The sequence below is a fragment of the Oncorhynchus nerka genome, linkage group LG4 (genome assembly GCF_034236695.1).
Source record: "Oncorhynchus nerka isolate Pitt River linkage group LG4, Oner_Uvic_2.0, whole genome shotgun sequence".
In the NCBI taxonomy this organism is placed as follows: domain Eukaryota; kingdom Metazoa; phylum Chordata; class Actinopteri; order Salmoniformes; family Salmonidae; genus Oncorhynchus; species Oncorhynchus nerka.
The window spans coordinates 32,118,386-32,262,564 of NC_088399.1; the positions used below are offsets into that span (position 1 = coordinate 32,118,386).

The 144,179-nt window shown below is 45.7% G+C and overlaps 2 protein-coding genes and 2 long non-coding RNA genes across 4 annotated transcripts; 3 read left to right on the top strand and 1 right to left on the bottom strand.

Annotated features, from left to right (window-relative positions):
• Positions 1-14,761: 14,761 nt before the first annotated feature.
• On the top strand, positions 14,762-102,620 carry ank1b (ankyrin 1, erythrocytic b). The gene is given in 46 exon segments (XM_065017460.1): positions 14,762-15,078; positions 57,968-58,066; positions 64,725-64,826; positions 74,016-74,114; positions 74,608-74,706; positions 74,838-74,936; positions 75,846-76,031; positions 77,173-77,271; positions 77,403-77,501; positions 77,610-77,708; positions 78,000-78,197; positions 79,021-79,119; positions 79,318-79,416; positions 79,704-79,802; positions 80,035-80,232; positions 80,573-80,671; positions 80,954-81,052; positions 81,211-81,408; positions 81,645-81,743; positions 82,082-82,180; positions 82,394-82,492; positions 82,691-82,783; positions 82,932-83,004; positions 83,400-83,420; positions 85,486-85,609; positions 85,762-85,825; positions 85,949-86,061; positions 86,310-86,534; positions 90,233-90,387; positions 90,598-90,809; positions 91,740-91,944; positions 92,206-92,302; positions 92,576-92,804; positions 92,957-93,085; positions 94,222-94,341; positions 95,012-95,096; positions 96,033-96,101; positions 96,207-96,338; positions 96,475-96,630; positions 99,685-100,312; positions 100,544-100,717; positions 100,719-100,783; positions 100,786-100,817; positions 101,079-101,165; positions 101,346-101,437; positions 101,848-102,620. Coding segments are annotated over 45 exon segments (5,850 nt in total). The 5' UTR covers positions 14,762-14,952; the 3' UTR covers positions 101,415-101,437; positions 101,848-102,620.
• Positions 19,457-48,710, top strand: LOC115122181 (uncharacterized). The gene is made up of 4 exons (XR_003862423.2): positions 19,457-19,792; positions 44,897-45,061; positions 45,241-45,263; positions 47,739-48,710. It is a non-coding gene; the product is annotated as an uncharacterized LOC115122181 (long non-coding RNA).
• Positions 102,621-117,598: 14,978 nt separating the features above from the next.
• On the top strand, positions 117,599-120,661 carry LOC115122188 (uncharacterized). The gene is made up of 2 exons (XR_003862425.2): positions 117,599-120,101; positions 120,200-120,661. It is a non-coding gene; the product is annotated as an uncharacterized LOC115122188 (long non-coding RNA).
• A 629-nt stretch (positions 120,662-121,290) lies between these two features.
• On the bottom strand, positions 121,291-123,964 carry LOC115117464 (nodal homolog). The gene is made up of 4 exons (XM_065018104.1): positions 123,680-123,964; positions 123,513-123,582; positions 121,602-122,368; positions 121,291-121,443 (listed from the first exon to the last, which is right to left on the bottom strand). The coding sequence occupies exons 1-4, from the start codon at positions 123,962-123,964 to the stop codon at positions 121,291-121,293; spliced, it is 1,275 nt and encodes a 424-aa protein (XP_064874176.1).
• Between the last annotated feature and the right edge of the window lie 20,215 nt (positions 123,965-144,179).

Below are 144,179 nucleotides of genomic sequence, written 5' to 3' on the forward strand. Positions count from 1 at the left end.
AGTTGCCTGTCCGTCATCGTAGAATCCTCTTCGGGCACACAATGTTCGGCTAGAAAGGAGATTATGTGTGTGCGCTGGTTTGGCAGTTAGTGTGTAATGTGGGAGCTATCCTGTAGGGGACCCCACAGGCTTTACTGTGAGTTATAGAAATGTAATAGCAGTATGCTGGTCACCTGCATAAGAAATAGCATTTCTTTACAAAACCCTCTCTTCACGTCTCACCAGAGACGTGACACAACCTAACTAGATCCAGACACAAAGAGAAACTTCTCCCAAAGGGACTATGAAATAAGGCACGGTATTAAACAGAAATAGATATATATGTATTACCATCATGTTCTCCATTCAATCCCACTATGTACTAAGTTGGCTACCAGCCACCTAGGAACTTACAACCCTCATTTAACAGAGCGGAGAACAACAGATCAAAATAAAAGTAAAATGCTTGTCCACATAAGCCAACTTTTTCCCGCAGGAAAAAGTTGTGATTCCCTCCCTTCACATCTCCAAAGAGATGTGACTTAAACTAGGCAAGTCAGGCGGAATGATCCACTTGCATAGCACATACATACATCCCCCCAAGGCAACAGCAGATATAATGTAAACTTAATAGGCACTCTCCTCCTCATCCTCAAATTCAAGTAGGTCTTTATCCAGCAGAGGAAACATCTGGGAAGGGGAGGAAGGGTCAATAGCTCTAGAGATAACCCTAGTGGTAAGGGAACGGATGCATGGAATGCATCAGCATCCACAGAGAACTAAAATGTCAGCGAACACCGAAATGGATACCAAAATGGAGGAAACCAGGGTTTTATATTTACCAAACGCACTCATCCAGGAGTCCCACATCGAGGTATCTATCCCAGAATGAGATTTCATTTTACCATTAAGCGTCCGCAGACCCTCCAAAGCGACCGTCAAACTACCATCCGAGGCTGTGTTATTAGGGATGAAAGTACAACACTGGTCACCAAACATAGAGCAAACTCCGCCCTTCTCAGAGAGTAACATATCAATGGCAATACGATTTTGGAAAGCCATCAGGCTGGTTGCAGCCAGTTGACCATGTACTGCTTCAAAACCCTGCTGAGTCCAGTTGCCTAGTCTTTGGACGTTGTAATGTATATAGTTAATACGATCAACATTCTTGTTAATTGTGCACCACCAACAGATGGATGATTCAAACCCTGCAGCTACCTGATCTATTAACTTATACTCATCAGGCACTCCCCTAGGGACTCCGATAGCGTCTATGTAGGAGGGGTCTCCACTAGATGGGGTGGTGTCTCTCCTGGAACGTCCCCTATATCCGGGATTCACTCCCTGGATCCGCAGAACAAGGTCCTCGGCTCCTATAGGGTAGATAGAAACAGGCAACAAGAGAGTAACAAGTGCACAGCGTCCAGTACTGTTGGAGGGTAACTTATCAAACAGGACCGTACTACCACACCACCACCACACATCTGCTCTGGATATTGGCCTGAGGCTCCCCTTAATATTAACTGTATCCAAACACCAATCCGCAGGAATCCATCCCACCTCGGTTCCTCCTCCCGTCATATTGACACAAGTAAAATTTGCCCTTGCAACCTGGTTGGAAAACACTGGGTTCCTAGTGTTGAATTTAGTAACCGGATAGACCTCATCCCAGGCAGTACAATTATCCCTGGGGTTATCTGTAGTCATAAGAGGGATTAGACATGCTAGAGTCACTACTGCTGGGACAATGCGGAGCAATGGACGAGCTCCCATGCACACCACACAACTCTGCCTGGTGGTATTTGCAGCTTCCTCGGTCAACAATAGCCAATTATTGGAAAAACCTGAGACTCCTGTGGCTGTTAAAATTACATCATCCGGACTTTTAAGCCTGGATATTGCCTCCACCGGGCCAAACAGTGGGGATGACGGGGACCCTTTTACGGGTGTGGTCATGTCATTCCTTACTGTAACCGAAGTCGGTTTAGGATTATTAGTCACGCAAATTCGCCACAACCAATATCTGACCCCGGAATTCCCTGGGGCCAGTATGAAATCATAACACCCTAAGGGCTGGCCCCCTGGCCTAACAGTAAGTTTCAGTCCCGTATTTGTCTTAGTTAAAGTCAGTCGCTTCCGCCATTTCACTGCCCCCTCGTCTGTTGTCCAGTCTTCCCACCCATTACCTGTCTCCCCCAACAAATTCCTCCAAGACCAATCGCCAACCTTCCCTAATGTCATATACCAGACATGTCCGGCAAACCAGAGTGCATTGGCCCCCACCTGTTCCCTCCCCTTTAGCCTAGAGTACCCTAAAGTCCCCAAGGGATGTTAATGATATTAGTTGCGTTTGCGGGGACGCAAACGGTCGTGCTCCGTATGTCGTTGGCCTTACAATCAGTGTCAGGGGTGGTGGAATGCCTCTTGCACAAATGATTGGTCAGTTCTATATGTGCCATGGATGTGGTCAGGTTGGATGGCCCATTAGAGGGTCCTATATCTGCTTGTAATGTAGGTGTATGATGCTCTAATACCCACAGGAGAATCCCCATGGAAACTCCTGTGACTACAATAAAAATAACAAACACGGGGCCCGATAGCCCCTATCTCTGGACGACCTGTTAGTTGGTGTGCTGGGGAGTTGCTCCCACATCCTCACCAACTAAGGGTTCTGTGGTTGTAATCAAATTTAGGTCACTCAAATCGACCCTGACTTCAGTCAGAGTTCTAGAAGGAGTCGGTGCTGGTGTACAATGAGTCAAGTGGTGCCAAGGTGCGCCCGATTTACCTTTGACCTGGACTGAGTGTGAAGTAACCTCCTTCACTTCGTACGGTCCAGTCCACCTGGGATCCGCCCACTTTCTTTTGTGGACCTTGATCCTTACCCAATCGCCGACCTTTACCCTCAGTTGCTCCGGATCTCCCGTCAGCTCCCCCTCATGGACTTTGTGTATCTGTTTGGAAAGAGCTGCGGACAGTTCCGTCAATTTTCTTACATAGTCAGTCATACCTATCTGGTGTACATCAAGAGGGGCATATGACCTCCCTCTCTTGGTGGACCTGGCATTACTCTCCCTGTCATTATTTCGTGGGGTGAGAGATGAGTCCCTGCCCCAGGTGATGACCTCATGGCCATCAACGCCAGTGGCAGGGCCTCCACCCATGTCAGTTTTGTACCAGCACACACTTTGGCTATCTTACACTTCAGAGATTGGTTGCAGCGCTCCACAAGGCCTTGGGCCTGCGGCTTATACACGGAACCAAACTTGTGTATAATGCCGAACCTCTCCTCCACCTGTCTCAGGTGTTTGTTTGCGAAGTGGGACCCATTGTCAGAACGGATATATCTAGGGACCCCATATCTAGGTATGAGTTCTGTCTGTAGCCACTTAATGACCGTTTTCCCATCCTCCTTAGCTGTTGGAATTGCTTCTACCCATCTAGAGAATCTATCTACCATTACTAGCAAATATCTCTTCCCGTTCTTTACATTGTCTTCTCCCATGTCTGTATAGTCTATACTGATGTCTTGGAAACATGCGTTTGGCACCGGGTAGGCCCCCATCGGGGTTTGGTAAGGCTTCTTTGGATTGTGGCTCCCACATATGTTGCATTCGTCACAGAATAAATCTGTCATGTCCTTCATGTGGGGGTGCCACCATATGTACGAAACCTTCTGTAAAGTTCTGAGTTTCCCTTCATGAGTGGGTCCATGGGCTTCCCTTATCAGTTCTGGACAGAGATTAGCCGGAGCCATCAGTCGGCCATCATGGCATCTCCATATTCCATCTGGTCCCTTAGAGCCTCCCTTCTGTGTCCAAACCGAATGTTCGTAAGGGCCTGCCTCTTCCTGTAGTTCTAGTATGTGTTGGCTTGTCAATTCAGTCCTTGCCGGTTCTATCCCGAGCACCATCTGTCGGGGACTGTATCCTCCTGCGGCCTTGGCTGCCAGGTCTGCGGCATCATTTCCTTGATTGATTCTGCTGGTCAGTCTTTGGTGGCCTCGGCATTTCATTATGGCCACTGTCTTTGGTAAGGACACGGCATGCATCAAACGTTCCATTTGGGCTCGGTGCTTGATGGGTAAGGTTGCCTGTGGTGGTAAAGTTGCGCCTAACCCATTGTGGTCCATCTATGTGCACAGCTCCGTGTGCGTATGCCGAGTCCGTGTAAATGTTTACAGTTTTTCCTTCGGCTTTCTCTAGAGCTTGAGTCAAAGCCACAATTTCCGCAAGTTGTGCCGATGCTGGCTGGGGGATAATTCCTGATTCCAACGTGACATGTGTTTTGTCATGCAGCTGCTGTACGACCGCATAGGCAGCTACGTTTCCTGTGTCTCCCTTGTAGCAACATCCGTCTGTGTACAGCCATAGGTCTGGAGATGTCAGTGGTTCATTTTCCAGGTCTGGTCTCAGTTTGAGCTCTTGTGCTGCCCTCTCTTGGCAGGAGTGTGCTAGGCCATCTTCTGCGGTGAGTGCATCTGCCATGTTCTTGTCGGTGTTCACAAAAGTGATGTGTGACTGGGTGCATTTGTTCTGGATTTTGTTTTTTCTGTCCGCACTGAAGGTAAATTCTTTGCTGATGAGGTATGCTGCCACCCCGTGGTGGGTGTGTATTTGCATCTTGTGGCACATTACCAGATGGGCTGTCTTCTCAATCGCCTTGGCTACCGCCGCAACGTATCTGGAACAGGCGGTCTGGCCGGTTTCAATGTGGTCAAGTTTTGAAGAGTGGTACATGAGTACTCTTCTCTCCCCCTCATGTTTCTGAAAAGGACGGCGGATGCAAAGCCTTCCTTTTCAGAAACATCCAGGTGAAATGTTTTACCGTAGTCTGGTGCCGTGAGAGCAGCAGCCACAGACAGGTCAGTCTTCAGGAGCCCAAACGCCGTTGAAGCTTCAGGAGTCCATGTAAGTGGGGCATGTAGGTTTCTTGGGCCAGCTTCTCGAACAATTTCTCTCAGAGGTTCAGTTCTTTCAGTATAGTCTGGGATGTGAGTACGGCTGTATCCCGTCAACCCCAGGAAAGAGAGCATTCCTGAAACAGTAATGGGCCTGGGATGATGTAGGATTGAGTCTCGGTGTGATTTTGAGAGGCCGGCCCCCTCGCTTGAGATTTCCCTTCCCAGGAACAGAACGGTTCGTCTGCATGATTGGACTTTTGACATCTTGACTTTGTAGCCTTTGACTGCCAGAAAGTCTAACAGGGTTTTAGTCATTTCTAGACAGAGGTCTGAGGTGGGAGCCCCCAGCAACAGGTCGTCTACGTATTGTATGAGTATCACTCCTTCTGGGATTTTCAGTTCTGCCAGGTGAGTCTTCAGAATATGATTGAAGATTCCAGGGGAAGAAGTGTAACCTTGGGGAAGTACGGAATAGGTAAATTGCTGATTCTCGTAGGTAAAGGCAAAAAGTGGCTGGGAAGCCTCATCCAATGGGATGCTGAAAAAGGCATTGGCCAAGTCCACTACGGTGAAATACCGATGTTTGGGTGACAGGTTGCTCAGTATGATGTGTGGGTCTGGAACAGGAGATCGATGGGTGTGGTAACTTCATTTACAGCCCGGAAATCCTGCACCATCCGGTATGTTTCTCCTCCTGCCTTCAGAACAGGAAGTATGGGGGTGTTCCAGGGTGACCGAGTCCTGTATATGCACCCAGCTCCAAGGAGGCCTTCGATAGTGGGTCTGATCCCCTCTGTCTGTTCATGCTTCAGTCGATATTGGGTTCGAAATATTGGTACCTGTGCCGGATTGGTTAGGGTAATGCACACTGGTTGGACATGTAACTTTCCCACGTCAAATGGTGTGGTTGTCCATATTGCCTTGTCTATGGAGTCCAAGACAGCAGGGGAGGAAGGGTGATCAGAATATGGTTTCCCGTGATGCCTGGGGAGAGTGAGGCGCTCAGGCTGGCACTGTTCCTCAGTGTCCACCATAGTCAGACGCCACATCTCTTCGGTGGTTGCTTTCAACAGGCCAGGTGTATGAGTCGCTTCCCAAGTGAGTTTCGAGGCCCTTTTTATCATTGGACCCAGACTTCGGGCCTCGTGTCCATTCCCTACTGCGAGGGTCACGTGTGGAGCAGAGTCGGGTCCCAGTTGATACCAAGGTTTAATATGGTGTGGGAGTATGACTGGGGCTGCCACCCCCTCAGGGCCGCACACGATGGTAAGGCAGCGTATGTTTGGGGTAAGATGCATCATGTTTTCATCCCAATCTTGTGTGTACGGCGTGTCTTCGTCGTCAGTGACGTTGAGAGTGCAGTGCAACTCTGCCTGTGGTGTCTTATAGGGATGAAAGGTGTATATTAGCTTCCTCCATTGGTTGAATTGAAATTGGATGGCAGGAGTTCCAGGTCCAGATGGTAGGCATTTGAGCCAGTAAACCTCCTGTGTGGTGGATAGAGCAGGTGCGGGCAGAATTGGGAGCATCAGGATTCGGGCCCTTGGCGGTGGATCGAGCGCGACCTCCACACCTGACTCAGTTAGGTAGATTGCGCATCCTAACTTACAGAGTAGGTCTCGACCTAGTAGGTTGATTGGGCAATTTGGACAATATAGGAATTGGTGTTTCAAACTGGAAGGGCCCCACTGGAACAATAGTGGAGTAGTTTTGTATTGATCTTCAGGATTTCCTGAAACCCCCACCACCTTTATCTTGTCTGAAGAGAGGGGTTGATGAGAATTGATGGCGGAATATGTACATCCAGTGTCCACAAGGAACCTGTGGGTGACCCCTTGTACTACGCATGTAATAGTGGGTTTCGTGTGGACAGAGAATTGTTGGCCATCTAACCCGACTGGTGGTGGTGGGCAGCCTCATTCCCATGGGGGGTATCCCTCGGACATCCCCTGGAAGGTGGGACCGGTAGGGGGCGCTGGGTTGTAGGCTGGTTGATATCCCTAGGCAGGGGCTGGTGGATATCCCTGGGCAGGGGCTGGTGGATATCCCTGGGCAGGGGCTGGTGGATATCCCTGGGCAGGGGCTGGTGGATATCCCTGGGCAGGGGCTGGGTACCTTGGGGCCCCTCTTCCCCGTTGTCCACCTCTCCTCCCCCTGTAGGCCAAGTATGATTGGCGCTGCTGTGAGAGGGGAGTGGGGCAGTCTCTGGCGTAATGGCCTTCGTGGTTACAGTTGTAGCAATGAATGGGTCTTGCTTGTGGCGGTCCCCCCCCTGTTTGTGGTGCCCCCCCCCCCCATGCTGGTCCTGGGGGGTTGGAGAAACTCGGCTGGGCATAACCTCCATATCCGTAGCTGGCTCCTGGATTTGGAGGGGCGGCGTATACGACCGGTGCCTGTGCGGGGGTCGGTGGTGCTGGAGCGGCCACCAACATCTGGTTCATGGTCTGAGTCACAATCTTGGCTATATCAGTGGGTTCCTCCGCCACCATTTGCTTTTTAGGCTTTGCGGTCTTTTGGGCCTCATTCAATTGTAATTTGAGCAACTGGAGTTGCAGCGACTGAACTTGTGAATCAGCCGTGCCTTTGTCTTTGTTGTATTGAGAGATGTGATGGTGGACATGGGAGTTGAATTGGGCAGTGGGCAAGGCCATCAGCCCCACTGTGGCCCTAAGCTTGGTTTTCACTTCTGTGGGCGTCCCATTCACCACCATCTCCTTCCACATGCTGAGAGTGGTTCCGCTCTGGTCATGGGGTTCAATGTGGACTGACCTCCAGGTGGTCTTGGCCCTATCTAGGTATTGAGCTGCCTGCTCCCCGTCTTCCATGGCAAAAGAGGTAAGGGTTGCATAATTTTTCTCGGTGGGATATGCCCTTCTGAGCTCGTTCCACAGTGATACTCTGTATTTCTCAGGTTCTGTTGCTGACCCAAATGTTCCCAGTCCTGCTGTGTTTATTAGGGCATTCATGGTCGTGTAGTCGGTTGACCTAGCCAATAAGGCCTTCATGTCCCCCAAGGCAAGCCGGACCCCGGAAGTTAGGGACTGAAGCTGAAGCAGCCAGGCTGAGGCACCCCCATGTAAGCTCGGGAGCTGTTCCATCAGGGCCGTCAAATCTTGCATCTTCCAGGCAACGTATTCCTCTCGGTGCATTGTGTCGTCCATCCTGAGTGGCATTTGATACAGCCCATGTCGTCTTTGGGCTTCTTCTTCTTCTTCTCTCCTTTGTCTGGCTATGATGCGCTTCGACCGTCTTACTGCCGTTTCAACGGGGGTTGATTTTCCCTTAAAAACTCCTTGTATCAGGACTATTTCACCTGTTTCTGCTGCGACTTCTTCCATGAGTTTCAGTTGGCTTTTTGCCTCCCATACACCTGCAGCCGTGAGGGGAATGTCTTCCTCTGTCTCCTCTTGTGGTTCCATATCATCTCCTCCCTGTTCTTCCGATTCGCTGAAAGTCATTAAATTTTCTTCTTGTCGGCGGCCACTTGTGAAATACTCCTTACTAATATCGCTCCTTGGTTCCCCTCTATGTTCTCTGTACACACTGGATGTGCAGGAGGTGGGGGTTCCCCTCCCCTCTGACTTCAAGCTGCTCCCGTTGCCCCCTGCTCCATCTATGAATGGATTCCTCGTGTGGCCACTGGGGTGGAGCTGTTCTCGCATAGATCGAGGGGCATGCATGTCAGATGGCCCTGGTGTGCACCTTTGTGCACCCCCTGGTGTGGAGTAACCCTGTGGGCCAGGCTTTAATTCTTCACACTCCAGGTGGCCCCCTTTGATCAACGTATCCCCTCGGAGTACTCCTTCTTTTACAAGGAACACAGGGGCCTGTGTTGACGCGGGCCCGGCCCTTTTCCCCTTATCAGTATAAGGTGGAGGCAAATTTGATAGGACCGGGTAAAGGGGTCGGGTCGTTGAGGGCACATGTGTTGGCGGGGCAGAGGGAAATGGATTTGGCGACATCTCCTGGTGGTGGCCCGTCTGCTCATCTTCCCCTTCTGAGGGAGTGGCCACCCCATCATTTCCGTTTTTTATTCAGTTGTGCTCTTAGCGCCTCTTCGATGGCCCAAGTTCCTATCTTCAGTTCCACTTCTGCCCTTTCTCTCTGTTTAGTCCCTTCTTTCTTAAATACGTGAATTTTGTTCTTTTCTGCCTCTTTATCTCTAGCTTCCTGCAGCGTCTCTCTTAACCCACATTCCATTGTTTTCAGCTGGACCCCGGTTGGCGGTCCCCCTCCTAAATAACCTTCTTGTGTCCATCTTAGCTTTAATCCCTCCCAAACTTTCTTCATGTGCTTCCATTGTTCCTTTCCCCCTGATCTATATTCTATTTTTTGTTCTAGGAACTCATTAAACCTCAGCTTTGGAGTATTGGGGGTCGCCATTGTGAATTTGCTTTAATCGTAATTTAATTTAATTCAATCGGAATTTAATCGTAGTTTTAATCGGAATTCTCTCCGGCTATCTGAATATAGTTAGCATATACTTCGCCCGACGTTGATTAATACCCACGATGTATTCGAAGAGACACTGCTGCTCGTGCTCTGTCTTATCTCTGAGCTTCTCCTTAGTATGTTTTAGTTCGAGAAAAACGAATGGGTTGGTATAGCATTTGTGGAGCGCACAACCAAGGGATCTATTCGACTATTTAGTCTCAATATTTAAATATTATATTCAGATATTATTTCAATTATACATCAGTCATTTTGTTCCTGATTATACATTTAACACAGAAGTCATAGGTACATACAACATAGAAGTTTCGGATTTATCCAATAACCCTTATTATAATTCTATCTCTCTCTCTCTATCTAACCACCAACAATCTTAATGGAAACAATTACAACCACATTGCATTTTAATATAAACAGTTACAAATAGACAAAACAAGACAAAACAACACGTTATATCTCTGACCCCTGAAAGCCGACCCCTATCAGTGAACCTCTATCAGACTAGCCTCGACCGGGTCACGGGACAAAATTACAATTTCTCCCCTCGGCGCCAGGTTTAATGAATAGTAGTTAACTATCCCCTTACTGATCTCTATTCCTGACCCCTATCGAGCTGACCCCTATCAGAATTATTACACATGTCCGACCCCTATCAGTGAACCTCTATCAGACTGGCCTCGACCGGGTCGCGGGACAAAATTACAATTTATCCCCTCGGCGCCAGGTTTAATGAATAGTAATTAGCTATCCCCTCACTGATCTCTATTCCTGACCCCTATCGGAACTATCCAGGCCTTAAAGTGATCTCTCATCAATTGAAAGCTATCAGACTGTGCTGACCGGGTCGCGGGACAAAATTACAATTTATCCCCTCGGCGCCAGATTTAATGAATAGTAATTAACTATCCCCTTACTGATATCTCATCAATGATTTATATCACTCCGGCCGTCGCCGGATTGTTACCACATATGTTCACTTCACTGTCTTTGACTCGTCAGCAAATTATAAATTTACACAAGAATTCATACTTACTCGGAAATACTGATCAAAATTTAGACAGACTATACGACAATATGCAAAGTTTGATTTAACAGGTTTTGCTTACCTTATTTATGGTGCACCTTTAGATCAGTTTCCCGAGTTGAGCAGAATTGTTGTCCTCCCCCCGAAAAGTCTTCACCCGTCCTTCGTGAATCGTCCTTTCACCCGCTCACCCCCTCTCTCACACCCAATCAGCTCACTTCGACTGGACCGTTAGTTAACTATCCTCTGCTTACCAAGTTCTGTTAGTAATTAGATATGTAGAAGGGTGAGCCGGTCAAGGATCGATTCAGACAAAGTGGTAAATTGTATGACAAGCGACAGTTTATTCAGAGTAAAGATATCTGGTACAGCGTAATTACGGCTCTTCTGTTAGCTCGCACAGAACAGCAGGAAAAGAGACCGTTAACAATTTACATAATCCTTATAAGTGGAACAGAAAGTAGGTTGATTCTAGAAGATCGGATCTTTGGATTGGTTCAGGCTGGGGTGTAGTCTGTAGTCTTCCGCCATTGGCTCAGTTGCCTGTCCGTCATCGTAGAATCCTCTTCGGGCACACAATGTTCGGCTAGAAAGGAGATTATGTGTGTGCGCTGGTTTGGCAGTTAGTGTGTAATGTGGGAGCTATCCTGTAGGGGACCCCACAGGCTTTACTGTGAGTTATAGAAATGTAATAGCAGTATGCTGGTCACCTGCATAAGAAATAGCATTTCTTTACACTTCTTAGGCTACTCTCTCGTTTCTCAATTCAATTGAAATCACATGTTAAGTCAGATGCTTTCATAAATTCAACGAGGGTTAATGTCTACTCCGAATGTGCACGGTCTGTGGGTAAATTGGCAAGTTTTCTAACCATTTTCTCACGGTGTGGTGGTTACAAACTACTCTACTAGGCAATAGCAATACAAGACACGTTTATACCACTAGATGTCAATGTTGAGTCCTGTTTTGCAACAATTTTAAGAGCTCCTTGTCGGCAGGGATAACATTTTTTGGACATTTCTGTTATTGGAATAGGCTATCATCAAAATAAGTCAATCGTACAATACCATTGGAAATTAATGTTGAAAGTTACATTCAGCATAATACATGTCTATTGGGGTGAGGGCAGGGTAGAAATGTCCTTTGAGGTGGGGGGTAGAAGCCTGATGGTCTGGGGGTAGAAGCTATTGGCCAGTCTTACAGTTTTTACCATGGTGCTCCTATTCTGCCTGCGTCTGAGTGATAGAAACGGGAAGAACAGGCCATGGCTCGGGTGGCTGGGGTCCCTGAGGAACGTCTTGGCCTTCCTGCGACACCTGGTGTCCAAATCAATGAGCAATATGCAGAAACAGTTTGTTATATATTGAAAACCTAAACCTAAAATCTACTATCTACACAAGTGCAACAACAGTAATCATATTACTTGTATTTTTTTTTAAATGAGCACCTTATAAACTGCACACGCATCAAAACCCTGGTGTTTGGACAAGTGGCAATAAATCACTGATATCGATTAGGTGGGAGGGGGGGGGGGGGTCAGGTGGTAGCGTTGTTGAAACTAACACAACTGAAACAACACGGAAACTGGAGATATTTTTTACATCACTGGTTAGAGAACAACCTGCAGAAGACAGCTACATTTTGGAGTGAGGCAATTTGATTTGGGGGTCGCCAAAACAGAAAGAGAAACGCAACACTTATTTTCCAATCACTCATATTGATATCACATTCAAATAAATTGCGCGAGGGGAGATAAGGTTGCAAGTCCTGTTAAAACTAACACTGATCTACAACTACATGGAATCTGGTAATAATGTGTAGACTACAGCTAGCTACATTTTGAAGTGTTGCATTGTGGGTCACCAACATGGTAAGTAGACATGCCTAGCAACACTTTTTTTTAACACTTCCATCAATATTATTTTTCTAACTTTATATACCTAGGCAAGTCAGTTAAGAACAAATTCTTATTTTCAATGACAGCCTAGGAACAGTGGTGTTAACTGCCTTGTTCAGGGGCAGAACGACAGATTTGTACCTTGTCAGCTCAGGGATTTGAACTTGCAACCTTTATGGTTGCTCTAACCACTAGGCTACCCTGCCACCCTATTTGTACCCTATATCATGATATCATGCTGAAATCAATAGAACAGGTCCAAATGTTTGGACTGTAGCGTTGTTGGTTAGATGAGAACTTATAGAAGGCTTTCAGTATTGGCCTGTCTGATCTGACAACAATAGTCTGCACTATTGAGGTGTGAGTACAGGTTCAGTAGTCTTATTGTTGTAAATTAAAATGCATTATGTCCTTATTAAAACATATTTTTATATGATATCATTCACCAACATTTCAGTAGGTGGCAGTATTATACATATTTTAGTATTCCAGACTATTTGCAAGTATAACATATATTCTCATAGTGTATTGACATTTTTGACACATGGGGAAAAACTTAATTGGCACCTGCCCCATCAGTTAGAGTGGAATACTGCCTAGCCTACATTGATGTGCCTAGTATGTCATTTCCCATTTGACATTTGTGTTGAACACAGAATAAACCCCCATTCTATTCCTGGGGCTATTGAACCATATTTTGGAGTGTTTATTGCCTCCAGTTGATTGGGGACCATTACCATCAGTCAAAATAAAGTCCAAAGCTGTCAATCACACCAAAGGCATTTCCCTCCCTGCTTGGTGTCAGTAGTGGTAGGTGGAGTTTGTACCCTATTGAATGACGCATGAAGAAGTGATGAATGGAAAGATCCCAAATCAATGCAGGTTTTATTGACATACTGTACACACACACACACACACACACACACACACACACACACACACACACACACACACACACACACACACACGCACACGCACACGCACACGCACAAGCACACACACACACACACACACACACACACACACACACACACACAATAAATAAATTGCTTGATCACCAGGGAGACATCCCCTATTCATCTATGAGTCCTTAATGGGAAACACTTTTAATTACTTTTTTAAATAAAAATGCTTGGCTGAGGAATGCACAGTTTAATATATTTGAATATGTGTTCCCTATGCTCAGTATTGATTTAATGCTTCATTTTGTGGGTAGGCTAACTGGAATGAGCAAAGCGATTCAGTTGCATTCTCAAGCCAGGCAGTTGAATGCAGGTGTGCTGATATATTGGCTCATGGCAACCGTAAATAAATATGACTAATGTGTTTCCGGTCAAGTGGCTGCTGTCTTAAGACTATGAAGAGTGAGTGAGACCCCCACCATGATGTCAGTGTAATTCCTTTGTTTCTATGTCTCCGGCGTTGAGAAGGATCCCAAATATAGCGCTGAGATTACATTTAGTGTGACTGGAATATAAATAAATGGAGCGACTAGAATATGCCTTTTACTTCATGTTTGCCCTTGCTCTCTTTCCCTCGATCAATGCTTGTATGAGGTCCTTATTAGTTCTGGAATGATTCATTATTTGTTTTACAGTGAAAAGGAGAGGGAGAAGACAGGGGGGTAACATGCATGCAATCTTTATGAAACACACATGTTTGTGATGTTTATTCCTTGTCTGTTGCTGACTGTAAAACATAACAGAACCTGATCAGCTAGGGTGAACACAGCCCATCTTACTGCTTGTGTACTACTCCATGTCAATAAATCACACAGAGAAATACATACCAAAATTGTCTATGCATCTTTGAAAACCCAAAGATTTATAGAATAGCATTTAGAACAGAGCAAGAAAATGCTGTATATTTAAGCAATAATGCCCAAGGGGGTGTGGTATATAGCCAATATGCCATTGCTAGGGCTGTTCTTAAGCACGACGCATCTCGGAGTGCCTGGACACAGCCCTTAGCGGTGGTATATTGGCCATATACCACAAAGCCTGAGGTGCCTTATTGCTATTATAAACTAGTGATCAACGTAATTAGAGCAGTAAAAATAAATTATTTGTCATACCCGTGGTATATGACCTGATATACCACGGCAGTCAGCCAATCAGCATTCAGGGCTCGAACCACCCAGTTTATATATTTGATTGAAGAATAACAACATTTCTGCTATACTGCAGGATTGCTGTCCTTTTCCTTTGAGGGAATCGTGGAACCGTGGAAGAGGCAAGAAGAGACAAAAATTACTTGAAGGAATCTGCAGTTCGTGTGCCCTTACAATTGTATTTTACACACACAGTTCTCAGCAGCTTGGTCAGTGAAGTAGAGGACAGTAGAGGAGGAGGATAGAGAGAAGCAGAGGAGGACATACAAGAGGGAGAAAGAGAGAGGGAGCTCTGCAGCAGGATCCCCACCGTGCTGAGCACAGGACTGCGTGACTGGTCTGTGCTGGGTGAGGGGGAGGGGAGGCATATCAGTGCAACACAGCCTTACTGGATGAGTAGCAGCAGTAACACTAGCAGCATCTCATTTGTGGCTGCTGGGGGCTCGGTCTCACACACACAGGCGCTCCCAGCGCCACCGTCACACACACGCAGTGGCAGCCACAGCCGTCGTTAGAGCCTGGGCTGGGGCAGGGACGGGGACCGCTACTGTGACGACTGGAGCTACGGCGATAGCAGCTGCTGCACCATGGCACAAGCCGCCAAGCAGCTACGCAAGAACAAGGACCTAGCGGAGCTCGCAGCTCAGGAGCTGAAGGATAAGGAGGAGGAGAAGAACAAGAAGAGGAATCGATCGAGGGACCGAAGACGCAAGGTATGGTTGACTGAGGATGGTGTCAATTTCTCTCTGCCTCTCTCTCTTTCGTTAATTTCCTCCTTTTCTCAACCTGTCTCCCTCCCTCCATTGTACAGGACGGGTTACACTTAACAATATAATTACACACACAGTCACGCGCACACACCCGCCATGTGTTAACCAGTCATGCACAGATGCTCATGCACAGGTTGTGTTTGTTCAGTCAGACATGCCCTGCCCGCTTGTCCCCAGGAGGGTGTTATGCTCTTTTACTCTGGTCTTTTCCCCATATGTCATTTCTCTTGGAGGGTGGAGTCACAGAGGGTCGGGGCGGTGTGGAGAGACAGGCAGGGATCCTCTCTGTCTCCCTCCACTCTTCCCCTCTCCTAATCTCCTAGCTGAGTCGTCATGTCCTGCTGGCTGGGTTTAATGTGGCTTTCAGGTTCTATTGTTTTCCCCTCGTGTGGACCTGCTGTAGTATGTGCCACATATCTCTGATAGGCTGGCTTTTGTAGTCACTTTCCTAGATGAGTATGTGAAAGAGACTGTTCATCCATCCTCGGCTGAGAGGGAAAGAGTGATCTCTTCCCTCCTTTCCCCATTTGCTAAGTTTATTATTCTTCCTTTAAAGAACAGCCTGTTTTAATGTAAACCTCCCAGCTCTACCTGTGAAATTAAGGGTTAAAAGGATTTTCTCCAATAGGGTGCACTGCAGCTGCCTCTATCTCTTGATTCAGTGTTCTGTGCTGTGGGCTACAGTGATATATCTCCACCTGCTCCTTAAATTATCATGGCTCATTTGCTCATTACCTGGGTAATGATGGTGACATGACACCTCATTGTTGATGTCTTGTGTGTGTATTCTCATCACTATAAGACAACGTGAGGTCGGTGTGTAGAGTAGTGGGATCTTGGAGAAGTCTGAGGATGGTGGGAGAAAGGGAGAGAACAGAGTGATATAGATGGAATAGCAGAGAGAGAGAGAGAGAGAGAGAATAAGGAGAGCAGAGGAGGGAGCCCGTAGCTCCACGTGACGGTTGTTCATACTATGGCAAACAGTCTCAGCAATGTTAGGGCATCTTACAGGGAGGATATCCTGTTCAGAACATCTGTCACAGGCCAGCTTTTATCTCTGACCTCCACATCAACACCATCCAAATGAGAGACGGTGAAAGAGAGGGAGGAGAGAAGTAGAGGATACCTCTGCAATACCAATTAATAACAATTGTTGGCTGCAATCATTTCAATACAACACACACATTTGAAAACATTGCTTGCTGTATGCCAAGGTTGGCATTGGAATAAGGGTGAGACAGCGGCATAATGAATTAATGATAACCCTTCCATAAAGTGATGATCTACCCTGTCAGTATGTGTAAAAAGAAAGGCGTCTACACTACAATATCTTCATGCATACAGTACATTCAGAAAGTATTCAGACCCGTTGACCTTTTCCAAAATTTGTTACGTTACAGCCTTATTCTAAAATGGATTTTTTTAAACGCCTCATCAGTTTATACACAATACCCCATAATGACAAAGCAAAAACACGTTTCATTTTTGTGTGCAAATTTATACAAATAAATTAATTAAATAACAAATTTACATAAGTATTTATAAGTATTTAGACCCATAAGTATTTAGACCCTTTACTCTGTACTTTGTTGAAGCACCTTTAGCAGCGATTACAGCCTCAAGTTGTCTTGGGTATGACGCTACAAGCTTGGCACACATGTATTTGGGGAGTTTCTCTCATTCTTCTCTGCAGATCTTCTCAAGCTCTGTCAGGTTGGATGGGGAGCGTCGCAGAACAGCTATTTTCATGTCTCTCCAGAGATGTTCGATCGGGTTCAAGTCCGGGCTCTGACTGAGCCACTCAAGGACATTCAGAGACTTGTCCCGAAGCCACTCTGGCGTTGTCTTGGCTGTGTGCTTAAGGTCGTTGTACTGTTGAAAGGTAAACCTTCACCCCAGTCTGAGGTCCTGAGTGCTCTGGAGCAAGTTTTCATCAAGGATCTCTCTGTACTTTGCTCCGTTCCCCTTTCCCTCGATCCTAACTAGTCTCCCAGTCCCTGCCCCTGAAAAAACATCCCGATGCATGATTCTGCCACCACATTCCTTCATCGTAGGGATGGTGCCAGGTTTCCTCCAGACGTGACGCTTGACACTCAGGTCAAAGAGTTCAATCTTGGTTTCATCAGACCAGAGAATCTTGTTTCCCATGGTCTGAGAGTCCTTTAGGTGGCTTTTGGAAAACTCCAAGCGGGCTGTTCCTTTTACTGAGGATTAGCTTCCGTCTGACCACTCTACCATAAAGACCTGATTGGTGGAGTACTGCAGAGATGGTTGTCCTAATGGAAGGTTCTCCCATCTCCACAGAGGAACTCTAGACCTCTGTCAGAGTGACCATCGGGTTCTTGGTCACCTCCATAACCGTGGTCCTTCTCCCCCAATTGCTCAGTTTGGCCGGACGGCTAGCTCTAGGAAGAGTCTTGGTGGTTCCAAACGTCTTGCATTTAAGAATGATGGAGGCCACTGTGTTCTTGGGGACCTTCAATGCTGCAGCAATGTTTGGTACGCTTCCCCAAGATCTGTGCTTCAACACAATTCTGTCTCGGAGCTCTACGGGACAGACAGTTCCGTTGACCTCATGACTTGGTTTTTGCTCTGACATGCACTGTCAACTGTGGGACATTATACAGACAGTTGTGTGCCTTTCCAAATAATGTCCAATCAATTGAATTTACAACAGGTGGACTCCAATCAAGTTGTAGAAACATCTCAAGGATGATCAATGGAAACAGGATGCACCTGAGCTCAACTTCGAGTCTCATAGCAAAAGGTCTGAATACTTGTGTAAATAATGTATTTCTGTTTTTTATTTTTGATACATTTGCAAACATTTCTAAAAACCTGTTTATGCCTTTTATGGAGTATTGGGTGTAGATTGATGAGGGGAAAAAATACTTAATACATAAAATAAGGCTGTAACGTAACAAAATGTGGAAAAAGTCAAGGGGTCCTAATAGTTTCCGAATGCATCTTCTCAATCATCACAATTTACAGATCAGTTGGGGTTTTAGGTTGGCTGAGAAAAGTGGAGAAAGTATTATAGGGATGTAAATATAGGGATGCTGTAGAATGTTTTGTGTGTTTTCATTGCAATGCATTGGGCTGTAGTACATTTTCCTATTTCTACAGGGTGTAGACTTAATACAATACTAGACTCAAGACCTGCTAATGCGTTGTGTGTGTGAGCGCGTGTCCGTTTGTATGTGCAATCGCGCGCGCGTGTGTGTGTGAGATGATATGGCTTCAGGGTACCTCATTCCTCTTTTATATAACCTCCTGGATGCAGTCCTCTAATGATAAAACCATTACAGTGTGACCTCAGAGGCATTCACTCTTTCTAGAATTGCTTGAGGATGATCTCTTCCTTCATAGGTGGAGGCACAGAGATTACTAAAAATGACCAAATAAATGTTTCAATGACCAGGGATGTGCACTGTCTTAGACCTTGGAATTCCAAGCTGTTAACATTTTGCATTAACATTTTTTGAAGACTTGCTGAAACTGCTACGTACTGCTTGCATAATGACTGTGCTATATCTGTGTGTACCAATTGACCCTTCGCTAAGCACTGCCTCAACCAATCACAGCGCTCCGATGGATTGCAACTGTCATCAAGTCTGACACCTCGGACAGGCTTGCTCACCTTTCAAACCCTTAGAAGCCATGAATGGCTATGGCAAAAATTGAGAGTTTTCAAAAATAAATAGTTTAAATTAGGGATGCACGTTATATCGGCCCGATGTCTAGTTTAACGCCGATGTGCAAAACCGATGTCGAAGCTGACGTGCATACCTATATAACGTAGGTAGATGACGTGCATACCTATATAACGTAGGTAGATGACGTGCATACCTATACAACGTAGGTAGATGACGTGCATACCTATATAACGTAGGTAGATGACGTGCATACCTATATAACGTAGGTAGCTGACGTGCATACCTATATAACGTAGGTAGCTGACGTGCATACCTATATAACGTAGGTAGATGACGTGCATGCCTATATAACTTAGGTAGATGACGTGCATGCCTATATAACGTAGGTAGATGACGTGCATACCTATATAACGTAGGTAGATGACGTGCATACCTATATAACGTAGGTAGATGACGTGCATACCTATATAACGTAAGTAGATGACGTGCATACCTATATAACGTAGGTAGATGACGTGCATACCTATATAACGTAGGTAGATGACGTGCATACCTATATAACGTAGGTAGATGACGTGCATACCTATATAACGTAGGTAGATGACGTGCATACCTATATAACGTAGGCAGACATGATACCCTCTGTCATGGCATTGAAACGCCTACTCAACAAAACTGCCGACACAGACTGTGGGGTTAAAACTTAAAGTACTCTACTAGAGGCTGTGAACAAGCGATTTGGTGGCATTCTATCTGACCCGCATTACTGTGTCGCCAACATGCTCGATGCTAGGTACAAGGATCGCTACTTCAATCCAGACAAGAAAAAGGATTTACGTTAAATGTTACAGACACAGCTGGACAAGATGGAAACGGATACAGTGACAGTGCGCACCGAGGAAGAGAGGCCACGGGCAGACAGAGCTGAAACTTCACTGCTTGACATGTATGATGGAATCTTGGTTGAGATTGAACGAATGAACAACGAAACATCACAGCAAGTAAGTAAGTTAAATAGATTTTGATTATGTTTTACTGGTAATGGGGACATACGTAAATGCCAACAAAACAACTTTTTGGTCAGTGTGTGTGTGTGTTTCAACTATTTAACTGTACTAGAATGCTTTAAAGGTCACACATGTCTTTTTATATCGGTTATCGGTCTAATTTCTTTTGGCAAGGAATATATTGGATATCGGTATCGGCCAAATATACCATATCGGTGTATCCCTAGTTTAAATGACTAAATAATTCAACATTGCGCTAGGGGTACTTGCAACTATGAAACATGAAACAGAGCGTGTTGAAGTGTTTTTTCGAATTAGGAAATTATACTGTTTTCATTGTTTGCTAGTTAGCTGGTTATTTAGCTCTCATTGAAAACGTTGCTAACGCTAGCTAGCCATAGTGAATATAACTTGTATTCTCCAGGTGTATGTTAGCTAGCTAAATTGGCTTTATTAGGAATATAATTGTCATCTGTGTTCGACATCAGCAAACGATTTGAGAGCACATGTTCGCTCCAAAAGTGGTCCAGGTTCCCAGGAAGCAATTGTAATGACAGTTCACCACAACATACCCTAAACAACAATTAAAAGGGAACAGTTTGGAGATTATGGAGAAATTATTAGACTAAAGGTGAGGAGACAACAGTTTACCTGACAAGACTGAATCTAAACACTACACTGTTGATTTCATGTGCATTTTACATTTACTGTGCTTTTCGCTGCATTTGTTGATAACGAAATCTGAAAATACTCTGGATACATTCAGTAACATGATGTGAAAATTCTTGGAATATTTGGGGTAGGTGTAACATAAGAAAAATAATTAAAAGGATTTAAGAGGTCTAACTGTTTTTTCCAAGTGGCCACACACCTCCACAGTTTCTGATGAATTTAAATGCACCTTTGACTCAAAGAAGAGTCTTCAAATATAAGGTGTTTTTTTTTTATCTCTCCTAGCTGGGCCATTGAGGAACTAGAGCAAGCACCCTTTAGTTGTTGGAACACAGCCCTGCATCCCCACCTTTACACAATTACTGCTTTTGTTTAAGCAATCCAAAAACGTTCCATTATAAATCACAATCTGGGTCAGGTGGGCATAATTTGAAAGCTTGTTCTATTGCCAACATGATTAGCTAAATTATAAAATAGGATCTTACAGTGTTAGGCTTTCATTAGGTAATTCAGAGTAGCAGATCGTTATTTTGGTGCGTATATAATGTCATGAGTGCATTCAAATGTATGGTCTGCGGCAAATTGTCTTCACAATACAATAAACATGGGCACATTCTGTTCAGGACAACCCAGGTTATAATGCCTTGTCTTATTGTAACTGTACATCAAACATAGTGATCGTACACCAAATGTACAAAACATTAGGAACACCTTCCAAATATTGAGTTGCACCCCCTTTTGACCTCAGAACAGCCCAATTTATGTCTCAATTGCTTTATAATCCTTCTTTAACCTGTCTCCTCCCATTCAGCTACACTTATTTGAAGTGGAAAAATCCTCTTAAATGTAAAGTTCCCATATTTAGGGACCCTATCCGGGTTAGGGGAAGGTTTGGCCGGCAGAGATGTTCTTGTCCCATCGCGCACTAGCGACTCCTGTGGCGGGTTGGGCGCAGTGCACGCTGACACGGTCACCAGGTGTACAATGTTTCCTCCGACACATTGGTGCTACTGGGTTAAGTGGGCATTGTGTCAAGAAGCAGTGCGGCTTGGCTGGGTTGTGTTTCGGAGGACGCACGGCTCTCGACCTTCGCCTCTTCTGAGTCCGTACGGGAGTTGCAGCCATGGGACAAGACTGTAACAACCAATTGGATACCACAAAATGTAATAAAAAATGTAAATAAAATAGCAATTGTGCAAAATATTTGTGAGAAATACATTTTATCTGAGTATGGAACATTTCTGGGATCTTGTTGCACGCGGTTCTCAGAATGGATCTCAGTGGAAACCCATCCATATCTGTGAGGCGGAGACCCTGAGCTCTGCCATCATGTATGGCATCTTACTGTGCAGCCACTGCGTTCTAATTTAGGCACTTCTCAGTGTCCAAATCTGCCGTTTTCAACCCGTATATCGGTATGAGTGTAAAGCTCTACCCTGGCCCAGTCGGCCGGAACTGCACAGACCATGGTGTTTATTGTGTGTAAGAATTCTGCCCTATATTCAGTCTTCCTGCTAAGCTGATATATGAAAAGAACAGCAATGTATGGGCGTGAGCATGTTTACGTGTGTGTGGGGCGCAAACAGAAGTGTCCCAGATTCTGAGGGACCTGTGTGTGTGTATACATCTCAGAGGAGTAGGCAGGATGAAGCAAGGTCGGGCTGATGTGTAAGCACCCCTCATCCCAGCCACCGCCATGCTGAAAGAACATTCTGAAACAGGAACATAAAGTCTGCTGTCTTTATGACAGGTACCTGCAGTGGAAAACAGGTGCCAAGTAGAGGCAGCAGTCACAGAGAGACAGATAGGGATGAAATTGCAGTTTATAGGATTGTATGAAATATTACAGTAAGAGGTTAGAGGTGGAGGTTATCCTCAGTGTAGGGTTTAGCCAGGTTTCAGCAGGGCTATTACCTCATCACAAGATGGCCATCCCATCTGCCATGCTTGCCTTTATTACCCAAAATCACCTGACTTTAATGACTAGAAATATTGATCTGCTAGACTCCCATCTCGTTTAGTGCCAGCCATGTTATGTTGCTTCAAATTCAATTAAGATCTTAAGTACCAGCCTATTGAAAGGCACCTGGGCTTTAACATGGTCTAACATGTCACTGAACATAGACTATGGTTGTCAATGTGGATTAAGGACCTTTTTCATCTCATCTATCAAACTTACCTGCAACCCTCATGATAGTGGAAGATGATGTTTACTGGGATCTGGTGACACATTTATCAAACACAACAGATCAATGAGAATTGTTCTGCTGACAGGGGGATAATTGCCAACTGCAGTCAGAATTATTTTGCTCTAATTGCCATTGTGAAAAGTGACATTATAAGTGCTTGGAATAAGTAATAAAGCATAGCTGACTTAAAGAAAAATGCCAGATTGCACTGTTTTGTCAATATGAATGGGGCCGCGTGTTGGTGTGTACTGTATGTCCGTACTGCGTGAGTGTGTGCATACACACATGCATGTTGTGTGTCCTTGCACACAAACAGTAGCTGGCCCAGCATCACTGCTGTCAGACCTTGGATGTGGTTCCCCATGGCAACTGAAGGTGTGAAGGACAGATAGGAGCAGAGGTTGGATCTGCCAGGTTTTGATGTGCAGTTTGTTGTAGAAACCATCACGTGTGTGTAAATGAATACAATGGAATATAAACTACTAGTCCGGTAGCAGATCAATTAGCAATTTAGCCAAATCCCCTGTTGTGTTTGTTGTCATGACAAACATTATGTACGACTTGACAACGAGCGGAAAAACAATTGGCTAAAGGCACGCACTTACAGATCTGTGAACATGCTAATAAACGACTTAATGTCAAATGAAACAATTAACTGGGTTGTTTAATTCAGTGTTAAAAAATGCCTTCACCTTTATTGGTTATGGAAAGGTGTTTTGGCCACTGTAAAGTCAAGTACCAGTATTAGATATTTTCCCAGCACATCCGGTAGTTTTGGGTGGAGATCCATTATTAGAAGCTCTTAGAGAGGCCTCTGGGAAGGACTGTCACCACCATGTTAAGAGCTTAACCGACTGGATAAGTAATAAAGTAATGGAGAGGGGGCCCTATATGATTAGTACTTTTGAGACATTAGCTGGAAAACTTAAGCTATAGCCTACTTCTGATTATGGCACCGTGACTCAGTATGAAAAGTAGGTTGACTTGACTGTGCTATATCTGTTCTGTAGTGTCTCATACTGTATGTGGCGTAGTTAATAATACCAAATCTACTGATTAATGCAAGTTTCTGTGGAGAGGGATGAATGAAAAGGGGAGTGGTGTGGACGGCAGATGAGAGGTGAGAAGGGTGGATGCCCAGCCTAGGGACCTCTTCCACATGTTTTATCTGCAGCTGGACTCACAGCTGTCTCAACCCCAGGGTTCTCACTGCATAGCGTGAGTGTCCCTTTCTGTGTTTGTGTGTGTGTGTGTGTGTGTGTGCACATCTCATCATATGTCTACAGGGTGTGTGTCTACTTTGCTAGCTGATGGTGACATGACATGGTGTTTCTGCATGTATTGTGTGGAACGGTTCCTTGATGTGTCTTGGCCCAATCCTGCTTTGGTTCGAGGTTTTGTCTCTGGCTTGTCTCAGTGTTGAGTAATGTGATGCAGTGAAGTCACGAAAAGAGATCCACTGACAGCTCCTAAAGACAAAAGCGCCCTGTTTTGGCTCATCAAAAATCAATAGCTTCATTAGAAGCGTGTAACCTCTGAATCTTTGTCTGAGCTAATTTTATACATCAGCCCAAACCCTGTCCTGCTGCCAACAGACACCCTGCCAACCGAAGGCAGAGAATGAGGGGGGTTAGGCCGGGGAAGGGGTATGGCGTCCTGCACAGCATCTGTTTGTTCCTGAGTTATCCTCTCCCCAATCACTTCCACCTCACTGTAGTATTTTAGGGACAATGGGCAAGCCTGTTTTTGGTGGCGAGTTGACCCCACTCTGGCCATCTCTCTCCAGCCCACTGGTCTGAAAGGGACTGAATGGAGTGAGAGCTCTGGGACGGAAGATATCCACCTGGAGGCGGGATGGAGAGGAGAACAACAGTGACTATTTAAGGCTGTTGGGACCTGATACCTACCTCTTGTGTGTTTTCCCTGTTTGAAATGAGGGAGCCAGTCTGCCAATGCCATTCAGATAGATATATTGTCTCGCCAATCAAACAGCTCATCTATCAGCCTGCCCGTTAATCAGTACATCGCCTCTCTAGAGGAACTAGCCAATCAGAGCCCTTCTAGTGCAGGGGATGGGTAATGGCAGTAAATCGCATCTGCAAAGTTTATTTTGACCTTGGGTCAAGAGGCAGGCATCTGAAGTGACAGATTTTTGCCATGGTGATTACAGTGTGACATATTGACGCTGCACACCAACCATACAGAGATTGAGTCCTGAGAGTAAGCCCAAAAACACACATCAGCTGCAACTGGATTCCATAGTCTTTTAATTGACCTTAATTATAACTAACATGCTGCTACTACAAGAGAAATCGGCTCCTCACAGATTGGGGCTGTTTTCATCTGATCTCGATTACCATTCCCCCAGATTGGCTGCAGGGGCTGGCCATTAGACCTCTGCTACACAGCCCTCTCATTATCAGACCGAGACAGCGAGCCAGGTTATGTAATGGAATCAGAGCTCCTCAAGGTCTGTGTGGATCATGTGGCCTTGGCAACACCCTACATCCCATCCGTGACACTCCATATACCACTCATACTGGACTCTATGTACAGTATGTGCTGCTGGGGACAAGTGGAGGCCACTGAGACAGTTGATAACAATTGTCCTTGGGATGAAAACAAAGGGAAATTCAATTGGTATCCCTAGAAAGGGCAGATACCTCGTGGAAGATCGTTGAGAGGAGATGGATGATCTAGCAAGGGCAGAGGAAATATTGTTGAGAGGAAAAATATACTGTAGCAAAGGTATATGGGAGATTTTGTATAAGGTTGATACACTAGCAATGTTAAAATGGAGATAATAGTTGAGGGATAGTTGGCTAGGCTGGGGCAGAGAGCTGTGTACAGTTATGCCCTTGTAGTGGTAGTAGATGGTATGTGTGCAGTGCACTTGTAAGTAATCATGTCTGTGTCGCTGTGCTCCTCTGTAGTGTTGATGCTGTGTTATTGATTGATGTGTTTGATCAGGGAGGGGTAGATCCATCAGCTGGCTCCCTGACAGAACAAGGCCCAGGGAGTTTTACACACACGCACACACACAAACAGCTCTGTCTGTCCTCGTCTCCCATCTGTCACTCGCTCCTTTCATTCCCTCTCCTCTTCATTTTTCCAACCCTCTAGTGTCCCTCTTTTCCCTTACCGTCCTCTGCCAACCAGCTCCGCATCCCTCACTCCTTCACCCTCAACCTCTTCCCCTCTCCAGCCCCTTTGCCTCATTCCCCCCTCCCCTATCCCTCTCTCCTCCCCCTGACCCTAGCCCTGCTCTCTGGCTAGCCTCTAATGGTGTAGCATTGAGCACATTACTGAGGAAGAGAGAGAGAGAGAGCGAGGAGAGGGGGAGTGGAAGAAAGGAGCAGCTTACACCCATTCCCACTAGGGGGGGAGAAGAGCACAAGGAAAAGGAGAGAGAAGGTAGATAAAGGGATGCAGAGAGATGGGTTGCAGGAAGGAGATAGAGGGGAGTGGTATAGAGGCAGAGAGAGATGGGTGAGAAAGAGAAGCAAAGAGCAGAGGAAAATGTCCTCTACACTTAGAAAAGAGAGAGACTATTATATCTGGGAGGTGGCACAGTTGGTTGCTCTCTTTTGATTACTCTCTGTTTATTTGCTACAGGTGCAATAGCACACACATACTGGAAACACTTACAGGCACAAGGAGAGAAAGAGGGGAAGGGAGAGCTAAAGGAGTGACACTATGGACAGACTGATAGGCGGTTTGTCGCCCCAACCGTGTACCTCTGGCAATCCTCCCTGTTTAGATACCTGTGGTGAATGCTGATGAACACTCTCCCGTGCCAGCCAATGGGAAGTGAGATGATGAAAATAGAATAACTGCCACGCTTGGTGGAACCATTATGTAAATGAAGTTGGGAATCCTCTGGCAGGAAGCTAGGTCTACTCCATTTGCTTGGTTTGGCATTCAACAAATATTTCTGAATGATTCCCAATGCAAGTTTAGGAAGGCAGTCTGACCATGGACGTTGACATTAATACCAATTTACATATTATGTTAATTTGTTTGCCGGGGGTCACTGTGTGTGCGTGTTTGTGTGTGTTTGTGTTTGTTTGTAGGCTACTGGAATTGTGTGTGAGTCTGAGGTGTGTGTGATTGTGTGTGAGTTTGAGGCACTGTGTTGTTATCAACTGGTTAAGATGTGCACGTGCTCTGCACCATATCAAATTCCTGTGTGGTGTCCACATTCTGCCTAATTAACTGACAGTGGAAAGGCTAAGTTCGCTGCCTCTTCCCTGCTTCTGCTGATGGAGTTAATAATGATTATCGACCGTGATCCATTGAACCAAGCTTAATGTCTACCCCATTTCCTGCTCATTCTGCATATTCAGGAACAGCGTCTTTTGAATGATGTACATATGATTTGAACCAAAGGGACTCGAAGCCAGTGAATCAAGCAACCTTCCCTGTGAGTGTATCCCCATTGCTCAGTATCTCCCATGCACTGTGAGTGTATCCCCATTGCTCAGTATCTCCCATGCACTGTGAGTGTATCCCCATTGCTCAGTATCTCCCATGCACTGTGAGTGTATCCCCATTGCTCAGTATCTCCCATGCACTGTGAGTGTATCCCCATTGCTCAGTATCTCCCATGCACTGTGAGTGTATCCCCATTGCTCAGTATCTCCCATGCACTGTGAGTGTATCCCCATTTCTCAGTATCTCCCATGCACTGTGAGTGTATCCCCATTGCTCAGTATCTCCCATGCACTGTGAGTGTATCCCCATTGCTCAGTATCTCCCATGCACTGTGAGTGTATCCCCATTGCTCAGTATCTCCCATGCACTGTGAGTGTATCCCCATTGCTCAGTATCTCCCATGCATATCTGTAATCTGAGAGAGATACAGCGTCTGGAGAAGGAGAGAGAAAGTGGGAGAGGCAGAGCGAAGGAGACCGATGGGTTTTGTCTGGTAAGGTTGATAAGGAATAAGATGGATCCTTTCATGACTCACGTCTACAGAAGCGTCTGGATCTCTGAGGAGATTGAAAATGAAGGAGTCAGACGGCTAGAGGGGGTTGAATTGAGGGGTGGTGAAATACAAATCTTAACTTGGTAGTGTGAGGTGTCGGAGAGGTTGGGTCAGGAAATAGACCGTGTGAAGGAGTGGGGAAGGTACCAGGGTGTTTATTTGATTGAACCTTTATTTTGACAGGGAGTCATGCTGAGACCAAGGTATATTTTACAGATGAGCCCTATAATATAAACAAATATACACATCAATACAATATGAAAAGCAAAACAGATACGACAAACAATCATAGAAAACAAACACATTCTTGTCATGGCATATTTCTGCTTTACCAAATGAGGAGAGTTACAAACTACACACCAGTCAGAGTTACAGTGCCTTGCGAAAGTATTCGGCCCCCTTGAACTTTGCGACCTTTTGCCACATTTCAGGCTTCAAACATAAAGATATAAAACTGTATTTTTTTTGTGAAGAATCAACAACAAGTGGGACACAATCATGAAGTGGAATGACATTTATTGGATATTTCAACCTTTTTTAACAAATCAAAAACTGAAAAATTGGGCGTGCAAAATTATTCAGCCGCTTTACTTTCAGTGCAGCAAACTCTCTCCAGAAGTTCAGTGAGGATCTCTGAATGATCCAATGTTGACCTAAATGACTAATGATGATAAATACACTCCACCTGTGTGTAATCAAGTCTCCGTACAAATGCACCTGCACTGTGATAGTCTCAGAGGTCCGTTAAAAGCACATAGAGCATCATGAAGAACAAGGAACACACCAGGCAGGTCCGAGATACTGTTGTGAAGAAGTTTAAAGCCGGATTTGGATACAAAAAGATTTCCCAAGCTTTAAACATCCCAAGGAGCACTGTGCAAGCGATAATATTGAAATGGAAGGAGTATCAGACCACTGCAAATCTACCAAGACCTGGCCGTCCCTCTAAACTTTCAGCTCATACAAGGAGAAGACTGATCAGAGATGCAGCCAAGAGGCCCATGATCACTCTGGATGAACTGCAGAGATCTACAGCTGAGGTGGGAGACTCTGTCCATAGGACAACAATCAGTCGTATATTGCACAAATCTGGCCTTTATGGAAGAGTGGCAAGAAGAAAGCCATTTCTTAAAGATATCCATAAAAAGTGTTGTTTAAAGTTTGCCACAAGCCACCTGGGAGACACACCAAACATGTGGAAGAAGGTGCTCTGGTCAGATGAAACCAAAATTGAACTTTTTGACAACAATGCAAAACGTTATGTTTGGCGTAAAAGCAACACAGCTCATTACCCTGAAAACACCATCCCCACTGTCAAACATGGTGGTGGCAGCATCATGGTTTGGGCCTGCTTTTCTTCAGCAGGGACAGGGAAGATGGTTAAAATTGATGGGAAGATGGATGGAGCCAAATACAGGACCATTCTGGAAGAAAACCTGATGGAGTCTGCAAAAGACCTGAGACTGGGACGGAGATTTGTCTTCCAACAAGACAATGATCCAAAACATAAAGCAAAATCTACAATGGAATGGTTCAAAAATAAACATATCCAGGTGTTAGAATGGCCAAGTCAAAGTCCAGACCTGAATCCAATCGAGAATCTGTGGAAAGAACTGAAAACTGCTGTTCACAAATGCTCTCCATCCAACCTCACTGAGCTCGAGCTGTTTTGCAAGGAGGAATGGGAAAAAATGTCAGTCTCTCGATGTGCAAAACTGATAGAGACATACCCCAAGCGACTTACAGCTGTAATCGCAGAAAAGGTGGCGCTACAAAGTATTAACTTAAGGGGGCTGAATAATTTTGCACGCCCCATTTTTCAGTTTTTGATTTGTTAAAAAAGTTTGAAATATCCAATAAATGTCGTTCCACTTCATGATTGTGTCCCACTTGTTGTTGATTCTTCACAAAAAAATACAGTTTTATATCGTTATGTTTGAAGCCTGAAATGTGGCAAAAGGTCGCAAAGTTCAAGGGGGCCGAATACTTTCGCAAGGCACTGTACACTTAAACTACATATTTTTTATTAAGAGCTTTGCAATAGTCCTTTTTGACTTTCAATGATGCGCTATCTCTAACGAACCATTGAAAAGTGAATACAGAAAAGTACAAAGACCTTTTATAGCCAAGATACACCCCTCTCAACTTACATGACGAACCACAGATCTTAGGAACAGTTCACAATGGTTAAGATTTGTATGAAAGATATCTATAAAACATAGCAGACACTTACTGCTGTGTCATGTCACGCCCTGGTCTAAGTATTTTGTGTTTTTCTTCATGTATTGGGTCAGGCCAGGGTGTGGCATGGAGTTTTTGTATTGTGGTGTGTTTTGTCTTGGGGTTTTGGTGTGTATGTTAGTGGGATTGTAGCTTAGTGGGGTGTTCTAGGAAAGTCTATGGCTGTCTGAAGTGGTTCTCAATCAGAGGCAGGTGTTTATCGTTGTCTCTGATTGGGAACCATATTTAGGCAGCCATATTCTTTGGTTGTATTGTGGGTGATTGTCCTTAGTGTCTTGATGGCCTTATTCTGTGTTAGTTTGCACCAGTTTAGGCTGTTTCGGGTTTCATTACGTTTATTGTTTTGTAGAGTTTGTGTTTTGATTCGTGTTACGTTGTTTTATTAAACATGGATCGAAATCGACACGCTGCAGTTTGGTCCGACTCTCCTTCACCATTAGAAAACCGTGACATGTCAACAGTTCTCATTGTAAAGACCAGTGTTTGGCCCCCTCCTACTCCAAACTGGAACCCGTCTCACCCTGGTACGGTATAGCACAAAAACATTACCTTTACTATCTGGAATGCTCTTTAGGCTTTATTACCCAAAGACATCGTAAATCTCCTCTGTCAGTGCTATCTCATAGAGGCCCATCCTCAGTGGAACACACACACAATAGTTAACAGAATACTCTATTCTGTCGAATAAAACAACCATTCTAATGCAATACAAAGATTATAATATAATTTTACAAGCACTATAAAATAATCTTGACATTCTTCCGTCAAAAGGTCATCAATCAGCCGTCTGAATCCTAGAGGCACCAAATCATACAGTTTAATAGAGTTTGGGAGATTATTCTACAAGTAAGGTGCAAAAAAACACAAGCAGATTTACCTAACTAAGTGGAGATTGAAGGGATCTCCAGAGGTAGCCGTTGAAGACGGAGGAGTTGTATGTCACAAGTTGTGAGCATTGATGTGCCCTCCTTCTCACCAAAGTCAACGTCTCCTCTTTTCTGTGACTATGGGATTTTAACCTTCTCAGCTCCTCACCATCTCCCTTCTCCTCTCTATTTCCCTCTCTCTCTCCCCTCCTCTCTTCCTGCCTCACTGCCTCTCTCTGTCTCTGTCTCTCTCTCTCTCTCTGCATGCTGGGAGTGTTAGGTGCATGCTGAGAATTGTGTGAGTGAGTGCAAGTGTTGTGTAGAGTTAGATATCTTGGTTTTTCTTTTACGTCTCCTTTTCTTGTTGCTATCTATCTATATGAGAATGTTGCTTATACATCACGGATGAATAAAGTAGTTGAGTTTTTTCTTAAAGAAGGTCTGATACAAGAGCTTCAGAGGACCCTTGTCAATTTCTTCTGGTCTGGACAACACTGGATTAAAGCTGCAGCCCTCTACCTGCCACTGCACGAGGGTGGGCAAGGCCTGGTGGACATTTCCTCTAGAATCATGGCCTTCCGGCTTCAAGCAGCCCAGAGACTGTTGTACAGTGACGGTTCTAGCTGGGTCGACACAGCCTATACATTGATGAGGAGAGGAGAGGTTGTTTGGGCTTAGACAAGCACCTTTTCCTCTTAAAGCTGGAGGGGGTGATTTGCCTGGCCTGACTCCATTTTATGGGTCTGTTATGCAGGCTTGGAGAGTTCTTGTCAAGTCCCGTAAGGCCGGCACGCCACAAGGGATGTGGCTTTTTGAAGAGCCTCTTTTTCACAAACTGCCTATTGATAAGAGGACAGCTGACCTCCAATGGAGGATAATACATGGAGCCATAGCCACCAATATGCATCTGCTACACCTGGATCCTACTGTTGGGGAGGGGTGTCCATTCTGTGCTGAGTCTGAAACTCTGGAACATCTGTTTTTACAGTGTCCCAGGTTGGTCGGGATGATTGACCTGATCACTTCTTCGTTCTCAGCTTTGGGAGAGGTTTTCTCTTCTCAACTGTTGATATTTGGGCTAAAGTACAGGTTATTCGGGGACAGCAGCCTATTACAAACTGGTTAACAATATTGATCTGTTTATGAGTATATGGGGTATTCAGAGTCCGTTGTGTTTAGTTACTGTGGAGGAGGATTTGGTGTTGTGTTTTTAATTGATGTGTAACTATGGTTTTGTATGAGTTTTTATTGTGTTGTGGGTTCCCAGACCCAATAAAGATGATTTAAATCTCTCTCTCTCTCTCCTTGTCTCTGTTCTGTGTGTATTAATCATTGTTCATGTGTGTGGCAGACTCTGTCATGGAGTGTGACTAACAGTGGGCCCACACTCCCTGTCCCAATCAGTCCCCCTTTCCCAGCTGCCCCAGCACTAGCCCTCTCTCTTATCTCCCTCAATTGGCTGTTTACTGATGAGACCTGTGTTAGCCACCTTGTTCCAGGCCACAGAGGACCAACAGTCACCACACAGAGTCACCACACAGAGTCACCACACAGAGTCACCACACAGAGTCACCACACAGCTCATAGGGCAGCATCACAGACCAGCTAAGTGCCTCCAGATCCTCGATCTCTCTATGTAAACATCACAGTCGCTTGACCCCAGAAGGACCTTAGGTCTCTTTACAGTTAATTCATTATGACGAACAACTGGCAGATCCCCGCTTTCGAACAAAATGTCCATGTTATTCACACATTGGACACACATTTCGAATCATGGACATTTTGAAGATGGACACATACTGTAATAGGAGTCTGACTCAGCTGGTTTGGGACAGTGACAGGGTGACAGAGTGACAGTGCAATGCTGGCTCGACACAGCAGCCCTTGAGTAGCAAGGTGAGAGGAACAAACACAGAGAAGGAAAAACACCACCATACTACACACCTAACCACTGACTGACTGTCCTAAAGCCCACCGGCCAGCAGTGTGTGAGAGTGAGCGAAAATCATGATTTCTACACTTTTTAAGTAAAGCGTCTGGAAATCCTATAAATCAGTTTAAATCTGTGCTGTATATCAGGATCAGTAGCTGGTTAATGTGGATGCATTCAATTATTTTTGGTGGGCTCAATGAGAACGCTATATTTTGGGGACATAATATGTCAACACGTCTGTCTGGGCTATGTTCTTAGGACTCCTTGTATATCCAATGTATAACAGCATGTGTCATGGAGGGTGGAGGTGCTGAGTTGTCAACATGCCACCATCATATGATATATGTCACAATAATGTTGCCACACCACTGTTCTTTTGTTAAATGGGCTGTATGATTTTGTCATGCACACATATTACCAATGTCTTGGCTGTGATTCTGTGTTAGCGAGAGAGTGGATCCCTATAAAACATGTTGGCCTGATTATGGTAATCTCACGGTGTCTATGTGTGTGTCACTGTGATTGTCTCCAGTATCTGGTTAGGCCTGGGGGTGTTTGGCTGCTTTAAACACTAGTTTAATGAATTTAGATCAGAACCTTATTTAGTATTCCACTCTGCCTCACTGCTGCTAGATCACGTTTCTAGAAAATAGCCCCAGCCCTAGGCATCAGTTTAGAAAACAAGGCAGAATGTGTTAACCCCTTGGACCTTAAGGCTTATCGTTGACCCTATCTGATGAATGGGACCTGAGGATAATGCTGATTCAGAACAGCTATCGACGGTCACATGGAGTGGTCATAATCATATTAAAAGTCTGCTGGAGTCCCATAGAGCAAGAGGGATTTGGGCTGTAGATATGACATAATTCTATGAGGAAAGTGAAGTGACGTATAGTTTACTTACTGGTTTGTATGCTATTGTAGTCTCCTTTGGGAGGGGTTGCAGACTATGCGTGTGGGGGTGGCTTGATGCACTGATCTTGTCCTCTGCCCCACCTTGCAACCTCCTCGTGTCCCCCCTCCACTCCCCTCACCTCCCCTCTCTCAGCATGGCCCTGAGTCGTAAGACAACACCCACTGAGTGATTAGTGATGACCTGCTGTCACAAACACAGACAGACGTAGTGGGGTCAGCTGCACACAGCACACAAGTACATGCACACAAACCACATGCCTATTCCTTTTTTGAAATATTGTCCTTTTTTAAATGTTTTTTCTTTTTACAATAAACATAAAGATACATACAATAGACAAAAACAATAGACAACTTAGCATTTACGTACATACATTTCCACAAACATGAATAATATCCCACTTGCTCAGGCCCACGTTACCACCATATCCACACCCAATGTTGTTTTCAATGCTTGTAAGACTCTGCCTCATATGACTTTAAATTGTGTTATGTTGTTTCTGTCTAGCCAGATTTTTTTCAATATTTAAATCATTAAGCATTTTGATTCTTCCATTCTCTTTACATTGGGGTATCTTTTGACTTCCAGTATGTAAGTAATAGCTTCTTCAATATAATTAAAAAATAATAATATTGTCCAACCCATTGGGTATCTCACTTCCACATGCCATGTCTTGAAATATGCAGATAGACAGATTAAAAATACATTTACTTTGTAAAATTTCTGACGGCCATCTTTTTAACTCTGCCCATAACCTTTGGATTTTATAGCACTCCCAGAAGGCATGAATTATTGAGTCCTTGTTAGATTTACACTTAAGACATGACTCTGCCGTTGTGCTGTAGAATTTTTTAATTTTGTGTCATGTATAATGCATTGTATACATTACTTTATACTGGATTAAGTGTACATTTTCGTTTACTATAACTTAGTTCAATATGTTCCAACATTCCCTCCATCTTGAGCCAATATCTGTTTTATTTCATTCTTCATTCCAACAGTGTATATATTTTTTAAGAGATTGTTAGCTGGATAGCCTCTCTGCAAGGTTTTGTACATCTTACTTATCATATGAGTATCTGTTTCTGACTCAAATAGGATTCCCTCAACATTGCTGTGATGTCCAAAACCTTTCAGGTGGAAATTTGGTGATATACAACTTTTAAGTTGCATATATTTGAAAATGTCTACATTGAGCAGTCCAAATGTCTTTTTAATTCTGTCATGGAAAAAAATGTATTTCCTATTACCACATCATTTACAGTTTCTATGCCTTTAGTTTTCCATGTGAGCCAAAGGTATCGGTGAATTATGAAAAGCTATCCAAGGATTGTTCCATAGGGGTGTGTTTTTAGGGAGTGATATTGGTTCTTGTAGAATCTGTTTCATTTTCATGTTGTTCTAGTGTTCTTAACTATAAAGTTGTTAATATTCTTATCTCCATCCTTTGAAAAGAGACACGTGAAATATTCTGGGGATGAGCATACACATCTTCAATATGTACCTGTTTGAGTTTTCAATATTAGTCAGGTATATCAGGAGATAGCCAAATAAGTTTAGTTTATATCCTGTTTATCAATACTGATACCAAGCCTGTTCCCAGGAGTGCTCCTGTCTCTAGCTGTCATATGTGATCAAAGATTGCAGAGCCTTGGTCTCAGTGAGTGAATATTCACTTTGCAGGGTGTCACGACTTCCACCGAAGTCGGCTCCTCTCCTTGTTCGGGCGGTGTTTGGCGATCGACGTCACCGGCTTTCTAGCCATCGCCGCTCCATTTTTTCATATTTCTATTTGTTTTGTCTTTTTTCCATACACACCTGGTTTTCATTATCTAATCACACTGCATGTATTTAGTCCTCTGTTCCCCTCCATGTCTTTGTGTGTAATTGTTTATTGTTATGTGAGATGTTCACACTCTATACTTTTGTTCATGTTCCGTGTTTTCTTTGATGTCATTTTCTGTCTATTTCTTGACCGGAATATAAGTGCGCCTGTTAAATCTACTCTGCTCTCCTGCACCTGACTTCGCCTCCCGTACACAGCCATAACACAGGGTATTCATTACACGTATCTGTCTTCTACCTCTTTCCCTCTCTCCCTCTCTTCTCATTCCACCCCTGGCTCTTACTCCTCTCTTTAATATCACACTGTGCTTCTCTCTATACCCAACTGGTTGGACAAATCCTTGCCCTGCACTCCTTTTCCTCCCCTCTGTCTCTTCCACACTCCCTCGCTCCTCACATCTTGCCCCTATTTGTGCTCCATCCATCACTCCTCACTGTGATCCCTCCTTCCACCTCGTTTGTGAATGCACTAACAAGGCAATTCCTCATCCTGGGACATGCTGCAAGGGCGGGCTGCTGGGAGATGGGGGTGTGGGAGGGGGCTAGTCAGACTGTGTGTGTGTGGAGGAAGGGATGATGGGTAGTGTGTACTTAGTTTGTGAACTATTCATGCTTGTGTGCAATATATGGTGCATTCAGAAAGTATTCAGACCCCTTCCCTTTTTTCACATTTTGTTACGTTACAGCCTTATTCTGAAATGGATTAAATAAAAATAATGATCATCAATCTACACACAATACCCCATAAGGACAATTATGCATAATCATTTTTAAGTTTGCACATTTTTACATAAGTATTCAGACCCTTTGATCATCCTTGAGATGTTCCTACAACTTCATTGGAGTCCACCTGTGGTAAATTCAATTGATTATTTATATAAGGTCCCACAGTTGACAGTGCATGTCAGAGCAAAAACCAAGCCATGAGGTCGAAGGAATTGTCCGTAGAGCTCCGAGACAGGATTGTGTCGGGCACAGATCTGGGGAAGGGTACCAAAACATTTATGCAGCATTGAAGGTTCCCAAGAACATAGCGGCCTCCATCATTCTTAAATGGAAAAAGTTCAGAACTACCAACACTCTTCCTAGAGCTGGCCGTCCGGCCAAACTGAGCAATCGGCGAGAAGGGCCTTGGTCAGGGAGGTCATCTCCCGTCTGGATTACTGCAACTCGCTGTTGGCTGGGCTCCCTGCCTGTGCCATTAAACCCCTACAACTCATCCAGAACGCCGCAGCCCGTCTGGTGTTCAACCTTCCCAAGTTCTCTCACGTCACCCCGCTCCTCCGCTCTCTCCACTGGCTTCCAGTTGAAGCTCGCATCCGCTACAAGACCATGGTGCTTGCCTACGGAGCTGTGAGGGGAACGGCACCTCAGTACCTCCAGGCTCTGATCAGGCCCTACACCCAAACAAGGGCACTGCGTTCATCCACCTCTGGCCTGCTCGCCTCCCTACCACTGAGGAAGTACAGTTCCCGCGCAGCCCAGTCAAAACTGTTCGCTGCTCTGGCCCCCCAATGGTGGAACAAACTCCCTCACGACGCCAGGACAACGGAGTCAATCACCACCTTCCGGAGACACCTGAAACCCCACCTCTTTCAGGAATACCTAGGATAGGATAAAGTAATCCTTCTCACCCCCCTTAAAAGATTTAGATGCACTATTGTAAAGTGGCTGTTCCACTGGATGTCTTAAGGTGAACGCACCAATTTGTAAGTCGCTCTGGATAAGAGCGTCTGCTAAATGACTTAAATGTAAATGTAAATGAGGTGAACAAGAACCCGATGGTCACTCTGACTGAGTTCCAAAGTTCCTCTGTGGAGATGGGAGAACCTTCCAGAAGGACAACCATCTCTGTAGCACTCCACCAATCAGGCCTTTATGGTAGATTGGCCAGACGGAAGCCACAAAAGACACATGACCGCCCGCTTGGAGTTTGCCAAAAGACACCTGTCGTGGAAAACCAAACTGAGAGAGACATTTACAGAAATGCAGAGTTCTTTATATAGCTGACACTAAGAATGCTTGGTCATGGCTGGTTCCTCCCCTCCCATGCAGGCCAAGGGGCATCATACGCCGCTCTGGGTTCATCCTGTGGTCATCTAAACCCGGTACCATTTTAACCTGACCCCGGCATAGTTTTCCAGATGCTAGGTTGATTAGGACAATAAGGGATTGTTCTAAACTGTTCCAGGCTATCTCTATCTTGGTCACACACACCACATCTTGTCTAAGGAATGCCAGCATTAGTTTTTTTCCCACCAAGTCATTGTCAGCTCAAGCTATCACTAGCAAAACCCATTTCCTTGACCATAAGCTGAGACTAACTGCAGGAAGAGACCATGGAGACCATAAAGACACAGCATTAGCAGAACATAAATATCTTACTATTAGTTAAATATTTGTTGTTAACCATTAATATCAAATAAATCAGGTAAATACTTCATTTTTCTATTACACACCTTAAGTTCTCTCAGACCATGAGAATCAAGATTATCTGGTCTGTTAAAACCAAGATTTGAACTCTTTAGGCTGAACGCCAAGCGTCACGTCTGGAGGAAACCTGGCACCATCCCTACGGTGAAGCATGGTGGTGGCAGCATCCCTACGGTGAAGCATGGTGGTGGCACCATCCCTACGGTGAAGCATGGTGGTGGCAGCATCCCTACGGTGAAGCATGGTGGTGGCACCATCCCTACGGTGAAGCATCGTGGTGGCAGCATCATCCTGTGAAGATGCTTTTCAGCGACAGTGACTGGGAGACTAGTCAGATCTAGCGAAAGATTAACAGAGCAAACTACAGAGAGATCCTTGATGAACACTTGCTCCAGAGCTCTCAGGACCTCAAACTGGGGCAAAGGTTCACTTTCCAACAATACAACGACCCTAAGCACACAGCCAAAACAATGCAGGAGTGGCTTCAGGACAAGTCTCTGAATGTCCTTGAGTGTCCCAGCCAGAACCCGGACTTGAACCCGATCGAACATCTCTGGAGAGACCTGAAAATAGCTGTGCCACAATGCTCCCCATCCAACCTGACAGAGCTGAGAGGATCTGCAGAGAAGAATGGGAGAAACTCCCCAAATACAGGTGTGCCAAGCTTGTAGCATCATACCCAAGAAGACTTGAGGCTGCAGATCCACAATCTATTTTAGAATAAGGGATCTGAATACTTTCAGAATGCACTGTATGTGTAGCATGGTGTGCGTATTGTAGCCTATGTGTTATGTGGGTGGTGGGATGACGTGTGCATGTGTGTGATTAGAAGTGAAGAACACATGTCCTGGGAGTGGCTATTGGCAGCAGGGCTAGGTTGATGTAGTGTAGTGTGTGCTGACTGTATGATACTTTACGTGTGCCTGCTCGAATAGAAGGGTTTGTTGTGTCCGTCTTTGAATAATGTGTGTGTGTGCATGTGTACGTACATGTATGTGGATGCATGTGTGTGTGCTTGTGTGGGTATTTTGTGGGTATGTGTGTGTCTGTGTCAGCTTTAGAGCACTCTACGATGACAGAGATGTGACAGGGATAATTTGGTAGTCAGTCAATCAATGTCAATACAGACCAGGACAGGAGCGCGTGCCCCTCTTCTGCCTCTTTCTACAAGAAGCCACAGTGACATGTTACATCCCACAATGACCTTACCAAAGTCATCCAATACTAGGGTTGGGACGATAGATGAATAAATAGAATATTGTGAATTTTTGACATTGACGATATATTGTGACGTGCAAGAAGATATTTTGTGGTGTTCAAGACTATGCTCTATTTGAACATTACAAATCAAAACTGTGCAGTTGTATCAGTTAAGCTGTATCTATATGTCAAATTAAGTCTAAATGAATGAACTAAGATACATTTTTCGGCACACAAAGATTATTTAATGAGAATGTGACTCTAATTTTGTAAATAAGCAACAAAAAAAACATTTTGTCATTAATGGCGCAAAACAATTATATCGGATATCGCAATATTTGGTGTAGAAAATGTGTCCCCAAATATCACCCTGAAGTATTTTTTCTGCCAAGTTGACTTCCTGTTCTGAGTTTTCATTATAGAGTACCAGGATGACTCTTCAACTTCATGTCTTACAACTGACCTTTTTACTGCTATACAGTAATAAAGATTGACTATCTTTCTCCTCTGGCCTCTAACACTATGGCAACTTACCGCTATGACCATGTTGAAGGTCACTGCCATGTTTTAGCTTGATAACAACCATGTTGAAGGTCACTGCCATGTTGTAGCTTGATAACAACCATGTTGTAGGTCACTGCCATGTTGTAGCTTGATAACAACCATGTTGTAGGTCACTGCCATGTTGTAGCTTGATAACAACCATGTTGTAGCTTGATAACAACCATGTTGTAGGTCACTGCCATGTTGTAGCTTGATAACAACCATGTTGTAGCTTGATAACAACCATGTTGTAGGTCACTGCCATGTTGTAGCTTGATAACAACCATGTTGTAGCTTGATAACAGCCATGTTGTAGCTTGATAACAACCATGTTGTAGGTCACTGCCATGTTGTAGCTTGATAACAACCATGTTGTAGCTTGATAACAACCATGTTGTAGGTCACTGCCATGTTGTAGCTTGATAACAACCATGTTGTAGGTCACTGCCATGTTGTAGCTTGATAACAACCATGTTGTAGGTCACTGCCATGTTGTAGCTTGATAACAACCATGTTGAAGGTCACTGCCATGTTGTAGCTTGATAACAACCATGTTGTAGGTCACTGCCATGTTGTAGCTTGATAACAACCATGTTGTAGGTCACTGCCATGTTGTAGCTTGATAACAACCATGTTGTAGGTCACTGCCATGTTGTAGCTTGATAACAACCATGTTGTAGGTCACTGCCATGTTGTAGCTTGATAACAACCATGTTGTAGGTCACTGCCATGTTGTAGCTTGATAACAACCATGTTGTAGCTTGATAACAACCATGCTGTAGGTCACTACCATGTTGTAGCTTGATAACAACCATGCTGTAGGTCACTGCCATGTTGTAGCTTGATAACAACCATGCTGTAGGTCACTGCCATGTTGTAGCTTGATAACAACCATGCTGTAGGTCACTGCCATGTTGTAGCTTGATAACAACCATGCTGTAGGTCACTGCCATGTTGTAGCTTGATAACAACCATGCTGTAGGTCACTGCCATGTTGTAGCTTGATAACAACCATGCTGTAGGTCACTGCCATGTTGTAGCTTGATAACAACCATGCTGTAGGTCACTACCATGTTGTAGCTTGATAACAACCATGCTGTAGGTCACTACCATGTTGTAGCTTGATAACAACCATGTTGTAGCTTGATAACAACCATGTTGTAGCTTGATAACAACCATGTTGTAGCTTGATAACAACCATGTTGTAGCTTGATAACAACCATGTTGTAGCTTCGGAACAACCATGTTGTAGCTTGATAACAATCATGTTGTAGGTCACTGCCATGTTGTAGCTTGATAACAACAGGTGTAGACCTTACAGTGCAATGCTTAGTTACAACCCCTACAACCCTAACAATGCATTTTTAAGAAAAATAAGTGTTAAAGTATTTACATAAAACAATTAAATAATAATAATTAAAGACCGACAGTAAAATAACAGTAACGAGTTATATACTGGGGGTACCGGTACAGAGTCAATGTGCAGGGGCACAGGTTAGTCGAGGTAATTGAGGTAATATGTACATGTAGGTAGAGGTATTTTGACTATGCATAGTTAATAAACAGAGAGTTTTGGACCTAGACTTGGCGCTCCGGTACCGCTTGCTGTGCGGTAGCAGAGAGAACAGTCTATGACTAGGGTAGCTGGAGTCTTTGGTAGTTTTTAGGGCCTTCCTCTGACACTGCCTGGTATAGAGGTTCTGGATGGCAGGAAGCTTGATGTACTGTGCCGTACTCACTACCCTCTGTAGTGCCTTGAGGATCTGAGGACCATAGTGTTCATTGTTTTCCTTTAGGTACCTTTTGACAAACTTCAAGGGGGCTGTCATGTGCCTTTTACTGAGGAGTGGCTTCCGTCTGGCCACTCTATCATAAAGGCCTGATTGGTAGAGTGCTGCAGAGATGGCTGTCCTTCTGGAAGGTTCTCCCATCTCCACAGAGGAAGTCTGGAGCTCTGTCAGAGTGACCATCGGGTTCTTGTCACCTCCCTAACCAAGGTCCTTCTCCCCAGATTGCTCAGTTTGGCCAGGTGGCAAAATTCTTGGTGGTTTCAAAGAGTCTTGGTGGTTCCAAACGTCTTCCATTTAAGAATTATGGAGGCCACTGTGTTCTTGGGGACCTTCAATGCTGCAGAAATGTTTTGGTACCCTTCCCCATATCTGTGCCTCGACACTTGTCTCGGAGATCTACGGACAATTCCTTCAACCTCATGGCATGGTTTTTGCTATGACATGCACTGTCAACTGTGGATCTTATGTAGACAGGTGTGTGCCTTTCCAAATCATGTCCAATCAATTTCATTTACAACAGGTGGACTCCAATCACATTGTAGAAACATCTCAAGGAAGATCAATTACCACATTTTCTGGAATTTTACAAACTGTTTAAATGCACAGTCAACTTAGTGTATGTTAACTTCTGACCCACTGGAATTGTGATACAGTGAATTATAAGTGAAATCATCTGTCTGAAAACAATTGTTGGAAAAATGACTTGTGTCATGCACAAAGTAGATGTCCTAACCGACTTGCTAAAACTATAGTTTGTTAACAAGAAATTTGTGGAGTAGTTGAAAAACAAGTTGTTTTTATGACTCCAACCTAAGTGTATGTAAACTTCCGACTTCAACTGTACATGCTGTATGTCAGAGCAGCATTGGACAGTGGCATAGTATAGAATACAGTATATACATATGAGATGGGTGATGCAATATGTAGACACAATTTAAAAGTGACGAAGATACCGTAGAATAGTGTGGAGTGCAGTTTATACATATGAGATGACTAACGCTAGATAAGGAAACATTATTCAAGTGGCTACTGATCCATTTATAAGCCGCCTGTGATGTGCTAGTGATGGCTGTTTAGCAGTCTGATGGCCTTGAGATAGAAGCTGTTTTTCAGTCTCTCGTTCCCAGCTTTGATGTACCTGTACTGACCTCGCCTTCTGGATGATAGCAGGGTGAACAGGCAGTGGCTCGGGTGGTTGATGTCCTTCATGATCTTTTTGGCCTTCCTGTGGCATCGGTTGCTATAGGTGTCCTGGAGGGCAGGCAGTGGCTCGGGTGGTTGATGTCCTTCATGATCTTTTTGGCCTTCCTGTGACATCGGGGGCTATAGGTGTCCTGGAGGGCAGGCAGTGGCTTGGGTGGTTGATGTCCTTTATGATCTTTTTGGCCTTCCTGTGGCATCGGGGGCTTTAGGTGTCCTGGAGGGCAGGCAGTGGCTCGGGTGGTTGATGTCCTTCATGATGTTTTTGGCCTTCCTGTGGCATCGGGGGCTTTAGGTGTCCTGGAGGGCAGGCAGTGGCTCGGGTGGTTGATGTCCTTTATGATCTTTTTGGCCTTCCTGTGGCATCGGGGGCTTTAGGTGTCCTGGAGGGCAGGCAGTGGCTCGGGTGGTTGATGTCCTTCATGATGTTTTTGGCCTTCCTGTGGCATCGGGGGCTTTAGGTGTCCATTAGGGCGGGAAGTTTGCACCCGGTATTGCGTTGGGCAGACCGCACCACCCTCTGAAGAGCATGTTGGGGTGTTGTGTGTAGATTGATGAGGATTTAAAAAAAATACATTTTAGAATAAGGCTGTAATGGAACAAAATGTGGAAAAAGTTGAGGGGTCTGAATACTTTCTGAATGCACTGTATATATATTCAAAAATGCAGACTGCCTCCAGCTCACATTGTGAAGCGGTGGTGACACGCTGATAGCCTGTAGGCCTGCACTTGAATGGGGAATGAAGGCGCGCTTTAATTACCGCTTGAGAAATAAAGGTAATGGCTATTTTTTTATTGTGCACTAAACTGTTTTTAACATACAATTTGCATAAATAATTGTTGCTCAATGAATGGGCTTATAAAAGTATGTTTTAGTCCAGCAGCAATCAGCTGAGGAGCAGCAGGTGAAATCCGGCTCCAAATCGGCTCTGTATGTGTGATGATTCATGAAAACACACACACACACCAATTTAATTCCACTATATTATGAAAATGTACCTATAGACCGATAAGCATGAATGGTCAAATGTATTTACATCGACTGGTATTTCTATTTTATTGCGGCCAAAATGCAATTGCCGGCTAATGGAAAACCTTGTCAGAGCTGTGCTGTAACAGTGATCAGGTTGAGACAGTACCTGGCCTTGGCCCCGGACTGAGGTCACCTGCACATGAACAGATGATGAATCTACAGTCACATAGAGCAGAGGTTTATGGAGAGATGATGACCTCACACCTCTCAAAAGAGGAGTGTGACAGAATCGTCTGGGGGGAGACGGCGCAGAACAGCTGCAGACGTGAGTATGTGTGAGTGTGTGTCAGTGTGTATGAAGGGAACAGACTCGGTAGGACAGGAGAGAGAAAGGAGGGCTCATATGTTACCATGACCTCTTCATTATTGATGGCATGTCAGGCAAAGTCCTGTTACCGCCCCCCTCACCAGCTCAAACTGTCAGAAATAAGTGAGTGGAGTTATTCCCACTCCCAATGATGGAAAATAAACCTTATTATAACCCAATTTCATTGATGTAAGGGATGTAAAAATTGGCCCTGGCTGTCCTCTAGTTTGTTTCAGAGAGACAAGCCATGATAGTAATGTATTTAAGGATATACCTTGCCCTTGCCTTGTGTCCTCAGACACAGCAAAATATCCTCTCTTTGTCCCTCTCTATCACTTTCCTTTCCCCTCTCTCTCTTATGTTCCTCTCCTTTAGTTTCCTTCTCTGTCATCAGCACTTTCACTTGACCCCTCTCTCTCTCTCCCTTTATCCCACATTTCCAACTGTTTAGCTCCCCCCTCTCCTTATCTTGTCTATTTACCTCCCCTCCCACTCCCTCTTGCTAGCTCTGCTTCTTCCGTCTTAAAGAATATTTAGAAGATAAATACACAACGCAAAGACAGAGGACGAGAGGTCAATAGAGTACTAACGATCAATGGAAATAGTGTTTTTTCTGTAATAGGGATATATTGATCAATGGGTCAGAGACATGGGAGGAATTTGTCTAGGCATCGAGCCTGAATTAGGATACTTGTTATTTGGCCATTGGTCCTGTTTTATTGCAAGGAATTCTAATTGGTCAACCACAGGCTAGGGCTGGGTTATAAACTACATCCTGTCCCTATGTTCTCTGGATAGAATCACAGGAGAGAATCACTGAGGGGAGAATCACTGAGGACAGAGAAGGAACGGCCATCTACCTCCCAACATAACATCTATGATTTATCCTCTCTGAATAAACCTATTTTCCTCCACCTGATTTGCTTTGGGGTCTGTGTTATTATAGAATAACTTCAACTTCTAACATTTGGTGCCGTGACCCGGATGAGTTGGTCTGAACAACAACAAGAAAAAAACGTATCAACTGTGTGTTGCTCCTGAAGAAAGAGAGAAGGCTGAGCGCAACCCACTTTGGGGAGTCTACTCTTCTGATTGATGGCATAATTGCTGGGTGAGTCTAGACCAATATCATTTTACAAGAACCAAATCAGGTTAAAATTAGTGCATGCAATTAGTGATATGTATCTGTGATGTATAAGGTTCAAGTCCTTTGTTTTCTGTTATAGAGTTAGTCCTTTGTTTGCTCAGTTAGTGGGTTGAGTCCTCTTACAGCTTTGTTCTCTATTATAGGGATTCAAGTCCTCTATTAAAAGGTTAGTCCTTTCTTTTTGTGAAACCTTCTTGTTGCATAGAAGAAGTGAGTTGCTAGTTGAGTTGCAATTTTTACATGTGCGGTTAATGTAAGCCTTCAACAAGCTTTTTGAAGTGAACATAAGTTTTACGGGTAGCCAGGTCCTACAGAGACAATTTGTGTTCTAAAAGAGGTTTGAGTCCTCAAAAGGGGTTATAAACACACACACACACACACACACAAAGTAGAGAAGTGTAGGCAAGAGATAATAAATAAATATTCTGTCATTGTTGACAAAGATGGAATATGGAATCTGTCTGATATACAAAAAGCTTGAGGAAAAATACAGAGAATGTCTAATTCCTTGACAAAGACACAATGGTCTTTAACTGTTTGAGGCAAAGTACGGAAATTAGAGAATCATGACAGGACATAGCAGAGAGATGAGGATAGTTTGAAAGCTCTTGGTGAACAGATCAAAACCTTGAAGGAAGAAATTCAACAATTACAGCCAAGAGTCGTAAAAACAGACTTGACCCCCACCTGTGGTCTCTTTGTTCCCTCAATCTATGCTCAGGCTAAGTTGCGCAAGGCAGATCAGGTTTCAAGCATCTGGTCAGCACTGCCTGGCTTTGAGTCAACAGATTCTGACAGTGGTGACGAATGATATCTTAGTCCAACCAGAACACAGCCTGTAAAAGGTGGTAAAGACAAACCTCAGGTGACAGTAATCACACAAATCAGCATCTCCAGAACAGTTGTATGAATGGTCAAAAACATTGAAACATCCCCTAGAAGTGGGTATGAAAACGTGGGACCATTTGAAGCGTTATAAGAAACTCTACAATCTACATCCTTATGATGGGTTACAGTTATTAGCCTTTGCTTTGAACAACCGTGAACATGGTGTACTTGAAGAAAAGGTTTATAGAGCTGTGGGTGGTGAAGAGCAAGATGTGGCTGATGGATGGAGAGCCATACATGTTTTCCTTAAGGGTCTGATCAATGCAACCACCAATTGGGGAGAGATAACCAAATGTGTTCAAAAACCGAAATAACCGTTTGTTGAATTGAAGAAAGGTTTAGAGCAGAGGTGGTTAGACACAGTGGGTTATCCGACATGGAAGATGAAGATACACTCAATTCCTCCAGAAATGGGGTATTCGCCCATCAGCTGATGCAATCCATACATGATGATTTGTAAAAAAACTTTTGTTTCCACAACTAATGACTGGGAGAGACAAAACTATGGCTTATTCATTGACAGGTTGTCACGACTGGACAGAGACATCAATCAACATAATAAACCGACTGTTATCAGAGGTGTGCAGGTTTCGAATGAAACCAACAACATTATTCGTTCAGCAGAAGAGAAACCTGGTGTATGTCATTATTTCGGGATTTCTAGTCACTGGCAAGAAGAATTTCGGAAAAGAAAATGTGTTCTTATGAGGAATGGCCAGGAGAAGCAGTGTCCGTCTAAGGGAAAATGGAAACAGGACAACAGCCCCAACGACACAATGCTGATGCAGAAATGTAAGAAGCTCTCTCCGGCTCAGCAGCAGAGTTTGCTGGATGCTGTAGAGGTAAACTAATAGACCCCCTCTTGCGTCCCATCTCAGCTTGTGTACATATGAAATCGGATGGAATATATGTGAACATGATGGTTAATAACTTTGCAGTAGATTATTTAGTAGATACGGGTGATGAAGTCACTGTATTGCCCATATCTTATGCAAAACATATATGTCATAAGTACACAGGCAAGAAGATGAGAGCAACAGGAGTGGATCAGCTCTCTGATTGGTTTATTAAGAGTCATCCGTTTGAAAACCCTGAGTTTAACTTATACACAGACGGTTCAAGCATTGTGGAGGGGGGGGGGGGGCAGGCTGGTCATGGGAAGTTACTACAATGGACAATGTGACAGTACCAGGCACGTTAGAGAAAAGCAGACGTTCACTTTGAGTGACATAATGCTTAATTATTGCATACATCTCTCTAATGCAGTCGGGGAAGCAGACAGACATGTAGAAGAGGCGTGGGGAATAACTACCGAGGGGGGACATGACGTAGTACCAGTGGGTGATGGTAAACAAAAATATGTAACAGACTCATTAGGACCAAAATGGGAAGGTCCTTATCAACTTTTGCTCATAACAAGGTCAGCAGTAAAAGTCCAAGGAAAATCAGGATGGATATTATGTCACTCATTGCAAGGTTGTCCATGTCGATGACAAAGCGGAGACAGGAGAATAAAGAACTGATTGATTAGGAAACGGGGGCCAATCTCGGGTGAAGAAGCATAGTAAGATGATCAGAAGCTGATAAGCCTCTATGTTGTACACCTCAGTCATCATATTAGGTATATCTAGGTGAAATGTCCAACTTTTTCCTGAAAATCTAGACATGCTTACTTAGCGAAATTAATGTGAAATATACATTTATCTTGAAACCAGGACATGTTACCTTCCCTTTTTTGTTTCCTTCGTTACAGGTTATGAGAATCTACAGTCTGAAGCTGAAGCAATATCCCTTGAACCAAGGACTCTACCTGAAATGATACAAGATCACCGGTGAAGTGTTCATTAGAAAAGTCCTTAACCTGTGGAACGGAAGAGGAATTCCTCACTACCGGCAGACTGCCAGAACATCATTTCTAATAGTTATCAATGTGGGACTGATACCAGTGTGGAAGAGCTGGTCACTTTTAAAGGACTTGGTGAATGATTACCTTGCCAATAGGACGATTGAATATTATTTTCTAGTAGACAATTTTTTGTGTGTGTGTGAGTTTCCTCCTAATACAGGATGTGGTGCGATTCATCATTACACCTGTTGATACATATTTTCTATAACTTTGTTTTAAATCTATTTCTTATTGTAACAGCAAGTACAATATGCCATTTGTGTTTTATAGAAATGTAAGGTGTTTTAATGTTAGTGATTTTATGCTTACAGCTAATGTTTTTTATACTGTCTATTTTTTCTATGTTTTCTAAAAAATACATTTTTAAGTATATTTATTTCTAAAATGGTCTAGAGGGGAGTATAAGAATATTTGGAAGATAAATACACAACGCAGAGACAGATGATGGAAGGTTAATACAGTACTAGAGACAGAGGACGAGAGGTCAATAGTGTACTAACAATCAATGGAAATAGTGTATTTTCTGTAAAAAGGGAATTATTGATCAATGGGTCAGGGACATGGGAGGAATTCGAGCCTGAAATAGGATACGTGTTATTTGGCCATTGGCCCTGTTTTATTGCAAGGGATTCTAAATGGTCAACCACAGGCTAGGGCTGGGTTATAAACTACATCCTGTCCCTATGTTCTGTGGATAGAATCACAGGAGAGAATCATTGAGGGGAGAATCACTGAGGACAGAGAAGGAATGACCATCTACCTCTCAGCATAACATCTATGATGTATCCTCTTTGAATAAACCTATTTTTCTTCCCCTGATTTGATTTGGGGTCTGTGTTATTGAAGAATATCAACTGCTAACACCTCCCTCTCTCCCCTCCTGCCACTACCTTTCTGTGCTCCTCCGTCCTCCTCCCCTCTACCTTATCCATCCCCCTTCTGTCCTTTCCTTCTGCCTCTCCTCTCCTCGCCCACCCCCTCCCTCTCTCACTCCCTCTCTCCTCCTCTCCCTGTCACAGTGATGGTGTATTGGGCCTGTGGGAGCTGGTGGAGTCATTGACCGTGTGGTGCTGAGTGCCCTTTATAGGACCTGCTGCCACACGACTCTCAGACACACAGACTTCCTCTCCTCCTAGCACCTGCTGGAGCACCGCTTAACCAACCTAACTTTAGAGCTGACAGAGACAGACTACATACACATCTAGTGTTGTATTATTCCAGAGTCTATTTATAAGTGGTCCAGAGTCTATATTTAAGTGGTCAAGAGTCTAAATATAAGCTGTACACAATATATACATATTTACATTTACATTACATTTAAGTCATTTAGCAGACGCTCTTATCCAGAGCGACTTACAAATTGGTGCGTTCACCTTAAGACATCCAGTGGAACAGCCACTTTACAATAGTGCATCTAAATCTTTCAAGGGGGTGAGAAGGATTACTTTATCCTATCCTAGGTATTCCTGAAAGAGGTGGGGTTTCAGGTGTCTCCGGAAGGTGGTGATTGACTCCGCTGTCCTGGCGTCGTGAGGGAGTTTATTCCACCATTGGGGGGCCAGAGCAGCGAACAGTTTTGACTGGGCTGCGCGGGAACTGTACTTCCTCAGTGGTAGGGAGGCGAGCAGGCCAGAGGTGGATGAACGCAGTGCCCTTGTTTGGGTGTAGGGCCTGATCAGAGCCTGGAGGTACTGAGGTGCCGTTCCCCTCACAGCTCCGTAGGCAAGCACCATGGTCTTGTAGCGGATGCGAGCTTCAACTGGAAGCCAGTGGAGAGAGCGGAGGAGTGGGGTGACGTGAGAGAACTTGGGAAGGTTGAACACCAGACGGGCTGCGGCGTTCTGGATGAGTTGTAGGGGTTTAATGGCACAGGCAGGGAGCCCAGCCAACAGCGAGTTGCAGTAATCCAGACGGGAGATGACAAGTGCCTGGATTAGGACCTGCGCTGCTTCCTGTGTGAGGCAGGGTCGTACTCTGCGGATGTTGTAGAGCATGAACCTACAAGAACGGGCCACCGCCTTGATGTTAGTTGAGAACGACAGGGTGTTGTCCAGGATCACGCCAAGGTTCTTAGCGCTCTGGGAGGAGGACACAATGGAGTTGTCAACCGTGATGGCGAGATCATGGAATGGGCAGTCCTTCCCGGGAGGAAGAGCAGCTCCGTCTTGCCGAGGTTCAGCTTGAGGTGGTGATCCGTCATCCACACTGATATGTCTGCCAGACATGCAGAGATGCGTTTCGCCACCTGGTCGTCAGAAGGGGGAAAGGAGAAGATTAATTGTGTGTCGTCTGCATAGCAATGATAGGAGAGACCATGTGAGGTTATGACAGAGCCAAGTGACTTGGTGTATAGCGAGAATAGGAGAGGGCCTAGAACAGAGCCCTGGGGGACGCCAGTGGTGAGAGCGCGTGGTGAGGAGACAGATTCTCGCCACGCCACCTGGTAGGAGCGACCTGTCAGGTAGGACGCAATCCAAGCGTGGGCCGCGCCGGAGATGCCCAACTCGGAGAGGGTGGAGAGGAGGATCTGATGGTTCACAGTATCGAAGGCAGCCGATAGGTCTAGAAGGATGAGAGCAGAGGAGAGAGAGTTAGCTTTAGCAGTGCGGAGGGCCTCCGTGATACAGAGAAGAGCAGTCTCAGTTGAATGACTAGTCTTGAAACCTGACTGATTTGGATCAAGAAGGTCATTCTGAGAGAGATAGCGGGAGAGCTGGCCAAGGACGGCACGTTCAAGAGTTTTGGAGAGAAAAGAAAGAAGGGATACTGGTCTGTAGTTGTTGACATCGGAGGGATCGAGTGTAGGTTTTTTCAGAAGGGGTGCAACTCTCGCTCTCTTGAAGACAGAAGGGACGTAGCCAGCGGTCAGGGATGAGTTGATGAGCGAGGTGAGGTAAGGGAGAAGGTCTCCGGAAATGGTCTGGAGAAGAGAGGAGGGAATAGGGTCAAGCGGGCAGGTTGTTGGGCGGCCGGCCGTCACAAGACGCGAGATTTCATCTGGAGAGAGAGGGGAGAAAGAGGTCAGAGCACAGGGTAGGGCAGTGTGAGCAGAACCAGCGGTGTCGTTTGACTTAGCAAACGAGGATCGGATGTTGTCGACCTTCTTTTCAAAATGGTTGACGAAGTCATCTGCAATTTAATTTATTTATTTGATGGCCTCGTTGTTAAACCCTCTGTTTATATGTTTTATTTACCTTGGCATATAAACAGAGGATTCTTAAGATATTTTTTTCTTTGCCAGAATTGCACATGTAGCCAATATAAAGGATAGAACCCAGTGAACAGAAGCTGCGTACTGAAATGCTGGATCATGCCCTGCGCTAGTCACCAGAGTGATGAGGGAGCCTAGCGTCAGCATAGAGTGATGATGTCATAAAGAGACCCAGCATGCTCAGCGTCCGGAGCTCCTGCAGTACTCATGAATAATGAAAGGAAACGAAGAGAGAGGGAGTGGGGAACTGCGGCGGGTCAGGGAGAGAAAGAGGGAGATCGGGGAGGGTCATAGAGGGAGATAGGAGAGGGTCATAGAGGGAGATAGGGGAGGGTCATAGAGGGAGATAGGGGAGGGTCATAGAGGGAGATAGGGGAGGGTCATTAGAGGGAGATAGGGGAGGGTCATAGAGGGAGATAGGGGAGGGTCATAGAGGGAGATAGGGGAGGGTCATAGAGGGAGATAGGGGAGGGTCATAGAGGGAGATAAGGGAGGGTCATAGAGGGAGATAGGGGAGGGTCATAGAGGGAGATAGGGGAGGGTCATAGAGGGAGATAGGGGAGGGTCATAGAGGGAGATAGGGGAGGGTCATAGATGGAGATAGGGGAGGGTCATGGAGGGAGATCGGGGAGGGTCATAGAGGGAGATAAGGGAGGGTCATAGAGGGAGATAAGGGAGGTTCAAAGAGGGAGATAGGGAGGTCATAGAGCATCGTGAAAGGAAGAAACAATAGGGAAGAGGATGGGGGGACATGGGGAGACGGAACAACGCCATATAGAGACAGGGAGTTGTAGAGATTTAGTTGGAGGGAGAGAATGAGGGTGGAAATAAATTAATGTTGAAGGGGAACGCAGTGGGCTGCAATGTAACGAGATTGAGAAGTGCTAGTGAAGAGTAGAGGAGTAGAGAGAGGGAGAGAGATGGAGGGAAACAGAGATAAAGAGAGAGATGGAATGTGATCTGCAGGTTTCTTCCATGAAGCAATTATGTGAATATGGCATGGTTAATGAAGAGGGAGAATCTGATGCAGTCTAATTGGAGGTTATGAGAAGTGAGAGAATACTGTACAACGGTTCTGATGTATACAGTGCACGGTAGCTAGACGTGGGTATGCAGTACCTGCTGTGTTTCATTGGTGTCCATTATGCATTTTATGAAAGATGGATTAGAGTCACAATCAGGTGTATGTGCATTTGTATGTGTCTATTGACGTATTTGTCTGTATCTGTGTTGTATACGCACAATGGATTATGTGCAGTATATATGTGTAGTATATATGTGACTGTGTTAAGACAGAGAGAGAAGGCGAGAGAGATAAACGTAAGATAGAGTATGCTTTGATTGTAATGGAGCGCAGAGGCAGTGGCCTGACAGAGACTATAAATATTTCAGGGCCTCCGTGTTAGCTCAGGAGGGAGAGAAGACAACATGAAGCTCCTTATTTTGATGTCTCATTACTTATTCATGAGGAGGGAGGAATGTTGTGGCTTTTTGGCATGCTCCTCTTCATCTTCAAGTAGTTGGTTATATGTGTCTTAACTGTGCTTTTACTGCATGTTGCTCCTAGGTTAACATATGGGAGTCTGTGTGTGTGAGTGTCTGTCCATGTAAGTGTGTATGACGGTGTAATGTATATATACCTGCATATCTGTGTGTTTGTGTTTGAGTGCCTCATTCCAACACACATATCCTCCATCAATATTTGATAAACTCCCACTCTTGAGTGCCTCCTGGGCTAGTTATTGATTTCTCATTCTCTAGGCCACGACTCCATCTTGCCAGTCATGCAGATGGGATGCAATGTTTTCTGGGAAATTAGATCCTAAAACAGAAGTGTAAGAAGTAACAAATCCAAGGGTAATTATTTGTACACAGCATACCATTTGCAGAAAATACCCATCTCCATGCCATTTACCAGCATAGGAATATAGAGAGATGCAGAGAGGACACTAGTAGGTGATGTTTTTCAATTAGACGTCTCATGATGAAAGGAAATAGAAATGGAATGACAGGAGGAGCCAGACCAGATAAGAACAGTGGTGATAATTATAGAGTCTAGTATATTTATAGCTGAGCAGAACACAATGACCTTCCAGATCTAACAATTGTTTTCACAGGATGTGTTTCTCAGTGTTCTTCTTCTACTGCTGAGCTCCCATAGGCTTCTGTGCTGTAGCTAAGCCTGACTGTCCAGGGACCGATGAGACTGCCACCATTCAGTCTCATCGGTGTGTGTGTGTGTGTGTGTGTGTGTGTGTTTGTGTGTGTGTGTCGGTCTGTGTCTTGCTCATGGAGGAGGGTCTTTGAGTAAACCCCAGGAGGGTTACGTTAACACTGCACGAGGTCTGTGCAGCTATTTTTGGTATGGGTATGTGTTGTGTGTGTCTTCAGGGGAAGTATTTGTGTGTGAATTTGTGCATGCATGCTACTACATGGCAGAACATTCACAGCTTTCACAGATTATGAAAACGTGCCGGACTTGGGTTGGAACAGGGACAACGTACTACTACATCAATCATATAACAAATCCCAGTCAACAACCTACAGTACCTCCAACCTCATCCTAGAATCATTATGGTTTGGCTGATTCCCTAATTGAATGGCCCTCTCCACTATGCCTCGTCGGTGGAGATTAAGGTGTAGTGGCGTCTGCCTTAAGAGTTTTGTCTGTCTGAATGTCCCCCTCTCTCTGCTGCCTAAGTGGAACTGAGCTGAGAGAAGCTGGAGCATGTCCATCTATTTTAAAGCATCCAAATTCTTGACCTGAGAACCAGTTACCTCTGTGCTACTGAATTCCAAAGACATGTTCACTGCTGTCTGTGTTCTTCTCTAATCCATTTTATCCTAGCAGGCTGCTCTCAGGTTCCCGTTGAAGATTTGCTGCTGACAATAGGCTAGATGTGAGAGGAATACATATAAAAGGTCTGTCTCAGATGTTGAAAGTCAATCTACTGGATCTCAATTGTACCTTTTCTGAACTAACTCTATAGTACCTGAAGTTAAATTATAAAGTGGAACTCTTAATTGAATTTGGTGAGGAAGTCTTTGTAAGTGAAGTGAGGACACGTTTCTGAATCTAAATCACCAGTGACAGGTGCTGTCGCTACAGCAACGACTTCTGACCGCTCTTCTGTCAATGTGTTTTGACATCCCAGACCGAGACCGTGTTTAAAGATTTGTTTTGGCTACCACATTGCTGAACTTTTCCTATAATTTTGAATTTTATGATTAGTAGGCTAAACTTGCTGAAATGACAGTTTTGACTCCGGAGATTGTATAGCAGAAGGGGGTGCGCCACACTGGCATGGCTCCAGCGACTGGCCAAGGAAACACATGACCTTTAGAAAAATAAATAATGACTCTAACTTTCTAGAAACAGCTACAATGACCAAATATATTTACAGTATACAAAATCATTATCCAGTTTCTGTAACATATCAGTTTCCAACTCCTCTTCTTCAGTTACCCTGCTGTGATTGTATGTCATGGAGCTTGTTCCTAATAATGTCTATTTTCACATATTGTGGAATATTTAGTCTTTGAATGCAATGTGTTTATAAATAAGTGTGTAATTGTAGTCATCTTTTTTGGCCAAGCGGCATTTCTGTAGATTTATCGAGGCATAGCTTTTATTTTGATATAGCACTTTGTTTTTGTGTTTGTGTGTTTTGGCTAAAATGTGTCTGTGTTTGTGTAGTGAGGTCTTTAGTTGAAATGAGTGTTATAGCGTGCCGTCACCCTGTGTGTTTGGCTCTGTAGTCACTCGGTTGGCTGTAGCTTAGTGGAGCAGAATTCCAGTCCTCATGGGCTGTGAAATCTGCTGCCTGTCTTTGTCACGTTAGACCCGGCCTCCATGTTGGAGCTGCTGCTGCCATTTGCTTATTATTAGGAACAGTCCTGTTTTGATGGGGTGTGTCATTCCTGTATTCCAGTGGTTCCCAAACCTTTTATAGTCCCGTACCGCTTCAAACATTCAACCTCCAGCTGCATACCCCCTCTAGCACCAGGGTCAGCGCACTCTTAAATGTTGTTTTTTGCCATCATTTCTAAGCCTGCCATACACAAACTATACAATATATTTGTTAAACATAAGATTAAGAGTGAATTTTTTGTCACAACCTGGCTCGTGGGAAGTGAAAAATAGCTCTTATAGGACCAGGGCACAAATAATAATTGTCACGACTTCTACCGAAGTCGTTGCCTCTCCTTGTTCGGGCGGTGCTCGGCGTTCGACGTCACCGGTCTTCTAGCCATCATTGATCCTTTTTTCATTTTCCATTGGTTTTGTCTTGTCTTCCCACACACCTGTTTTCAATCCCATTCATTACCTGTTGTGTATTTAACCCTCTGTTTCCCCTCATGTCTTTGTCAGAGATTGTTTTATTGTCAGTGTAGTGTGATTGTTGTATAGGTGCGCGTCGGGTCCTCGTACCCCTGTTTGTTTGTTGATGTACATTTAGTGTTATGGAGCATACTCCGTGGACTTTATTAAAAGACTCCATTTTACACTCCATTTGACTCTCCTGCGCCTGACTTCCCTGCCACCTATTACACCTATGCATGACAATAATATAATAATAATCAATAGTTTTGCTCTTTATTTAGCCATCTTACATATAAAACCTTATTTGTTCACCTTATTTGAATACGGTGTAACTCACCGTGAGAAACTCATCATCATGCAAACGGTCAGGCAAGTGTAAATTATGGTCAGTAAAGAAAACTTTAAGCTCGTCTCTTAATTTAAAAAAAACGTGTCAATCCTTTGCCCCTTGATAACCAGCGCACTTCTGTATGTTGTAAAAGTGTTACATGGTCGCTGCTTATATCATTGCATAAGACACGAGAGTTCAGGGGCCTTGCTTTAACAAAGTTAACCATTTTCACTGTAGTGTCCAAAACATCTTTCAAGCTGTCAGGCATTCCCTTGGCAGCAAGAGCCTCTCGGTGGATGGCATTCCTTTGGCATTTACAAATTAGCCTCCAACACTCTACTCAGCAAATTGGATGCGGTCTATCACAGTGCCATCCGTTTTGTCACCAAAGCCCCATATACTACCCACAATTTGTTTTAAATTTTACCTTTATTTTACTAGGCAAGTCAGTTAAGAACAAATTCTTATTTTCAATGACGGCCTAGGATCAGTGGGTTAACTGCCTGTTCAGGGGCAGAACGACAGATTTGTACCTTGTCAGCTCGGGGATTCGAACTTGCAACCTTTCGGTTACTAGTCCATGCTCTAACCACTAGGCTACCCTGCCGCCCCAATTGCGACCTGTATGCTCTCGTTGGCTGGTCCTCGCTACATATTCATTGCCAAACCCACTGGCTCCAGGTCATCTATAAGTCTTTGATAGGTAAACTCTGCCTTATCTCAGCTCACTGGTCACCATAGCAACACCGTAGCTCGCACTCCAGCAGGTATATTTCACTGGTCATCCCCAAAGCCAACACCTCCTTTGGCCACCTTACCTTCCAGTTCTCTGCTGCCAATGACTGGAACGAATTGCAAAAATCACTGAAGTTGGAGACTTATACGTCCTCCACAATAGTATGGGGCTTGCCTGTCCTAGCCACTCGGTAGCTCACCATATAAGACTCTTCTGGACCCTTCTTATTAATGGTATCTGTTGCTTTTATACATGTCTTACTACTCGAAAGTCATCTTTATTCTCGCTCAAAAATATTTTGAAAATGGTCTTATTTTTAAAATTGTCATGTTTCGTTTCTAAATGTCTGCGCAAGAGTGGAGGTTTCCCGCGAGAGAGTAACGGTTCATGTGATTGGATGTTAATTATTTGACTAGGCTACCTGTATTTGACATTGTGTTGTGATTTTGCTGAACAGTAGATGGTTTAATTTTATTGGGGCAGTGAAACAATGCTACTTAAGTGAGAAAAAAATCTCACCCAAATGTATGGCCCCGTTGGAAAATGTAAATGTACGGTTTGAAAATGTGAAGTTTATTTTTCCAATGATTATTATTATTTTTTAAATTTAAAATGTGAATCACATTTTTATTTGGCGACCCCCAACGGCATTGTGGTAACCCTGTTTGGGAATACCTGCTGTCTTGATTCATTAAATTGGCCGCATCAAGGGCCAGTGGAGTCCTGGAGACTCCTGGGCCCATATCCACAAAGTACAGTATCTCAGAGTAGGAGTGCTGATCTAGGATGCATCTTGTACAGTGTGTGACTGTGTCTTCATGATTGTTTGGTGTGTTTTTTGGTTGTGTGGTTGTGTTATTTAGTTATTTTTTTGCCAAGTTGCATGGATTACGTTAGCATGCTTTGTGTCTCTTGTAGGGAGTCTTCCAGGCTTATGGATGTCTATTGGTTTCTTTCTTTGTGTTACAAAATAGGTGGTCTTGTTGTAGGATTGTGTGTGTGTGTGTGTGTGTGTGTGTGTGTGTGTGTGTGTGTGTGTGTGTGCGTGTGTGTGTGTACTGTATACAGTATTTTGGAAGTGTATTCCTTTTACATCAACATCATTTGAATATAAAAAAATATATATATGCTTTTCTCTTTTAGATTTAGATGTGTTATGTACAAAGATGAATGTGTGTTTTATTCATATTTCCATGCAAGCTTCATCTCTGTGTCCTCAGACTCATTCTTGTGTCAGCTGGTATGGTGCATGTGTACTTTATAATTGTGTTTGAGTGTGGTAGTTCTTATTATGTGTGTTTTTACATGCCAGTAAATCAAATCAAGTAAAAGGCTTTGACTTCATCAAGAGTCTTCAAGACTAACATGTAGTCTATGTCATGCAGTCTGCGTACGGTATCTGTTTGTATGTATGTGTGTACCTGTATGTGTGTCACATTAACAGGCCTTGTCTTTGTGTTGATGTGTCTTCTAGGCTCATGTGGTTCAGCGCTGGCTTGTCCATCAGGACAGTAGTGTGAGCTCTGAGAGGTCGGCCAATCGAGCCCGGGGAATATGGTACTATGACGACAGAGTAAATATCATCCGATACACACGCTGTATACTTCAACACTTTCTCTCTATATATCTCTGTGGCAGCTCTATGTGGTCGTGGTTTGTGTCGTTGCTTCTTCTTTGGGATCTTCCTCTCGTGATCTCTTGTGGTTTCTTGAACTCTCTGTACAACTTATGTGTTGTTGTTGTGATGTGGCTGGGCAGTATAGTTAGGTTTGGTGGTTCTTTGCAATACCATGTATCTATTTTCACCGCTTTCCCCTCTATCTCCTTTTATGTAGTACTTGTTTATCTTTATGTGTGTTTGGTGGACAATTCCTTTCACTGTGGGTGTGCAAGAGTATGTGGTGTTTATTTGGTGCACATTTGTGCGTTCTTCACCGTACGTGGACACTCTTTATGTATGTCTGTTTTATAACTCTTTATGGGTGTGCCAAGCAAACCGGGAACATTAGCTAAGATAAGATACTTTAGCTAAGTTCTAGTTAGGGTTTTTATCAGAGAATGTTTTTGATAACTACATTTTTTTTTTCAAAAAATGTTTTAAATGAAATATTCTTGGATTATTCTCCTAACATTCACTAAAATGTTGTACACAAGATCTGTAACAACCACCACAGAACATTCCCCCAAAGTTCCCCCAAAGTTCTCCAAGTAATTAATGCTTTCCCAGCAAACCAAAATTGGTTCTGTAAAAGTTCCTAGAATAATTGTTAGTTCGCAGCAAATGTTTTCATAACCCCAAAACTGTCCAGTTGTGCTGATGATTATAATGTTTGAACCTTTAAAGAACAGATTACATGTGTTCTAGGACCGTTCTTGCAACATCAGGTGAATGTTTTATACAAACATTCTATAACCATCACCACGACTGGACAGTGTTTGTCTTATTTGAACATGTCCGTGACCTAACGAATGTTCTGGGAACTTTCACAGAACCAATTTTGTTTGCTGGGTGTGCTGTCCTGTCGACCACTCCTATGTATGAGTGTGTTTGAGTAAAAGTGAATAATTTCTCACATTGACTTGACCTTTTAGGATATTTGTATTTATTTTAAGAGCCCACTCACTGCAGTGTACACATCTTAACATCCACTCACCTTGAATCACATTTTTTCTTCCAAATGGACGTAATCCATTAAAATCCACTAGAGCCCTGTATATGCACACACCCTCCTTCTAGAAGGAAAATAAATGGCCTTGGTAGGGCAGACAGATGTATGTACTGCACAGGTAAAGACTACACATGCACACAGCCTCACCCGTACACTACAGAGCATTGTGATAGCACTGGAGAGAAGCAAGCAGCTAAACACAGCGATATGATGCAGTATTAGATTCCTCCACAGATATGAGATTAAAGGCTTTAATTGAATCTGCGTTAACACGGACATGTCCTCTCTCTCATCTCTCAACCCTCCTCTCTTCCACTGGCCGTCACTGTAGGAATGCTTGTGATATGTCACGCCATACTGCAGCATACCATGATTACACAGCATCACATCAATATGACCCAAGAGGGACACAGTGATCTGAGGAAAAGCAGGGAAGGGAGGGGGAGAAGGAGGGAGGGAAGAGAGATGGAGGACGTGAGAGAATGAGGCGGGGAGCCTGCCATGCCAGGGAAGATGAGAGAGAGCGCAAGAGGGAAAATGAGATAAAGACAGAGAGGGCTGTGGGCACGTGAGCGATGGGAAGGCGGCGTGCTGAGTGTAAATCACCATGTTTGGCTTGAGGATCTAATTACTGAGTAAAATTGACGCACTGACTGCATATGACAATTACAAATGAACAGACAGGGCTGGGATGCATTGATTTAAACTGACCACTTATCACAGACAGCGGGAGAGGGGAATGGAAATGAGGATGGAGAAAGGGATGGCAGGGAAGGTGGAGAGAGGGACATGAGAAGGAAAATCGATTTGTGCCTCACAGCGTAAGCACAAGCACCAGTTGACTGATTGTGATTGCAAAGCAGTTCTGCAGTCATTTCCATTTCTAGGAATATATGAAAACACACGCACGCACGCACGCACGCACGCACGCACGCACGCACGCACGCACGCACGCACGCACACACACACACACACACACACACACTTTCAAGCACAATTATGGGCAAACACTAGCATTGATTGACCCTTATCGTCCCCTCCTGCCTCAGACAATCATGTTAAGAAACACACATTGAAGATCATAGATGCACTTATCAATCCATTCAGAGACTGATGGAGACTGGGGGAGCCGGTCGGCTGGAGACATTATCCTCAGTATTCTGCTCACATATGGCCTACTTAGAAGGAGCAGAAACATCCATCGTATCAATCAACAGCTGTGAAATCCCATAAAAAATGGCCGAAGGCCGCAGAATGAAAATTGGAGCATAAAAATGCTGAACATTTGCCGACAAGTTGGCATGGGCACTCAGAGCTGCAGCATGAGGCTTCACATGTGAAAACATCCTACAGGTAGTATAATACTGGTTTGTTACAGGGGAACCTTGACTCGGTGACATAAGTCTTCCAAATGTCCTCCGTCAACTCACAGAACAGAGGGTGAGGTCTAAGATGACAAGGTGTTAAAAAAACATACAATTGAAGTCAGAAGTACACTTAGGTTGGTGTCATTAAAACTAGTTTTTCAACTAATTCATAAATGTCTTGTTAACAATCTATAGTTTTGACAAGTCGGTTAGCACATCTACTTTGTGCATGACACAAGTCATTTTTCCAAAAATGGTTTACAGACGGATTATTTCACTTATAATTCATTGAATCACAATTCCTGTGGGTCAGAAGTTTACATACACTAAGTTGACTGTGCCTTTAAACAGCTTGGAAAATGCCAGAAAATTATATCAAGGCTTTAGAAGCTTCTGATAGGCTAATTGACATCATTTGAGTCGATTGGAGGTATACCTGTGGATGTATTTCAAGGCCTACCTTCAAACTCAGTGCCTCTTTATTTGACATCATGGGAAAATCAAAAGAATCAGTCAAGACCTCAGAACAACAAATTGTAGCCCTCCACAAGTCTGGTTCATCCTTGGGAGCAATTTCCAGACGCCTGAAGGTACCACGTTCATCTGTACAAACAATATTACGCAAGTATAAACACCGTGGGACCATGCAGCCATCATACCGCTCAGGAAAGAGACGCATTCTGTCTCGTAAAGATGAACGTACTTTGGTGGACGAAAAGTGCAAATCAATCCCAGAACAACAGCAAAGGACCTTGTGAAGATGCTGGAGGAAACAGGTACAAAAGTATCTATAGCCACAGTAAAACAAGTCCTATTTCGACATAACCTGAAAGGCAGCTCAGCAAGGAAGAAGCCACTGCTCCAAAACCGTCATAAAAAAGCCAGACTACAGTTTGCAACTGCACGTGGGGACAAAGATCGTACTTTTTGGAGAAATGTCCTCAAAAATCGAACTGTTTGGCCATAATGACCATCGTTATGTTCGGAGGAAAAAGGGGGAGGCTTGCAAGCCGAAGAACATCATCCCAACCGTGAAGCACGGGGGTGGCAGCATCATGTTGTGGGGGTGCATTGCTGCAGGAGGGACTGGTGCACTTCACAAAACAGATGGCATAATGAGGGAGGAAAATTATGTTGATATATTGAAGCAACATCTCAAGACATCAGTCAGGAAGTGTCACGCCCTGACCATAGAGAGCACTCTGGGTTCTCTATTGTGTAATAGGTCAGAGCGTGACGAGGGGGTTTTCTAGTTATTTTAGTTCTATGTTGGTGTGTGAGTATGGTTCCCAATTGGAGGCAGCTGAATATCATTGCCTCTAATTGGGGATCATACTTAGTGTGTTCCTTTTCCCACCTGCGATGTGGGATATTGTTTAGAGTTAATGCGTATGTGCGCTACGTATTTGCACGTTCGTTAATATTTGTTGTTTTTTGGAAGTTCACTATAATAAATATGTGGAATTCCACTTCCATTTCCATTTAAACGACGGGCATGACAGGAAGTCTTTGTTAAAAATGGGTTAAAGCTTTGTCGCAAATGGGTCTCAAATGGACAATGACCCAAGCATACTTCCAAAGTTGTTGCAAAATGGCTTAAGGACAACAAAGTCAAGGTATTGGAGTGGCCATTACAAAGCGCTGACCTCAATCCCATAGAAAATTTGTGGGCAGAACTGAAAAAGCATGTGCGAGTAAGGAGGCCTACAGACCTGACTCAGTTACACCAGCTCTGTCAGGAGGAATGGGCTAAAATTCCCCCAACTTATTGTGGGAAGCTTGTGGAAGGCTACCCAAAAGGTTTGACCCAAGATAAACAATTTAAAGACAATGCTACCAAATACTAATTGAGTGTATGTAAACTTCTGACCCACTGAGAATGTGATGATAGAAATAAAAGCTGAAATAATTCATTCTCTCTACTATTATTCTGACATTTCACATTCTTAAAATAAATTGGTGATCCTAACTGACCTAAGACAGGGTATTTTTACTAGGATTTAATGTCAGGAACTGTGAAAAACTGAGTTTAAATGTATTTGGCTAAGGTGTATGTAAACTTCCATCTTCAACTGTAGATCATATTAACTCTCAGGCTACCCTTTAGTTACTGTATGTCAGAATGAGATAATAGAAAAAGCCTTAAAATGGTGGAACTGATCATGCATATCAGATGTGAATCCAATATACGCTCATCGGACAGTTTATTAGGTACACCTAGTTAGGACCCGCTCGTTGCCTCCAGAACATTCTGAATTCTTTGGGCCATTCTATAAGGTGTCTTAAATGTTACTCAAGGATGTTGGTCCATGCTGACACGATGGCATCACGCAGTTGCTGCACATTGGACGGCGGTACTTTCCTGCTGTGAACAGCCCGTTCGTTCTCTCATCCCAAACATGCTCTATTGGGATGAGGTCTGGGGACTGCGCAGGCCATTCAAGTAAACTGAACCTGCTGTCATGTTCCAGGCGATGTTTTTCCACTCCTAAATTGTCCAGTGTTGGTGATCGCATGCCCACTGGAGATGCTTCTTCTTGTTTTTAGCTGATAGGAGTGGAAACCAGTGTGATCGTCTTCTACAATAGCCCATCCATGACAAGGATCAACGAGTTGTGCGTTCAGAGATGCCGTTCTGCACACCACTGTTGTATTGCACTGTTTATTTGTCTGTTTGTGTCCCGCCTTTTCACTTACACCATTCTTGCCATTCTCCTTCGACCTCTCTCTCTTTTCGCCCATAGGACTGCCACTGACTGGATGTTTTTTTATTTGTCGCACCATTCTCGATAAACCCTAGACGTTGTCATGCATAAAAAGCTCAGGAGGGAGGCTGATTCTGAGATGCTGGATTAGGTGCACCTGGCACCAACGATCATACCACGCTCCAAGTCGCTTAGGTCACTTGTTTTGCCCATTCTAATGTTAAATCGAACAGTAACTGAATGCTTCGATGGCTGTCTGCCTGCTTTATATAGCAAGCCACGGCCACGTGACTCACTGTCTGTAGGAGCAATCCATTTTCATGAGCGGGGTGATTTACCTAATAAACTGGCCGGTGAGTTTATATTTCTACTTCCTGTTTGAAACATATCAGAAATATGTTCCAGTACTCATGTGTGCGCAATACATATTTATAGATTTTCAATTGTACAAATTAAGTGTGTGTGAGGGAGGACACATTATATCTTGGTAATAGCAGCTTATCTAACACATTACCCAAGACTGAATGAAAATACACACACTGCATAGTGTTAGTTTTATGCTGGGAAGACCTCAGCCTAGATCCATCATCCATACATTACTGAGGGAGAGAGGAGAGGGGGAGTGGGAGAAAGGAGCAGCTTACACCCCCTCCCATTGGGATTGCACACGAGAGAGAGAGAGAGAGAGGCAGCTTACACCCCCTCCCATTGGGATTGCATACAGGAGAGAGAGAGAGAGCATGTTAAGGCCACAAGGAAAAGAAGAGAAGGTAGATAAAGGGATGCAGAGAGATGGGTCGCAGGGAGAAACGGGAAGGAGATAGAGGGGAGTGGTAGAGAGAAATGGGTGGGAAAGAGAAGCAAAAGCAGAGGAAAATGTCTTCTACACTCTTAGAAAAAAAGGTTCCAAAAGGGTTCCCATAGGATAACCTTTTTTGGTTCCATGTAAAACCCTCTGTAGCTGTGTGGCTGGAGGTGAGTAGGCGCACTGTATAGAATCTATATCATACCTGTCCTCAAGGCGGAGACTGTATTCTGGACTACAGTATTAGGCAGCCATGTTAGAATCTCCCTGTCTGGCTGATCATGGTGGCAGAGGTGAACTCATCACTTTCACAGAGGCTTTATAAGTCAGACAGCATGTTCTCTGCTATGGACAGCTGCCAAACTCCTAGTGAGGGGCAGCCTCACCAATTTTAGATTGTCAGCCATTTTTGACTCTCAGACAGCAGAATACTGAGTAGTTTCGAAAAATAGACTGATATTGAGGAATGTCTCTGACCTACTATTGTAGATCATGGATGACCAAGCAGCTTTTATACTGTTATGCCTATGTTTTTCATTTTTTCAGAAAATATAATTGATTTAATGTGAACTCTTTTGCCTCGTGTTAGCCCTGGACTAATGTTCTGTCTCTCACATCTTCTCTCTCTCTCTCTATCTTTATCTTTGTCATTGTCTATCTCTGATTGTGTTCTCTTCCCCTCCAGGCGGATGCTGCCACCAGTTTCCTCCGTGCGGCCCGTTCAGGGAACCTGGACAAGGCTCTGGACCACATCAAGAATAGAATAGACATCAACACATCCAATCAGGTACATCAGAGATTCCTCATGCTGCCCAAGGTCACTGTCTGGTACACAGGGTCTCTAGGCAAGAGAGTTAATGTGTTGTCACGTAAAACATTTATTTAGTCAGACTTTATGAAGATGATATTATAGATGAGGTTTTTATAGATGACATTATTTGTTTTCGGCCAAACACAGTCATTAACAGTCAAGTCTTGCCTAGATAAACGTGTAGTTCATTGTCTCTCTGTGTGTGTGTGTGTGTGTGTGTGTGTGTGTGTGTGTGTGTGTGTGTGTGTGTGTGTGTGTGTGTGTGTGTGTGTGTGTGTGCGCGCGCGCACGCACGTATAACCATGTCACCACATAGCCCCCCGTGCTCCTGTGTCATGCTACTCCAGCCGTGTTTACTGTGGCCCTAATGCCAGACATTCACAACCTTAATTAAGAAATATATATAATTAGCCATATATCCAGACTATCTCCCTTCTCCTCCCCGCTCCTCAATCTGTCCCATAGCACCTTGTTGCATCATGAGAGAAGCACAATGTTTAAATAACATCACATGTAAAGAATAGCTAAGCATGTAGTTTTAGTTTCTGTTTTGAACATACAGATGTGTTACATTTGTGAGTGAACGCTAGCTTAAGTGGAAGTGAATCTGTTATGTATTTTTCATCAGTACTTTGGTGAATGGAAGGGAGTTCAGTTTGTACACATAACCACTTAGGGCAGCTTGGGGAATGCACACCCACTCTGTAAGCCTGCAGCCTGCTACTGCAACCCCTCAGCACCATTCACAGAAACAACCATGGCACCAAGCCGACAATAAAACTAATTCCACAATCTCTACACCAGATAATACTGCCACTATAATAATACCACTACTGGCTAAGGCTAGGATCAGAGGTAGAGCTATCATACAAATGAGGATGTGTGCTTTAGTGTGCATTCATTGCTGCATGTGTATATGCTTTCGGAAAGTATTCAGACCCCTGTTTCCACATTCTGTTATGTTACAGCCTTATTCTAAAATCTTTTTTCTTTAAATTCCCCTCATCAATCTACACACAACACCCCATAATGACAAAGCAAAAAAAAAAGTAGAAATGTTTTGCAAATTTATTAAAAATAAAAATCAGATACCTGATTTACAGAAGTATTCAGACCCTTTGCTATGAGAATCAAAATTAGTAGCCATTTCTCCACCTGTGTTTTGTGGGATATTGTTTGTGTTTAATTGCCTGTATGCACGTCATGACTTCACGTTTCGTTGTTTCTTCTTTGTTTTGTTTGTTTCACGGACATAAAAAATATGTGGAACTATACTCACGCTGCGCCTTGGTCCGCTCATTACGACGATCGTGACAGAATATCCCACCACGCAAGGACCAAGCAGCGTGCCATGGAGGAGAAGGTGTTTTGGACATGAGAGGAAATCATGGGAGGACACGAGACCCTTCCTTGGCGGGAGTCGCCAAGGAGCATGGAAGGACAGCGACGACGCCGGGGACCACGGCCACAGAAACCCCAAGGTGTTTTTTGGATGGGGGGGCACGAGGGGGGGGGTCACATGGAGCCTGGGAAGAGCCAGAGACCGTCAGGGAGGCGATGGAGAAGTTGGGAGAGAGAGAGATGAGAGAAATGTTATGTAGGTGTGTTCTGTACGGCATCCGACCTGAAGAGCCTGTCAGCAGTCTGGTGAGTCCTGTGCCAGCTCTCCGTACCCTTCCTGAAGTGTGTGTCACCAGTCCGGTGCAACCTGTGCCAGCTCCACGCACCAGGCCTCCAGTGCGCCTCCCCAGTCTGATACGTCCTGTGCCAGCTCCACGCACTCGCCCTGAAGTGTGTGTTACCAGTCCGGTGCAACCTGTGCCGGCTCCACGCACCAGGCCTCCAGTGCGCATTCACAGTCCAGAGCTTCTGGCAACAGTTCACAGTCCAGAGTTTCCGGCGACGGTTCCCAGTCCAGAGCTTCTGGCGACGGTTCACAGTCCAGAGCTTCCGGCGACGGTTCACAGTCCAGAGCTTCCGGCGACGGTTCACAGTCCAGAGCTTCCGGCGACGGTTCACAGTCCAGAGCTTCCGGCGACGGTTCACTGTGAAGTCCATGGAGAACAAGAGCACCTCCTCCCAGCTGCCCACTGCACTGAGGCTAGGGAACACGGTCACCACCGGCAAATCCATGATTATCGAAAACTTCAACAAGCATTTCTCAACGGCTGGCCATGCCTTCCGCCTGGCTACTCCTACCTCGGCCAACAGCTCCGGCCGCCCCGCAGCTCCTCGCCCAAGCCTCTCCAGGTTCTCCTTTACCCAAATCCAGATAGCAGATGTTCTGAAAGAGCTGCAAAACCTGGACCCGTATAAATCAGCTGGGCTTGAAAATCTGGACCCTCTATTTCTGAAACTATCCGCCGCCATTGTCGCAACCCCTATTACCAGCCTGTTCAACCTCTCTTTCATATCGTCTGAGATCCCCAAGGATTGGAAAGCTGCCGCAGTCATCCCCCTCTTCAAAGGGGGAGACACCCTGGACCCAAACTGTTACAGACCTATATCCATTCTGCCCTGCCTATCTAAGGTCTTCGAAAGCCAAGTCAACAAACAGGTCACTGACCATCTCGAATCCCACCGTACCTTCTCCGCTATGCAATCTGGTTTCCGAGCCGGTCACGGGTGCACCTCAGCCACACTCAAGGTACTAAACGAGATCATAACCGCCATCGATAAAAGACAGTACTGTGCAGCCGTCTTCATCGACCTTGCCAAGGCTTTCGACTCTGTCAATCACCATATTCTTATCGGCAGACTCAGTAGCCTCGGCTTTTCGGATGACTGCCTTGCCTGGTTCACCAATTACTTTGCAGACAGAGTTCAGTGTGTCAAATCGGAGGGCATGTTGTCCGGTCCTCTGGCAGTCTCTATGGGGGTGCCACAGGGTTCAATTCTCGGGCCGACTCTTTTCTCTGTGTATATCAATGATGTTGCTCTTGCTGCGGGCGATTCCCTGATCCACCTCTACGCAGACGACACCATTCTATACACTTTCGGCCCGTCATTGGACACTGTGCTATCTAACCTCCAATCGAGCTTCAATGCCATACAACACTCCTTCCGTGGCCTCCAACTGCTCTTAAACGCTAGTAAAACCAAATGCATGCTTTTCAACCGATCGCTGCCTGCACCCGCTTGCCCGACTAGCATCACCACACTGGATGGTTCCGACCTTGAATATGTGGACACCTATAAGTACCTAGGTGTCTGGCTAGACTGCAAACTCTCCTTCCAGACCCATATCAAACATCTCCAATCGAAAATCAAATCAAGAGTCGGCTTTCTATTCCGCAACAAAGCCTCCTTCACTCACGCTGCCAAGCTTACCCTAGTAAAACTGACTATCCTACCGATCCTCGACTTCGGCGATGTCATCTACAAAATGGCTTCCAACACTCTTCTCAGCAAACTGGATGCAGTTTATCACAGTGCCATCCGTTTTGTCACTAAAGCACCTTATACTACCCACCACTGCGACTTGTATGCTCTAGTCGGCTGGCCCTCGCTACATATTCGTCGCCAGACCCACTGGCTCCAGGTCATCTACAAGGCCATGCTAGGCAAAGCTCCGCCTTATCTCAGCTCACTGGTCACGATGGCAACACCCATCCGTAGCACGCGCTCCAGCAGGTGTATCTCATTGAGCATCCCCAAAGCCAATACCTCATTCGGCCACCTTTCGTTCCAGTACTCTGCTGCCTATGACTGGAACGAATTGCAAAAATCGCTGAAGTTGGAGACTTTTATCTCCCTCACCAACTTCAAACATCAGCTATCTGAGCAGCTAACCGATCGCTGCAGCTGTACATAATCTATTGGTAAATAGCCCACCCATTTTCACCTACCTCATCCCCATAGTTTTTATTTATTTACTTTTCTGCTCTTTTGCACACAAATATCTCTACCTGTACATGATCATCTGATCATTTATCACTCCAGTGTTAATCTGCAATATTGTAATTATTCGCCTACCTCCTCATGCCTTTTGCACACATTGTATATAGACTCCCCTTTTTTTTCTCTACTGTGTTATTGACTTGTTAATTGTTTACTCCATGTGTAACTCTGTGTTGTCTGTTCACTCTGCTATGCTTTATCTTGGCCAGGTCGCAGTTGCAAATGAGAACCTGTTCTCAACTAGCCTACCTGGTTAAATAAAGGTGAAATAAAAAATAAAATAAAAAAACAGTCCAGAGCTTCCGGCGACGGTTCACAGTCCAGAGCTTCCGGCGACGGTTCACAGACCAGAGCTTCCGGCGACGGTTCACAGTCCAGAGCTTCCGGCGACGGTTCACAGTCCAGAGCTTCCGGCGACGGTTCACAGTCCAGAGCTTCCGGCGACGGTTCACAGACCAGAGCTTCTGGCGACGGTTCACAGTCCGGAACCTCCGGCGACGGTCAACAGTCCGGAACCTCCAGCGATGGTCAACAGTTCGGGAACCTCCAGCGACGGTCAACCGTCCGGAACCTCCAGCGATGGTCCAGAACAGGGCTCCGGGCAGCCGAGCGGAAATGGAGGAAAACTCGCCTCCCTGCGGACCTGGCATCCTTTCACTCCCTCCTCTCTACATTTTCCTCTTCTGTCTCTGCTGCTAAAGCCACTTTCTACCACTCTAAATTCCAAGCATCTGCCTCTAACCCTAGGAAGCTCTTTGCCACCTTCTCCTCCCTCCTGAATCCTCCTCCCCCTCCCCCCCCTCCTCCCTCTCTGGAGATGACTTCGTCAACCATTTTGAAAAGAAAGTCGACGACATCCGATCCTCGTTTGCTAAGTCAAACGACACCGCTGGTTCTGCTCACACTGCCCTACCCTGTGCTCTGACCTCTTTCTCCCCTCTGTCTCCAGATGAAATCTCGCGTCTTGTGACGGCCGGCCGCCCAACAACCTGCCCGCTTGACCCTATTCCCTCCTCTCTTCTCCAGACCATTTCCGGAGACCTTCTCCCTTACCTCACCTCGCTCATCAACTCATCCCTGACCGCTGGCTACGTCCCTTCTGTCTTCAAGAGAGCGAGAGTTGCACCCCTTCTGAAAAAACCTACACTCGATCCCTCCGATGTCAACAACTACAGACCAGTATCCCTTCTTTCTTTTCTCTCCAAAACTCTTGAACGTGCCGTCCTTGGCCAGCTCTCCCGCTATCTCTCTCAGAATGACCTTCTTGATCCAAATCAGTCAGGTTTCAAGACTAGTCATTCAACTGAGACTGCTCTTCTCTGTATCACGGAGGCCCTCCGCACTGCTAAAGCTAACTCTCTCTCCTCTGCTCTCATCCTTCTAGACCTATCGGCTGCCTTCGATACTGTGAACCATCAGATCCTCCTCTCCACCCTCTCCGAGTTGGGCATCTCCGGCGCGGCCCACGCTTGGATTGCGTCCTACCTGACAGGTCGCTCCTACCAGGTGGCGTGGCGAGAATCTGTCTCCTCACCACGCGCTCTCACCACTGGCGTCCCCAGGGCTCTGTTCTAGGCCCTCTCCTATTCTCGCTATACACCAAGTCACTTGGCTCTGTCATAACCTCACATGGTCTCTCCTATCATTGCTATGCAGACGACACACAATTAATCTTCTCCTTTCCCCCTTCTGATGACCAGGTGGCGAATCGCATCTCTGCATGTCTGGCAGACATATCAGTGTGGATGACGGATCACCACCTCAAGCTGAACCTCGGCAAGACGGAGCTGCTCTTCCTCCCGGGGAAGGACTGCCCATTCCATGATCTCGCCATCACGGTTGACAACTCCATTGTGTCCTCCTCCCAGAGCGCTAAGAACCTTGGCGTGATCCTGGACAACACCCTGTCGTTCTCAACTAACATCAAGGCGGTGGCCCGTTCTTGTAGGTTCATGCTCTACAACATCCGCAGAGTACGACCCTGCCTCACACAGGAAGCAGCGCAGGTCCTAATCCAGGCACTTGTCATCTCCCGTCTGGATTACTGCAACTCGCTGTTGGCTGGGCTCCTGCCTGTGCCATTAAACCCCTACAACTCATCCAGAACGCCGCAGCCCGTCTGGTGTTCAACCTTCCCAAGTTCTCTCACGTCACCCCGCTCCTCCGCTCTCTCCACTGGCTTCCAGTTGAAGCTCGCATCCGCTACAAGACCATGGTGCTTGCCTACGGAGCTGTGAGGGGAACGGCACCTCAGTACCTCCAGGCTCTGATCAGGCCCTACACCCAAACAAGGGCACTGCGTTCATCCACCTCTGGCCTGCTCGCCTCCCTACCACTGAGGAAGTACAGTTCCTGCGCAGCCCAGTCAAAACTGTTCGCTGCTCTGGCCCCCCAATGGTGGAACAAACTCCCTCACGACGCCAGGACAGCGGAGTCAATCACCACCTTCCGGAGACACCTGAAACCCCACCTCTTTCAGGAATACCTAGGATAGGATAAAGTAATCCTTCTCACCCCCCTTAAAAGATTTAGATGCACTATTGTAAAGTGGCTGTTCCACTGGATGTCTTAAGGTGAACGCACCAATTTGTAAGTCGCTCTGGATAAGAGCGTCTGCTAAATGACTTAAATGTAAATGTAAATGATGGTCAACGGTCCAGAACCACCAGCGACGGTCAACGGTCCGGAACCTCCAGTGATGGTCAACGGTCCGGAACCTCCAGCAACGGTCAACAATCCGGATCCTCCAGCAACGGTCAACGGTCAGGAGCTTCCAGGCAAGGCGTCCAGTCCTGCTACAGGGGGGGAGCCTTCCTCTGCGCCGGTGGCCAGTCCAGGCACGGCGTCCATTCCAGCTCCAGGGCAGGAGCCTTCCTCTGCGCCGGTTTCCAGTCCAAGCACGGCGTAGAAGACAGAGTTCGCACCTTTGGGGGGGGGGGGGGGGTGTAGTAGGTCAGGGCGTGACTAGGGGTGTTCTAGTATGTCTATTTCTATGTTGGTGCTAATATGGTTCCCAATTAGAGGCAGCTGTTTATCTTTGCCTCTGATTGGAGATCATTTTAGGTAGCCATTTCCCCACCTGTGTTTTGTGGGATATTGTTTGTGTTTAGTTGCCTGTGTGCACGTCATGACTTCACATTTCGTTGTTTCTTTATTGTTTTGTTTGTTTCACGGAGATTAAAAATATGTGGAACTATACTCACGCTGCGCCTTGGTCCGCTCATTACGACAATCGTGACCGTTTCTACAACTTCATTGGAGTCCACCTGTGGTAAATTCAATTGATTGGACACGATTTGGGAAGGCACACACCTGTCTATATAAGGTCCCAGTTGAAAGTGCATGTCCAAGCAAAAACCAAGCCATGAGATCGAAGGAATTGTCCATAGAGCTCCGAGACAGGAATGTGTCGAGGCACAGATCTGGGGAAATGTACCAAAACATTTCTGCAGCATTGAAGGTCCCCAAGAACACCGTAGCCTCCATCATTCTTAAATGGAAGAAGTTTGGAACCACCAAGACTCCTTCTAGAGCAATTGGCGGAGAAGGGCCTTGGTCAAGGAGGTGACCAAGAACCCGATAGTCACTCTGACCGAGCTCCAGACTTCCTCTGTGGAGATGGGAGAACCTTCCAGAAGGACAGCCATCTCCGCAGCACCCCAACAATCAAGCCTTTATGGTAGAGAGGCCAGAAGGAAGCCACTCCTCAGTAAAAAGCATGTGACGGCCCGCTTGGATTTTTGCCAAAAGGCACCTAAAGGACTCTCAGACCATGTGAAACAAGCTTGTCTGGTCTGATGAGACCAAGATTGAACTCTTTGGCCTGAATGCCAAGCGTCACGTCTGGAAGAAACTTGGCACCATCCCGACGGTGAAGCATGGTGGTGGATGCTTTCTTTTTCAGCGGCAGAGACTGGGAGACAAGTCAGGATTGAGGGACAGATGAACGGATCCAAATACAAAGAGATCCTTGATGAAAGCCTACCTCAGACTGGGGCGAAGGTTTACTTACCAACAGGACAACGACCATAAGCACACAGCCAAGACAATGCTGGAGTGGCTTCGGGACAAGTCTCTGTATGTCCTTAAGTGGCTCAGCCAGAGCCCGGACATGAACTCGATCTACAATAACATCTCTGGAGAGACCTGAAAATAGCTGTGCAGCAATACTCCCCATCCAACCTGACAGAGCTTGAGAGGATCTGCAGAGAAGAATGGGAGAACTCCCCAAATACAGGTGTACCAAGCTTGTAGTGTCATACCCATGAAGACTTAAAGCTGTAATCACTGCCAAAGGTGCTTCGACAAAGTACTGAGTAAAGGGTCTGAATTCTTATGTAAATGTGATATTTAGTTTGAAAATGTGTAATACATTTGCAAAAATGTCTAAATATCAGTTTTTGCTTTGTCATTATGGGGTATTGTGTGTAGATTGATGAGTGGGAAAAAACGATCCATTTTAGAACAACGCTGTAACATAACAAAATGTGGGAAAAGTCAAGGGGTCTGAATACTTTACGAATGCACTGTATGTGGGTATGTGGTGTGTATGTAGACATACACATTTTCTATGTTTTGTATACTGTATGTGTTAAAATTTGGATTGGAGTTGAAGTAGAGCATATAGCAATGCTAAAAGTTGGTGCTACTGCTGCTATTCTAGAAAATCCTAGGATTCAGGGTTTTACATGTCAGCCTGCCAACCTGCTCCTGCCCTATCTACAATCCAGCCAGCTCACAGAAACACATCGGTGATTCACACACTTGTTTGCGTGTGTGTGCGTTTGCGCGTGCATGCATGTGTGTTTGTCTCCCCAGTGAATGTGTTATCCGCGTGAATTGAGTGACACTGCAGTTTGAGGGCAGGAGAGGGACCAGTGTGCTTTGCAGACTGTGGCCAGTCACGGTACTGCAGGCTGGCAGAGCAGAGAAAGGCACAGACTGTACTGTTAGACTGTCTGATTCTGCAGCTGTACACCCAGACAAGCCTGAAATAAATCCATGCTCTCTGCTTCCTTTGAGACCCAACTGAAACAGTCTTAAGGTTGTTAATCTTCTGAAATATTCTCGTGCTGCTTCTGTAACCACTGTGGGTTTTGAGTTTCTCTGCTTGTTATTCTTAGTACTGTATATCTACTGCTCAGAAATCCATGTTATAGATGGATTAAAAGGCTGTCAGATTTGGTTGGAGCTCGCTCTGTTGGCTGACGATTTGTTCTGATGGTTCTGTGTGGTCACTGCTGATTTCCACTGCTGTCACTGCAGAATGGGCTCAACGGTTTGCATCTGGCCTCTAAAGAAGGCCACGTCAAGATGGTCCTGGGGCTACTACACGCTGGCATTGTCCTGGAGACCACAACTAAGGTACTACTCACACACTGCTCACTGCTGACCAGGACTCCACTCACATACTGTACCACAGAACAGATGCATAGCACCTACCTCTGACTTCTGATTGAGATATTCACCAGCGAGCTACATAACAGACAGGATCCACCACATGGATTATAACCTTAAACACATGCTTATGACTTTTCCGCTCATTTGATTGGCCTGTAAACATATATCTAGTTTAATCTAACACATATCTATCTAATAAGTCATAACTCACTATTTCTGAGCTGTGTTTCATTAATGAAGCTTTTTAAATAGAGATTTTGGTTATTAGGCTGCTCTCTGCTCCCTGTGTGTGTGTGTGTGTCTGTGTCTGTGTCTGTGTCTGTGTCTGTGTGTGTGTGTGTGTAGCTCCCTGTGTTCCTGTGTCATGACACTCCAGCCTTGTTTAATGTGGCACTAATGCCAGTCATTCACGATCTTATTGAAACAATGTTTGTGTATGTGTGTCTGTCACCTCCAGAAAGGGAACACTGCCCTCCATATTGCTGCTTTGGCAGGCCAGGAGAGAGTGGTGGCTGAGCTCGTCAACTATGGAGCCAATGTCAATTCCCAGTCACAGGTGAGTCATCTGGGACATTATACTGCACATTACTGTTACCTGGGAAGGGGGGGGGGGGGGGGGGGTGTTTGTGTGCATGTATATTTGTGTGTGTTGCTGGTAACCATGCGCCATGTGCCTCTTCCTTACAGAAAGGCTTCAGTCCCCTATACATGGCTGCACAAGAGAACCACTTAGATGTAGTAAAGTTTCTGCTAGAGAACGGAGCCAATCAGAGCCTTCCAACAGAGGTGAGTGAAAGCCCATAGAGCAAACAGACATTTAGTTGTTTTTCAGATGTGTATTGGATTCAGTCCAATAGACAATGCTACATTAACTTTCTCGCATCTTTCTATTACAGTAATCTCAATCTACATTGTCTCAAATTTGCCACTATCTTTATTTTCTTTCTTTCTCTCTTCCTCTGCCTCTACTTACCTGTCTCTCACCCCCTCCATTATCATTTGGCTTGTCTCCCTTTCCCGCTCTCCCTCCTCCTACTCCCTTGCTGTCTCTCGTTGACCTCGCTTACCTTCTCCCTCCCCTCCCCCCCTTTACCCCTTCTTACTTTACTGCCTCGATACCTCTCCCTCTGTCCTTCCTCTCCCCCTTCCTCCCTTTTTACCCCGGCCACCCCTCCCTCTATCCCTTCTTCTCCCTCCCCTCCTCCTCTTTACCCCTTCTTACTTTACTGCCTCGATACCTCTCCCTCTGTCCTTCCTCTCCACCTTCCTCCCTTTTTACCTCGGCCACCCCTCCCTCTATCCCTTCTTCTCCCTCCCCTCCTCCTCTTTACCCCTTCTTACTTTACTGCCTCGATACCTCTCCCTCTGTCCTTCCTCTCCCCCTTCCTCCCTTTTTACCCCGGCCACCCCTCCCTCTATCCCTTCTTCTCCCTCCCCTCCTCCTCTTTACCCCTTCTTACTTTACTGCCTCGATACCTCTCCCTCTGTCCTTCCTCTCCACCTTCCTCCCTTTTTACCCCGGCCACCCCTCCCTCTATCCCTTCTTCTCCCTCCCCTCCTCCTCTTTACCCCTTCTTACTTTACTGCCTCGATACCTCTCCCTCTGTCCTTCCTATCCCCCTTCCTCCCTTTTTACCCCGGCCACCCCTCCCTCTATCCCTTCTGCTCCCTCCCCTCTCTCACCCTGTCTGTCAGGATGGGTTCACACCACTGGCGGTGGCTCTTCAGCAGGGTCATGAGAACGTGGTGGCCCTGCTCATCAACTACGGCACCAAGGGCAAGGTCCGTCTGCCCGCCCTGCACATCGCTGCACGCAATGACGACACACGCACTGCCGCAGTGCTGCTGCAGAACGACCCTAACCCTGACGTCCTCAGCAAGGTACTGTTCACTGTGTGTGTGTGTGTGTGTGTGTGTGTGTCTGTGCGCGAGTGTGAGTGCGTATGACTGTGATGACTCATTAAGCCTTAATATGCTGATGTTGTTAGCTGAAGTAATCAGGCATAACACTGTTGTGTTGACTTGGAGAAAAACAATAGCAGCAAAAGTGATTACATGAATAAACAAAAAAGCTGCCAGCAAACATGGATTATGAAAATAAGATAAAAAATCTCTCTGTGTGTCTCTCTCTATATATATATATATATATATATATATGTTTCTGTCTCTTTATCTCTCTCTGTCTCTGTGTGTCTCTCTCTCTATATATGTTTCTGTCTCTTTATCTCTCTCTCTGTCTCTGTGTCTCTCTCTATATATATGTTTCTGTCTCTTTATCTCTCTCTGTCTCTGTGTGTCTCTCTCTCTATATATGTTTCTGTCTCTTTATCTCTCTCTCTGTCTCTGTGTCTCTCTCTATATATATGTTTCTGTCTCTTTATCTCTCTCTCTGTCTCTGTGTCTCTCTCTATATATATGTTTCTGTCTCTTTATCTCTCTCTGTCTCTGTGTGTCTCTCTCTCTATATATGTTTCTGTCTCTTTATCTCTCTCTCTGTGTCTCTCTCTATATATATGTTTCTGTCTCTTTATCTCTCTCTGTCTCTGTGTGTCTCTCTCTCTATATATGTTTCTGTCTCTTTATCTCTCTCTGTCTCTGTGTGTCTCTCTCTATATATATGTTTATGTCTCTTTATCTCTCTCTGTCTCTGTGTCTCTCTCTATATATATGTTTCTGTCTCTTTATCTCTCTCTGTCTCTGTGTCTCTCTCTATATATATGTTTCTGTCTCTTTATCTCTCTCTGTCTCTGTGTCTCTCTCTATATATATGTTTCTGTCTCTTTATCTCTCTCTGTCTCTGTGTCTCTCTCTATATATGTTTCTGTCTCTTTATCTCTCTCTGTCTCTGTGTCTCTCTCTATATATATGTTTCTGTCTCTTTATCTCTCTCTGTCTCTGTGTGTCTCTTTCTATATATATGTTTCTGTCTCTTTCTCTCTCTGTCTCTCTCTTTCTGTCTCTATCTCTTTTATCTCTCTCTCTTTCTTTCTCTGTTTCCTTTTCTATCTTTGTCTATCTGTAGACTGGCTTCACTCCTCTCCACATTGCGGCTCACTATGAGAACCTGAGTGTGGCCCAACTGCTAATAAACAGAGGCGCCAATGTCAACTTTACTCCCAAGGTCAGTCCATTAACCCTCACCGCTACTGCCTTAACCAAGACATTGATAACATAGTCCCTCAAAGACCCCATTTCCTAACAGGAGAGTCTTTGATTAAATTGATTTAGAAATTGTTCTTTCCCCTTTCTCAGAATGGTATCACCCCCCTACACATAGCCTCCAGGAGGGGTAATGCGATCATGGTTCGACTTTTGCTGGACAGAGGGGCCCAGATAGACGCCATGACCAAGGTACTGTAACCCTACACTTGCTCCTCCTCTTCTTCCTCCTCCTCCTCTTCTTTCTGCCAGTTGACTTGAAGACTTTTGGACCCTACCTGGCTCCTTCCATCTATTTAGGATGAGCTGACCCCTCTGCACTGTGCGGCCAGGAACGGTCACGTCAGGATCATCGATCTCCTGCTGGACCTGGGGGCTCCCATCCATGCCAAGACCAAGGTCAGCCAGAGGCCTCTCGTGGGCAACTCTAGAGAAAATAAAGGGCCATACTTTATGGCCACTTTGGCACAAAATCACACCCATAAGGCCACTTTGGCACGATATCACACTCACTTGCAATTTTAGCAGTAACCAATGCCAAACGATCCTCTGCCAACTACGCTGACGCGTCACTTATTTCAGTATTATGAATTTATAGATGCTTTCTTCTCTCAAAGTCTTACACTGCTCTTCTCTTTGTTTCCCTTTCATATCTTTCCCGGTTTTACATCCTCCCTCTCTCTCCTCCAGAATGGCCTGTCCCCCATCCACATGGCAGCCCAGGGAGACCACATGGACTGTGTGAGGCAGCTCCTCCAGTACAACGCCGAGATCGATGACATCACGCTGGACCACCTGACCCCTCTACACGTGGCGGCCCACTGTGGTCACCACCGCATGGCCAAAGTGCTGCTGGACAAGGGGGCCAAGGCCAACGCACGTGCACTGGTCAGCAGCTCTTCTAAGTGTCCTTCTATTTCTGTATACTGACACACACACACACACACACACACACACACACACTAAACTAACGTAGCAGGCGTGAAATGCCTGAAACTAGATCCTCTACATCCTGGTCTGAAACTAGATCCTCTACATACTGGTCTGAAACTAGATCCTCTACATACTGGTCTGAAACTAGATCCCTCTACATCCTGGTCTGAAACTAGATCCTCTACATCCTGGTCTGAAACTAGATCGGAGATGTCCATTGGTCTGGTTTACTGAACCTTTATAACTGGGTTGCGTACAGCAGGCACAAAGAGTAGAAAACATTATGAGATGCGAATGAGCATTATTGGACAAGTACAGGCAGTACCATTTCGGAATGTCTTCTCCCATTTTGTGCATACTAAACGCAACCCAAACAAGGGCACTGCGTTCATCCACCTCTGGCCTGCTCGCCTCCCTACCACTGAGGAAGTACAGTTCCCGCGCAGCCCAGTCAAAACTGTTCGCTGCTCTGGCCCCCCAATGGTGGAACAAACTCCCTCACGACGCCAGGACAGCGGAGTCAATCACCACCTTCCGGAGACACCTGAAACCCCACCTCTTTCAGGAATACCTAGGATAGGATAAAGTAATCCTTCTCACCCCCCTTAAAAGATTTAGATGCACTATTGTAAAGTGGCTGTTCCACTGGATGTCTTAAGGTGAACGCACCAATTTGTAAGTCGCTCTGGATAAGAGCGTCTGCTAAATGACTTAAATGTAAATGTAAACCCTATGCTGAATTTGCTACATTTTCGGTCTGTGTTCCTATTGTGTTCAGAATGGGTTTACTCCCCTCCACATTGCCTGTAAGAAGAACCACATGCGCTCTATGGACCTTCTGCTGAAACACTCTGCCTCCCTGGAGGCCGTCACAGAGGTGAGATAACACTCTTTTGAAGAGCAATGGGACTTGTTGGGGATCTCAGGACAAGCTGTACTTTTTGTTATTGTTGGGTGTCAATTCTGTCATTACAGAATATCTGGAGGTATAAATGTAAGCGTAATGGTGATGAATAGTTATTAAACCTTAACTCTCCTCTCTCTTCATATGCCCCCTGTTTCTCTCTCCCATTAGTCTGGTCTGACTCCTCTTCATGTAGCAGCCTTCATGGGGCACCTGAACATCGTGAAGAGCCTGCTCCATAGAGGAGCTTCACCCAACGCCTCCAATGTGGTGAGAGAACCCTGTTTATAACCTGTATTCCTGACACGGGGGGGACATTTCCATCACACTCTGATTGACTAGTAGTAACTTGTTGAAATGAATACCAGCAAAGGTTATGGTAGATGGATTGGTATCTGGTCTATGCATTAATAATAATTTTATGGCTAAGGCCTGTTCTCTGTGTGTATAAGGTGATATTTTATGTGTGTTATTGATATTACATAGCATAGTCATGTGTTTAATGGCAGAGTGGTTGTGACAGGCTATGTGACCTCTGACCTGGGTTTGTGTAACAGAAAGTGGAGACGCCCCTCCACATGGCATCCAGGGCAGGCCACTGTGAGGTGGCTCTGTTCCTGTTGCAGAACACAGCACAGGTGGATGCCAAGGCTAAGGTACTGTACACACTGTCAGGCAACCATACATACTGCACACATCTACTGTATGTACGTCATAATGTTTTACAACAAACTTTGTCCTGGCTGGAATTCACATGTTCTTCAACTACAGTCTACAACACCATACACTGCAGGAATACCTCACTGTTACTGCTCGCTAAATACAGTTATCATTCCAACCTCTGTTTCTCCTCACTCTCACTCTTTCTCTCCATCCCTGTCTCTCTAGGATGACCAGACCCCTCTCCACTGTGCGGCCCGTATGGGACATAAGGAGCTGGTCAAGCTGCTCCTGGAGCACAAGGCCAATCCCGACTCTGCTACAACCGCTGGCCACACCCCCTTACACATCGCCGCTCGCGAGGGACACACCCACACCAGCCGCATCCTCCTGGACGGGGCGGCCCAAGAAACCAAGATGACAAAGGTTCTACTTTAATTTACTGACTTCTTCTCTGTCTCTGTCTCTCTCTCTCTCTCTCTCTCTCTCTCTCTTTGTCTTTCTGTCTCTCTCTCTCTCTCTCTTTGTCTTTCTGTCTCTCTCTTTCTATCTCTCTATGTCTCTCTCTCTCTCTCTCTCTCTTTGTCTTTCTGTCTCTCTCTTTCTATCTCTCTGTCTCTCTCACTCTCTCTCTCTTTCTCTCTCTCTCATTCTCTCTAACCCCATTTCTCTCTCAAACTCATTCAATCTCAATCCTAATCCCTTCACACCTGACCTCTTTTAGTTCTCCTGCTCATGCCGAATCTGTGTTTGTGTGTCCAAGCAGAAAGGCTTCACTCCTCTCCATGTGGCCTGTAAGTATGGCAAGGTGGATGTGGTTGAGCTGCTGCTGGAGAGAGGAGCCAACCCCAACGCGGCTGGAAAGGTATGAAGAACACACTGCAACACAGCATGGACTGTCCTGTGCTTTTTATCAGTGTTAGGCATACTTCTCAATGCTGTGACCTACCTAAAGCTTATGGACCTTTCCTGTGACCCAAGTAACAAATAAACCTTATATTATTAGCACTGACAGTCTGTAATCACAGCCCAAAAGGAATCACTGTGTCCCACCATTTTAGAAACGTTATGCACCCACAAAGGCAGGCTGATATTCTGTTATTTCAATAGCTAGTGACAGTAGGTGTGTGTATGTGTGTCCAAGCAGAATGGCCTGACTCCTTTACATGTGGCCGTCCATCACAACAATCTGGAGGTGGCCAAGCTGCTGGTTAGCAAGGGAGGCAACGCACACAGCACTGCCAGGGTAAGAGGAACAATGTAACACACACACCACATGCATTACTACACTGTATATCCCTCCCCCCCCCCCCCCTTTTCAGGATCATTGTACAATATGATAATATGACCCACCCATTGATGATCCATTGTATTACCCCTGCTGACCCCTGTGTCTGTCTATAGAATGGCTACACTCCCCTGCACATTGCAGCCAAGCAGAACCAGGTGGAGGTGGCTGGCTGCCTGCTGCAGTACGGAGCCTCTGCCAACGCTGAGTCCCTCCAGGGGGTCACGCCCCTCCACCTGGCCTCCCAGGAGGGCCGGCCGGACATGGTGGCCCTGCTCATCTCCAAACAGGCTAACGTCAACCTGGGGAACAAGGTACTGGACCAGAGAGAGGAACAATTCATCTCTGACCTCAGCAGGGTTTGAGGCAAGCTTTCAGGGAAAGCTAGCTAAGTTACACAGGGTTTGATAGACCTATGGTAAGATAAAGTGGGCATGATGTTTTCATCACTGTGTCAAACCGGTTACTGTAATTACCTACTTGTATAGCATGCATGCTGTGGTACATATTTGACGGTCCAACAGCCTCCTGTTCCCCCTGTGTCTATCAGAATGGACTGACCCCTCTGCACCTGGTGGCCCAGGAAGGTCACGTAGGGATAGCAGACACCCTGGTCAAACAGGGAGCATCAGTCTACGCAGCCTCACGGGTAAGGCATACATATGATATCAACCACACACCTCATAATAGAGTATAAAAACAGAACAGTTTTGTAATGTAGTGCAATGTAGACCTTTTGTTACATTCAGTAGAGTGGGGTTCAGTATAAGCAGTATAATGTACCACACACTATGATGACATGTCATATCCAATACTTTCATACAGCATCCACACTCTCAAATATGTTTTACTGCTAGGACTGGTACAACAAAGCCACCAAGCTGGTTATAATGAGGTAGTAATGAGGCCATTGAAACATTGCCAACTCTCACTATTTTCTCTCTGTCTCTCTCTCCCTCCCTCTCTTGCTCTCCATCTCTCTTTCAGATGGGCTACACAGCGCTTCACGTGGCCTGTCACTATGGCAACATCAAGATGGTGAAGTTCCTCCTGCAGCAGCAGGCTCATGTGAACAGCAAGACCAGAGTGAGACGCTGCTGCTACACTCCTCCTTACACATGGCACCTGTTAGTGTGGCTCTGCCCTGCCTCACGTCACTTCCGCCTTCACTCCAATTACATTAGATTGGACATGGAATTTATATTGAATAACGTCTTGTCAATGTCAGCGATCTTGCATTTACTGTAGCACTCAAACTCTCTTTCTCTCTATGCTACCCCTCTCCACCCCCCTCTCTAGGTGGGCTACACTCCCCTGCATCAGGCCGCCCAGCAGGGTCATACTGACATCGTTACCCTGCTGCTCAAACACGGAGCCCAGCCCAACGACATCACCACTGTAAACACACCCTCCTTCGTTTTCCTCATCCCTCCATTCCACCCTTCTCCTCTATATCTGCTTTTCCTTTGCTATATATTCTCTTCTTCACTTCTTCACATTATCCCCTCATTGCTTTCCTCTACTCTCCTTCCATCTACAGGCTTCTTCTGGTGTCTGATCTGTGTGTCTCCTGTCTGTCTCTGTTCTCTGTGTTAGAATGGGACTTCTCCTCTAGGCATCGCCAAGCGTCTGGGTTACATCTCTGTCATTGATGTGCTGAAGTTGGTCACAGAGGAGGCTGTTTCCGTGGTGAGCAGCACTTCACATGGTTACTAGTGGGTTTGTGTATTCTGTGAATCTCTGACCTACAGTACAATAACATTTTAACTGGAATGATGTATTTGAGCATGTCAGATGATAGCACTCATTTCTCTCTCCTTCTCTTGACTTTTCCCAGATCACCACAGAGAAACATCGGATGAGTTTTCCTGAGACAGTGGATGAGATATTGGACGTTTCAGAGGATGAGGGTAGGTTGGTGCACTCCCGAGACACGTTTATTCTTAGCTCGTAAGGCTTTCTGTCAGAAATAGTACTTCTGTGTGTCTTGTGATTGTCAGCCCCGGTTCAGTGTCATGGCAGAGGACCGAAGACTAGGGAAAAAGGTCAAGCACTGCCATGAGACTGAAACTTTTATTTATTTAACTAGGCAAGTCAGTTAAGAGCAATTGTTATTTTCAATGACGGCCTAGGAACAGTGGGTTAATTGCCTTGTTCAGGGGCAGAACGACAGATTTGTACCTTGTCAGCGCAGGGATTCAATCTTGCAACCTTTCGTTACTAGTCCAACGCTCTAACCACTAGGCCACCTGCCTAGTGGTTAGATGACTAGCCTAAACAATGCCTTTTTCCATTTGTTTTGTAGGCATTGCAGCGCTAACATTAGGTAGGACTGTGTCCGTTTCTCTGTTTCGTCCGGTCATCTGGTGGCTCGTGCAATTGTGCCTTCATTGCAAGAACCTTCTCATCCTCTATTCTCTATCAATCTCTCTTTATAACTCTCTCACTTTCTCATACATTCTTCCTGCTATCCTCTTCTCTTTCTCTCTCTCTCTCTCTTACCCCTCTCTTTTCTCCCTCTCTTCCTCTATGCTCAATGTAACAACAATGTCAGTGTTTTATTGGCATGTGATGTGGTCATGACATGTTCCTTTACCGTTCTGCCACTGACGGGTCCAGTCTTGCAGTGCTTCATTGATCAACAGACTAATTACTCAGATACAACTCCAGCTGAGAAGCACTCAAGGAACAGCAAAAACACGTTGACTGTGTGTATAGCCCTCTGTAACGGCTTGTAGTTATATGAACCTTTTCTAGTAACCAAGGCATTCCCTCCCATACAGAAATCCAATCTCTAACAGGCATGCTCACTAAAGCTGTAACCAACCAGGTGCCATACTGGGGACCATGCAGTGTGTGTTCTATTCTGTGTTGTCAATCGTCTTGTTTTTCCATTGGTCTCCATGGGCTCTGGTTGTTGTCGGTTTGACTCCATTGCTTTGATCGATCTGAAACTGCTTGATGATGTTACTATATGTGGAAATTGATGGGTGGTGGGCGGCAGTGGGTAATGGTATTGTGGCTAATGTGACAGTGTAGACTCTCTATTGACTTCTCTCTCTCTCTCTCTCTCTCTCTCTGTCTGTCTGTCTGTCTGTCTGTCTGTCTGTCTGTCTGTCTGTCTGTCTGTCTGTCTGTCTGTCTGTCTGTCTGTCTGTCTGTCTGTCTGTCTGTCTGTCTGTCTGTCTGTCTGTCTGTCTGTCTGTCTGTCTGTCTGTCTGTCTGTCTGTCTGTCTGTCTGTCTGTCTGTCTGTCTGTCTGTCTGTCTGTCTGTCTCTGTCTGTCTGTCTGTCTGTCTGTCTGTCTGTCTGTCTGTCTGTCTGTCTGTCTGTCTGTCTGTCTGTCTGTCTGTCTGTCTGTCTGTCTGTCTGTCTGTCTGTCTGTCTGTCTGTCTGTCTGTCTGTCTGTCTGTCTGTCTGTCTGTCTGTCTGTCTGTCTGTCTGTCTGTCTGTCTGTCTGTCTGTCTGTCTGTCTGTCTGTCTGTCTGTCTGTCTGTCTGTCTGTCTGTCTGTCTGTCTGTCTGTCTGTCTGTCTGTCTGTCTGTCTGTCTGTCTGTCTGTCTGTCTGTCTGTCTGTCTGTCTGTCTGTCTGTCTGTCTGTCTGTCTGTCTGTCTGTCTGTCTGTCTGTCTGTCTGTCTGTCTGTCTGTCTGTCTGTCTGTCTGTCTGTCTGTCTGTCTGTCTGTCTGTCTGTCTGTCTGTCTGTCTGTCTGTCTGTCTGTCTGTCTGTCTGTCTGTCTGTCTGTCTGTCTGTCTGTCTGTCTGTCTGTCTGTCTGTCTGTCTGTCTGTCTGTCTGTCTGTCTGTCTGTCTGTCTGTCTGTCTGTCTGTCTGTCTGTCTGTCTGTCTGTCTGTCTGTCTGTCTGTCTGTCTGTCTGTCTGTCTGTCTGTCTGTCTGTCTGTCTGTCTGTCTGTCTGTCTGTCTGTCTGTCTGTCTGTCTGTCTGTCTGTCTGTCTGTCTCTGTCTGTCTGTCTGTCTGTCTGTCTGTCTGTCTGTCTGTCTGTCTGTCTGTCTGTCTGTCTGTCTGTCTGTCTGTCTGTCTGTCTGTCTGTCTGTCTGTCTGTCTGTCTGTCTGTCTGTCTGTCTGTCTGTCTGTCTGTCTGTCTGTCTGTCTGTCTGTCTGTCTGTCTGTCTGTCTGTCTGTCTGTCTGTCTGTCTGTCTGTCTGTCTGTCTGTCTGTCTGTCTGTCTGTCTGTCTGTCTGTCTGTCTGTCTGTCTGTCTGTCTGTCTGTCTGTCTGTCTGTCTGTCTGTCTGTCTGTCTGTCTGTCTGTCTGTCTGTCTGTCTGTCTGTCTGTCTGTCTGTCTGTCTGTCTGTCTGTCTGTCTGTCTGTCTGTCTGTCTGTCTGTCTGTCTGTCTGTCTGTCTGTCTGTCTGTCTGTCTGTGCTCTGCAGGTGATGAGTTGCTGGGGATGGATGGTGCTCGCCACCTGAAGCTTGACGACCTCAAGGACCAAGATGATGAATTCCTGTCCCCTAAGAAGACCCTGAGAGACTTTGAGGGTGGACTGGGTACCACGTAAGTGACAGCGCCAGGGTCGGTCTGAACACGTTGTGCATCAGAGTCCAGTCATCTGAAGAAATGTCCTGAAATGTGAGGGAAAGGATTTTCCACCATATTCCTCTTTGGCACACTCACTGCTTTTATCTCTTTCTTTTTTTTTGGTGTAGGCCATACTCTCCTGCTATTCCCAGAATCCCATGCGTGTCCCCTGAGACCGTCCTGCTGGAGGGGGTAATGTTTAAGGGAGTTATTCATTTGATTGGAAACAGGTGGTAGATTAATCTCATCAAATGCAATTGCTAATGCTGATGATTAGAAGGTGCTCTCTCTCTCTCTCTCCCTCTGTCTCCACAGCACACCCCTGTCCCCCTGCCTAAGGACTATGATGAGGACTCTCTGATCCCCAGCAGTCCTGCTACAGAGACCTCTGACAACGTCAGCCCAGTGGCCAGCCCTATACACACAGGGTCAGTTTACTCCCTCTACAGTGCTTACGCACTACAAAACCTGTACACCCTATTACACACGATACTAACACATTACCAGCATAACGAATTTGCAGCGTTCTTCATATTTCTTCCATTCAGTGTGATTACATCCCTTTTACGGGGTCATTATGACTGTTTCGTGATTTAGTTTGATCAGGATGATGTTGAATGAAGCACGGTTGGATTTATTCTCTCAATAATGGTGGTTCTCATTGGTTGCTGTTCAGGTTCCTGGTCAGTTTCATGGTGGATGCCCGGGGGGGCTCCATGCGTGGCAGCAGACACCACGGGCTGCGTGTCATCATCCCCCCTCGGACCTGTGCAGCCCCTACCCGTATCACCTGTCGTCTGGTCAAACCCCAGAAACTCACCACCCCTCCCCCGCTAGTGGAGGGAGAGGGCCTGGCCAGCCGTATCATCTCCCTGGGGCCCTCCAGTATGCAGTTCTTAGAGTAAGTGTGTGTGCAAATGTATGCATATATGTTTATATGTCAGTCAATCACCCTGTATTTGATGGGACAGTGGAGAGTGATAGTGACGGTTGTTTTAAAGGGGGAAAACATTTTTTAGGAGCATTAATCACAATAGATTCAAATACATTAATCACACAAAAATCACAATGTCAAACAATTACTCCGTTCATAATTGGATCAGAGAGGCAAACATTGGAACAATTTTCAAATAAATGTTTCATATACATAAATAAAAAAGCCTACATGTCAAAGTGTATTGACCACAGCCTCATGTCAAAACCGATGCTGACATGAGGCGCCAGAAAATGTAGCCAAACTTTAATGAGACTTTTAATTACATATATATATAGACTAGTGTCATGTTTGAAAAATATGATGAAGGATAATTAACATCTAAAGGCTTGATAGTGCTTGTTCTGCACTGCACATCACCCATCTGGAGTCTGAGCAATCAATCAATCACATGTATTTATAAAGCCCTTCTTACATCAGCTGATGTCACAAAGTGCTGCACAGAAACCCAGCCTAAAACCCCAAACAGCAAGCAATGCAGGTGTAGAAGCACGGATGCTAGGAAAAACTCCCTAGAAAGGCCAGAACCTAGGAAAAAAACCGAGAGAGGAACCAGGCTATGAGGTGTGGCCAGTCCTCTGGCTGTGCCGGGTGGAGATTATAACAGAACATGGCCAAGATGTTCAAATGTTCATATATGACCAGCAGGGTCAAATAATAATAATCAGAGTGGTTGTCAAGGGTGCAACAGGTCAGCACCTCAGGAGTAAATGTCAGTTGACTTTTCATAGCCAATCATTCAGAGTATCTCTACCGCTCCTGCTGTCTCTAGAGAGTTGAAAACAGCATGTCTGGGACAGGTAGCATGTCCGGTGAACAGGTCAGGGTTCCATAGCCGCAGGCAGAACAGTTGAAATTGGAGCAGCAGCACGGCCAGGTGGACAGCAAGGAGTCATCAGGCCAGGTAGTCAGCAAGGAGTCATCAGGCCAGGTGGTCCTGAGGCATGGTCCTAGTGCTCAGGTCCTCCGAGAGAGGGAAAGAAAGAAAGCATACTTAAATTCACACAGGACACCGGATAAGACAGGAGAAATCCTCCAGATATAACAGACTGACCCTAGGCCCCGACACATAAACTACTGCAGCATAAATACTGGAGGCTGAGACAGGAGGGGTCGGGAGACACTGTGGCCCCATCTGACGATACCCCCAGACAGGGCCAAACAGGCAGGATTTAACCCCACCCACTTTGCCAAAGCACAGCCCCCACACCACTTGAGGGATATCTTCAACCACCAACTTCCCATCCTGAGACAAGGCCCACAGAGAGTATAGCCCACAAAGATCTCCGCCACGGCACAACCCAAGGGGGGTGCGCCAACCCGGGCAGGAAGACCACGTCAGTGACTCAACCCACTCAAGTGACTCACCCCTCCTAGGGACGGCAGAGGCGATCAGCATGTTGAAACAATTTAAAACCATAAACTTAATTGCTTCAAACTAAAAACTGTCATTTTTGAAGCATGTCTTATCTCGTTTCAAAGTATCCTTGACAAAATACAATTATGTTGAGGGAGTTACTTTAAACGCTTAATATGCCTTTGAAACCAGCATTTTTCCATGTTCTATTGGTTTTCATATCAACTTTCCTTTACTTACATAATCCTAGTAACCCATGCTGGTTGATAAATCTTTAGATCTCCCCTGTACCGGGATTCTTCCTGGGAAGGAGAGGAGGACCAAAATGCAATGTGGTTGAAATTCATGTTTTTTAATAAGAAAACTAAACATGAATATAATACAAAACAATAAACGTGGAAAAAACGAAAACAAACACAAAGACAGGAAACAACCACCCACAAAACCCAACACAAAACAGGCTACCTAAATATGGTTCCCAATCAGAGACAATGACTAACACCTGCCTCTGATTGAGAACCATATCAGGCCAAACATAGAAATAGACAAACTCGACACACAACATAGAATGCCCACTCAGATCACACCCTGACCAAACAAAACATAGAAACATACAAAGCAAACTATGGTCAGGGTGTGACATCCCCTCTTTATTCATTTCGAAAGGATATTTACATCTGTCACATGAAACCTCTCGCATGTGAAACCGCGCATAGTTTACAGCCATGTGCGCATTGTTGGCTTATAATATTGTTACGAATCCATTTGGCCCTGCAGTCTAGGGGGGATGGAAACAAGACCCGTAACATAACTCATGCAAATTATAACAGTGAAAAGGAACAGTGAGAACAAAAACTAGACTAAGCTAGACTAGTCCATGAATTTAAATAAATGGATATAATCACCCCCAGATACACCTGGCTAACTTGATGGGTCATATAATCATCTGGAGTCTTTTGTTTAGACATGTAGCTAGCTAGCTGGCTAAACAATTAACCATAATCCCAACCCATACTACTAGCAATGCAAAATTATTTGTCATAGCTAGCCACCACGCATGAAATGCTGTAATATGAATCTGCCGGTAGCTGAAACTTACCAACTAGGTTAAATGTTAGCTAGCTAGATAACATTAGACTATAATTAGCAATGCAAATGGATTTCTGAGATACGAATAATATTACTATACAGATCATACATGTAAAGTTAGCTAGCGAGCCAGCAAGATAATGTTCGCTAGCTAGCGAACAGTACACTTTAAGCTGCAATGAAAACTACTTTCTGACAAAATTAGAAACGTATAATATCTGAAAATGTAGCTAGACTCTTACACATGTACATGGATGAACGCTTCACGGCAGGCTGGAACCCCTTTAACTCCGTTTTGTTTGTACAACTTGTTTGGCCCGAGTTGTGTCAAGTCACTCTGGTTCAATGTGATCATTTGCAGAAAGTAGTCCATCACAACTTTTCCCCACTGTCAGTAGCACCTGCTAAATTCAGGGCAGCATTGTTGTTGAGAGCAGTGGCAACACTTTTGCAGTTATCCATGGCTAACATTTCTCTTTCAGAAAAGCCGTGGTAGCAAGGATTATTTACACATACTAAGCAGCTCATGTTATAGACAGAAGCATGCTACATGGCAGACCAATCCGATCTCTTCTCTCGGCATGCCCAGCCCATCCATTTTCTCAGCCAATCTGTGGCTAAAACAACTCGGCTCATAATTTAACAATGTTATTTGTATTTACAGATGGCATACACGTTTGTGATTAAGGCACATGAACATTCACATGTTCCAGAAGGGATTAATGACAAAAAAAACGTTCAAATGCCTCTCCTGTGTAGTAGTGACGTGTGCGACATATGACTAGCTTCCTGAAATGGGTCACATTTGATTGTAATTGTAATTTTATAGGCTATCAAGGGTGGCCAACCATCCTCCAGGAGAGCCTTAAAGGGGCAGTGTTGTATTTTGAGACAGGCTTGAATATGCAAAGAAGCCAATAGGCAGAGTGTAGCCTACATTTTTGTCTGATTCTCTGTGGTAAAAAAGGTAGTAATGTATTTTATTTTGTAAAGTGGTTCCTTGCATCATACAATGATGTAAACATGGTGTTACAGACCAAGTGGCTTGAGCTTTTGGACAAGTACAAAATCAGTCCTACAAGTGGCTAAAAAAAGTTAATATCAAGCCCTGAATAATAAAATAATAGGATGTTAATGTATAGTGGTAATGTCTCTATAGGCCAGTGATAGTGGAGATTCCGCACTTTGCTGCTCTGGGTCGAGGGGACCGGGAGCTGGTGGTTCTGCGCAGTGAGAACGGCTCTGTCTGGAAGGAGCATCGCAATCGCTATGGCGACGAGGTGCTGGAGACCATTTTGAATGGCATGGATGAAGGTCAGTGTAACAATGATAAATGTCATCCCCCTACAGCAGAGCCAGCTGCATCTTCATGCACTATCCTGTCTATCTAAGGACAGACTATTCATGTACCACACATTTAAGTAGTCTACAGTATATAATTTGAACAACAATGTTATACACACAAAAACATACTTATACAAAAACCTAATCCATATGCCTCTCTCTCTGCCACCCCTCCCTCAGACCTGGAGAGTCACGAGGAGTTGGAGAAGAAGAGAATCCGCCGAATCATCTCCACTGACTTCCCCCTCTACTTCGCTGTGGTGTCCCGCGTCCAGCAGGAGAGCGACCTGATTGGCCCAGAGGGAGGTCAGCTGACCAGTAACCTGGTCCCTCATGTCCAGGCCATCTTCCCTGAGACAGCGGTCACCAAGAGAGTTCGGCTGGGGCTGCAGGTGAGGAAGAGGATGAGGAAGATAAAGAGGAGGGGAGAGAGCAGCAGAGAGATGTTCAGCAGTTTCAGACAGTTTCAACACCGAACATCTCTCCTCTAGGTTCTGTCTTTTTAAAGAGGACTTTATGGAAATGCAGGTTTTCATGCAGGAGTGAATAATGCTTTCTGCACTGCTCTTACAAAGAGCTGTCCCAGGACTGTATTCAATCATGTTTGATTGAATGGGACATCTTGGCAGGTAGCTGCTCGGTTTAGCTTACTCAATCAGTGCTGTCTGTCCTGCCAAACAAGCAAGGTTGGCACCACAGCAACAATGGAGCTGACTAATGCATCAAACTGACTATGGACTACACACATAGAAACTAGGACTCAGGAATGCTGACTACCTCCAAATACTGAAGCTGGATTTGTTTTATTTTTCCATGACCACAGTTTGTTGTTTTATTTCTAGCTGAATCTGTGTCCCATATCGCTTAATTTGTTGTACACTGCATTTGTCATATAGCATTTTTGCATGTATGAATGTTGTCTTTTTCTTTTTTTCTTTATCCAGCCTTTCTTCACACTTCAGTTCCCTGAGCTAAATCCTGCTATGCTGACAAAGATGATGAACTGATATTCAAATGTGCATGTTACTTGGTTTTATGTGTGAGTATGATTGTGTACACTTTTTGTCCATTGGTTAGATGTTCAGTATGTTCAGGTAGGACCATGTATTATGTTGTCTGAATATGTGTGAGTTTTTCTTAGTAATAGTTTGTTGACTGTGCTCCGGAGGGCGAGTAATGTGAGACAGAAAGTTCGAAAATAATTATGTTATATTTATTCCTATTTTTGTCTCCAATTTAATGCATCACCTGTCCTTTCTGCTTTATCCCTTTCTCTTTTCTCTCACTCTTTCTCTTCTCCCTTCTTTCCTCTCCCTCTTCAGGCTCAGCCGATCCCAGACGAGCTGCTGACTCAACAGCTTGGTAACCAAGCGACCTTCAGTCCAGTGGTCACGGTAGAGCCACGACGACGCAAGTTCCACCGGCCAATCGGATTACGTATCCCACTGCCCCCTTCTTGGAGGGAGAGTCCACGTGACGCTGGGGAGGGGGACACCACCAGCCTGCGCCTACTCTGCAGTGTCATTGGTACGGTCCGGCGTGGAGTTTACTTTATACCCTTAACAACTGATTCATGGCCAATAGCGTTCATTGCCAACATAAATGAGTGTTAGGACAGGGGTGAAGGCGAAAGAACTAGTGCTGACCAACAAAAAGCATCACAAGCCAAGCCAGTCAGTTTTCTGAAACCGGTACGGGGACAATAGCAGGTCTCTGAGGGGAAAGAGAGGGAATGAGTAAGTGGAGGTGTATAAAAAGAGAGAGATGAAACAGTCCTTTGTCTCCCAGGTGGAACAGCACCTGCCCAATGGGAGGATATAACTGGCACCACCAAGCTGATGTACGCCAACAACTGCGCCAACTTCACCACCAACGTCTCCGCAAGGTGTGTCCTAATTCACACTCACAACAGTCAGCCATGCACTCTCCTTTAGAGGTTATACAAAATGAGTGAAGCAGAACACCCGTTTACTATTTACCCAATGCAAACAGGCAGATGTAACCTCATCCTGTGCCAAACCATATATAGTTCCAACCACTAACGATATGGAACACCTGACTTTCCATTACCTTTACTCTTTAACACAACACACACTCTCTCTAACAACTATCCATCACCCTTCTCTGTGCGTCATCTCTCCTCTCATCCTCTGCCCAGGTTCTGGCTGGCAGACTGCCCTCGCACGGCCGAGGCGGTGACCTTTGCCAACCTGCTGTACCGGGAGCTGATGGCAGTTCCCTACATGGCCAAGTTTGTGATATTCGCAAAAATGAACGAGGCGCGCGAGGGCCGCCTACGCTGCTACTGCATGACCGACGACAAGATGGACAAAACCCTGGAGCTGCATGAGAACTTCAGCGAGGTGGCACGGAGCCGGGATATAGAGGTCAGCAAGGGTCAGGGGTCAGGGGAAAGGGTTTTAGTGTGTGTCAGTAGGTTTTACTACATTTAAATTCACATAACTCAGACATTTGTGTAAATAATCCATTGAAGGCCATGGAGGATTTTTCTCCCCTGACTCTCCGTCGCCCCCCTAAGGTGATGGAGGGCATGCCGCTGCACCTTGAGTGCTCAGGGAACCTGGTGCCCGTGAGGAAGGCCACTCAGCAGCCACGTAGCTTCAGCTTCCAAGCCTTCAGAGACAACAGACTGCCTGTCTCGGTCAAGGTCCGTCTCCCACTCATTCTCTATGTTTTCGCATAGGAATTGTGATCCAGTCAATTTAATTGAAATGTCCTTCTGTTAGTCAGTCTGTTTTATTCCTTCCAGGACCTGTCAGTCTGTCAAACTGTCTGTTTATGCATTTAACTTGTTAGTCAGACAGGTTTTGTGTTGAATCAACAGTTGGTCGGTCGACAGTCAGTCGGTCTTTTGATCCAATCTACATTTCTGTGTGTACATCTGTCCCGTCCATCTATCTCTTTATCTTTTTATACGTTTATTACAATCATTGTGTACCTTCTCCCATCTCTATCACTCCATCTCTCCAACTGTTTCAAATCTATCTTTCTCTCCTTGTTTAACTGTGTTGAGTTCCAACCAACACGTTTCTATCACATACACCCTGTCCCTCTATCTGTGTGGCTGTCTGTGTTCCTCTCTATTTGTGTGTCTGTGGTATGTGTCTGCGTGTGCGGCCATGTGTTTGTCTACCAACAAATCTGTCTGTGTCATCTGTATGTCTTTCTGTGTGGCTTTGAGTGTGACGTGCGCTTCCGTCTCAGTCAGTCTCAGACGAGTGTGTTGTGATGTATTCTCCACTGTGTTGTACCTACCGACTCTACCTAGCTGTAACTGTGTGCCCGTCCTTTAGCTCTTTCACCTTCTTGCCTGCCTGCCAATCTTGTGGCCTGCCTGTCTGTATGTCTGTCTCACTGTCTCTCTTTCTCTCTCTCACGGTCTCTGTTACTGTCTGATCTGACAGACGCCCAGGTAAATGTGCAGGTAAATCTCTCTCTCTCTCGCCTGCCTATGGACTGCTTCCATCCCTTCCCGTTGTGTTTCTGCTCGACAGACCCACTACACTGCAGGTTGTCTAATTCCCTCCTTGGCTCTGTTCTTCTTCCCCCTCTCTTTTTTCAATTCTTCTTCACCCTAACCTCTTGCCCATCATCTTCTTTATCCTTCATATCTGCTCCTCTTACCTCTGTCACACTCTCTTGTCTCTCCTCCTCGAATCTACCTCTTCTGGTTTTCCTGCTTCTCTCGCTCTCTGTCTCTGTCTCACTCTCTCTCTGTCTCTCTGTCTCTCTCTCTCTCACTCTCACTCTCACTCTCACTCTCTGTCTCTGTGTATCTATCAGGTTAGAGACAGCAATAAGGAGGCATCTGGGTTCCTGTCTTTCCTACGGAAGTCTACCAAGTATGAGGACTCCCAGCATGTGCTGTGTAACCTCAACATCACCATGCCACCCTGTGTCAAGGTACACACAGTCTCTCATACACCCACTAAACGACTCACATGCAACCCCTTTTAACCTTCTAAACCACACTCCACTACCAACATTACACACTCACAACCCCTCTCAACCTTGCCAATACAAAAATATATTATTTCCGTTCTACATTAGCAGATATCATTACAGTCATTAATTGAATTGACATTTTGAATGGGGTGTTTTTTTTTGCTTTATTGTTGCTATTGATTGATTGGTTCTTTGATGTTGCTGTTGATTGATTGATTCTCAGTCATAACAAATGATGTTGCAATACCTCTCAGGGATCTCTGTCTGCCCCTTCCTCAGCTGATGAATGATCAGTTGAGCTTTGAAGGCTTAAAAAAGACCTGAAATAAAGATCTGAAATACAGACTTTTAAAAGGTTTTAAAAGCAAAGATTAACCAAATATTTAGATGTCCTGCTATCATCCCAGTGCTATTTTAAGCATTTTTGTTATCTCAAAATCAGTTTTATTTCCACTAAGATAGTACAGTACAAAGTAATAGTCACAAAAGCAGCATAGATACAATAAACCACATTCAAACATATCATTATACAACTTTGGGAGAAGCTGCTTGTATTTCAGCGATAGAAGCCATATCTAGTCACTGATGTGTGTGTGCTTTGTGACTGTGTCCCTTGTGTGTGATCCAGGTTGTGGGGAGTGAGGAGCGCAGGCGAACTCTGACCCCACTGGCCCTGAGGGAGCGCTACAGCATGCTGAACGAGCCCGGTCTCGGTAAGTCATACCATGCCTGTCCAGAAGCCCTCTCCCCACTATACAGGAGGAGACAGGGCCTGAATGTTGCACCCCTTCTTCCCTGCTTCCCAGTCTACTTCTCTCTCTATTTCGTTCACGCATGAGCCTTGGATGCACTGCACTACTACGCCCCATAATACACAGCAGTGATGATGGTGCTATATTGATTATGTGCCAAAGATGAGCTAATACCTACATACAAACAGCTCCATTGAAAACTAGAACCCTTCCCGTGTTCTGGTAACATTAGTACTGAATGACCTGTTATGGTTTGCATGCCCCTGGGGCTGGTCGCTCCACTGCCAGTCCTGTTAGCATGGCGGATATTTAGCATTTATCTTAGCGCTGGGAATGGGCGGTTCCTCACAGTGGAGCCAGACAGAGGAGCCCTCTGATTGGCCCATGGTAGATGAGCAGAGAAAGGAAGGAGTGCTCATTGGTTACATGGTGAAGCACAGCGCTGCTAACTTGCACCTCAGTTCCTCATGGTTATGTTACGCTAACAGAATGGACTGGTGTCTGAATGAATGCCTCCAATACTCTACCTACCGCTAACCTACCCTGCCTATAGTCTGCTAACACACATGGATCGTATGGGCAAAAACACTATACTCTGTGGGTAATGTGTCAAGGTAAGTTTGCTATTGTGTTTTTTAAAAGTAACTGATTTTAATGGGTTTGATTTGTTGGGTATTTTGGTGGTTAGTTTGGTCTCCTTTAATTAATGAGTAACATGGAAAATTGTGTAAAAATGTTACAGTTGTTGTTCTATACTGTTTATACAGTTTACAGTGTTCAGTTGTAAAGTGGGGATTGAGTATTTCATTTGCAGTAGATGTTCTGAGTCAGACACAGTTGTGAAGTATATTTAGCTCTGAGACTGTTCTGTTTCTGAAGTTGTCTTTTTTTTTACAGTGAATGCCATGGAGAGGACAGAGCTCAAGATCTCCCTCATATCTGAACAGCTGGGCTTGAGCTGGGCAGGTCAGTGCTCCTCTACACGGGTGATACTGTATACAGTCTACTATATGTGGAAAGATAAACTTACATACGTATTTGATTGACCTAATTATTTATTCTCCCTCTCAGAGTTGGCGCGGGAGCTGCATTTTGGTGTGGATGACATTAACAGAATCAGGGTGGAGAATCCTAACTCCCTCCTGGACCAGAGTTCAGCCCTGCTCAACCTGTGGGCCGGCCGGGAGGGCAAGAGGGCCAAGAGTGAGTCTCTATCTGTCTGTCTGGCTGTCTGTCTCTCAGTCTGTGTCATACTACAGTCCCCCAGCACAACTCTCTTCATTCCTTTCCCTATTTTCTGCCCTCTCCCTCTCCTTTACTTCCTCTTTCCCTCTGTCAGTGGAGAGTGTGTATGGGGCGCTCAAAAACATTGACCGTTCAGACATTGTGAGTTCAGTGGAGAGCCAGCCACAGGCAGAGGCCGGGGCCTCAGAGGATGGGGCCTGCAGACTGGCCGACAGCGACTCCACCCTGCTCTCTCCCAGTGTTATCAATGGTAAGAGACACATGCACAGAGATGTGCACACACACACACACACACACACACACACACACACACACACACACACACACACACACACACACATTCCACCAATGTGATCAGGAGTATGAATAGACCATACTTGCCCCTAGTAATGTCAATGGTGAAAACAAGCTCAATGAGAAGACCAATACTCTTCCCAAGTGTATGGGTAACACAGATTGAACCTTATCTCTGTTGCTCCACAAGAGATCACGGACACAGGTCGTCCACCTGTAGTCTACAAGCCAAGAGTTATTGGGCACCCATTTTTTAGAAGTGGTAAGTGGGCTGCATGGTTGATTTCTTCTGGTGATTCTCAAAGGATTTTGAGTCACGTCTGAGGAAGGGTGCGATTTCCACCATAACCCAGTGATATGTGAGCATGTAATGTGAGCATTTCCTTATTGCATTTTGGTGACAGACGTCATTCCAGTTTCACTGTTCTGACACCTCATGCTTTAGGCCTGAACGTGATGGTTCTCACATGACATCATAGGAGGATAAAACCTCAAATAAACACAACTTGAAAACATACTGTATGTCATTTGAAATGACAGTTCTACACATTGAGTTAATTAGGAAAGACTAAAATATACATTTTTACCTCTGTGTGTTTATGTTTTAGTCTAGTATATGGATGAGTCGGATATGCGTATGTGTGGGGGGGTGAACACTAGTACACAGTTTGCACACAGTTTGCACACAGTTTGCACACAGTTTGTGTGCTCTGGACCTCCATACCTTGTTCCTTTGTTACTCCCCTCTGTTTCTCCTAAGTCTGTCCCTCGTTCTCTCTGTGTCTGTGACATGTCATATCTGCTGCCCAGCCGCCCTCCTCTTCCTCCTCCTCAAAGCTTTTCCTCTCCGACCTCTGACCTCATATTGACCTCTGGGCCTCTCCTCTCTCCTGTCATCTTATTTTCCCGTGCTCACGTGTTCAGTCAAGCGGGGACGCTGTCCTCCTCTCTCGATGTAGCTCTGTGTCTCTGCATGTGCATGCTGCCTGACTCACGGTACCTCTCTCTGTGGCTCGCATCAGGGAAAGGTGTGTTTCTATAGGTCTGGGAGGGTCAGTGTTGATGTGTTGTGGGGTGGAGGGGTGTCAAAATAAAGGTTTGCTGTTTTGCAATAAGAACTGTGTATTTGCATGGCATGCTTTCTGCATGACTATTTCCTTATGTGTATTTGACTTTTTCTTGTTTCTCTGCTTTTTTCCAAACTTGTTTTTAAATGCAGTATTAACTGCCTAAATGTCAGTGGGGTTTCTGTGAATTCTGTGGTGTTGGTTTAATGCTAGGCTGGAACCCAAAGTTGACCAAACACCACTTAATGTTCTAAAACATAATGTAGCTGTGACATGACAGCTTTGTCATTAAGACAATGTTGTCGTAATGTTACAGATACATTGTTAGAATGTTATGTGCCAGCTAATGTGTGACCTGTGAACTGTGTGTGTGTTTTCATGTGTCTCTGTGTGTTGTTCATAGGTGGACAGTGCTGTGCATTGTATTTGTGTGTTTGTAGATTGACAATCTATGTGGAGTTGTTGTGCTTCACTATGTGTTGTAATGTATTTTTACACTTTTGTCTTTAAATTGGTAGGTACAGTAAGGACTAATCCAGATAAAACATCATCACTCAACATCTGTTTAATTCAGAACACCTCTACCCCTCTTCATCCTCACCTCTATTGTCTCTGTACTGCATCATGACTATAGCATCCCAAAAACACACATACACTAACACACTTTTACAGTTCAACTATTCTCCGTAGGCATCACCACTCTGAAAGAAATCATGCCAGACTTCATTTATTAGTCCAGTGTCCATGAACACTTCAGTTCCTTCTCCACCTTAGTACCACATTACATCATACTCATTACCACCTAGAACACAGACTGTCAAAATGTAAATATACAAAGAAGTCACACTGAAAGCCTTTGAAGATGGACAGAACAGAGAAAGACAACCATGATGACAGACAGACAGACAGACAGACAGACAGACAGACAGACAGACAGGCAGGCAGGCAGGCAGGCAGGCAGGCAGGCAGGCAGGCAGGCAGACAGATGTATTTGTATGTGTGCCTGTGTGTGTGTGCACTTGTGCATATGTGTGTGTGTGAAGGTGAGTGCAAGTGCAAGTAACTTGTCATTTTCCCAGCAGCTTCCTGACCCTCTCACTTGTGATTAGGTTTGGAACGATAATGGAATTTGAATCTCAATGATTATAGTATCACAATAAATGTTTTTATCACGATAATAGAAATTGGAGCCTATCAGGAAGGTGGATGTGTTTAAATCTAAATGTTGTTGCTAATAACTAATTGAGAACAATGAAAATGATATTGGAATAAACATGGACACAATTCAATTCAATATCACAGGTATCATTGAACATGCGTATCGTGATAATTTGGTAGTATTGATTATCGTGCCAACCCAACATACCCCAAACACCCCACTCACCTGCTCTCGCTTAATATCTTGGATGACAGTTTCAACTGCCATTCCACATTCTTACTTATTAAGAAAACCTACCACTTCACCCCTTTCCCACAGACAATGGACAGACAATAAATAAGACTCCATGTCTAAGCCTGTATTCCCTATATAACACCTGCTGCTCTCAGGGTGAAAATCCTGTCACATGTCACAATACTGTAAAACTGCTTCCTTCCATGCAGCCTTCATTAGAACCACTGACATATCACTAGATCAGTGGTCTGCAAAATCACTGTTTTTCATGGAACGTGAGACAATTTTTTCACTACTACTGATTCCAAGAAGGTGCCAGTGAGTGTGTGTGCCTCCTTAGAACTGGAAGTAGTGAAAACAAATCTAGTCACTTTCTCTTACCCAGCATATTGTGACACAGGACTGAGCCCCACTGTTTCCTATAGGGCAGAGAAACAGACCCACTACTCCCCCATCCCTGTCTAATCCACCTCTCCCCTCCCCTAACTCCCCCATCCCTGTGCCTGCATTGTGTTAGTCTCCCTCTCTCTTTATCTCGCCTCCCTCCCAGGTTACGGGCTGGTGCAGGAGGAGCTGCTCTCCCCGGCCTCCTTGCAGTACAGCCTGCCCTCTCCACTGGGTGCTGAGCCCTACTGGCAGGAGGTCTCCAGCCTGGAGTGTGCCCCAATCGCCACCACCGAAGAAGACATCCTGATGGAAATGTCTGATGTGCAGGTGTGGCCCTCGGGGGTCAGCCCCTCCCTGGTCACAGTGGAGGACTCATCCCTGGATGGCAGCAGCCGGGCTGATGACTCAGAGGGGGCCACCCTGACCCTTCCCTTCAGCCTGGGGCGCCCCAGCAGTGGGGCAAGCTGGGCCAGTGGCTCCATCATGGGGCTGGAGGAGGAAGAGGAAGGGGAGGTAGAAGAGGTGCGGCAGGAGCCAGCAGACAGGGACAGGGTGAGGGCCAGTGGTGCGGTGCCAAAGGTCAACCTGAATGTCCAGCTGGGAGGTCAGAGGTCGGAGGGCAGGAGGGTGGAGGTAGCAGCATCAGTGGCGGGCAGCAGTGTGACTGGAGGAGGAGGAGTAGGGCAGAGTTCAGAGGAAGGGCTTTCTGTTGTTTCAGGACAGCAGGTCTATGCCCAGCTGTGTGAGATGTCAGGACTGAGCCGAACCATGGAGCACAACGGAGACAACAGGTGAGACTCAGTCAGGGGTTCAGACTGATCTAGTCAGACAGTCCTGCTCTCTATGTGTGTACTGAATCCATACTCAACACTCAATTCCAGGAATACATTATGGCATTCTTTTTTCGTGTATTTTGTCTGTCTGTCTTGTTCTCTTTCCTACTCGCACCTCTGTCTCTGTCACTCTGACTCTGCTCCTCTGTCCACTCCGTCTCTCTGTCCCTGTCTCCCCCTCTCTCTCAGGGTGTTGGGAGGAAGTGCATTCCAGCCATACCTACCCGACAAGGACTCCCTGCATGGCTGGGCGGGGTTGCAGACACCCAGGCTGCCCCGGCAGAGTGTGGAGACGCTGATATTGTTACCAGGGTCACGCAAAGCCCAGGAGGCTATCTTAACGCCGGTGTGTGACATGGGGCATGCTGTGCAGGCAACTGTTTGGCACGCAGCCCTTTGACAAGGGGCTGGGCTACTTTCATCAGGAGGCGGGGCCTGGGAGCATGAGTGGAGGCGGGGCCAGGTCAGGTTGTCACGCCGACTGACCACCTGCTGCGTCCTGTGCCTGGAGGAGGGACTTCCTGTCCATGCCTGCGATAGATAGGACAATCTTTTAATTTGGTTTCAATCATCAAAATTCCAACCATCAATATTTTTATGATGTTATGCTACATCATGACCTGAAATAGGGTTAATAGGATAAAGTTGTGTTGCGTGGTTTGTAAACCTGTGTCCTAATGTCATTTGGTAATTTAATGTGTTATATCCTGATGTTTTGACACAGATTAATGTTGATAAAGAGGACTGTGCTGTTGAGTTTCTGGCTGAGGAGCAGTTTGTGGACGAACATGGAAAAGTCGCTGCTAGAAATGTTGGTTTGTCTTCTTCTGCACAACTATTTCCAACAAGTAGATTCACACACTCACAAATAGACACATACAAACATACATACAGAAACACACATGCTTGCAAATACACATCACATAGATCAGTGTTAACTCCTCTGTGTATTTTCTCCTACCCTGCTCCCCCCCTCCCTGCTGTACTGTAGGTGGGGGTGGATGTGAGGAAGGGTGCTCAGTCAGTGAAGCGCACCAGTCTGCGGAGAGTAAAACACTGAAACACACATACCCAGTCCTCAAGGTAAGGAACACATAAGTTCTCATGTATATATTCCAGTGCTTGGATAGATGCTTTTAGAAGTGTCTATCAGACCCTGGTCGACCAGAGAGGGTTGAAGTTAAACTGGCTAATGTAAATGACAACCCCTGCACACTACTCTTTTGAAATAATGTTACAAAGTGAAAGATTAAAGAATCTTTGTCCGACAGCTCTCATTAGAGCATGTATGTGTACATAATATTCCACCACTTCTGAATGAGAATACATCACTTGTTATCTTTAGGTGTTGTTCATTTTTTATTTCATCAGTTACTTGTTACTTCATCATCTTGTCTGGATACCTCTGTCCATCTCTTTAAATGTGACGAGATTGTAGTAGTTAAAAACAATTCCCTTTTTACTGAATTCTGTTTTTTTTTCCTGTCCCCTAGGACCCGACATCCACTGCCAAACCACCCTCCACAAACACAAAGTCAGGTAACAGAGGGAAATGAGGAAAAGATTGAGAGGAGAGAAGAGGGAATGAAGACTGATAGAAAGACTAAGATTTGCAAACAACAAATACAAACACAAAATCATCTGCAGAACGACCCTGGAGTTCCACAGCAAGAGGAAAAGAGACAGAGATCTACTTGTAGTTTTGTAACATTTTTTTAAAGAAAAAGATACTAAACTAGAGTAGAGCATGATTTTTTTTTCTATGAAAAACATGACAAAATCCAACCCCCAAAAAATGCAACAAAAAAGTGCTTCCTGTCAACTGTAACCGCATGATTGACTGATGGTGCATGACCTTTGAACTGTCATTATCTACAAACTGAAGGGGTACAAGGTACACGGCCGACCCAGGACTGGGTCAGGGGTGAGTTTAAGGATACCTTTTCCCCCAAAAGGGAGTGGTTTGTGTCAGCAAGTTGAGTCTGGTAACACTACAGCCAAAAAAAGTGAAGTATTTTTTTGCCACAACTGATTGGTACGATACAGCGAAGCCAATGCTGAGCCTACCAATGCTTCATTCACTTGGACCCTGTTTCCCTGTTATTCTATGTGATATATTCTCTATGCTTTGTGGATGTGTGTCTGTGTGTGTACCTTTACTGCTCGTGTTCTCTCGCTTCAGGCTTGGCACTGAGAATTGTCCTGGTTGGTCGGTGCTCCTGTGATGTCATGGCGTGCTCAGTGTGGGAATGAGAAAACCACTGTTCTCCCCTGCTCGTGAGCGTCTGTCTGCTTGTGCCATCTTTCCTTTGTGAATGCGCTTCTTGTGTTTCTTTAGTGTTGTCAACCCCAGTTCCATTTTGTCTAACTTTGATAGAGAATCACTTTCTCCCCCTGTTTTACTCAAAGTTTTTTTTCTTCAGATATGGTTAGTTGATTGATAGCATTGTGTGGCAGCCAGTGGACTCTAAGATTCTTACCCAACACATCCCTGATTTACAGTAGCATGATGTGCCCTTCCCCTCATACCACCCTCGCCTCCGATACGTTGACACCACACTCCTCTCCATCAACTCCTGTAGCTCCAACTTATGTCTCTAGCCTATCAGCTTCAACCTTTGCTCTCTCTCTCTCTCTCTCTTTTTCGCTAATCCTCTCTGTTTGCTTTGGCTGTAGCACCTCATGGCTTCGTTCTTTTATGGTTCACATTAGATTGTGCTTTCAGTTTTAGGGGGTGAAGAAGATAGGGGCAGAATGAACAGTGTGGATAATCATATTTATGGGAACGAGATGGAGGTATATGTGGAAGTTTAGATGAGATTCTAGAGACTGGCGTAGCTAATCAAGTAAGGACATACTGACAGATAGCACTGTGACCGCCCAACTTAACACTGACCCCTGAGCCCATGTACCTTGTACTGTGAACTTAAACACACACACACACACACCTCATACATGCATACATACAAACACACACATAACCATTTTACACACTCGCACATGTCACTAATACACACATGCACATACACTAATTGATCTATTGTGCCCTAGTTATGAGAAGCCAGGTCAGGCTCAGATGATGTACTTTGGTGTCTGCCACAGCAATAATATCCGACAAGGAGAACACAGAGGGATATATACAGTTGAAGTCGGAAGTTTACATACACTTAGGTTGGAATCATTAACTTGTTTTTCAACCACTCCACACATTTCTTGTAGATTATTTCACTTATAATTCACTGTATCACAATTCCAGTGGGCCAGAAATGTACATACACTAAGTTGACTGTGCTTAAACAGCTTGGAAAATTCCAGAAAATTTAGAAGCTTCTGATAGGCTAATTAACGTCATTTGAGTCAATTGGAGGTGTACCTGTAGATGTATTTCAAGGCCTACCTTCAAACTCAATGCCTCTTTGCTTGACATCATGGGAAAATCGAAAGAAATCAGCCAAAACCTCAGAAAACAAATTGTAGACCTCCACAAGTCTGGTTCATCCTTGGGAGCAATTTCCAAACATCTGAAGGTACCATGTCCATTTGTACAAACAATAGTACGCAAGTATAAACACCATGGAACCACGCAGCCGTCATACCGCTCAGGAAGGAGACGCGTTCTGTCTGCTAGAGATGAACGTACTTTGGCGCAAAAAGTGCAAATCAATCCCAGAACAACAGCAAAGGACCTTGTGAAGATGGACCTTGTGAAGATGCTGGAGGAAACAGGAACAAAAGTATCTATATCCACAGTAAAACGAGTCCTATATCAACATAACCTGAAAAGCCGCTCAGCAACGAAGAAGCCACTGCTCCAAAACCGCCATTAAAAAGCCAGACTACGGTTTGCAACTGCACATGGGGACAAAGATCGTACTTTTTGGAGAAATGTCCTCTGGTCTGATGAAACAAACATAGAACAGACCATTGTTATGTTTGGAGGGAAAAGGGGGAGGCTTGTAAGCCTAAGAACCCCATCCCAACCGTGAAGCAAGGGTATGGCAGCCTCCTTTTTATGGGGGTGCTTTGCTGCAGGAGGGACTGGTGCACTTCACAAAATAGATGTCATCATGAAGGAGGATAATTATGTGGATACATTGAAGCAAAATCTCAAGACATCAGTCAGGAAGTTAAAGCTTGGCCGCAAATGGGTCTTCCAAATGGACAATGAGACCAAGCATACTTCCAAAGTTATGGCAAAATGGCTTAACCTCTCTAGGGTATGTGTGTCCCACCTGGCCAACACCCGGTGAGATTGCAGAGCGCCAAATTCAAATACAGAAATACTCATTATAAAAATTCAGAAAACTAAAAATCCAAATTGTATCTGTAAAGTTCAATCCTCAGGTTGTTTTTAGCCTAATAATAATCTATAATATTTCAACCGGACAATAACGTTGTCAATACAAAAGGTAAAAAAGAAAGGCACTCTCTCTGGTAGCGCGCATGAAAAAGCTCTGTGACACGGCAGGGTCCACTCATTCAGACTGATCTTACTCCCTCATTTTTCAGAATACAAGCCTGAAACAATTTCTAAAGACTGTTGACATCTAGTGGAAGGCATAGGAATTGCAATTTGAGTCCTAAATCAATGGATACTGTAATGGCATTGAATAGAAAACTACAAAACCAACAACAAAAAAACGACTTCCTGAACGGATTTTTCTCAGGTTTTTGCCTGCCAAATCAGTTCTGTTATACTCACAGACACTATTTTAACAGTTTTGGAATGTTTTCTATCCAAATATATATGCATATCATATCTTCTGGGCCCGAGTAGCAGGCAGTTTAATTTGGGCATGCTTTTCATCCAAAATTCAGAATGCTGCCCCTTACCCTAGAGAAGTTAAGGACACCAAAGTCAAGGTATTGAAGTGGCCATCACAAAGCCCTGACCTCAATCTTATAGAACATTTGTGGGCAGAACTAAAAAAGCATGTGTGAGCAAGGAGGCCTACACACCAGCTCTGTCAGGAGGAATGGGCCAAAATTCACCCAATTTATTGTGGGAAGCTAGTGGAAGGCTACCCGAAACATTTGACCCAAGTAAAAAAAATGTAAAGGCAATGCTACCAAAAATGAGTGTATGTAAACTTCTGACCCACTGGGAATGTGATGAAAGAAATTAAACCTGAAATAAATCATTCTCTCTACTAATATTCTGACATTTCACATTCTTAAAATAAAGTGGTGATCCTAACTGCCCTAAGACAGGGTATTTTGATAGGATTAAATGTCAGGAATTGTGAAAAACTGAGTTTAATTTTATTTGTCTAAGGTGTATGTAAACTTCCGACTTCAACTGTATATACAGTATACTGTGTGTGTGTGTGTGTGTGTGTATATATATATATATATATATATATATATATGTATATGTGTGTGTACCAGTCATTTTGAACACGCCTACTCATTCAAGGTTTTTTTTTTATTTGTACTAGTTTTTACATTGTAGAATAATAGTGAAGACATCAAAACTATGAAATAACACATATAGAATCATGTAGTAACCAAAGTGTTCAACAAATAAAAATATATTTTTGATTTTACATTATTCAAAGTAACCACCCTTTGCGTTGATGAAAGCTTTGCATACTCTTGGCATTCTCTCAACCTGCTTCACCTGGAATGCTTTTCCAACAGTCTTGAAGGAGTTCCCACATATGCTGAGCACTTGTTGGCTGGTTTTCCTTCACAATGCGGTCCAACTCAACCCAAACCATCTCAATTGGGTTGAGTTCAGCTGATTGTGGAGGCCAGGTAATCTGATGCAGCACTACATCCCTCTCCTTCTTGGTCAAATAGCCCTTACACAGCCTGGAGGTGTGCTGGGTCCTTGTTCTGTAAAAAACTAAAAAGTCCCACTAACGGTAACCAGATGGGATGGCATATTGCTGCAGAATGCTGTGGTAGCCATGCTGGTTAAGTGTGCTTTGAATTCTAAATCAATCTCAGACAGTGTCACCAGCAAAGCACCATCACACATCCTCCTCCATGCTTCATGGTGGGAACTACACATGCGGAGATCATCCGTTAACCTACTCTGCTTCTAACAAAAACACAACGGTTGGAACCAAAAATCTCAAATTTAGACTAATCAGACCAAAGGACAGATTTCCACCGGTCTAATGTCCATTGCTCGTGTTTCTTGGCCCAAGCAAGTATCTTCTTCTTATTGGGTCCCTTTTAATAGTGGTTTCTTTGCAGCAATTTGACCATAAAGGCCTGATTTGCGCAGTCTCCTCTGAACAGTAGATGTTGAGATGTGTCTGTTACTTGAATTCTGTGAAGCATTTATTTGGGCTGCAATTTCTGAGGCTGGTAACTCTAATGAACACGTCCTCTGCAGCAGAGGTAACTCTGGGTCTTCCTTTCTTCTGGCGGTCCTCATGAGAGCCAGATTCATCATAGCGTTTGATGGTTTTTGCGACTGCACTTGAAGTTCTTGAGATTTTCCGTAATGACTGACCTTCATGTCTTAAAGTAACAATGGACTGTCGTTTCTCTCTGCTTATTTGACCTGTTCTTGCCATAATATGGACTTGGTCTTTTACCAAATAGGGCTATCTTCTGTATACCACCCCTATCTTGTGACAACACAACGGATTGGCTCAAATGCATTAAGAAGGAAAGAAATTTCACAAATTAACTTTTAACAAGGTGCACTTGTTAATTGAAATGCATTCCAGGTGACTACCTCATGAAGCTGGTTCAGAGAATGCCAAGGGTGTGCAAAGCTGTCATCAAGTCAAAGGGTGGCTACTTTTATTTTTTGGTTACTACATAATTCCAAAGTGTTATTTCATAGTTTTGATGTCTATTATTCTACAATAAAGAGAAATAAAAATAAATAAAGATAAACCATTGAATGAGTAGGTGTGTCCAAACTTTTGACTGGTACTGTATATACAGTATGCGCATGGTGGTTGGGTGGGTGTTCTGTACATGCACATTATGGTAGCATTAAAAGCATTTCTCTCTCTTGCATGTATACAAAAGGTACAATCCAAGACTGTATGCAAATGGTTTCCCCCTCACAAATGTGATCCTTTCAATGTATTCACCAATGTCATTCAACAACGGTATCTCCTTAGTTGCATTGATGTTGATGTATTAGTGTGGTGGCACTCCCACCTGGTGTCGTAAAGAGGTATCACAGACTGCATAACGGTTGTATGGGGGGAAAGGGGAATACTTTAGGAAATGGGAAAGGAAAAGGAAAGGAGGATACCAAGTCAGTTGTACAACTGAATGCATTCAATTCAAATGTGTCTTCCGCATTTAACCCAACCCCTCTGAATCAGAAAATGGTTTGGTCCAGCACTTAACGTAGCAGATATTATCCAGGATATGCTAACTTCATCCATTGCATCTTGGGAATGAATCTCTCGTGGTAGCACTCATTTACTGAGAAAAATATAATATGTATCATAACCACTGTAGCTGGAGTAAAAAAATACACTGAATTTGGTTTTTCTATTTATTATGGATCCCCATTAGCTACTGCCAAGGTAGCAGCTACTCTTCCTGGAGTCCAGCAAAATGAAGGCAGTTATATACAATTAATATTATTACCATACATTTCACAACATATTTCTCAACACATTAAGTGTGTGCCCTCAGGCCACTACTGTACTACCACATATCTTCAACACAAAATCAATGTGTACATGTGTGTATAGTGCATATGTTATGTGTGTGTGTCTCTTCACAGTCCCTGCTGTTCCAGTTTTCAATTTTTTTTTATCAGATTTTACTGCATGCACGAGTTACTTGTAGAATAGAGTTCCATGTAGGACTGACACTATGTAGTACTGTTCACCTCCCATAGTCTGTTCTGCCTCTGGTGGCATGTCCCTCTTTGTGGCACCTGACCACACGACTGGACAGTAGTCCAGGTGCGACAAAACTGTAGCCTGTAGGACCTGCCTTGTTGATAGCGACATTTGTGTAAGTGTCGTACATGTTGAATGCCCTTATGCCCTTCTCTATAAGCATGCTGAAAATCTGTTGTTACTGTGAAATAGCATTGTTTCTGGTCAAACACTATTTTTTTCAAAAGTTTACAAAGGGTCGGTAATAGGCTGATTGGTCGGCTGTTTGAGCCATTAAAGGGTGCTTTGCTATTCTTGGGTAGCGGAATTATATTTTCTTCACTTTTTTGTTGGCTTAGATTGAAGAGATGGAAAATAGGAGTAGCAATGTCATCCACTATCATCCTCAGTAATTGTCCATCCAATTTTGTCAGACCCAGGTAGCTTGTCATTGTTGATAGACAACAATAATGTTTTCACCTCTTCCACATTCACTTTACGGAATTTGAAATTACAATGCTTGGTCAGTTATGCATGGATGTGTAGGTTCAGAATTAGTTTTTGGCATGTCAGGCTTAAGTTTGCTAATCTTGCCAATGAAAAAATCATTAAAGTAGTTGGCGATATCAGTGGCTTTTGTGATGCATGAGCCATCTGATTCAATGAATGATGTTGTCGAGTTCGCAGTTTTGCCCAAAATTTCATTTAAGGTGCTCCAAGGCATTTTACTATCATTATTTATATAATTGATCTTTGCTTCATAGTACAGTTCTTTTTTTTTGTCACATGAATGACTGAGTGAATATATTAGTAACACATCACAGACCTGCCAATCAGTGCACATTGAAACCTCATCTGCCACATATATCACATATAACTTATCGTTCACTCTTATTCAACTCAGGTTTCAGTTCTAGCAGGATCCCAGCTGTCTCTCTCTCTGTGTGTGTGTGTGTGTGTGTGTGTGTGTGTGTGTGTGTGTGTTTATGTGTTTATGTGTGAGAGAGATGTAATGGGTTACAGGTGAGCCTCCACTCTCCAGGTCATTTTTCTGTTTAAACAACAGTGGAGATGATTGACTTATGTTGCTGCTTTGGGTCTGAATATTCTGATGATGAATACAAGTGAAACTCTCAATCAGCAATGGATAAGTCAATCAATGTATCAATCAGATTTTCCACAACAAGACACTGAGAACAGATATGGATGTAATATAGAGACCACAGTCTGAAATGTATTTAAAATTGATGTTCAGCATGTTTGATGAGTCTCACATTAAGGGTAACTGTGTGTTGGCTTAGAGGTTTTTGATTTTTTAATTTCCAATATCAAACTGAGCCGGTCCACCACACTTTGCACTGTGAGAACTGTAGACTCCACCTGTGTGTGTGTGCGTGTGCTTGCTGTGTTCAAGAGGTTGATGGGAGGGTTAACTGTTAACTGTTGCAAAGATTAGAGATCACCTATACTCCTTTAGAATGGATACATGACAATATTAACGCAATATCATATTACTCTCTACTAAGGAATGCAACTGCACACATGCACAGAAAATGTTTTTATGAAAATAGATTACAAAATATATTACAATATATATTGAATTAGAATGCTATGCACCCTTATAGAGTTGTTATAGATGTTCTTTAAGCATATTAACTAGACTATAGGCAAACGCCCACATCATGGGGACTGTAGATGCTTTGTGGGTATTTCAACTTGTATACTTTTCTTTTTTATTGTCATGGAGAGGGGGAAAAAACATGAATATGTATACAAACCTTTGTTTCAATCAGATTCATTCTGACACAAAGATATGTATAGTTCAGGCTTCCCCAACTTGTGGCCTGCGGGTGATTTTATTTGCTCCCCCACACACACACACAGTTTTCTGAGCCCAAACACGTTGAATTTTTTTGTTGGACATAAACGTGTAAAAACACCAGCAATTCAGCTCCAAGTGATTTTAATTTTGCAAATATGTTCCAAAGTATTCCCACACATAATAGAGATACAGTACCAGTTAAACGTTTGGACACCTACTCATTCAAGGGTTTTTCTTTATTTGTACTATTTTCTACATTGTAGAATAACAGTAAAAATAAAGAAAAACCCTGGAATGAGTAGTTGTGTCCAAACGTTTGACTGACTGGTACTGTATATGTGATCATATACAAATGTAAGCAAGGTTTGAAATGATTATGTTTTAATCAAATGTTATATCTGTTTGGGCTTCTTGCGGTCAATTTGCAGTCTACAAATGATTTTTTAATATGTTCTGGCTCCTTGACCATCCGCTCAAGAAGAAATTGGTCCGCGGCTGTATCCTAGTTGATGATCCCTGGTGTAGATGATCTACCATGTACACCAGCTCCAACCATTTACAGAAATGAATAAAGAAAGATGTGAACACAACTGATGTGTTGTCTTACACACTTTGATGTGTTTGAGAATCAAATGTAAATGGTTGTACGTTTGGAAATGTAACTCTATGGGCATGTGTACAGTATAAAGCAGTGGTGCCGTTTAAGATGAGGGAGGACAATTTCTTTTTTTCATGAGCATGGCCGTATTTCTTTTACAGCATATTGGATGACTGTCATTCATTTTCTATTCACCCAGTTCAATGTAACAGTGATAGGTTTAGGCTACTGCATGATACTCTAATTTTCCTTATACCCATCATGAGGTTGCCACAACCTAGCCTATGAATGAAAGTTTACAATGTAGGTGCACACCGGTCGAGAGAAAGATTTTAGGTGACAAGCAGTGACACATGCACAGATAGTGACACATTCAATACCGCCTTGCACACTCTTGCCTGCATCTAGCTGATATAGGGTGTAATCGTTAGTCCAACAGTTGCAAACGAGCATTTTTATTCGACAATTTCAGGTGTGTTTATCCCCGTTTTGTTCCATTTACTTCCGTTTCAGAAACGTTTTTCATCAGAATCGGCGGAATGAATACACTCCTGATCCTGTGTAAACACAGTACACTTTCATAGCAGGCACGTTTTATTTCTTCTCACATCTATGTGCTCTCCTCCTCTCACCTTTTCCTTTCGCTTGTGGACTTCAATACACAACACATCAGCTGTATGTGACCAGGCGAAAACAAACTTTCCAAGCCAAACCATATTATAACCTTTACACACAGCCTACATCGTTGTCAACATAACTAATAGAACTAACGAGTTAGTAAATCCGCTACAATCATGCAGTAACATTACAGTGTACAGTCAGTAAGCAGTTTGGCACTTACATCGGCGGGCCCCGGTGGCAATAAATTGGTCAAACCAAAAGCTTACCTTGACTTAGAAGAGTTCCAGTGTTGTGTTGGATAGTCATAGCCAGCTAGCTAACATAGTATCCCTGTATTTGAGCAGGGTGTTTGAGTAGGCCCAAACTAACTAGCCGCATTTGCTAGCTAAGTAAGTGAAAAACATGATGGAATCCCTCTCTCTCATCTCTCTCTTGCTTTTCCTTCATTAAGGAAGAAATTCATTTGTCCAGAACTGCTTAACTATTGTCTTTCTCTCTCTTTCAGTTAACTACTCACCAGATGTTATGCACTGCAGTGCTAGCTAGTGGTAGCGTATGCTTTCAGTACTAGATTCATTCTCTGATCCATTGATTGGGTGGACAACATGTCATTTCGTTCTGCAAGAGCTCTAATAGGTTGGAGATGTCCTCCGGAAGTTGTCATAATTACTGTGTTAATTAAGTTGAAGGAAGTGGGTGAGAACCATGAGCCTCCTAGGTTTTGTATTGAAGTCAATGTACCCAGAGGAGGACGGAAGCTAGCTGTCCTCTGACTACACCAGGTGCTACCTTACAGAGTGCTGTTGAGGCTACTGTAGACCTTCATTGCAAAATAGTGTGTCTTAATCAATTATTGGGTGAAGTGATTATATTTAGGATAGTTTTATCTAAAAAGGATAACTTTTTGTTGTAAAAAAATCAAAATTCACTGAGAAGGGTGGCCTCCACTGGTATAAAGGTAATTACATTGGTGCAAAACATTTATCAGTCAGAGAGTATATGTTATTCTTGTTTCAAAGACTATGTATAGCCCTACATAGGCTATACATGTACTCCCACAGGGATATTGATATCTTCCTTTTTCCAGTTTACATAGTTATCTAGGCTATTTTATATTCCTCTACATGGGTGTTAGTATCATGACACAAGACGAGACCCAGATGTAGACACAGGAGGCAGATGGTTGGAGTCTAAGATGTTTAATAATCCAAAAAAGGAGTAGGCAAGAGAATGGCCGTGGACAGGCAAAAGGTCAAAACCAGTTCAGAGTCCAGGAGGTACAGAGTGGCAGACAGGCTCGAGGTCAAGGCAGGCAGAATGGTCAAATAAATACACTGGGGAAAACAAGTGACACCTGGAGGGGGTGGAGACAATAACAAGGACAGGTGAAACAGATCAGGGTGTGACAGTTAGAGGATTCAATAAAACTACAACTTGCTGTAACCTCTCCCTTCTTTGGTTTACACTTGAATGACGTCTCCAGTATTTCAGCCAATCAAAGCTGGCACTCCTGGCAGTATTTTTTTGAGGAGCGCCACTTGCTGTTTGGGTATTAGGGGCACGTGGAGGGCAAGCAGTTACGACAGATCATAAACGATTGAATGTCAAGAAAAACGGGGATATTTAGATGCACATTTTTCTCACCGTCTGTCAGCAGCTATAGGCCTAGTTTGATCTTGTTTACGAAGTGCATGGTTTAGTAGTTTGCCTTTATAGTTCTAAGGATGTCTTCAGGTACTGGGAGTTACATTTACATTTACATTTAAGTCATTTAGCAGACGCTCTTATCCAGAGCGACTTACAAATTGGTGCTTTCACCTTATGACATCCAGTGGAACAGCCACTTTACAATAGTGCATCTAGGTCTTTTAAGGGGGGGGGAGAAGGATTACTTTATCCTATCCTAGGTATTCCTTAAAGAGGTGGGGTTTCAGGTGTCTCCGGAAGGTGGTGATTGACTCCGCTGTCCTGGCGTCGTGAGGGAGTTTGTTCCACCATTGGGGGGCCAGAGCAGCGAACAGTTTTGACTGGGCTGAGCGGGAACTGTACTTCCTCAGTGGTAGGGAGGCGAGCAGGCCAGAGGTGGATGAACGCAGTACCCTTGTTTGGGTGTAGGGCCTGATCAGAGCCTGGAGGTACTGAGGTGCCGTTCCCCTCACAGCTCCGTAGGCAAGCACCATGGTCTTGTAGCGGATGCGAGCTTCAACTGGAAGCCAGTGGAGAGAGCGGAGGAGCGGGGTGACGTGAGAGAACTTGGGAAGGTTGAACACCAGACGGGCTGCGGCGTTCTGGATGAGTTGTAGGGGTTTAATGGCACAGGCAGGGAGCCCAGCCAACAGCGAGTTGCAGTAATCCAGACGGGAGATGACAAGTGCCTGGATTAGGACCTGCGCCGCTTCCTGTGTGAGGCAGGGTCGTACTCTGCGGATGTTGTAGAGCATGAACCTACAGGAACGGGCCACCGCCTTGATGTTAGTTGAGAACGACAGGGTGTTGTCCAGGATCACGCCAAGGTTCTTAGCGCTCTGGGAGGAGGACACGATGGAGTTGTCAACCGTGATGGCGAGATCATGGAACGGGCAGTCCTTCCCCGGGAGGAAGAGCAGCTCCGTCTTGCCGAGGTTCAGCTTGAGGTGGTGATCCGACATCCACACTGATATGTCTGCCAGACATGCAGAGATGCGATTCGCCACCTGGTCATCAGAGGGGGGAAAGGAGAAGATTAATTGTGTGTCGTCTGCATAGCAATGATAGGAGAGACCATGTGAGGTTATGACAGAGCCAAGTGACTTGGTGTATAGCGAGAATAGGAGAGGGCCTAGAACAGAGCCCTGGGGGACACCAGTGGTGAGAGCGCGTGGTGAGGAGACAGATTCTCGCCACGCCACCTGGTAGGAGCGACCTGTCAGGTAGGACGCAATCCAAGCATGGGCCGCGCTGGAGATGCCCAACTCGGAGAGGGTGGAGAGGAGGATCTGATGGTTCACAGTATCGAAGGCAGCCGATAGGTCTAGAAGGATGAGAGCAGAGGAGAGAGAGTTAGCTTTAGCAGTGCGGAGTGCCTCCGTGATACAGAGAAGAGCAGTCTCAGTTGAATGACTAGTCTTGAAACCTGACTGATTTGGATCAAGAAGGTCATTCTGAGAGAGATAGCGGGAGAGCTGGCCAAGGACGGCATGTTCAAGAGTTTTGGAGAGAAAAGAAAGAAGGGATACTGGTCTGTAGTTGTTGACATCGGAGGGATCGAGTGTAGGTTTTTTCAGAAGGGGTGCAACTCTCACTCTCTTGAAGACGGGAGGGACGTAGCCAGCGGTCAGGGATGAGTTGATGAGCGAGGTGAGGTAAGGGAGAAGGTCACCGGAGATGGTCTGGAGAAGAGAGGAGGGGATAGGGTCAAGCGGGCAGGTTGTTGGGCGGCCGGCCGTCACAAGACGCGAGATGTCATCTGGAGAGAGAGGGGAGAAAGAGGTCAGAGCACAGGGTAGGGCAGTGTGAGCAGAACCAGCGGTGTCGTTTGACTTAGCAAACGAGGATCGGATGTCGTCGACCTTCTTTTCAAAATGGTTGACGAAGTCATCTGCAGAGAGGAGGAGGGGGGAGGATTCAAGAGGGAGGAGAAGGTGGCAAAGAGCTTCCTAGGGTTAGAGGCAGATGCTTGGAATTTAGAGTGGTAGAAAGTGGCTTTAGCAGCAGAGACAGAGGAGGAAAATGTAGAGAGGAGGGAGTGAAAGGATGCCAGGTCCGCAGGGAGGCGAGTTTTCCTCCATTTCCGCTCGGCTGCCCGGAGCCCTGTTCTGTGAGCTCGCAATGAGTCGTCGAGCCACGGAGCGGGAGGGGAGGACCGAGCCGGCCTGGAGGATAGGGGACATAGAGAGTCAAAGGATGCAGAAAGGGAGGAGAGGAGGGTTGAGGAGGCAGAATCAGGAGATAGGTTGGAGAAGGTTTGAGCAGAGGGAAGAGATGATAGGATGGAAGAGGAGAGAGTAGCGGGGGAGAGAGAGCGAAGGTTGGGACGGCGCGATACCATCCGAGTAGGGGCAGTGTGGGAAGTGTTGGATGAGAGCGAGAGGGAAAAGGATACAAGGTAGTGGTCGGAGACTTGGAGGGGAGTTGCAATGAGGTTAGTGGAAGAACAGCATCTAGTAAAGATGAGGTCGAGCGTATTGCCTGCCTTGTGAGTATGGGGAGAGGGTGAGGTCAAAAGAGGAGAGGAGTGGAAAGAAGGAGGCAGAGAGGAATGAGTCAAAGGTAGACGTGGGGAGGTTAAAGTCGCCCAGAACTGTGAGAGGTGAGCCGTCCTCAGGAAAGAAGCTTATCAAGGCATCAAGCTCATTGATGAACTCTCCGAGGGAACCTGGAGGGCGATAAATGATAAGGATGTTAAGCTTGAAAGGGCTGGTAACTGTGACAGCATGGAATTCAAAGGAGGCGATAGACAGATGGGTAAGGGGAGAAAGAGAGAATGACCACTTGGGAGAGATGAGGATCCCGGTGCCACCACCCCGCTGACCAGAAGCTCTCGGGGTGTGCGAGAACACGTGGGCGGACGAAGAGAGAGCAGTAGGAGTGGCAGTGTTATCTGTGGTGATCCATGTTTCCGTCAGTGCCAAGAAGTCGAGGGACTGGAGGGAGGCATAGGCTGAGATGAACTCTGCCTTGTTGGCCGCAGATCGGCAGTTCCAGAGGCTACCGGAGACCTGGAACTCCACGTGGGTCGTGCGCGCTGGGACCACCAGATTAGGGTGGCCGCGGCCATGCGGTGTGGAGCGTTTGTATGGTCTGTGCAGAAAGGAGAGAACAGGGATAGACAGACACATAGTTGACAGGCTAGAGAAGAGGCTACGCTAATGCAGAGGAAATTGGAATGACAAGTGGACTACACGTCTCGAATGTTCAGAAAGTTAAGCTTACGTAGCAAGAATCTAATTGACTAAAATGATTAAAATGATACAGTACTGCTGAGGTAGGCTAGCTGCGTTGTTGACACTACCCTAATCAAGTCGTTCCGTTGAGTGTGAAGTTTCTACAATGCTGCTATTCGGGGGCTAGCTGGCTAGCTAGCAGTGTTGGTTACGTTACGTTGCGTTAGGAGAACGACAATAGCTGGCTAGCTAACCTAGAAAATCGCTCTAGACTACACAATTATCTTTGAAACAAAGACGGCTATGTAGCTAGCTATGTAGCTAGCTACGATCAAACAAATCACACCGTTGGGACTGTAATGAAATGAAATGAAAATGTGATACTACCTGTGGAGCGAAGCGGAATGCGACCGGAATGCGAAAGTTCTATTCAGTAGACGTTGGCTGGCTGTTGGCTAGCTAGGAGTGTCTCCTACGTTAACCTGTTGCTTCTACTCGGGACGCTTGCGTCCCAACTAGAGCTCTGGAAATGCAAATGCGCTACGCTAAATGCTAATAGTATTAGTTAAAACTCAAAAGTTCATTAAAATACACATGCAGGGTATCGAATTAAAGCTACACTCGTTGTGAATCCAGGCAACAAGTCAGATTTTTAAAATGCTTTTCGGCGAAAGCATGAGAAGCTATTATCTGATAGCATGTAACACCCAAAAAGACCCACAGGGGACGTAAACAAAATAATTAGCATTTCGGCGTTACACAAACCGCACAATAAAATAGAAAACATTCATTACCTTTCACCATCTTCTTTGTTGGCACTCCTAGATGTCCCATAAACACTATTTGGGTCTTTATTTCGATTAAATCGGTCCATATAAAGCCTAGATATCGTTATATGTAGACTGTGTGATAAACGAAAAAAACATTGTTTCAAAACGTAACGTCATTTTTTAAAATTCAAAAAGTCGACGATAAACTTTCACAAAACACTTCGAAATACGTTTGTAATGCAACTTTAGGTATTAGTAAACGTTAATAAGCGATAAAATTCATCAGGAGGCGATGTAAAGATCATTAGCTGTCCGTCTGGAAAAATGTCCGGCTAGAAACTCAACGAAAATATCCGGTCCTAGACCATAGGAGATACGGTGCCCTGCATGTGTTTGACCAAGAAAAAACTCGAAGGGAAATGACAAGACTCTAGACACCGTGTGGAAGCTGTAGGTACTGCAACCTCAGTCAATTAATTGTGGTTCACCTTTATCAATGGGTTCAAGTAGCGCATGGATATATTTTCCCATTTTCAGTGATCAGTTTTTCCTGTGCTTTTCGATGTAAATGCCGTTCTGGTAAAGCCACAGCAGTGATTTAACCAGTTTTATAAACGTCTGAGTGTTTTCTATCCACACAGACTAAGCAAATGCATATACTATATTCCTGGCATGAGTAGCAGGGCGCTGAAATGTTGCGCGATTTTTAACAGAATGTTCAAAAAAGTAGAGGGTCGACTTAAGAGGTTAAGGACGACAAAATAGCTGGCTAGCTAACCTCGGTAAATTAAGATAATCACTCTAAGACTACACACTCTAAACTACACAATTATCTTGGATACGAAGACAGCAAAGACAACTATGTAGCTAGCTAATACTACACTAATCAAGTCGTTCAGTTGAGTGTGATAGTTACTACAGTGCTACGGTAGCCGGTGAACGTATGCTAGCTGGCTAGCTGCTAGGCAGATAGGAGGACGACGAAATACGATAATTACGCAATTATCTTTGATACAACGACGGCTATGTAGCTAGCTAAGAAGAAATTGCTAAGATTAGACAAATCAGACCGTTGTACTATAATGAAATGTAATGAAAAAGTTATACAACCTGCAGACCGAAGGAGACCGAAGCGCGGATGCGACCGGCTCGCTCCAACCCGACAAAAACTAGACTACTAGTTGGTGAATCCCTATCACCCACAGTGTCACCATCAAGAATACATCAAGAGTATTCTACAACACCAGGAAGGACACTCTTTAGTATGACCCCTAGACCCACTCCAATTTGCACACTGACCCAACAGATCTACAGATGAAGCAATCGTACTCCACACTGCCCTTTTCCACCTGGACAAAAGGAACGCCTATGTGAGATTGCTGTTCATTGACTACAGTTCAGTGATCAACACCATAGTGCCCACAAAGCTCATCACTAACTAAGAATCCTGGGACTAAACACCTTCCTCTGCAACTCGATCCTGGACATGGTAAGGGTAAGCAACAGCACATCTGCCACGCTAATCCTCAACACGGAGGCCCCTCAGGGGTGCGTGCTTAGTCCTCTATTGTACTCCCTGTTCACCCACGACTGCAGGGCCAAGCATGACTCCAACACCATCAATAAGTTTTCTGACGACAAAGCGGTGGTAGGCCTCCTCACCGACAACGATGAGACAGCCTATAGGGAGGAGGTCAGAGACCTGGCAATGTGGTGCCAGGACAACAACCTTTCCCTCAACGTGAGCAAGACAAAGGAGATGATTGTGGACTACAGGAAAAAGAGGGCCAAACACGCCCCCATTCACATCAACGGGGCTGTAGTGGAGCATGTCGAGAGTTTCAATTTCCGTGGTGTCCACCACCAACAAACTATCATGGTCCAAACACACCAAGAAAGTCATGAAGAGGGCACGACAAAGCCTTTTCCCCCTCAGGGGACTGAAAAGATTTTGCATGGGTCCCCAGATCCTCAAAAAGTTCTACAGCTGCACTATCGAGAGCATCCTGACTGGTTGCATCACTGCCTGGTATGGCAACTGCTCGGCATCAGACCATAAGGCGCTACAGAGGGTAGTGCGTACAGCCCAGTCCATCACTGGGGCCAAGCTTCCTGCCATCCAGGACCTATACTATGTGGTGTCAGATGAAGGCCCAAAAAATGTTCAAAGACTCTAGTCACCCAAGTCCTAGACTGTTCTCTCTGCTACCGCACGGCAATCGGTACCGGAGCATAAAGCGTCATTATTGTAATTTTTATTTATTTTTTATATATATTTTTTTTACTTGATTTAATATTTTCTTAACTCTTTTTTTCACAAAACTGCAGTTTTAGTTAACGGTAAGGTGTTGTATTCAGTGCATGTGACAAATACAATTTGATTTGATCTGAGGTATGTGAAACTCAATCATAATAATAGTAAATACACTAATGTTATTATAAGAATAATCATTATTATATTAATAGGCCTAATTTAACATTATGTTCGGATCTTCTTCATCACCTCATGAGTAGGCATAGGCCAATGATAATGTAGGCCTATAATCTGTGTCAACATGTACCCTTCAGACATTTTCTTCAAAAAATGTAATACAATGTTATGTATGCTTAATTAGCACCTTGTTTATCACTCTAAACTTCTATCCTATTTATATATTTTCTTCCACTGCCATTGACACACTATGGAAATATGTTTAGCTTACTGTCAAGCACTTGGCTACCAAACAAACACTCAAAGTGCTAAAACCTTTCTCTGTGAACCATTACAAGTTTCTGTATCCTATTTAAGGCACCATTTCAAGGTGAAAGACAACAGATATAAAGAATATAGCTCAGAGCATGGTCTCTAACCAATCCCCTTTCATTAGCAGGTTGTGGGAATGTTGGCACTTAACTCATCTGGCCACAAGCTGAACAGATAAATGGTGACTGGTTGTTGTAGCCTGACAGAGAACCAATGTGGGTCAGTAACACATTCACAGGTACACTGCTGCCATGACGTGAAACACAGAACCCTGTTTGTGATCTCTCTCACTGTCGATCGACCTCCACCAAACCCACTCAGGTACACAAATGATCTACGACAGGAAGTTCCTCCTGGAGTGTCAAACCTCCCCTCTGACATGCACCCCTCCCTGTCTTCCCGATATTCCAGGGGTAACCAAACCCCTCTCAAACAACACTACGACTGACACAGCCCACCCCAAACAGACCCCCAACAACCACAATCCCCAGCGGACAACAGCGCATGTAAGAGTCTACAGGTAGGTGTGAGTATGTGTGTGCTCAAAGATGTATGAGATATTGTGTCATTTGTGATGAGTCTTTTCATCATGTTTTTGCTTTCATCTTGTTTTTGCAGGGGAGGATGCTCAATTTGAAATGGACATTTAGCCATTTGATGGATCTGCTGGATCTGCAGCCTTGAGGATGACAATGAAAGAGGGACTCATGTTTAAACTCATGTCTTTTTGGAAACAGCACAGCATACTGAAATGAATGAAGACTGCATTATTGAAGTGCTGCATTATTATGTGCAGTCATAATTCTAATCGCTCAGGAAGACAAAAAAATGTACATACAATCTCTCCTCTATTGATTTAATATTATTTACTAATTGTTAGTTATTATCCTGTCTTAAAGATGAAGCATTTGAATGATATGTTTGAGTCTTCTCCAGTAGAATTTTGTAAGCATACCATTCTTTGTCTGGTTCTTCGTTAAGTTGTAGTCGTGTAATACATTGTTGATTGTAAAACTAGGGCTACATTTTGAAGAATTATTCTTCTCCAGAGGAACTAATAAAAGACAAACATACTTTTTACTATCCTTTTGTGTTACTATTAAATAAGATAAGAGTATGCAACTTTCAAAAATATCCCATGTTGTTAAAAAATACAAGCCCTGTGAAAACCATAGATGCAGACTGAAATAAATTGAGGATTTATTAAACAAAAGGTTCATGTGACATTTTACAGATATTTAGTCCTTTATGAAATAATACTTCTCGGATGAATATGTACTCTTTTTTTAAACCCATATGATTACCAAGTCTCACAGTGGAATTAAAGCGCTCTAGGGGTCAGCATTGACAATGACAATTGTCCTTGTATCTGCTATTGTCTCAATCATGAGTCCTTATGCATAATACATGTATGCAATCAGGATATCTCAGTTTAAAATCCTTTCGAGTGATTCTCTTGATCCTTTTCAGTGCTTGTGTTCAGAGTCTGCTTCAGTGTCCATCACATCCATATAGTTTAGCATGGCTGAAGGCAGCAGCTGCCCTACTAGAATAGCCCTGAACTTTGAGGCTACACTCACAGAGTGAGCACACACATTTGCACCTCAACTGTCTTCGTGAGGCCTGCAGGTCAAGCAGAAACTGGTACAGAGTGATGTTCTCTGGGAAGGAAAGTGCCTATGGGGTGCTCATGTTGGCAGACACGCTGATCAGTGGCAGCCGCACTCGTCCACCACCATGCCCTGAAAGTGCTGCATCAGCACCTCGCTGTTTTCGTAATACAACATGGACAGAGGGGCCAGGCGGGTGGGCACACAGGACGGGCACGGGACCCGGTCTGAGCGGTGAAGCTTCAGTTGACTCTGGAAAGAGAAGAAAAATACATGTTAGTACAAGTGAACTCACACACAAACAGGAAATCATACAATATTGTAATAGGAAACATATCAATGGCGCTATTTTAAATCTATTTCAATCATGTACATTTTCAGCAGTGATAATGTAATGTTGGTAGTCTTACCTGCATGTAAGCATGGTTGGTGGGGGTGACGGTCTCGTCCACTGGGGTAGGGCAGCTGCCCTCACAGCGGTAGGCGTTATAGCGCTTGGGGTAAAGAATCCACTCGCTCCAGCCTATCTGGTCAAAGTCCACCCACATGTCTACCTTCTTGCACAGCGGGCCCTTCCTCTCCTCCATGTGGGCCACGCCAGGGGCCACCCCAGCCACTCCTGCTCTCTGGTGAAGCCCGTGCCTCTTCCTGCGCCGGGCTTCCTTTCCTCCCTCTACGCTGACAGCAGGGCCAGCTCCAGCTCGCTCCCGGTCCAGAGTGACATACTTGGAATGTTCAGCGGTGCGGATGAGGGTGGGGGCCTTCTTCTTTGTCTGGTGCTTGGAGAAGGCCACCATCATGACCCGGTCGGCTGTGGGGTGCAGGACACTCTCCAGACCCTTCTCTCTCTCTGCCCTTCCCTCTTCATGGCCAGGTGCAGAGCCTCCCTGGTGCAGCCAGTAGTAGCGGAGCAGGGTGGTGACGTTGAACACCCTCCAGTTGGATGTGGCGGTCAGGGAGCTGGGCTCTGCCCTCAGGCATCCCAGGAAGAGGCTCTCTGGGCATGGCGGGCTGGAGCAGCGGCCACTCTGGGAGTGGTACAAGTTCACAGTGACATGCTCAGAGGCAGAGAAGGTAGGCAGGCGGATCCGCAGCTCGGAGCACTTGATGTTGCTACTTGCAGAGATGGAGGATGCATCAAAGGTGACAGACCACCTCCCACCGCTCTGGTGACAACCTGGAGAGATAACATAGAAAATATTTGAGCAAAGCAGACAGAAAGTGCAGAAAGTGTGCAAGCATGTCTCTCACCTCTGTGACTATCAGACTGTCCCATTCATTAAATCAATCACAGATAGTGTCAATTATTTTATTGTTGCCCACAGACAGCTTTCACACGCCATCTTTTGACATGCAATGAGCAGTTAATAAAGTAGAATGTTGTTACTGTCGCATTGTGTATTGCTCCGTTCCTGACACACTTCTGACAGCCTGGGTCTAGTACGTGCTAAAGTGCCATAGCCTAGAGGCTCTTCACAATACGCATTGTATAAGGTTCCCATGCAAAAAAAAATTGCTAAGCACATAGGCGCAAAGTAATCAAAACGCGCTCTTAGTAGCCTAAAAATCACTCTTTATTGAATAAATGTAACTGAGAGTGAAATCGATTATTATCATTTACATTTACATTTAAGTCATTTAGCAGACGCTCTTATCCAGAGCGACTTACAAATTGGTGCGTTCACCTTAAGACATCCAGTGGAACAGCCACTTTACAATAGTGCATCTAAATCTTTTAAGGGGGGTGAGAAGGATTACTTTATCCTATCCTAGGTATTCCTGAAAGAGGTGGGGTTTCAGGTGTCTCCGGAAGGTGGTGATTGACTCCGCTGTCCTGGCGTCGTGAGGGAGTTTGTTCCACCATTGGGGGGCCAGAGCAGCGAACAGTTTTGACTGGGCTGCGCGGGAACTGTACTTCCTCAGTGGTAGGGAGGCGAGCAGGCCAGAGGTGGATGAACGCAGTGCCCTTGTTTGGGTGTAGGGCCTGATCAGAGCCTGGAGGTACTGAGGTGCCGTTCCCCTCACAGCTCCGTAGGCAAGCACCATGGTCTTGTAGCGGATGCGAGCTTCAACTGGAAGCCAGTGGAAAGAGCGGAGGAGCGGGGTGACGTGAGAGAACTTGGGAAGGTTGAACACCAGACGGGCTGCGGCGTTCTGGATGAGTTGTAGGGGTTTAATGGCACAGGCAGGGAGCCCAGCCAACAGCGAGTTGCAGTAATCCAGACGGGAGATGACAAGTGCCTGGATTAGAACCTGCGCTGCTTCCTGTGTGAGGCAGGGTCGTACTCTGCGGATGTTGTAGAGCATGAACCTACAAGAACGGGCCACCGCCTTGATGTTAGTTGAGAACGACAGGGTGTTGTCCAGGATCACGCCAAGGTTCTTAGCGCTCTACTAATAGTTACATCATTACATTTCGTTTAATTAGTGTGCCCAATTGAATTGGTGCTTAAAAAGTGTTGCAAAATAAAGATACTCAAGATACTACCAGACTGAGTACAGAGTCAGAATCGTGAAGACGGGAGATGTCCTCACTCTTGGTCGGGGCGGCGCTGACAGATGGCGGCGCCCTGAATGTGTCTCCCTCCAGCAGAGTCCGGTAGAGCTGCATCGTGTAGAGTGGGAACCTGATGGAGTGATGAACATGGTCCCTGTGACCTCCACTACTTCTGTGGAAGAAAGCCTCACGGTTCCCAGGGATATTCTCCGCTCCAACCACAGAGCACAAACCCACCAGAAGCACAGAAAATATAGCCAGGGTGAGTCCTTCCATAATTCGAAATTAGTTAATCCAAGGTAGTATTCTCCTGTAAATCCAAATCAGTAAAGCTCTTGTGCTGAGACAGACAGGTGGTATAGAGCTCCTTCTCCCAGCTTGTCCAGTTGAGAACACCTCAGGTGAAATATGCTGTCCGCTGGAGTAAGAACTATTATAACAACCCTGTGTCTTTCTTTGCATATTCTGTCATGCCATGGGTTTTTGAAGTGACGGCGTGATCAGTCGGAGAACAGACTCAAAGGGTTAAAACTGTCCATGTGGTTGTGTATCGAAACCAACGGCTCTTTTGAGTGGGAAACGTGAAAACTTGAATACTTCTGCATTGAGTTTTGTAAATTAGAGATCTCTTTGATAAGGAACCGCGACAATTAGTTAAACACATTAGAAATTGAACATTGCACTTGGATTAATGGGGACTAAACAACACGCAAGTTAATCACTCCATGACACTTTTATTAGATGACGCGTCATAAAAGAAAGTAATCTCTTTTTCACCTAGTTAGGAAATCGAGAAAATTTACAACAATTTACCCAACTTCTCTTTTCGAAAATAAAATGTCAGGGCGCAGAGTTATGGCCTACACTAGGCGTACAATACGATAGGCTAATTATAACCACAGTATTTATAACCTATTTTATCCCATCACAGATAAAATTGTATGGTCCTCGCATGACAATAAAACTGATCAGTGTTATCAACATTATAATCTCACTTTCACTGTAGTTTTCAGTTTTTCTTGCACGTTACAATGAAATGCGAGTGACAAAATGTAATTGGTCTATTTATTTTAGTAGGCTAGGTCTATTTAGTCTCATTGTATTAGGTATCTCTTGGCGCTTGTCTTTATAGGCCTAGATTTGGCTATATGATTTATTCTCTCTGAAGAGGTACTACTAGCCTTACCACTCGTTTGGGGATTCGTTAGGCCGGAGCAAGGAGTCTGGGTAGCTAGGCAACTAGGCTATAGGCATCTACATTGACTGTACAGAAATCTTCATAGACCCTATCTAGCCTACTTATTTCTTAGATTAATCTGAAGAACAACACAACAAAGTATGCAAACTATTTGATGAAAAAAGGTGTGTAAGAAATGTAATCAAAAGGTTTATGATGACGTTGCACGATATTTGGCCGGGCTTGCAATTTTATGTGCTTTCAAAAGATCTTCAAAAGATGCTTGAACTCGCCGACCATAAAAATAAATAAATCATTATACCTATAGAAAAGCTTTAATTAGAACGTATTTGCAACAACACTATGGTATATGCTAATTGTGCAGCGCTGATTGGGAAAAAACAACAATTAATTCAAAAGCTGGTTAGGCTACATTTTATTTGTACTTAGTTTATTCAAAATGTATGCATTTCATGGATATAATGTCACCTTTAAAAATGATGTTTTATCCTTAACATTGGGCATATAGTCCTGATAAAAAATCATTAAAATTACAAATATATTTTTTTATAGCTTATCTTGTGTTGGACTATATTTAATCAATGATCAAATCAACAATCTGCAATATGTACTAGGCTACTGTTCAGTGGACAATACAAAACAATTATTCATGGTCAATAAAAACAAATTCTAGGCCTAATTGTGATACAGGTATAGACCGAGCCAAGGATACTTAATATGAGCTCAATATAAATCATGTTAAATCAGTTTTGTGAGTTGTATGGTGAGAGGCTATTGTTTCACCCATAGGCCCACCTCACACACAGGCATACATGTAAGCTACACCTTGATCTGAACAATTGTGGCATCTGATCTATCTATTATCGGCTCTATCCAGCAGGGGGCAATGTGTGGCTATGAGTCAACAACAATCTATTGAGCAGTCAGCCACACCCTGTGTGTGTATTACTGCAGCCTGTGTGTGATGTTCTGTAATTTTGCACTCTTTTCTCCATAAACTGAAATCACAGTTCAGTTCATATTGGAATCGGGCTCGTGCGATGGAGGAGCTCTTTGTTGGCTACACTCAACCTTGTCTCAGGGTAGTAGGTTGGTGGTTTTCTGCATATCCCTCTAGTGTTGAGGGGGCTGTGCTTTGGCAAAGTAGGTAGGGTTATATCCTGCCTGGTTGGCCCTTTCATCGGACGGGGCCACAGTGTCTCCCGACCCCTTCTGTCTCAGCCTCCAGTATCTATGCTGCAATAGTGTTTCGGGGGGCTAGAGTCAGTCTGTTATATCTGGTGTAATTCTCCTGTCTTATCGGTGTCCTGTATGAATTTAAGTATACTCCCTCTAATTCTCTCTCCCTCTCTCGGAGGACCTGAGCCCTAGGACCATGCCTCAGGACTACCTGGCCTGATGACTCCTTGCTGTCCCCAGTCCACCTGGTCGTGCTACTGTTCCAGTTTCAACTGTTCCGCCTGCAGCTATGGAATCCTGACCTGTTCACCGGACGTGCTACCTTGACCCAGACCTGCTGTTTTCTACTCTCACTCTCTACCGCACCTGTTTTCTCGAAACCTGAATGCTTGGCTATGAAAAGCCAACTGACATTTACTCCTGAGGTGCTGACCTGTTGCACCCTACAACCACTGTGATTATTATTATTTGACCCTGCTGGTCATCTTGGCTATGCACTGTTATAATCTCCTCCCGGCACAGCCAGAAGACGAATGACCACCCCTCAGAGCCTGGTTCCTCTCTAGGTTTCTTCCTAGGTTCCTGCCTTTCTAGGGAGTTTTTCCTAGCCACCGTGCTTCTACATCTGCATTGCTTGCTGTTTGGGGTTTTAGCCTGGGTTTCTGTATTGCACTTTGTGTCATCTGCTGATGTAAAAAGGGCTTTATAAATATATTTACATTTTTATACATTTTCATGAAGCATTACTAATCCTCTCTAATTTAGAGAGAGAAAGAGAGTGTATGTGTGTGTTCATTGGAAGGAGTGAGGGGCCCAGGGGGATTATGAAAGCTGCTACAGTGCTATAATATGTGCTGGTGAACTGACCAACACTTATTGAAAACGGGTTACATTTCCATCGACAGAACCAGTTATGGTGGTGGTGGGTGTGGGCTAGGCTATAAAATATTAAAGGACTTTCCTGTGGCCCCTGCTTCAACAGAATAATAAGGATAATTATCTACTGAGCAGAGAGGAGCAGTCAATTGAAACTGGGCCCTTTGATAGGAACTTCAATTCAGTTAGACCGCTGTTTGATTAAGATTCAGTTGTGAGGGAGTGGCGTGTGTTTGTTGTGTGTCTTTAGATTTTATTTAAATAAGAGTATGTAAACTGAGTATACAAAACATTAGGAACACCTTCCTAATATTGAGTTGTACCCCCCTCTTTTGCCATCAGAAAAGCCTCAATTCGTCGGGGCATGGCCTCTACAAGGTGTCACGAGTTCCACAGGGATGCTGGTACATTTTGACTCTAATGCTTCCCACAGTTGGCTGGATGTCCTTTTGTTAGTTGACCATTCTTGATACACACAGGAAACTGTTGAGCATGAAAACCCAGCGGCGTTGCAGTTCTTGACACAAACCGGTGCGCCTATCACTGTGGTTCATCTAATAGCACAACCAAATTATCTGGATTGCAATTGAGATAATTTAGGTACAAGTGGTCAATGCCGTTTGAGATTCTGCAAAGATTATTAAAGCATTTGTGAAGATCTCCACAGACCTGCGACATTTGCAAGCTATGTTGAAAATGCACACTTTCAATGATTACATAAGACATTTATTGTTACAGTAACCTCAATGTGGCCAGGGACGTGTTACTCATTTGAAAGTTGAGTAAATACTGTTACATTCGTTTGTCAGATAGCCTTAACTTTAGGCGGACACACATCTAAAGCTAAGCAGGACGGGGCTGGGTTAAAAACCTGGATGGGAGACCAAAGGGTAGCTGTAGAAAGTTCAACTCTCCAGTCGGAGGTGCTGCCCTGCCTACTGTTTTTTTCTCATAGTGGATATTCCGTTGAAGATCTGACGTTGTTTCAAAAGTACAAATTCAACATATTTTATACAAGGCTCGTCAATGTTGAAAATTGCTTACCATGGTGACATAATCCTGTCGTTGAAATTTCACCATCATAACAACAGTTTACATTGATGACTTTTATCAAATCCAATATATTTTCCATGTCACAATACATTGACAAATTACATTGAAACAACATTGATTTAACCAGTTTGTGCCCAGTGGGAAGTATCTTTCTTTGCCTCAGAAAAGTTCTAAGAGTTCTCTGTATGTAGTTTCTCTGTATGCAGAACTCTGTATGAGTTCTGGAAGCTTTGCGAGACTCCCAGAAATGTTTCTGAAAGTTTTCTGAACTATTCCAGTCTTGTTAGTCCTGCCAATTGCCTTTACTTTTAATGAGTCAACAACCTATTACGGCGTCACCCATAATCCACAGCCCCCAGGCTGTACAATTTGCATTTATATTGATGCAAGGAATATGATGATTGTAGCAGTAGCATAGCTGATAGTGTCTAGCTGTCAGTCTTGCCAAAGTCTGATAAGTGGTGTTTGGAGTGTCTTGGAGCTTCTTGGGGACACTGGTCGGAATCAAAACATGTTTTTCTCACTTGTTGATCTATTTGCAGGGCATTTGATGAAAATCTCATGGCCATTAGAGCAACCACGATCAGCCGTGTGCTTAGTGTATCTCTTTCTAGACGGCTAACAATGTTCTGAACAAACTAGTCTGACATGAGTCATGTTATGCCAATCTCGTTTATGCTTAACTTAGTCATATCCAGGCCCCCAGATATGAAATTATATGATGGTATAATTTAATATGATGGTATGTCTGCATATCTGTGACATCACAGACTTTTGTTTTCACTCATTCATTTAAAAAAAAATTTTTTTCAAATTGAGTAAGTTCAAATAAATTATCCCAACCAACCCTGCTTGGTGATCATTTATATTGGCTGTGTATTTATAGGAAAGGTTCCCAATAATAGACAAGGGGTCTATTGTAATTGTCCAGGTGGGTTGGACCTAGAGAGCAGAGACAGTTCAGAGAAAACACAGCAGGACTGTGTAAATCTCAAGGAGGAAATTGTAGGGAAAGGATATGTGTTAGAAGCACTGTTTCACAGGAAATAGGTGTTTTTCTCTTTCAGTACATCCTGATTCATAGGGACCATCAGTATTGGTAAAAGAAAGTATCTGACAGATGGTATTGTAAGGGAACTGTATAATTTCTTTGTATTCTTTTTAAATATATATTTCAAATACAAAACAGATGAAAATGAATCATGTCTTTGTATATCATGCTGCTCTCCAAACTACTGCTGGTTAGAAGTTGATCCATAGTGGATCTATGGTAAAGCAGGCATATCTGTGCAGAGACGTTCTAATCTCCCTGGCACTGTCTGTATCAGGTCAGTCAAGATCATCACATGGGTCATTAATACCTGCATTAAACAATGTTCTGATCTGGAGCCACAAGTTCCAGTGATATAGCCAAGCGGAGCAGGGGCACCTTAAGACCTGTCAACTCCTGATGAATTTGCTGCTGGAAAGGACTGGCCTGAGAAATAGCTGCCTCTGATATTGCCTGTCACTGCGACCATGAGAGGGTCCTCTCTCACACCCTGCTCTCGGGCTGCCATCTGAGGGGACACTGTTGGAATGGTTGTTTATGAGAGGGATTTTGAGGACTGTAAGATTTTATGAAATTTGATACGGTGTGTGTATGGGTGTGTGTTGGTGCATCTTTTTGGACTTGTATGTGTAAGAATGTGGTCAGGCGCACATTAGTTTGTATTGTTGGGTTCTGAGACTATGAAAATATACCTATTCATGTCACTGATGGAGTGCTAAGGTTTAGAGGGTCTACACCAGAAGTGAAAGGTTCTAGGAGGAAGGTATATAGACTGTGCAACTGAGCTTGGAATGTGTTGAGTGCAGGGAAGCGATTACATGTGGCAGGAATTGATAAGGGGAGAGACCCTTATCAGTTTGATATATCTGGAGTACTTCTCCTGTCCTATTCGGTGTCCTGTCTGAATCAAGTGTGCGTTCTCTAATTCTCTCCTTCTCTCTTTCTTTCTCTCTCTCGGAGGACCTGAGCCCTAGGACCATGCCCCAGGACTACCTGACATGATGACTCCTTGCTGTCCCCAGTCCACCTGGCCATGCTGCTGCTCCAGTTTCAACTGTTCTGCCTTACTATTATTTGACCATGCTGGTCATTTATGAACATTTGAACATCTTGGCCATGTTCTGTTGTAATCTCCACCCGGCAAAGCCAGAAGAGGACTGGCCACCCCACATAGCCTGGTTCCTCTCTAGGTTTCTTCCTAGGTTTTGGCCTTTCTAGGGAGTTTTTCCTAGCCACCGTGCTTCTACACCTGCATTGCTTGCTGTTTGGGGTTTTAGGCTGGGTTTCTGTACAGCACTTTGAGATATCAGCTGATGTACGAAGGGCTATAAAAATAAATTTGATTTGATTTGACCCATGGATTAGTGATGGAGGGGGGTTGAGGTCAGGTCACCTTAATGGAGAAAGAGAAGTTTATGGCCCATATCACTAGCGTCCTGCAGTAAAGAACACTGTTTGTACAGATGGGTAGGAGGAGACTCAGCCTAGGAGAAAGGGTTAAATATCAGTGCTTGTGTGAAATGTATTTTGTCTGAATCCAGCTGTATCGACCCTTTGGGAAGAATTAAACTTGGTTAAGCTTTTCTAGTGTCCGTAAGTAATTTACTCTGAAAATTAGAACCCAACAGTATGTACAGTTGAAGTCGGAAGTTTACATACACTTAGGTTGGAGTCATTCAAACTAGTTTTTCAACCACTCCACAAATTTCTTGTTAACAAACTATAGTTTGGCAAGTCGGTTAGGACATCTACTTTCTGCATGACAAGTAATTTTACCAACAATTGTTACAGACAGATTGTTACAGACATTTATAATTCACTGTATCACAATTCCAGTGGGTCAGAAGTTTACATACACTAAGTTGACTGTGCCTTTAAACAGCTTTGAAAATTCCAGAAAATATGTCATGGCTTTAGAAGCTTCTGATAGGCTAATTGATATCATTTGAGTCAATTGGAGGTGTACCTGTGGATGTTTTTAAATGCCTACCTTCAAACTTAGTGCCTCTTAGCTTGACATCATGGGAAAATCAAAAGAAATCAGCCAAGACCTCACAAAACAAATTGTAGACCTCCACAAGTCTGGTTCATCCAATTTTCAAATGCCTGAAGGTACCACATTCATCTGTACAAACAATAGTACGCAAGTATAAACACCTTGGGACCACACAGCCATCATACCACTCAGGAAGGAGACATGTTCTGTCTGCTAGAGATGAACGTACTTTGGTGCGAAAAGTGCAATCAATCCCAGAACAACAGCAAAGGACCTTGTGAAGATGCTGGAGGAAACAGGTACAAAGTATCTATATCCACAGTAAAACAAGTCCTATATTGACATAACCTGAAAGGCCGCTCAGCAAGGAAGAAGGCGTTGCTCCAAAACCGCCATAAAAAAAGCCAGACTACGGTTTACAACTGCACATGGGGACAAAGATTGTACTTTTTCAAGAAATGTCCTCTGGTCTGATGAAACAAAATAAGAACTGTTTGGCCATGATGACCATCGTTATGCTTGGAGGAAAAAGGGGGAGGCTTGCAAGCCGAAGAACACCAACCCAACCGTGAAGCACAGGGCTGGTAGAATCATGTTATGGGGGTGCCTAGCTGCAGGAGGGACTGGTGCACTTCACAAAATAGATGGCATCATGAGGGAGGAAAATGATGTGGATATATTGAAGGAACATCTCAAGACATCAGTCAGGAAGTTAACACTTGGTTGCAAATGGGTCTTCCAAATGGACAATGACCCAAAGCAAACTTCCAAAGTTGTGGCGAAATGGCTTCAGGACAACAAAGTCAAGGTACTGGAGTGGCCATCACAAAGCCCTGACCTCAATCCTATAGAAAATTTGTGGGCAGAACTGAAAAAGCATGTGCGAGCAAGAAGGCCTACAAACCTGACTCAGTTACACCCAAGTTAAACCATTTAAAGGCAATGCTACCAAATACTATTTGAGTGTATGTAAACTTCTGACCCACCAGGAATGTGATGAAAGAAATTAAACCTGAATTAAATAATTCTCTACTATTATTCTAACGTTTCATATTCTTAAAATAAAGTGGTGATCCTAACAGGGAATTTTTACTAGGATTAAATATCAGGATTTGTGAAAAACTGAGTTTAAATGTATTTGGCTAAGGTGTATGTAAACTTCAGACTTCAACTGTATGTGTGCGTCTCAGCTGTAGGTCTCACTCCAATCTTTAATCTTTCACACTGAACCTTGATCTGACCACAACTGCCCGCCCCTCCAGCATCACTACAACACCCCAGGCCCTCCTTTGCTTGTCAAAGTGATGGACATCCCTAAACACACACACTTTCAGCAAAACAGCTAACATGACTGCATCAGGCCAGCTGACCCTGGACAACCACACACCCATTATGGTTTAGCTCAACATCCACTTGATAATGCTTTCTCTCTCTCTTGTAGTATGGGGCTGATTGACATAATGGGAGCACACTCCCATGTGTCTGTGTTTTCAGACTCTTTTTAATGGCAGTTTGCCATGCAGACAGTACGGTATAGTCACCCTGGTAAACAAGCACCCCCACTCCCTGGGATTCCCTCTTTGAATCTCTTTGATCTGACTTTCTAGTTGTAAGAGCTCTCATAATATGAGTCCTATCTGATTCCTGATTCTCAGCAGCACCTTTTGTAGATAACTCTCATTGAGATTTGAATCACTAGAGATGTTTGCCAATGGGTCGCTATGCACTGTGTTGTATGGACCAGAAAATATTAGTGATTTGATTTGGAAGATCTTCATTTACTTTATTTCCTATTTATCCACACCTGAGAATTTAGCTGATCTCCTACTATTTGTTTTGGGAGATGTAATGTCTGTTAAGGTGTCTTTCCTGTTGAATCTATGATGAAGAGCTCCGTGAGACTGTGTTAGGTTCATGTAACAGAGAGAACTGGTGGCTGACAGTGATACATGCATTTTCAAGACATCGCCATGGGAGACAGATGAACATGAATAGAAATGTCAGCGCTATGACATTTACGATGATGAGGATAGAGGATCTCACCTCTTCTACTCATCTATTTTTCAGTCGCTCAAAAAGGGAAAAAGATTTGTGACCTCCGAGCTAGGAACTTCACAAGCCAAGGTTGAAAAAGATTGTTTGCTGTCAGTTGAAAAGGGGTCCATGATGCGTATGTCTAGAAGTGTTGTTGAAAGTTTTTCTGTGTATGTCAATCTGGGTTATGTCTCAAGAGAGGTCAGTTGCACATTATTTTGAGGTTAGGCAAGGTACCCAATTTCAGTGCATTTATGGTGTAGACAAATGCATGGTGTAGTTTTTGAAACACAAAAGATACACTATATATACACAAAAGTATGTAGACACCCCTTCAAATTAGTGGATTCAGTTATTTCAGTCACACATTGCTGACAGGTGTATAAAATTGAGCACACAGCCATGCAATCTTCATAGACAAACATTGGCAGTAGAATGGCCTTCCTGAACAGCTCAGTGACTTTCAACGTGGCACCGTCATAGAATACCACCTTTCTAACAAGTCAGATCATCACATTTCTGTCATGCTAGATCTGCCACAGTCAACTGTAAGTGCTGTTATTGTGAAGTGGAAAGGTCTGGAAGTGTTAGGCCACATAGAAGCTCACAGAATGGGACCGCTGAGTGCCGAAGCGCGTAGCGTGTAAAAATTGTCTGTCCTCGGTTGCAACACTCACTACCGAGTTCCGAACTGCCTCTAGAAGCAATGTCAGTACAAGAACTGTTTGTCGGAAGCTTAATGAAATGGGATTTCATTGCCGAGAAGCAACACAAAAACCTAAGATTACCGTGCAAAATGCCAAGCGTCGGCTGGAGTGGTGTGAAGATCGAAGACTCTGGAGTAGTGGAAACGCACTCACTGGAGTGATGAGTCACGTTTCATCATCTGGCAGTCCGACGGACGAATCTGGGTTTGGTGGATCCTAGAAGAACACTACCTGCCCCAATGCAAACTGTATCTACTGGAAAGCCTTACCAGAAGAGTGGAGGCTGTTATAGGTGTATGCAGCCATAATTTGCAGCCAGCCAAACTCCATTCAAAAACTGAACCAGTCAGGAATAGGCTTTCCACAAAGTTCCTCCAGTTTTACAGTTGAAACGGTTTAAAAATGCAATGCTTTACGAAGGCTTAACAAGAAGGATGGCAGAAGATAAACAGCAGTATTACGTCACTATTTTCCAACAATGAGGCCGAACTGCATAATTTCCTATTTCCTGTTTTACCACCAACAAAGAAGTAGCACAGCATAGTACATGTTAAGCTGCGGCTACACAAAACAGCCACTGGATGGTGCCAAATCAAAAGGCGCTTGGCCAAAAGAATAGAAGGCAGAATACTCCCCATCTGGCATCTGAAAGAGGCCACTATTAATTAATGTTACACACATTCCTCAAAGACTAGCAACCTCTTAGTCTTCTTTGGCTAAAAGGAGTATGACCTCTGAGACGGGTCCCAGGAATTTCTTGGTGGTCCCCTGAGCAGTAATTTTGAGTTCCACTTTGCGCACCTGCACTGATGCCAACCTCTGCATTTGTTAGTCTGGCCCGCCGTGTGTTCTGTGGGCACGTAGTGCCACTGCTCCGGGCGTGTTGATTGACAGATGCATTGGACTCTTGCTGTGAACATACACATAGAAGAGTTTAGTCTCATTGTATATGCATCTATCCTATGACTACTTTACTGTCGCAGTAGAAGTTAACGTTGTTTGGTTTGAGGCCTATTTTGTCTAGGATGAGCTCTGCCATTTCTACTGCCAACACTGCTCCACATAGTTCCAGGTGGGGTATGGTAGGCTCCGATTGAGGAGTTAACTTGGCTTTTCCCAAAACCCACTTCACTTTGTCCGTATTCATCAGTGGCTGATTTACACAACTGCACCGATGGCTTTGTTGGAAGCATAACTCTGTGCGTTTCACCTTTGAGAGGGAGTTCTTAGTGCACTGTAGGTGCGTGGGATATGGAGCTACTTCAGATCCTGTAGTGAGTCCCTCTCTTTTCTTTCAGATGAATGTAGCTCTGACATGGAGTGAGGAAGGAGGGCCGTCCATTCTCCAAAACATTAGTTTTGAAGCTGTTCACGATTGGCTTGTGTGCGTTTTCCAGGCATACTTCGCCTACTAGGACCCAGCCTAAGTCGAGTCTCTGAGCAAAGGGGGTATTGTGTGGTCCATTGATTTGCTGTATCACTTTATGCACTCTGACCATTTCTTTCCCAAGCAACAGAAGGATCTAGGCACTTTGATCAAGCTCTGGAATCAAATTAAATCACATTTTATTAGTCAAATACGCATGGTTAGCAGATGCGAGTTAGGTGAAATGCTTGTGCTTCTAGTTCCGACTATGCAGTAATATCTAACAAGTAATCTAACAAATTCACACCAACTACCTTACACACAAATATGCACAAATGTAAAGGGCTGAATAAGAATATGTACATGTAAATATATGGATGAGCGATGGCGTGAGGCATACTGTCACGTTCTGTCCATCGTTCGTATGTGTTTTCCTTGTTTTAGTGTTGGTCAGGACGTGAGCTGGGTGGGCATTCTATGTTGTGTGTCTGGTTTGTCTATTTCTATGTTTGGCCTGATATGGTTCTCAATCAGAGGCAGGTGTTAGTCATTGTCTCTGATTGGGAACCATATTTAGGTAGCCTGTTTTGTGTTGGGTTTTGTGGGTGATTGTTCCTGTCTCTGTGTTTGCACCAGATAAGACTGTTTAGGTTTTCACTTTTCTTGTTTTGTTTAGTCTGTTCATGTATAGTCGTCTTTATTAAAAACATGAATAACCACCACGCTGCATTTTGGTCCGCCTCTCTTTCACCAGAAGAAAACCGTTACAGAATCACCCACCAACCAAGGACCAAGCGGCGTGGTAAACAGATGCAGCAGCAACAGCAGCAGCAGGAGAATCGACAGGTGCAGCAGGAGCAACAGCAGCAGCAGCAAAGGCAGCAGCAGGAGAAGCAACAGAGGCAGCAGCAGCGGGAGAGGCTGCACTATTTGGATAAATGGACTTGGGAGGAGATCCTTGACGGAAAAGGACCCTGGGCAGAGCCAGGGGAATATTGCCGCCCCAAAGCTGAGCTGGAGGCAGCGAAAGCAGAGAGGCTGCATTATGAGGAGCTAGCACGGCAGAGCGGCTGGAAGCCCGAGAGGCACCCCCAAAAATTTATTGGGGGGGGGCACAGGGAGAGTGTGGCAGAGTCAGGAGTCAGACCTGAGCCAACTCCCCCTGTTTACCGTAAGGAGCCATGGATGGAATTGGAGCTGTCGGCGAAGCTGAGTGCTGAGTCTGAGAGTGTATTGGACAGAGTAGAGAGAAAGCTGTTGGTTTGGCATAGTATGCACGGCATTTGCCCTGAGGAGCGTGTTAGCTGTCCGATGTCACCCGTGTCAGTTCCTCGTACTCAGCCTGAAACGTGTGTTGGAGTTCCGGGGGATTTGATGCCGGCTATACACACCAGGTCTCCAGTACACCTTCACAACCCGGTGTGTCCTGTTCCTTGCACTCACCCGGAGGTGTGTGGCCTGGTACCACCAGTGCCGGCTCCCCGCACCAGGCGGTTTCTCCGTCCCATCAACACAGGTGCTCCCGCCTGTACGGCGCTCCCAGAGCTCCTGCTCCTCAGTCCAGAGGCACCAGCGCTCCTCAGTCCAGAGGCGCCAGAGCTTCTCTGTCCAGCGCGGCCAGAGCCTTCCTCCTCTCCAGCGCAGCCAGAGTCTCCCGCCTGTCCGGCGCTGCCAGAGCTCCCGCCCCTCATTCCAGAGGCGCCAGAGCCCCTCATTCCAGAGGCGCCAGTGCCGCCAGTCTGCCCAGCGCCGCAAGTGCCGCCAGTCTGCCCAGCGCTGCCAGTCTGCCCAGCGCCGCCAGTCTGCCCTGCGCCGCCAGTCTGCCCAGCGCCGCCAGTGCCGCCAGAACTGCCAGTCAGCCAGGATCCGCCAATATGCCAGGACCCGCCAGAACTGCCAGTCGGCCAGGATCTGCCAGTCAGCCAGGATCCGCCAGTCTGCCAGGATCAGTTAGATCCGCCATTCAGCCAGGATCCGCCAGTCAGCCAGAACTACCAGTCTGCCAGGATCCGCCAATCAGCCAGGATCCGCCAGGCAGCCAGGATCCGCCAGAACTGCCAGTCAGCCAGGATCCGCCAGTCAGCCAGGATCCGCCAGTCAGCCAGGATCCGCCAGTCTGCCAGGATCCGCCAGTCTGCCAGGATCCGCCAGTCTGCCAGGATCCGCCAGGATCCGCCAGTCGGCCAGGATCTGCCAGTCGGCCAGGATCCGCCAGTCGGCCAGGATCCGCCAGTCTGCCAGGATCCACCAGTCAGCCAGGATCCGCCAGTCAGCCAGGATCCGCCAGAACTGCCAGTCAGCCAGGATCCGCCAGTCTGCCAGGATCAGTTAGATCCGCCAGTCAGCCAGGATCCGCCAGTCAGCCAGGATCCGCCAGTCAGCCAGTCGGCCAGGATCTGCCAGTCGGCCAGGATCCGCCAGTCTGCCAGGATCAGTTAGATCCGCCATTCAGCCAGGATCAGCCAGTGTGCCAGGATCCGCCAGTCAGCCAGAACTGCCAGTCAGCCAGGATCCGCCAGAACTGCCAGTCAGCCAGGATCCGCCAGTCTGCCAGGATCCGCCAGTCAGCCAGAAGTACCAGTCAGCCAGGATCCGCCAGTCAGCCAGGATCCGCCAGTCAGCCAGGATCTGCCAGTCAGCCAGGATCCACCAGTCTGCCAGGATCCGCCAGAACTTCCAGTCGGCCATGATCTGCCAGTCGGCCAGGATCCGCCAGTCGGCCAGGATCCGGCAGTTAGCCAGGATCCGCCAGAACTGCCAGTCTGCCAGGATCCGCCAGTCTGCCAGGATCCGCCAGTCAGCCAGGATCCGCCAGTCAGCCAGGATCTGCCAGTCAGCCAGGATCCACCAGTCTGCCAGGATCCGCCAGTCAGCCAGGATCCGCCAGTCAGCCAGGATCTGCCAGCCAGCCATGATCTGCCGGAACCACCAGCCAGCCAGGATCTGCCAGAACTGCCAGTCAGCCAGGATCCGCTAGTCAGCCAGGATCCAACAGAACTGCCAGTCAGCCAGGAGCCGCCAGTCAGCCAGGATCCGCCAGTCGGCCAGGATCTGCCAGTCGGCCAGGATCAGCCAGGATCCGCCAGTCAGCCAGGATCTGCCAGGATCCGCCAGTCTGCCAGGATCCGCCAGTCTGCCAGGATCTGCCAGTCAGCCAGGATCTGCCAGAACTGCCAGTCGGCCAGGATTCGCCAGTCGGCCAGGATCCGCCAGTCGGCCAGGATCCGCCAGTCGGCCAGGATCCGCCAGTCAGCCAGGATCCGCCAGTCAGCCAGGATCTGCCAGAACTGCCAGTCGGCCAGGATCTGCCAGTCGGCCAGGATCTGCCAGTCGGCCAGGATCCGCCAGTCTGCCAGGATCAGTTAGATCCGCCAGTCAGCCAGGATCCGCCAGTCAGCCAGGATCAGCCAGAATCCGCCAGTCTGCCAGGATCCGCCAGTCTGCCAGGATCCGCCAGTACTGCCAGTCGGCCAGGATCCGCCAGTTGGCCAGGATCCGCCAGTCTGCCAGGATCCGCCAGTCTGCCAGGATCTGCAAGTCTGCCAGGATCTGCAAGTCCGCCAGTCGGCCAGGATCCGCCAGTCGGCCAGGATCCGCCAGAACTGCCAGTCAGCCAGGATCTGCCAGTCGGCCAGAATCATCTGCCAGTCTGCCAGGATCAGTTAGATCCGCCAGTCAGCCAGGATCCGCCAGGATCCGCCAGTCAGCCAGGATCCGCCAGTCTGCGAGGATCCGCCAGTCAGCCAACTTCCCGCCAGAACTGCCAGTCGGCCAGGATCCGCCAGTCGGCCAGGATCCGCCAGTCGGCCAGGATCCGCCAGTCAGCCAGGATCCGCCAGTCAGCCAGGATCTGCCAGAACTGCCAGTCAGCCAGGATCCGCCAGTCTGCCAGGATCCGCCAGTCCGCCAGTCTGCCAGGATCCGCCAGTCTGCCAGGATCTGCCAGTCAGCCAGGATCTGCCAGAACTGCCAGTCGGCCAGGATTCGCCAGTCGGCCAGGATCCGCCAGTCGGCCAGGATCCGCCAGTCGGCCAGGATCCGCCAGTCAGCCAGGATCCGCCAGTCAGCCAGGATCTGCCAGAACTGCCAGTCGGCCAGGATCTGCCAGTCGGCCAGGATCTGCCAGTCGGCCAGGATCCGCCAGTCTGCCAGGATCAGTTAGATCCGCCAGTCAGCCAGGATCCGCCAGTCAGCCAGGATCAGCCAGAATCCGCCAGTCTGCCAGGATCCGCCAGTCTGCCAGGATCCGCCAGTCAGCCAGGATCCGCCAGTACTGCCAGTCGGCCAGGATCCGCCAGTTGGCCAGGATCCGCCAGTCTGCCAGGATCCGCCAGTCTGCCAGGATCTGCAAGTCTGCCAGGATCTGCAAGTCCGCCAGTCGGCCAGGATCCGCCAGTCGGCCAGGATCCGCCAGAACTGCCAGTCAGCCAGGATCTGCCAGTCGGCCAGAATCATCTGCCAGTCTGCCAGGATCAGTTAGATCCGCCAGTCAGCCAGGATCCGCCAGGATCCGCCAGTCAGCCAGGATCCGCCAGTCTGCGAGGATCCGCCAGTCAGCCAGGACCCGCCAGAACTGCCAGTCGGCCAGGATCCGCCAGTCGCCAGTCGGCCAGGATCCGCCAGTCTGCCAGGATCCGCCAGTCAGCCAGGATCTGCCAGAACTGCCAGTCGGCCAGGATCTGCCAGTCGGCCAGGATCTGCCAGTCGGCCAGGATCCGCCAGTCTGCCAGGATCAGTTAGATCCGCCAGTCAGCCAGGATCCGCCAGTCAGCCAGGATCAGCCAGAATCCGCCAGTCTGCCAGGATCCGCCAGTCTGCCAGGATCCGCCAGTCAGCCAGGATCCGCCAGTACTGCCAGTCGGCCAGGATCCGCCAGTTGGCCAGGATCCGCCAGTCTGCCAGGATCCGCCAGTCTGCCAGGATCTGCAAGTCTGCCAGGATCTGCAAGTCCGCCAGTCGGCCAGGATCCGCCAGTCGGCCAGGATCCGCCAGAACTGCCAGTCAGCCAGGATCTGCCAGTCGGCCAGAATCATCTGCCAGTCTGCCAGGATCAGTTAGATCCGCCAGTCAGCCAGGATCCGCCAGGATCCGCCAGTCAGCCAGGATCCGCCAGTCTGCGAGGATCCGCCAGTCAGCCAGGACCCGCCAGAACTGTCAGTCGGCCAGGATCCGCCAGTCGGCCAGGATCCGCCAGTCGGCCAGGATCCGCCAGTCTGCCAGGATCCGCCAGTCAGCCAGCATCCGCCAGTCAGCCAGGATCCGCCAGAACTGCCAGGATCCGCCAGTCAGCCAAAATCTGCCAGAACTGCCAGTCGGCCAGGATCTGCCAGTCGGCCAGGATCTGCCAGTCGGCCAGGATCCGCCAGTCTGCCAAGATCAGTTAGATCCGCCAGTCAGCCAGGATCCGCCAGTCAGCCAGGAACCGCCAGTCAGCCAGGATCTGCCAGTCAGCCAGGATCCGCCAGAACTGCCAGTTACAGATCTGCCAGTCAGCCAGGATCTGCCAGAACTGCCAGTTGGCCAGGATCTGCCAGTCAGCCAGGATCTGCCAGTCGGCCAGGATCTGCCAGTCAGCCAGGATCCGCCAGAACTGCCAGTCAGCCAGGATCCGCCAGTCTGCCAGGATCCGCCAGTCTGCCAGGATCCGCCAGTCTGCCAGGATCCGCCAGTCTGCCAGGATCCGCCAGATCTGCCAGTCGGCCAGGATCTGCCAGTCGGCCAGGATCTGCCAGTCTGCCAGGATCAGTTAGATCCGCCATTGAGCCAGGATCCGCCAATCAGCCAGGATCCACCAGTCAGCCAGGATCCACCATAACTGCCAGTCATCCAGGATCTGCCAGTCGGCCAGGATCTGCCAGTCGGCCAGGATCCGCCAGTCTGCCAGGATCAGTTAGATCCGCCATTGAGCCAGGATCCGCCAATCAGCCAGGATCCGCCAGTCAGCCAGGATCCACCATAACTGCCAGTCATCCAGGATCTGCCAGTCGGCCAGGATCCGCCAGTCTGCCAGGATCAGTTAGATCCGCCATTCAGCCAGGATCCGCCAGTCTGCCAGGATCCGCCAATCAGCCAGGATCCGCCAGTCAGCCAGGATCTGCCAGAACCGCCAGTCAGCCAGGATCCGCCAGTCTGCCAGGATCAGTTAGATCCGCCAGTCAGCCAGGATCCGCCAGTCAGCCAGGATCCGCCAGTCAGCCAGTCGGCCAGGATCTGCCAGTCAGCCAGGATCCGCCAGTCTGCCAGGATCAGTTAGATCCGCCATTCAGCCAGGATCCGCCAGTGTGCCAGGATCCGCCAGTGTGCCAGGATCCGCCAATCAGCCAGGATCTGCCAGAACCGCCAGTCAGCCAGGATCCGCCAGTCTGCCAGGATCAGTTAGATCCGCCATTCAGCCAGGATCCGCCAGTCAGCCAGGATCCGCCAGTCAGCCAGGATCCGCCAGTCAGCCAGGATCTGCCAGTCAGCCAGGATCCACCAGTCTGCCAGGATCCGCCAGAACTTCCAGTCGGCCATGATCTGCCAGTCGGCCAGGATCTGGCAGTTAGCCAGGATCCGCCAGAACTGCCAGTCTGCCAGGATCCGCCAGTCTGCCAGGATCTGCCAGAACTGCCAGTCGGCCAGGATCCGCCAGTCGGCCAGGATCCGCCAGTCGGCCAGGATCCGCCAGAACTTCCAGTCGGCCAGGATCCGCCAGTCAGCCAGTATCTGCCAGGATCCGCCAGTCAACCAGGATCCGCCAGAACTGCCAGTCTGCCAGGATCCGCCAGTCAGCCAGGATCCGCCAGTCAGCCAAGATCCGCCAGAACTGCCAGTTGGACAGGATCTGCCAGGATCCGCCAGTCAGCCAGGATCCGCCAGTCAGCCAGGATCTGCCAGCCAGCCATGATCTGCCGGAACCACCAGCCAGCCAGAATCTGCCAGAACTGCCAGTCAGCCAGGATCCGCCAGTCTGCCAGGATCCGCCAGTCAGCCAGGATCCGCAAGAACTGTCAGTTTGCCAGGATCTGCCAGTCAGCCAGGATCCGCCAGTCGGCCAGGATCCGCCAGAACTGCCAGTCAGCCAGGATCCGCCAGTCTGCCAGGATCCGCCAGTCAGCCAGGATCCAACAGAACTGCCAGTCAGCCAGGAGCCGCCAGTCAGCCAGGATCCGCCAGTCTGCCAAGATCCGCCAGTCGGCCAGGATCTGCCAGTCGGCCAGGATCAGTTAGATCCGCCATTCAGCCAGGATCCGCCAGGATCCGCCAGTCTGCCAGGATCCGCCAGGATCCGCCAGTCTGCCAGGATCCGCCAGTCTGCCAGGATCTGCCAGTCAGCCAGGATCTGCCAGAACTGCCAGTCGGCCAGGATCCGCCAGTCGGCCAGGATCCGCCAGTCAGCCAGGATCTGCCAGAACTGCCAGTCGGCCAGGATCTGCCAGTCGGCCAGGATCTGCCAGTCGGCCAGGATCCGCCAGTCTGCCAGGATCAGTTAGATCCGCCAGTCTGCCAGGATCCGCCAGTCAGCCAGGATCCGCCAGTCAGCCAGGATCCGCCAGTCAGCCAGGATCCGCCAGTCAGCCAGGACCTGCCAGAACTGCCAGTCGGCCAGGATCCGCCAGTCAGCCAGGATCCGCTAGAACTGCCAGTCGGCCAGGATCTGCCAGTCGGCCAGGATCTGCCAGTCGGCCAGGATCCGCCAGTCTGCCAGGATCAGTTAGATCCGCCAGTCAGCCAGGATCCGCCAGTCAGCCAGGATCCGCCAGTCTGCCAGGATCCGCCAGAACTGCCAGTCGGCCAGGATCCGCCAGTCGGCCAGGATCCGCCAGTCTGCCAGGATCCGCCAGTCTGCCAGGATCCGCCAGTCTGCCAGGATCATCTGCCAGTCTGCCAGGATCAGTTAGATCCGCCAGTCAGCCAGGATCCGCCAGTCAGCCAGGATCCGCCAGTCAGCCAGGATCCGCCAGTCTGCGAGGATCCGCCAGTCAGCCAGGACCCACCAGAACTGCCAGTCGGCCAGGATCCGCCAGTCGGCCAGGATCCGCCAGGATCCGCCAGTCTGCCAGGATCCGCCAGTCAGCCAGGATCTGCCAGAACTGCCAGGATCCGCCAGTCAGCCAGGATCTGCCAGAACTGCCAGTCGGCCAGGATCTGCCAGTCGGCCAGGATCTGCCAGTCGGCCAGGATCCGCCAGTCTGCCAAGATCAGTTAGATCCGCCAGTCAGCCAGGATCCGCCAGTCAGCCAGGAACCGCCAGTCAGCCAGGATCTGCCAGTCAGCCAGGATCCGCCAGAACTGCCAGTTGGCCAGGATCTGCCAGTCGGCCAGGATCTGCCAGTCGGCCAGGATCCGCCAGAACTGCCAGTCAGCCAGGATCCGCCAGTCTGCCAGGATCCGCCAGTCAGCCAGGATCCGCCAGATCTGCCAGTCGGCCAGGATCTGCCAGTCGGCCAGGATCTGCCAGTCGGCCAGGATCTGCCAGTCGGCCAGGATCCGCCAGTCTGCCAGGATCAGTTAGATCCGCCATTGAGCCAGGATCCGCCAATCAGCCAGGATCCACCAGTCAGCCAGGATCCACCATAACGGCCAGTCATCCAGGATCTGCCAGTCGGCCAGGATCTGCCAGTCGGCCAGGATCCGCCAGTCTGCCAGGATCAGTTAGATCCGCCATTGAGCCAGGATCCGCCAATCAGCCAGGATCCGCCAGTCAGCCAGGATCCACCATAACTGCCAGTCATCCAGGATCTGCCAGTCGGCCAGGATCCGCCAGTCTGCCAGGATCAGTTAGATCCGCCATTCAGCCAGGATCCGCCAATCAGCCAGGATCCGCCAGTCAGCCAGGATCTGCCAGAACCGCCAGTCAGCCAGGATCCGCCAGTCTGCCAGGATCAGTTAGATCCGCCAGTCAGCCAGGATCCGCCAGTCAGCCAGGATCCGCCGGTCAGCCAGGATCCGCCAGTCAGCCAGTCGGCCAGGATCTGCCAGTCAGCCAGGATCCGCCAGTCTGCCAGGATCAGTTAGATCCGCCATTCAGCCAGGATCCGCCAGTGTGCCA

Coding starts and splice junctions, on each gene's coding strand:
- LOC115117464 (XM_065018104.1), bottom strand. CDS start 123,964: ATGGAAGGACTCACCCTGGCTATATTTTCTGTGCTTCTGGTGGGTTTG. Junction 123,583..123,679: donor CTGACTCTGTACTCAGTCTG/GTAGTATCTTGA, acceptor AACTATTAGTAG/AGCGCTAAGAACCTTGGCGT. Junction 122,369..123,512: donor TAACATCAAGGCGGTGGCCC/GTTCTTGTAGGT, acceptor TTATCTCTCCAG/GTTGTCACCAGAGCGGTGGG.